Source organism: Lytechinus variegatus, chromosome 9, assembly GCF_018143015.1.
Source record: "Lytechinus variegatus isolate NC3 chromosome 9, Lvar_3.0, whole genome shotgun sequence".
Taxonomy (NCBI): domain Eukaryota; kingdom Metazoa; phylum Echinodermata; class Echinoidea; order Temnopleuroida; family Toxopneustidae; genus Lytechinus; species Lytechinus variegatus.
Window position 1 is genome coordinate 31,020,122 of NC_054748.1, and position 120,378 is coordinate 31,140,499.

General features: G+C 37.5%; 4 protein-coding genes and 1 long non-coding RNA gene across 6 annotated transcripts; 2 read left to right on the plus strand and 3 right to left on the minus strand.

The window, feature by feature from the left end:
• Window positions 1–993: 993 nt before the first annotated feature.
• Window positions 994–5,831, minus strand: LOC121421463. The gene is made up of 3 exons (XR_005970979.1): window positions 5,661–5,831; window positions 2,941–3,100; window positions 994–1,051 (listed from the first exon to the last, which is right to left on the minus strand). It is a non-coding gene; the product is annotated as an uncharacterized LOC121421463 (long non-coding RNA).
• Window positions 5,832–14,104: 8,273 nt separating this feature from the next.
• On the plus strand, window positions 14,105–46,645 carry LOC121421737 (myelin regulatory factor-like). Of its 2 annotated transcripts, XM_041616527.1 has the most exons (23): window positions 14,106–14,300; window positions 15,531–15,588; window positions 16,366–16,566; window positions 18,203–18,730; window positions 19,611–19,714; window positions 21,631–21,684; window positions 24,332–24,473; window positions 25,231–25,324; window positions 26,080–26,258; window positions 27,367–27,568; window positions 28,211–28,291; window positions 29,201–29,320; window positions 30,020–30,405; window positions 31,518–31,685; window positions 33,063–33,122; window positions 33,577–33,662; window positions 35,717–35,827; window positions 36,787–36,993; window positions 37,794–37,893; window positions 38,624–38,695; window positions 41,126–41,231; window positions 42,041–42,124; window positions 44,476–46,645. In XM_041616527.1, the coding sequence occupies exons 1-23, from the start codon at window positions 14,258–14,260 to the stop codon at window positions 44,575–44,577; spliced, it is 3,288 nt and encodes a 1,095-aa protein (XP_041472461.1). In that variant the 5' UTR covers window positions 14,106–14,257; the 3' UTR covers window positions 44,578–46,645. The 2 variants fall into 2 exon arrangements, with proteins under 2 accessions (XP_041472462.1, XP_041472461.1); XM_041616528.1 differs by lacking the exon at window positions 21,631–21,684 and having other exon boundaries at window positions 14,105–14,300.
• An 8,486-nt stretch (window positions 46,646–55,131) lies between these two features.
• LOC121421959 (glycerol-3-phosphate phosphatase-like) lies at window positions 55,132–60,528 on the minus strand. Its single transcript, XM_041616760.1, has 6 exons — window positions 60,337–60,528; window positions 59,624–59,764; window positions 59,038–59,100; window positions 58,199–58,349; window positions 57,585–57,684; window positions 55,132–55,636 (listed from the first exon to the last, which is right to left on the minus strand). Exons 1-6 carry the CDS (start codon window positions 60,526–60,528, stop codon window positions 55,414–55,416), a joined length of 870 nt encoding a protein of 289 aa, XP_041472694.1. The 3' UTR covers window positions 55,132–55,413.
• Window positions 60,529–66,824: 6,296 nt separating this feature from the next.
• LOC121422113 (uncharacterized protein KIAA0930 homolog) lies at window positions 66,825–84,207 on the plus strand. Its single transcript, XM_041616944.1, has 9 exons — window positions 66,825–67,032; window positions 72,115–72,263; window positions 73,607–73,714; window positions 75,738–75,914; window positions 77,873–78,013; window positions 78,637–78,846; window positions 81,371–81,515; window positions 82,919–83,065; window positions 83,705–84,207. Exons 1-9 carry the CDS (start codon window positions 66,915–66,917, stop codon window positions 83,740–83,742), a joined length of 1,233 nt encoding a protein of 410 aa, XP_041472878.1. The 5' UTR covers window positions 66,825–66,914; the 3' UTR covers window positions 83,743–84,207.
• An 11,666-nt stretch (window positions 84,208–95,873) lies between these two features.
• LOC121421960 lies at window positions 95,874–106,511 on the minus strand. Its single transcript, XM_041616761.1, has 10 exons — window positions 106,348–106,511; window positions 104,755–105,092; window positions 103,769–103,900; window positions 102,617–102,731; window positions 101,774–102,017; window positions 101,163–101,257; window positions 100,100–100,381; window positions 99,476–99,702; window positions 96,882–97,331; window positions 95,874–96,007 (listed from the first exon to the last, which is right to left on the minus strand). The coding sequence occupies exons 1-10, from the start codon at window positions 106,491–106,493 to the stop codon at window positions 95,874–95,876; spliced, it is 2,163 nt and encodes a 720-aa protein (XP_041472695.1). The 5' UTR covers window positions 106,494–106,511.
• Between the last annotated feature and the right edge of the window lie 13,867 nt (window positions 106,512–120,378).

Sequence of the window (120,378 nt, forward strand, 5' to 3'; positions counted from 1 at the left end):
GGGAAGGTGAAATAATCATGTTATGTATGCATGAGATGTCCCTTGCCCCACTTTCAATCATGCTTGTACATGAGAAACTGAAAAATCTCTCCATTTGGATGCCTGTCTGGCCTTGCATGAACAAATTCCATACTGTTCTGAGCAACAATAAAGGAAGAATGTTTTCATGACAGTATTGTCAAGTAGATACATTCCGTATGTAATCAAATTCTTTGTTTATTTCTAGAATTTGTAAATAAATTTGACTGTAAAGTGTAATACTTTGTTCTCCTTTCCCTTTGTTTCTTTTCTTCTTTCATAAAATTCAATTTGCAGGAACTGTTCTTTCTGTTCTTTTTTCCCCTTTGTACCTCTCTTCCGTGTATCATGTTACCCCCCCCCCCCCCCCCCTCCTCTTCCCCCATTGATTGGCATCCTCCTCTCTTTTTCTCTCCACCCTTTCCTTTATCTCTGTTCCCCCCCCCCCCTAGTTTGTGCAAACCCTTCGCTCGAGTAAGGGGTCTGAATTGCAGCCTACTCATGCCTCGTGTACTGAAGGCCTTCTCGCTCAGGATTCAAACAGCAAGTTTGGTATGTGCTAGTCTTTGCCAGGAGACACACTTGCTGATCAAAGTTTCAATCAGGGTCTGTGCCTGCAGACTAAAGTCCCTCCCCCTTGGATGCCAACTTCTTCTCTTCTCTCTCATTCTCACTATCTAACTTACCGACATCCTCCGCCTTCTCTTTCGTACAGCTCCCCTCTACACCTCCCTGGTAACATCTTGTAGTTGTTTCATTTCAGAAAACTTGTACACATCCAAAGAGTGTCTACCTACATGTACCACTTGGCTATTTACCAAATATTCATGTGGGAATCGGGGAAGGGGGGAGGGGTTCACAAGGGCAGATGTCCTGTTACTCTGTACAACACTCAAACACACACCCCCCCCCCAACACCCGCAGAGCACTGTACAATTTTCGTCACACAAGCTTCCGCACTTACCTTTGAATTTCGATCGGATGTTCGCAAGCTCTTTGTTAATCCTCTTGATTTCAGCTTCCTTGCTTTTACCTTTATAGAAAAGATGGGGGAAAAGGAAATATCGTTTACTACATGTACATGGATTCATTTTGTATCATTTTTATAAAAGTCAAGATATGCAATCAAATTAAAAGTTGATTTGGTGATACTACAACTCTTTATAATACATTGCAGTACATATCTTGCAGGCTCCTTTGTTATTTCAAGCTGTATGTTTCTTTTTATTTTGGGAAAAACTATAGATATTTCAATCCATTATAGTCTGAATTTTCCTTTAATTTTCTGATAAAAATTAACCAACTGTAATACATTAAAAGCAGCAACCATGGAATGTCTCAAAAGATCATAATTTTCGTTTTCCCTTTTTTCATACATTGTAATTTTCCCCCATTGAATCATGTATTCTAAGAATATGTCCATTTAAAGACAACTTTTGATTGTCTACCTTGGGTGATTACACAGAGGTTTGAATAGTGTTGAAATTAGATGGTAAGGTTTGCGTTAACTACCGACCATTTGAGCTCAAATCTTCACCCCTGACAAAGAGCAAAGCATATGTGCTCTAAACTTCAAGAATTCATTTACATGCCAGAACTAAGATCAGAAAGATATCGAACAGGCCTTTTCAGGGCCCCGTCTCACAAAGATTTAGAATTGATCCAATTAATCGTAACTCTATGGAAATACATCAGTGTCATAATTTTTTTCTACATGAAATTTGCAAAATGTCCTCTGTAACCAAAGGAGATCACTCCAAATTGTCAAGATTATGGATATACATTCATTTCTAGAATTTTGTTTAATAAACATGCATTTTATATGCTGACTTTGCTGGCTTTCCATAGTGCAAATGATTGGATCAATCGCAATTCTTTGTAAGACGGGCCCCGGGTTACAGTGATCCAATTAATCATAACTCTATGGAAATCCATCAGTGTAATAAATTTTTCCACAGCAAATTTGCAAAATGTAATTTGTAAACAAAAAAGCTCAGTGCACTTTTTAAAAGAAAACAATGCATGAATATACATGTACATCAAAGATAGAAAATATTGTGAACAAACATGCATAATACATGTTGACATTGCTGGCCGATTGATCGGATCAATCACAACTTTTTGTAAGACAGGGCCCACGACTAGCTTTAACACATATAGTGTTTATACCACAAACCTTACCATCCAAATCAAAAGCAGTGCTGAAAGTGCAGAACTCCCAATCTTCTTTTCATATCTGAATGAGTAGTTCAGTTCAAACCATAAATTTACCATTGCATTGGCTCTGACTTAGCAAAGCATTCTGGGAATAATTGCTTCATGCAATACTCCACCAGCAGACAAGCTCCAACAGTTAAAGGTTATTACAGTCTGCAAACCAGTCCGGGGGATATTTTTCACAACTTACTGCCTAAAGCTGCAACATTAAATAAGCTTTTAACATTGCAAAGAATGGGTATTTCCAGGTGGGTGTTTCATAAAGCTGTTCGTAAGATAAGAACGACTTTAAGAACGACTGGTGATCCTTTCTTTTGGTAAATGGTATACACCATAGGCGATGGTTTAGCGCATAAGAAAGGATCACCAGTCGTTCTTAAAGTCACTCTTAACTTACGAACAGCTTTATGAAACGGTCCCCAGGGATCCTCTTCTTTTTAATAGTTGTTTCAAGGGCTCTTGTGAGCCTTTTGGGGGATAAATCGCCCCCCAGCCCTCATGTATTTTTCCCCTGCTACGCACCATCAAGGGACAGAACTCCCCATCCCTACAAAATGCATCAGAAAACAACCAATAATCCAGCTTATTTCAAACAACTACATGTAGCGTCTTCATCAACCAACAAAGACGCAATAAAAAGTGTGCATCCTTGTTAATTTCCCAAAGGGACACTGGTAATTTAATACACGAAAGAAAGAAACTTACAATTCCTGATATCCGAGATGAAAACGGCAAGGCCGCGCATCCCCTCCCCTTTCACTGCAGGCATGGCTGTCTTCTAGACCCTTCTTTCTTTATGTTCAAATAGAAGTTGTTTTTAATACTTGGCCTTGATCAATGGATGCTTCTCTTCTGATGAACAACCCTACAAAGCAAGAAAAATGTGGACAGAATGGTAAGAGTTAGAGATGAATACCGGTTGGGTGTTTCATAAAGCTGTTCGTAAGATAAGAACGACTTTAAGAACGACTGGTGATCCTTTCTTTAGTTAAATGATATACGCCACATGCGATGCTTTAGCGCGTAAATAAGGATCACCAGTTGTTCTTAAAGTCGCTCTTAACTTACGAACAGCTTTATGAAACGGCCCCCAGTTGTGGTAACAATCTCAAAATGAGTTCAAACAGATTCTAATAAAATGACCACCCTAGTGTTTGTATGTAGACGTAAAATGTGTAATTGCTGAGAAATGATTAAAACAAGAACAGAATTACAATGTACATAATGTCAAATATTTTACAAAAAAACATCAATACACTGTCCCACATATGCCTTTTTGTGTTAGTGATCATCGGAATTATCGGTTTTCAGCTAATAGAAATTAAATGATTTCACAAAGATAAGTTTATTTCAATGTACCAGCACTAGATGTACGCAGCATTTAACTTTGAATATCAACCATCAGTGGTCAATCCATTTGATTTTGATTTTTTTTATTTTCTACTTTTTATGGCAGGGTTGCACCACAAATACCTTTATGAATGCTACATGTACAAACTGATCTGGGACTGAACTTTATTTTTGATCATCCAAAAGATGTACATGTACAGTAGGCAACCACTTCTCGAACCTTAACCCGTGTTTCAAATTCTTTGCTCCCAATTTTACTTTGATTACAAGTGCTTGTAAATGTACCATAACGCCAAGGAATCAGGAAAAATCCTTACAGGAATTTTGTTGAAAATAAATTCTGTGATCTCAATGCCCTTTCGTCCAGCATCTACTTTTTATGACTTCGTACAGTCTTGTAAAAGATGATAGATCAAGGTCAATACATGTATGCCCACAGCTAAAATTCCAAATATCACGATCGGGAACAGCTGTATTTCGGCTTTCATCCCGGCATCATTATTTGAATTCACAGTCAGATATCGCTTTGCTAGGATTCGCCATTATTGTGCTATTGACTGTAAAAATGGGTGAGCTGCGGCAGGCCGATCTAATTTAGGCTTACTTCAGTCCATCCATATAAAAATTACGGCAAAGCCGAGCATAGACCAAAAGCTTCGGTCTCTGTTTTGTTGGTTGTTCAGCTGAACTCCATTGGCTTCACTCACCAAATACAGAGACCGAAGTTCTAGCGCGATCTGTACAGGGGACTCAATGGCCATATGTTTATGTACTTAAGATCGGATAAAACGGGGAAGTGAATTTGCACGACAGCCGAGGTAAGTCACTGTTTTTGTTCCTTTCAACTTCATTTTTCTCTGTTTTTTGACAATTAATGCCAAGAGGGAATATAAATTTGCATTTTGGTCGCGTTAATTTTCAAAATTTTTATTCATTAAAGACAAAAATTGAAGAGCCCCGACGGGGGGATTTTGCATTGCAAGTCCCCTAATGGTGGCTGCACGATAGCGAGCCGTCTGTGTACGAGAAATTTTTTTTTAAAATGTTAAAAAACTCGAAACAGACGGCTGCCAGCCGAGCATTGCCAAGCAAAGCGATGTTTAAATAAATGACAATTCAAACGATGGTGTTGATATCGAAGTCAAAATACAGCCGTTCCTAATTGCTATTTTTATTATCGGAAAAGCGGTGGGCACATTTACCTTGAAATGTGATTGAGAGACTTGCAATAACATTTATGAACAATTGCTGGTGGGGATATTCTCTCCAAGTCGGCCGATGTAAAACTGCATTAGCACCATGCCATGTCATGGATTCATCTAGACTGGAATAACCGTAGTTTCTGGGGATTTATTTAACAATTTCTGACATTTTACTATAATCCCCATTCACCGATGGTAGTGTGTACATATAATCATGGTACTGGTACTAAATGCATAATTTCTGTTTTCACATTTTTTTTTAGTAAGTTATCGAGTCTTGAGACCCCAATCTACTCAAGTCCCGTGACTCTGACCTGGGCTATGGCTCGCTTCGCAAGCCTGAGCTCTCTGGGTATAACGTTTAACTAAGCCAAACAAAGATTGAGAATTGTCACTAAATAATGAATCATGACTGAATCTCAGATAAAATCAATAAAATTGATTGGCACTGGCACTGACTCGGTCTCAGCATGGTCTGAGGCTCAGTAACTGAGAAATAATGCCTGCTGGATAGTAATCTAGAATCAATCTATCTGTCTAAGCACATAAGTTTACTCTCCAAACGGCTTCAGTCACGCTACTCTCTCTCCCTCTCTGTAGTGCTCCGAAGCCTTGACCGGGCAGTGCAGTGGCGATGGCGGCGGACACTCGGCCCGGCCCCGCCAGGCCTGTGGCTGTGTGGCACTGACTCTGCGCTGCGACGAACAGAGAGAACGGCGCAACCCCTGTGCATGCATGCAGGTGTCATTCATTTCAATGAGATTTCGTACAGGTAACGTGTACGGAAGTCCGATACAGGGCTCAAATCTCTCGGTTTTTAAACTACTTCTAAAAAACACCATCGCTACAAAGCTCCGGAAAATGAATACTCACAATGTTAAGAATGCTACGATCACCGTGACCTCCAAATTAATCAATAGACAATGCTTTAATCCCGAACAATTCCAGGCTCATCAGGTACACAAATATCGCGAGATGGCCGCCATTACCCGAAGGGCGGAGCGAAGGATGACCTTATCCTATTTTGTTACACAGTGAATATTTCATGTATTCTTCTGCAACGTCGGGAGCAGCGAAACTATTAACCACTGCCGAAAATCGAGATTGTAGGCATTTTGTGTAAACCCTGTTGTCGAGAAAGATTTTTTTTTCAAAAAAGGGGGATTTTTTTAAAGCATAAGCAGGAGGGAGACAGAAACATTAACAGATAAAATCTCATCTGGATGTGAGTCAAAAATAAGTTAATTACATATTTCTCTGATTTTTTAAATATCCTTGACATGATTTTATCCCGTTTTTTTAAGCATTTCCAAATTCCAAAAACCCATGCAAAGACGGGGCACTTAATTGGGTTTTTTTAATGGCATAAAGTATTCCACTTGATTGCAAAAAAAGACAAAGCTGCTTACCGAGTTGAAGATTATTTCTAAGAAACGACTTATTTCGAAGCCGGAATAGCCTACGTACATTAAGCAGTTATGCAACCAAAGCCCTAGTGATATAGCACAGCTCTCAAATAGAGGGCAAATGGAGGGGTAAAGAAATATTAGGCAGGCTGGGGTGGACAAGACAATTTTTTCTGTACCCCGAAAGTGAGCACGAAGCACAAAGTGTAACTGCGTGCGTTGTTTTACATATCTCCCGAAATCATACTTAGGCGGACGGGGCCTGAGGGGCCCGCAACCCCCCCCCCCCCCCCCATCCCACACACACACACACACCTATTGGTGGAGCGCAAAAAAAAGGAAGAAAAAGAGGGAAAAGAAAAAGAAGGGGAAAAAAGGAAGAGGAAATATAAGAGGAGGAAGACGAGTGAAAAAAATAAGATGAGGGGAAGATTTGTAAAAATCGCTCGCGCTTCGCGCTCGCATTGCCTGTTAGGTGATTTACATATCTTGCTCAATATGGAACTTACATATCAAATTTTGAAGTCAATATGCAAAACATATTTCAGCTCGGAAATTGAACTTTCATTATTTTGTTTGATTTACAATTTTGTTTAAGTACTCTGTAAAAACATCAGTTTTATTTTCTGAATATTAACATTTTCTGCTCCCTGTGCGTGCTGTCGCAAAATTTGATTTGTCGGATAGGCCTACCTATCATGTTCGTGTATTCCATGAAGTTCTCAAAATATCCCTATTCTGGTCTGGTTCAGGTCTTATTTTCAAAAAGTATCAGCTAGCACTCCACGCTTACATTTTGATTGGTGAGTCATATCTCAATTTTTCTCAATATTAACATAAAAAAACTACTTAAAATCCCCATTTCATGACAGTTTATCAAACAATTGTTTAAAAACTATCATCTCACGCATCCTATTCGAGAGCTTGAAATGTCCAGTTTTTAGGCCTTGATATATTTCGCTCTCTATTTAGGCTAATGATATCAGATCTTATAATAATTAAATTGTCCTTTTTTTCAAAATAGAATATAAGTTTTATTTCCCGATTATAGAAAGAGGAATAGGAAGATAGTCATCATTTCAAATGATGATATTTTTTTAGAATGTCCCGGTCTTCTGTCAAAACTCGAAGTATTAGGCCTAATAATGAAAAATATCGGCTCTTTTTTTTTCTTTTTTTAAACAAGTTCACCAACCGCTCTTTATTAAGTGCGATCGATCCATATCCACTTCAAAACGTTCCTACAAAGTGCTTGAAATATAAAGAGAGCTTAAATTAATACTTTTCAGATCGGAATATTCAATAGTTTAAGCTCGCGCTTCGCGCTCGCTTTATTGATTTTCATGATTAAATAATGTATTTTTAGAATGCCCAAATTCTATACTCTGAAACCCTCTGCGCGCATGTTTATTGAGATACGCAGCTTGTTCACTAGTTAAATCATTATCCAGTTTCAGATCAGAATATCCAAAATTATTATTAATCTAGGAAGATCCCAAATTACTCATCCTTTTCATGATTTACAAAACATGAATAGAGTGTCCTGTTTTAGGTCTAAATGTCGATTTTCCGCTCGCACTTCGCGCTCGCATCAATTGCTAAGCTATATATCTAAAGTATTACCTATCCCATTCAATTTCCAATCTTTAGGTAGAAAGGTCAAAGCTGTCAGCCCGCGCTTCGTGCTCGAATTATTTGATTATGTAACGTCTTCATGGCTAAATGCAAGCAGTCCTTAACAGGTTCCTTTTCAAAAGTCGATCAGATCAACTGCTCGAGCTCGCATCTTGTTCAGGATCGCAAATATTACCCGGTCTATTTGAGGACAAAATGCATAAAATTTCCACCCAAAAAATAGCTCGCGCTTGCACTATTTGAATAAGGCTTAAATTATGTTGAAGCTAAGAAATGACTATTAGGACTAACCCTCCAAAGAAACAAACAAAAATCAACTTCGAGCGGCCGATAGGGGAAAATATGGCTGAAAATCCCCCCCCCCCTTATTGGCGAAGGCTGGATCCGCCCCTGCGAAATGAGTTTTTGATTACTTTTAAATGATTGGCGAGCTTGAGACCGAAGGAAAAACACGTTATCTTCAAATATTAGGGAAGGTTAAATTATCTTCTTCTTTTTTAAGTGAAGCAAAACAACACTTAAATTGATATTATTTTCTGTACCCCCTCATTCTGCACACTTAATAACTTCACATTAATCGTCAAAAAGACCCTTTATAAATCGCATACATTCGTAATTCAGAAGCTTCGTTATTCCGAAGGTTCGTTATTCCGAAGGTTCGTATTTCCAAAGGTTCGTAATTTCGAAGGTTCGTTAGTCCGAAATTGAAGTGAGGTTCGTAATTCCGATGGTTCGTTAATCCGAAAACGAAATGATTAACGAACCTTATTTTGTTTTCGGACTAACGAACCTTATTTCTTTTTTCGGATTAACGAACCTTCGGAACAACGAACCTTATTTTGTTTTCGGATTAATGAACCTTATTTCGTTTTCGGATTATCGAACCTTCGGAATAACGCTACAAATGTTAGGATTAACGAACCCTCTTACGTTTTCGGATTAACGAACATCGAGGTATAGGCAATTTACGTGTTTCGGAATTACGAACCTTCGGAATTACGAAGTGTAACCTTTCTAAATGGCCGACCTTATATACAATATAGACCTACCATGAAAAAAAATGTTAAACAAATAATACAAAAAAAATAACAACCTGGGGGGAGCTAAATGAAACAAATTAAAGAAAATGAAATCATTCAAATTTATTTATTTCACTTCCATCAAACAAAAACAAATTGTATACCATACATAAACATAAATATTTGTATCCGTTGCAAAACAAATAATAATGTGAACAAAAACACTTAGACAATTTGGGCAACACATTGTAGGTTTTAAATATGTATACTATTTATTTTTCAATAGAAATTAAGATGGAAATGGAGGGACCCACTAAAAAGCAATGCTTGTACAATGTGGGCCCCTCATAAAATAGATAACACAACAAAACACAAATAACAAAGTACAAATACAGATATATGCAATCAAATGAGGAAAAAAAATAGATGAGAGAGAAATAATACTCACAGAATATATACGAAGTTATAAAAAATTTGGGCAACACATTGTAGGCAATTTACGTGATTCGGAATTACGAACCTTCGGAAGTACGAAGTGTAATAGTTTGATATAGGACAAAACAACCCGTCCTAAAATATGTAACACAATATATATATATATATATATATATATTGTAAAGAAATGGATGAAGAGAACAATGGTAGGCGTAGCAAGGTTCCCCAGAGCTATCTACCCTTTGGAAAAATTGGTGATGCCGAAAAAATGTCTCTGCCGGGAATCGAACCCGGGTCCCCAGCTTTGAACGCCGGTGCCTTAACCACTAGACCACAGAGACGGTTAGTAGCTAGGGCGAGCCCGATCCGATTGACCGTCAGATAGACAGATTTTCGACACTATACCAATTATATATTCCTTTGTCGGGTGAAGGTGAGTTTTGAACAATGACAAACCGCCATGCCTCAGCTGGATCAAAGCTATTGCTTCGATACAGTACACATATGGGAGAAGAAATACAAATGTGTAAAGTTATACATGTACAACAGCTTTTGGCAACTCTTTTTTATTTAAATATTGTAAAGAAATGGATGAAGAGAACAATGGTAGGCGTAGCTTAAATCAAGGTTCCCCAGAGCTATCTACCCTTTGGAAAAATTGGTGATGCCGAAAAAATGTCTCTGCCGGGAATCGAACCCGGGCCCCCAGCTTTGAACGCCGGTGCCTTAACCACTAGACCACAGAGACGGTTAGTAGCTAGGGCGAGCCCGATCCGATTGACCGTCAGATAGACAGATTTTCGACACTATACCATTGTTCTCTTCATCCATTTCTTTACAATATTTGAATAAAAAGAGTTGCCAAAAGCTGTTGTACATGTATAACTTTACACACACACACACACACACACACACACACACACATATATATATATATATATTCATCTAAATTATACATTTGAAACATATGGATTATGGAATATTTGTGGCTGAAAATAACATGCTGGAAATGGAAAGGTCCACTGTGAAGCTGTGCTTGTAAATCGTGGACCCCTCAAAACAAATTATTCATTAATAAAGAGGGAAGAACAATCTAAAGAAATCCTTTACCCGGAAAATTATACATCATTGAACCGCAATATTTTGAGCGAATAAAAAAAATGATTTAATGACAGCTTTTGAGATAATGTTCAGAAAATTATATTTTGTTTTAACCTTTTCTTTTTCTTTAATCTTTTTTTTTATTGTTCGTGAAAAATTTGGACTCCAAGCCCCCAATCTGGTACGCCAGTGAAGTCAATGAAAGAAAATAAAGGTCAAGTTCAGTTTTATTTTCACTAAAAACATAGAATAATGATCAGATGCAGGGGCGGGTCCAGGATTTTCCAACAAAATTTGACAAGCAAAAAAAAAACAGTTTTTCAGGTAAAATTGAAGGTTATTTCGTCCGCGGATAATATGACAAGCAAAAAAGGGTCCAAAAATGGGGCACATTTGGGTAAAAACGGTTTATTTACATTACAAATTTTGATCATGGCTCTCAAAGGGGAGGGCATTGGTCGGCTGTGCCCCCCCCCCCCCCCCCCCCTCCCCTCTGGATCCGTCACTGATGGGATGAAACAAAAATACATGATATATGAAAAAAAATGGGATTTCTATAAAAATCAAATCTTGTGAGCCTTATAATGAAATTAAAGAAATGAAACGAAATCATTCAGATTCAGATTTATTTTATGACATGAAATTAAATGAGAAATAAAATAATCCCCCCCCCCCGTTTCTCTCTTGACTCCTTGATGCGAGGCAATCTCGGTTAGGAGGTTACCCGAGTACGCACAGCCTGATAACTCGTCAACTCACGGTCGTGTGTGTCATGTGACTTTTATTATGAGACAGCGTGAGATGATGAAGAAAAAGGGGGCGTAACTTCCCTGCGGTTTCAGAGGAAAATACCGAGCCGAAAAGGTCATAATGTTTGTTGTGGGGCAGTTCGTGAGTGAAAACAAAGGGTTCGATTTGATGAAAGATGAATGAATAATGATGATTTGATTAGTTATTTAATCAGATTACATAGACAAAGAACAAATAACAAAGAAATTGAATATTTTTTTTGTACGTAATGTGTATATTCATGCCCAGAAAACATACAGGTTTATTTCGTTTGTTTTTCGTTTTGGTTGGTGATGCTGTGTTTAAATCGTTTCCTGATCTATTCTTTAATTTCAGGCCTCGCTTTCATGAAAAGTAAATAAAGAGAGAGAATAAATTTTCATGAAACATGAATGAAATGGAATTAAATTTCAATGGAAGTTTCTTTGTCTTGCCTTTTTGTGCTCAAATAATTTGCATTTGAACCTTTTCTATAAACATGGAGAATGGATGATATTAAATGGTTATATGATAAATAATAATAATAATACACTGTATTTATATAGCGCTAAATACATGGTGTTTCTAAGCGCTGTACAAAACGATTAAGTAGCATAAATTAATATAAATTGAACATCAACAAACAAGAAAGGGAATGTACAGTATTATCATATTACTTTCCAAATTAGGTATAAAAAACAGCCTACTCAAGTTGGGAAATACAAAATAATGATAATAATAATAAAAAGCAATGACGTCTAATGAATTAAATAGCTGGAATACAATAAGTTAAACATAATGAATCATCAGAAATACAATGATATATAAATAATGTTCGAATAATAAAGCAGTACAATAGCTATACATAAATAAACAAGTAATAAAGGAATATTCGTTTGATATTGACAAAATTAAACTTAAAACTGAAGATTTCTTTTGCATTTTCTTTTCATATCATTAGATTTCAAAACATAAAAAATTGACAAAATCAATCCGAAGGGTATGTTTATGAAATATGTGAGTCATCAAATAGTAATTAATAGGGTAGGGAAAATTAACGAAATGTTTATTTAGGGTACTCTGAGATCATAGAGATATAGCTCCATGCTGAGATCGGAAAATTTTTACTCGTTAAGGGATAATTCCATTTGGAAAGTCAGTGTGTAAGGTTCAATTATTATTGATAGTGTAGCCTGTACCCCCCCCTTCCTCACTGTCCGTGATACGATGATTTTTTTTTCTTGATAATCTTGTCAATATAAAATAAAGCCAAATATACGTATGCATTTTTTTTATTGGAGGGGAGGGGGGTATATAGTCGATTGGTATTCCATCTCACAGTCACTATATATAATATTTAGCAAGCACGGATCTTTCATGGGGAGGGCGTGCATCCACATTTCTCCCAGGGACTATAGCTCCAAATACTAAAGATTATGATTCAGCTTTATGTTGCAAACAGCATTACGTTTATCGTATGGCCTTATATGCGCAAAGCGCGAGTTGATTTCCTTATTTATTTTATCAGCTGGTCCAATCGGATATTCTGCAATCATAATCAGTATATAAACAAATAATCTGAGCACGAATCGCGAGCTGAAAGATATTTGAAATACATACCAGGCCTACGAAAGTGAGATTAGGACTATTTTTTTTATTAGAATATCACAATTTCAGCTGGTGCTCTTTACTCGCATTATTGCGATTTTTATGTCAGAACTCAAAACATTCAGCTCGCGCTTCGCGCTCCAACATAATTTCAGAATTATCTTTAAGGAACCTGTTACAACTTTTGTAATCATGAACGGGATAGGTAGAGCGCGAAGCAAGAGCTGAAAGTTTTTGATACACTATACTGATCTGAAAATGACATTGCGAGTGCAGGAAAGGAGTGCAGAGCACAAGCAACTAAAAATTGTAATATTCTGAAGAGCATGTTTGGACTTGTGCAATTTAAAAATGTAGGCTTCTGATACGAGCAAGGAGTCCGAGCTAATTATCTACCTGAAAAAAGGGACATTTTATGGATTGTTAGATGGAATTAATGATCATGATTATACATATCTTAATCAACAAATAATGCGAGCTCGAAGCATGTATGGAAAGTTTTCAATTTGTTTGTAATTGGCCGTAAATGATATGATGCTAATTCTATGAACGTGAAGAGCTGGCTGATTTTTTTATTATTATTATTTACATTCGGACCTTCTTCTTCTTCCCCCTTTCTTGCAACTTCAGTAAAGGAGGGTGTGGGGGGAGGCATAGGCGGCGGAACCTTTTTTTTTTTTGGGGGGGGGGGGGCTTGTCAATTTTTTGGGTGTCCCCCCCTACAATTTTGGTTAATAACCCTTTTTTTACCTGTGTCCATCCCAAAATTTCAGGTGGACCCTCCCTAAAATTTTTGGGCTTTCACCGCCAATGGGGGGGGGGGTGCTCCTGCATGCCCCCTGGATCCACCTATGCAAAGAAAAAGCTTCGTATAATTCAAATGTTACAAAAATACGATTTTTTTATAAGGTATGAAAAAGTGTAAGTTACTTTAAGGAGGGCTCTTTACCAAGAGACAGTTTTTTTTTACCACACCAAAGTTTGAAACTCGTAGGATTTCTTTTTTAATTCCTGACAACCGTACTACCAGGAAAATCGTGCTATAAATAGATCAATATCTGTCAGAGACACCAGTTGGCGCTATCCCCAAGAAAATTCCTACAACTGATAATGACGTCATCGATCTGATCAACAGGTGTCTCATTTGCATAAATTAATTTCTCTGCTGTCCATCCAGAAACATTTTACTTAATAACATTTTTTGCGTCTAAAACAAATTTTACCATCTTTTAAAAGTAGATGATACAAGAGATTTTTCGGCTTCCTTAGAAGTTAAACAAATATTGGAATCGAACCAATCAATTATGCAAATGAGAAATATGGTAATTTTTCCGATCAGATGATATGAGAAAAGCAAGATGGTCGTCAATACAGTGAAGTTTCAGGTGCAATAAACTAAGCTTGTTATGGAAGACTTCGACATAAAACTGTGTTTTTCGATGACGTTTAGTATGACGGTAGTGAAATCGGATTTAAAGTAACTGAAGGAAGACCCTACATGGATGTTCTTGGAGAAAGTGAAGCGATTCAGCAAATTTTTAGTGAGTTTTTTAAGCGTTTCCGTGCCGTGCATTGGGGGTGTTTATGCGTGTGGCTGTGTGTACAATACAAAGTTACATGTATTGTTAGTGTTACGTTGGTTCAAATGCAAGTGACGTGAGACGAGTTGGCGGTCACCGACTGTGTGATATGTGTGCAGTGCAGTGTTACTGTTTTGATTGTATGAAGTGAGAATGGGACGATGAATAAAGGTTTAACTGAGATAGTGAGTCTGGAGGCATTTGTAGAGTTTAAGAAGATATTTTTCTGGGTGAAGTTTCTCCACATGACGCCTGTCAGTAGGGATTCCCAATTCACATGACAAAAATCACTTGTCTCAGTCATAGGGATATCATTTTTGAATTTTTATTTAAACATCTCCACATTGTGATATACTTACAATGACATGAAAGAGAAAACACATTAAAAGCAAACATACCAACTCCCAGTTCCAAAGGTTTCCAAAAAGTGAAGATTTTAAGTGTCCAACCTAATCCCAAAACAGGACCGCAAAATGGAAAAAATACCCGATTCAGCCCCCGTAACTTCCCCGATCATTTTTGTCACGAAATGTGATCGTTGAACCGCTTGTTTCGAACGACCTCTCGCAAATTAATATTCAATTTTAAATTCGCCGCGCTAGCCTGGCTCGTAGTCTGTGGTAGCTTGTGCACAAGGCGTTATTACGAAAAATGCATTCTAAAAAAGTAAGTCTCGCCATAAATACAAATTTACGATTTAAAATAAACGATGATTCGTATTTCGTACCTATAAACGATGATCACTAGACATATTCGACTTCTAGATCATGTTTTGGTGGAAGTTATTTCCATCTTTTCTTCTCCGTCAGAACTCCGAACGTAGCCACGGTCATGCCATGCCCAGCGGATTTAGATTAACTTTAATTTAATTATTAAATGTTTTCATGCTTGATGGATGGTGGGTCAAGGCCCTATGTATTTGATATATCTTTGGCATTCATGAATTGAAATTATAGATTTGAAATGCTATATTCTGGGGATTTTAGAGTACAGAATTAGGTGCAAGAGTCCTAAACTACATCCAGTTGAACATTATACCAGTTGAATGGATGAAAAGCCCAGTGGCAGACTATTTTTTTTTAGAATCTTCATGTGTTGCAAATATTGTCCTGTTTCCTTATTGCCCTTGTTATCACAAATATGTCTTATCTCTTACAATTCTATGTTTTCTCAATTCTTTTTGTGATGCAGATCAAGGAATTGATTTCGATCATCTTGAAAATCTACTAGCAGAACCAGATGCAAGCTTGTGAGTAAAGATCAGGGCCCTGTCTTACAAAGATTTATGATGTGATCCGATTAAATCTCAACTGTATGGAAATCCATCAATGTCATAATTTGTTTTTCTGCAGGAAATCTAGATCTACACAATATTCAAAGAGAACCTCACTGAGTTAAAAAAAAAATAATATACATCTATAAATACTCATATCTAGAAAATGTTTTGAACAAACATTTGCATTTTCAGATGTTGACGTTTGCTGGCTTTTCATATAGTTGTGGTTGATCGCATCAATTGCAACTCTTTGTAAGACCCAGGGCCATCTTCTAAAAACACACACTCACACACACATGCAAATAATACCACTCTCCTCCTTTTTGAAATACCACTACTTCTTAACAAAAAATAGATTTCATTTGAGCAAGATGATTTAAAATTAGTTTGGGTTCCTTTCCTTTTCAATTCAAAGTTTCTTACAGCAAATAAGAATGATAATAATAATAAGGGTATATTCACCCAGGGTAATTCAGTTATGAAAACCATTCTTCCAGCGGGGGCGAGCGGGCTCAGCTATTATTATTACCCCGTCCTTAGCTCGGCTACCTATAGGCGCTCAAGCATTCAAGGAATTTCTTCCTACAGGGTACCCATTCACCTTACCTGGGTTGAGTCGGGTGCAACACCATGTTCCAACGACGCTCCATTAGGGATCTTTACTTAACTATTCTAAATATTAATTCCCTGCCCAATACCCTCCTTTTTGATTGCTTTGGTGATAATTTAGCATCCATTTCTTGAAAACAGATTACTGTCGGATTTAAACAACGATGGGTCGCTCAAGGCCCCCTCCCTGGTTGGGGGAGGGGGCAGTAGCGTCGGTGGCCAGAAGGTGATCTTCAACAACAGATCGCAGCCGGAGCAGATAGGTGGCTTGATGAACTTTGACAATCTTGGATTTGCGGATGAGGAAAATATTCTCGGCTCTGGACTCTCTGTTCCCATCAGGTACACGTACTGTATAGCAATTACACCCTCAGAAAGTTGGTTAAGGGGGGGAGGCGGGTAGGCTATAGGCTACTTTATCATTGGAAAATAAACCATTCTTACATATTGACTTTCACAATGACCTCAGTCATGAAAGGTTGTTTGAGAAAGTAACAGGACAAGTAAACCATAGTGGTGAAAGTATCAAAGAAATTGGATAAGAAAGTTATAGCTGTAAATTGAGATCCCTAACGATATGTACAATAAATTTAAAATTGGCAACTGGTTAAGTAAATTATGACAAATAGTAGGGAACATTTTCCCCCATCTTAGGAAATGTACTTACATGTAATTATCAAGGATTTGTGGTTTTCTCCCAAGTACCCATTCCCCTGGGAGTAAGGGAGTTTAAGTTAAAAAAAATATTGCATGGGCAGCATATTGTTTTATAATGTCCTCATGGAAGAAAAGTATAATTTAAAGTATAATTTAAAAAAAAGGACATTTTAACCACTTTTATTGGAGTACATAGAAGAGTAGCCCTTGCCTTAACCCTATCTAGGCCGGGGGGGGGGCCTCGGAGGCCCCCCCCTCAACGAATCGCGCGATATTTTCGCCGTGCGAAATTTTTTGACCGCGCCGCTCGCTGACATTTTACTTTCAAGTCTTGCGCAACTTTTGAGACCAATTTTGCGTCACCCGGGTACGTGGTTCCGAAATTACGCAACATTATGTAAGTGCATGTCAGACCGGAAATTGCTCAAAAACGTGATTTCGTGTACAAAGTCAATGCAAATTGTGTTTTCAACCAAAATTCATAAATGAATGATTATTTTTAGTTTTTCTAGTCTAAATGTATTCATTTTATGCTTTTTATGATCAGAGAAGAGTCCCCAACAAATTTCATTGAAAAAACAGTGAAAAACAAAAGGTAAAAAAACAATGAAATACATAAGAAATAGCAAAAAACAATATAATACATAAGAAAATGATTTGATATCACAATTTTTTTCATGTACACTTGCTAAGGACACCACAAAGAGTTTCTATACCAAAAATTAGTACATTTAGAGCTTTATTTAGGGAGTTAGAGGGAAAAGTATGATTTCGCATACTAATTACGCATAAATTAGCATAATCACTTAATAGCGATTCGCATGAAATAAATTACTATACAATCTTGTAGATTATGCCCCAGGCAACCCGCGTGCCAATTTTCGGCGCGGTCGACGGCCGAGATCTTAGGGGGGGCCTGGGAGGCCCCCCCCCCCCCGGCCATAGGAACTCCCAAAATACCCCGGCCTAGATAGGGTTAAATCACCATGACATCACATATGTGGCTCCATTTGTATAGTGTTACCAATTTTTACAATGTTACAAAGATTAATAACTTTCTTATAAATGTTTGTCAGATATTGTTCAAATTTTCACCTATCTAGTGTTTGATCTTTTTGCCCGCTGGTGTACATGTTAGAACAATGATCTAAATCTCTTTTCATCTACAATGATTTTTTTTCTCATATTTACTAGGTCTTATTGCTGCTAATTCTATTCCATAATTTGACATGAGATCTTTAATATCAAATTGTTTTTCGAATGTCAAAGTTGGTGTTAGAAATTATCATTACCGTATATGTTTTTTTAATTTGTCATTTAGCCACCTGCCAGATTCGCCACCGGACTCCGGCTCAGAACCGTACTCGCCCCCTGACACTAAGCAAGACCCACACCTCGCCTACCAACTAGGCCTCAACCAGGGCGTGGCACATCAACCAACCAATCACAACTCAGTCTCAACAGAGCTCCCCCTGCCAAACAGAACCTTGCTCTCGGGCGGCGTCGGTCACCAGCGCCAGCACTCTCTACCGGTATCCATCCCCATGGTGACGAGCATCCACACCCCTGCTTCCCTATCCCAGCCCACTGTGGTGCCAGTTGCATCGGTACCGCAGAGCAACGTACCGGTACCACCAGTAGCAGTGGTGCAGCAGTCGGTGGCACCGTGCAACCTGACTCAGGTACCGAGCTCTGTTGGGATATCTTCGGTGTCGGCCAATGTGCCACCACAGACTGTACCCCAGCAGTTCATGAACTTTCTTGCAAACTCGAATGTTGCACCACCAACGAGTCTGTCCCAGGTTCCGATGACTGAGACCATCAATACTGCCCTCACAAGGAAAGAAAGGTACAACTTAATTTTGGGTCACCATCTCCTTCACATGTCCTTTTGTATGGGGGGGGCATGTTTTAATGGTGATTTCTTGAGAAAGAACAAATTTAACTTGAAATATCACAATTCATAAGAGCAAATGTCATCCGAACCAATCCAAAGGTTATTTGATATAGCGCCTTTTCCTTTCGGTTAGTGCTACCCACACACCTATACATGTTTTGGCCACATATACCCTTTTTAGACAGGCTAAAATTTCTTTAACCCCGTACTATTGGTGGGGCTAAATGGCAATTTAGCCCCACCTGTAGTACGGGGTTAAGCTTAGCCCACTTTCGTTTTACACAGCGTTTTTGCAAAGTGGGCTAACCCCACCTATAGTACGGGATTATTTGGCCCTGCAAAAAAGCAGGGTTATCCCACCAATTGCGGTGCTAAGAGCAATAGTACGGGGTTAAGATCGCATGTGTAAAACGAAAGTGGGCTAAGCTTAACCCCGTACTATAGGTGGGGCTAAATGGCAATTTGGCCCCACCTATAGTACGGGGTTAAGGAAATTGTAGCGTGTATAAAAAGTGTACGAGTGAAGCACTTGTACTACGAATGATCCACAAAAACCACTAGTCCGGGGTTAGCGAGTTTCGTGTGTAAAAAGCAAGCATTCCTTATCCGGGGTTAGCAATAACAATTTGGCATGTGTGAAAAGGAAAAAAAAATAGTACGGGGTTAAGGATAGTACGGGGTTAGCGATAGTCCGGGGTTAAGAAAATCCTGTGTAAAAAGGGCAGAAAACAATTACACACCTCAGAATGGTCAGCCTAGTCCATGCAGTCCACTGTCCTTTTTATCAGAATTTCGTGTTACCGTTTCTTATGTTTCCATCTTGCCATTGTAGTTTTATTGGACATGTGCCGAAGAAGAGGAAACATTCCCTGTCTCCCAACAACACCGTCAATCAAAACATGCTGAATAAACTTATGCAAGTCAAGCAGGAACCAGGTGAGTGTTTTATTTAAAGCATCTTCACCGACAAATGTGCTCCGAGCCAATCAGATGCAAGGATTTCAGTAGCTTATAACAGTAGTCTGTGAAATGTTTGATTATTAGTTTTAGGAAATGCTTCCCAGGTTAGAATGTAAGGTAAATTGCCACTTGGCCTTCGCCCATTCAGACTGCTTGTAGACCACATGCACTTAAACTAGGGGACCGTTTCATGAAGCTGTTCCTAAGTTAAGAGCAACTTTAAGAACGACTGGTGATCCTTTCTTACGTGATAAACCATCGACAATGGTGTATAGCATTTACCAAAAAGAAAGAATCACCAGTCGTTCTTTAAGTCGCTCTTAACTTCCGAACTGCTTTATGAAACACCCAACAGAATATATGAGCTTCAGGAGAAATAGGTCATTAACCAAAAAACCAAAATTAACCAAAACCCAAGAAGGGAAGCAATCTTATTGAATTTCCCCATTATCTTTCATATTGCATCTTGCTTCCTTCTGAGCATAATGTCATGGGAAAATATTCACACCAACTCTGTCAAGGTTACGAAATAATATGTACATGTAAAAAAAGGGGAAAATTTGTGTATAAAACAAATGGAGAGTTGTCCACAAAATCAACCATTTTGAGCCATGTTTGCCAATTCGAGGATCCCCATAGAAAGTACAACAAGACTATTCAAACATTCTTAACTCGCTTCTGTAACCGATTTATATGAAACAAGTTTCAGATTGCTCCTTTCATTTATCTTCCTGATAAGTTAGATTCTCACCTTGTATTTTGGTTTCCTTTAAAGCCAAGTGATCATAGATTACAATGTCTCAGAAAAACTCAGAATTTATATTTTGAATAAAAATTGGCGAAAAGGACAGTTCAAATAAGCCTGTTAATGGTTGTAAACTGCGCACGAGCAGAAAAAGGTCATTTGAGATAAACTATGAAGGTGGCTTTCAAATTTACTGACGTACATGTAGGCATGTGTGATTTGATGATTATTCATGTATTCCTTTCAAAATATTCATTTTATCACATCCAAGTTAAAGAGTAATGAATACAGCCTTCATAATCACTGGTATTTGACAGTAGCCTAAACAATAGTAAAATGTGCCAAAGGCAGACAAAACAGATTTCCAAACTTTATCCCCGATGTACTATTCTAGTCACCTGGTCTATACAATGCCTTTTGTTCTTAGAATTTGAATACTCTATACTGGTAAAGCTTACGCAACATCTACATTTGAAAATGATAGTGCTTATCCTAATGAAAAATCACAATGGTCATTAAAGAAAAGTTGATCATGAGCCAACCGTGAACTGGCTTATTAATGACCAATCAATATCCAAACTATTAGCAAAGTTTGATGCATTCACTTCATCAATCTATTGATTTTTCATGTTTTCATGATGCTAGAAGTTCATTTAATTTTTGCTCTTCTTTTAAATTGTCATTTGCCCTAACTAGATCAATTCTAACTTGTAGGCTTTTATACATGTATAATATACTGTTAGATATACCCTATGTATTCATACATTTATAAGCATGACTATTATTTTCATTTTATCTAACTTACGATTTGAAAACAAAAATAATGAATAGAAAATATTAAACATTTTAATAGATGGAACTTGTATCAAGGTAGTCATATTTTATCTTCACCTGAAGTTTATAAACAGTTATTGGTACAGTATTTATACACTTTTGATGAATACTAATTTGACTCTGTCTTACTGTATATAATGTTCAGGCTGAGGATAAGGTTTGATTACATTAAAACATTTCAGTTTACTAAAATGTTATGCTCTGTTCATCATTTCTCTCTCCAAGTTGGTATCATGGCATTTTTTTTGGAATAACCTATGATTTCTTTATGATTTAAACCCATGCATGCCCTTTTGATTTTGTTCTGTTTTAGTTGATGAAATATCATGCCCTCACACAATAGACGGTGACTACAATGTAAATTCAAGTGAGTTTGCTATTCATTCAATAGTTAATAATAATAATACTTGTATTTAAGAAACGCTATTCACGTTTGTACCATAGCGCTTTACAAAAATTTGCATCGAATATAATAATAATACAACATAATCATCAATTCATAAACCATACAAAACAAAAATAAATCATGCATTAAAGAAATATGACTTCAGGTGTTTCTTCAACGTAGGGGTATTGGCAATTTCACGAGTGCTTTTCGGTATGTTATTCCAAATATTGGGTGCTGCTATTCCAAAGCGTTTGCCGACGAGTGTGAAGAGGAATCTTGGTTTTAATAATTGGGTCTTGTCATCTGATGATCGGAGTGTGCGTCTGGGTGTGTAGACTGATAGATTGTTGTTGAAATAAGATGGAGTTTGATTGGTGAAAAATTTATGTACATATAGACAAAGTTTGAAATCAATTCTACGAGCAATAGGCAGCCAGTGTAATTGTCTTAAATAAGAAGAAGTTTGTGCTTGCCGTCCTAACTTAAAAATAAGTCTGGCTGCCTGATTTTGGACACCTTGTAGGCGCTTTACATCTTTGGCAGACAAGAGAGAAAACAGACCATTACAGTAATCGAGTCTGGAAATTATCAGAGCTTGAACAGCATGATGACATGTCTTCTGATTTATAAATCGTCTTATTCGCCACATGTTTCTTATATGATAATTGCATGTGTGTACTACATTGCCAACATGGTTGGTCAAAGAAAAGGATGAATCTAGAGTAGGCCCGTTTCGGGTACACGTGTACACGCACGGTCAAGTCAGTGCACGTGTACTAAATTCCATCACCGTGTACACGGTAGCATCTGCATAAAGCTTGCGTGGGACTGTAAATCTTTGAACAAGCTCACAGCCTCACATTAATTCTTAGTTCTAAGACACTGCACATGTTCTAATCACTAATATGTCAATATATTTCAATTATAACCTTCCAAAATCGCCGATTTAATCCACATTTATTCTGGAGACTCAAGTTTTTGTACCACACGAAATGAGTATGCTCCGGTCAGTGCAGGGCCCTAGTTAGCGCCGACGTTCGTTGGATGCGCATTTTGCATACTGTACCGTACATACATGTACAGATCGCTGCAGAATTGAGTGTAACTGAAGTTATCGATTGATTTTCATTATTTTATTGCCAATTTGAGGAGCGTGTGTTTGTAGGCTTGTAGCACATGTGTATGAGCGTATAACACCTAACGTATAACACCTAACAAAAAACACGCCGTGTACACGTGCATCAAAAATGGACTTTCAAACCGGGCCTAATCTAGAGTAACACCAAGATTGACTACACTACGTGACAATGGAATGACTTCATTACCTACTTTTAGAGTAAGATTAGTTGTGGATAATGGAGTATGTGTGAAGGCAATGAAATCGGACTTTTGGACATTGAGACGTAGAAAGTTGGCAGACATCCATGTTCTTATTTCATCAATACATGCAGCAATATTTGACAAGACGTTATTATAATCAACATTATCAAAATGAGTAAAGAGTTGGATATCATCAGCATATACAGTATAATGAAGTTAAAGGACAAGTCCGCCCAAACAAAATATTGATTTGAATAAATGGGATAGAATCCTCATATATCTTTTTTCTTACCTCATTAAGCAGTCCTCTTAATTCCATATCCTGTTCTCTGTATTTTGCTACTTCTTTTTTCTCTTTCCAATGCGCTTAGAAACTGTTGTATTAAGCGCTATATAAATGTTAATTATTATTATTTATTCATATACAGACACTCATTTTATTGGGTTCTGTACTAGTTCATTTTGAAATCGTTACCATGCACAACTGGCATTTACACTATCTTTAAAGGGATGCTCCTGGCTGAAAATATTTATAGCTACATGTATAAACAGAGAAAAATCTCAGAGTAAAATGCTGAAAATTTCATCAAAATTGGATAACAAATAACTTAAAAGTTATTAAATTTTTAAATTTGCATTATTCCAGTTGAACAGTTCTTGGTATGTCTTCATGAATATTCATTTAATAGGTGGGCTGACGATGGCACATCCCCACTTTCCTTTTTCTTATGTTACATGTATTACATGAAATCATTTTTTATAAATGTGTAAATGGTGTCTCTCCATTATTATGAAATAGTTTGCAGCAAGGTATGTAGCAAATGCAATTAATCAGTTGTCAATCCAATTGTTTTAGTTCTTGGTATAAAGCAAATTTTGAAAATAAAGCTAATTTATTGTCATAAAATACAAAAAGACAAGTGGAGATAGGGGATATGACATCATCAGCCCACCTAATGGATATTCATGAAGACATGCCTCGAACTGTTTCACCGAAATAATGCAAATCTTTGAAATTCAATAACTTCGTTATTTGTGACCCACTTTTGATCAAATATTCATCATTATGCTCTGTGAATTTTACCCTATTTATTGAGATATAAATATCTTCATCCCGGAGAATCCCTTTATAGCTTGATTATGTTAACCGATACAGTGACTTCTCATATAGAAAACAATTTTTACACCAAAACAATACCAATTAAAATGATCATCATTAACACAAAATAATTGTTTATGTCCTGAAAAAGTATCTTCTTGGATTCCATTTATCAATATTGTAATGTTTGACCTTTGACCTTCGCAGACATGGGTGGGGAATATGGAATGTATGACCAGCCAGCCGGTGATGGCTTGCCATACACAGACACTGTATACCAATGTTTGAAATGGCAGCCATACCAATCAAACAAATGGCACAAACTACTGGATGCCAGCGGACAGGAAATGTAAGTAATAGTTCCAGCAAAGTTGCATTTGCATTCTTATCTTTCTAATCTCAAAATGATTGTTATACACCCATTTGTTATGCTCAAGTTTGTACACAACTGGCAACCATTTCTAGTGGGAAATGAGTAAACAAAGATTTTACCTGTTTTAATGTAGCCTAGATAATGTAGGCGTAGGCTACAACTATTAGTATGATTGTCTTTTCTGCTACCCTAAACGGAAGCAGTGTGTCTGATATGGCGAGACTAAACATTGGCTGCAGTATAGCCACGGCTTACTCTTGTTTTGCTTTTTTAGTTGTCATTTTCCAGTGGCAGTTTTTTGCACAGAATTTTGCATGAATTCGTGGTTAATAGGAAGCAAGCAATAACTGAAACAAGAGGAGAGAATGTAGGTGGCGCCCATTGCCGTATGTTTGTTCGCCTCCGCCTAGAATTATCCAAATATCAAAGTTTGTTTCATATGCTTGTTCATAACAAGAATTGCATGTATATTCAGATTTCAACACAGGTACAATAGTGGGATTCGTAAACATTTAGAATCAGATTTGGCAGTTAAGAGCAGGTCACCAATTGTCTAAATTTTACAAACAGCATTATGAAACACTTTTTTGGTTTAAGAAAAGATAAAATATTGATTCATCTTCATGTAATGTGATGTATGAAAGTAGTAATGTTCATGTGACTGCCTTTATTGATAAGTAATGTGGGTCAGAGTTACTTTAGAGATGTTTTTATAATTTTCTTTGTTTTGCAGACCCATCATAAACTACAAAGTGGAGGCTGACAAAGGCTTTAATTTCTCAGTGTCCGACGATTCCTTTGTTTGTCAAAAGAAGAACCACTTCCAGGTAAGAAGGTCATATCTCATCCAATGCTGATTAATTTGTCAGTGTCGGTGCAAGAAGGGCTTTAGCAATGCCTTTTTAAGCTTTAGATTCGGTCGATCCCACAAAAGTTTATTTCAGTATTTCCAATTCATTGCTAGATTGTATGAATTTTTTTTTTTTATAATACAGCCTTTTCTAGGGTGCCCTCAAACTTTTTTTATTTTGAGATACGAGGTTTTATCAGCCAAGCCACTCTATGAAAAAATATATGTGTTCTGGATTAATTTTGCCATTTTGCATGAGGATTTCAGGATATAATCATGGTCAGCATCGTGATGTCCATCTCTTAATATATTAGATAAGTGCTAAAAGAGCATTCATTATCAGATTTAAAAAATCAATACAGAAATAGGGTGCTAGATAAAATTGAATTTTTGCAGAGAATGATGGTTTCTCAATTAGTTTTGCCATTTAACATGACGATTTGAGGATGTAATCTTTGCAGCCTCCAAATGTCAATCGCTAAATTTTCAAGATAAGAGCTGAAAGGGCGATTTTTAAATTAAAAAAAAAAAATCATTAGGAGGAGAGGGCACTAAATACCTTTTGAATAAAATTGAATTTTTGCAGGGAAATTATTTGAAAAAAGATTCTCTGCAAATTGGCGAGATGCCACGGAATGTTAGATGACACTTGAGTTTATTTCCATTTTGTTTTTACCCTTTACAGAAGATTTAGACCGACTTTAATTAATCGTTGTAATCTCTTCTTTTCAGGTAACTGCTCATCTCTGTGTTAACGGCATCCCCCAGATGGTTCAGACCGAGTCTGGTACCAAGACTATTGACAGTGTCTGCATTCACATCAATGGGATCAAGGTGGAAGCGATGAATTCTTACATCAGAGTTGAACAGAGCCAGGCAGATCGAAGCAAGAAACCGTTCGTACCTGCAAAGTAAGTGTGAACGCAGCCACCTTCCCTTTTCCCTCTCTGGGCAAGTTTTTTTTTTTTTCATTTTCTTACACAACCTATTGCAGTGAATAGGGATGCCCTCCTGTATTGAGCCTTACAAGAGCCAAATTGCCAGAGTAGGGACATTGATTTTCCGCGATCGCGGAAAACGGACGGAATTCACGGAATCGGCCTTTTGAAACGGAAAGTGGCTTTTCAAACGCCCTCTGCGTTCGCTCACAATATCATGATCACGGTGATTCAACAAATCCAAAATAGCGGATAGGCGGAAGTCGTCGACTGCTCAAAACGATGTCCGAAAAGTCCCCAAATCAGCAATAAAATCCCATTTAACCATAAATTGATGCTAATAACATGAAAGGTGAGGGTGTATTCATGTTGATCATGTTTCTCTAAATAGTTTGTGAGCTTGAATCTCTTTGATTAAAATGGATTTTAAAGCGATGTTAGAACATTGGTAGATGCAAATTTTGACCAGCGCTAGCATTTTGACATCGCTACTCATTGCGTATTGGTTTTCTATGTAAATGGAATTGTCACTTTTTCATGTACACAAAGTCTATGGGGAAACAGAATTTCCGTTTCAGACATGCTGAAACGTAATTTGAGATTTTCTGAAACGGAAAAGGCACTTTTTAGAAACAGAAAATCACTGTCCCTACCAGAGCCCCTTTTTTTTTTTTTGTCTGTGTATATCTTAATCTCTTTTAGCCTTTTGAAGATAATAACGGAAGAAGAAAAACCATAGTATTAGTAATACATTTGAATTTACTCCTCTGTGACAAAAGCACACATTCATTATTGGACTCTTTCCCAGCAGACATGTTAATGAAGCATAAGTAATGCGTGAAATCTGCTTAAACCATGATTGTTTCAGATCAATATATTCAAGATCATCTTTTGTGAATTTGGTCCTTTATTTCTTTCATTCATGGCATTTGATAAGCAATAGGAGATTGAAATTTTCATTTCATAATTGATATACCGGGAATGGTGACCCAGTGCTGGGAGACCATCTAATAAAACTGTAGTGGCTTCCCTGGGTGAACATGAGATAATATTCATGCACTTTCTTTCCTTTCTTCTCTAGACTTGAAATCCATCCAGAGAACGTTGTTAAGGTCACAATAGGTCGTCTCCACTTCAGCGAGACCACTTCGAATAACATGAGAAAGAAAGGCAAGCCCAATCCCGACCAGAGGTATTTCATGCTAGTAGTCTCGATCCAGGCTCACTGTGGACATGAGAAATATGTAGTGGCATCGCAGGTCTCCGAGAGGATCATTGTTAGGGTAAGTTGCTTGGATGTTTAAATCATGTATCCACAATTTTTTTTTACAAAAATGACTTTTCAATTTAATTCCTGAGACTAGCATTTATCTCGATGATGATGGTAAGATTTTTAGGGCTCTTTACATCTCTGTATGCCTCTTTTATTTCTTAATGTAGTTCATTTTGTTTAAGAATAATACTAAATCAAATCTACATGTATGAACAGGTTTTGTTGTCATGAGTTTCCTTTTTGTTCCATATTAAGGTTGCTTCGATGAGTAATTGAGTTTTTTCGCTTGCTAAGTGTTATGATTTGAGGTTCAAATATGCCTCTTGTACTTGGTAGGATGCATAAGTCTATGTAGTAAGCCAAGCTGTTGAGTTTGAAAACTCTTGTTGGAATGCTCCCCAGGGAGAGGAGAAAGTGCATACCTTATGTGCATTATGTGCAGGCAAGACAGGATTCTTTGACCTTGGTGATACATGTAATATATCTGTAAAGCACTTTGAGATGTTCCTATGTACTAATCACTATATAAAAGTGGAATATTATTATTATTAACCTGTTGGGTACTGATTTGTTTATGTCCTAAATCACTTTGTATAGGAATCACACCTCTCAGTAGGCAATGGGTTAATTGTTGTTTTTCTTTCCTTTCCAGGCCTCAAATCCAGGACAGTTTGAGAGCGACGTTGATGTTATCTGGCAAAAGGGATCGAACCAGGATACTATATTCCATTCTGTAAGTCAACAGTTCGTTTGAATATTTAATATCCAGGTGGGTGTTTCATAAAGCTGTTCGCAAAGTTACGAACAACTTTACGCATGGCTGGAACATGTTCTTAGGTCACAACTCAATTATATAGGGATATCACAGAGCGCAAGAAAGGATCACCAGTCGTTTGTAAAGTCATTCGTATCTTACGAACAGCTTTATGAAACACCCACCTGGGACACATAACAATGTGTTATGACAGGATAACAATTTTTTTAGAAAAAATGTAATAATATACATATAACACAAACAGGAACCAATGCCTGGGGATTACCTAAAAGAAATTATTTCTGTTTAAAGACTGCTCATTGGCTGTTAAACAAATTCAAGAAACAGATTGGGGAGCATGTACAGTGTTGTTTGAAAATTAGTGAAACCTAAATTGTTGAAGTTCTGCCATGTTTTAGATTTTTAATTGTGAAGTCAGGTGATTAAATATTGCATTCAATAGTTTGTTTCTCTGGGCTCACTGAACATTGTAGCGATTGTAGTGTTGTCGTCTACATTCAACACTCAGCATGAAGGAGTGCATGATGTTGCGGGCTTCACTGTTTGAGCACAACTGTGTAACACAAACAAGAGCAGAGGCGTGGAGAGTTCCTCAAAGAAATTATTATTTCTGATTCAAGACTCTCCTCATTGTCTGTTATACGAATTCAACAAACAAAATGAGCAGCATGTACATAACAGGAATGAAAAGATATAGAAGGAATATCGATAAGCGTGCCTCAGACATTTGCAAGGAGACCATTCATACCATGGAACATTATGATCGTACATCAATTATAACTTAACTTTCCATCAACTTTTTGAGGCATGACAAAAATAATTCAAGCATTTGTCACTGAAACTTTACCCACAATTCTAACTTTCCAGGGTAAAGTTGGAATAAACACGGAGAGACCCGACGAGGCGTTGGTCGTCCATGGCAACCTGAAGGTCACAGGTCACGTGATGCAGCCTTCCGATAAGAGAGCTAAAGAAGACTTCCAAGAGGTGAGAATATGAATTAATTAAACAGTGATAGTAAAAGTGGATCTTGGCCCTCGTTGCATAAAAGTTACTATTATGGTAACTTTGCCATCCAATGGTAACTACCATGGTAACGCTGATCAACAGCCAATCAAAATCTAGGATATCATGAAAGATACCATTGCATGGCAAAGTTACTATTTTTTTTCAAGGATCATCTTTATTCAAAACAAAACAAAGGTAAGTTACATACAATTAAAATAAGTCCAGGTTACTCTTTATTTAGGACGAAGTACAGGACTAATAAAAGATTTACAGATACACAATATATAACATGTCACAATCAAATTTACATCAAACGATTATACATTGGTGATTGGAGAAAAGAAAACTAAAGTAGATCAAGGACACACCATTACAACTGAAATGGAGAGAGCGTAGAGGGGTGATTGAAAAAAAAATGGCAAAGTTGGCGCAGTCGTAAGCCTCTTATAAGACAGGCCCCCGGTCAGTTTGCTGTGCATCGGGGAGCATTTCATCAACATTAGTTATCAGACAAGTTGATGAATCTGACAATATTTTCTTCATTTTGATTGGGTGAAAAGTGCTGGAGTCTGACTGTTACTATGGTAACTGCCATATAAAACATTCGACAAGTGCTTTTATTATAAACCGCTCTCCATGGAGCTTAGATTATCATTCTATTTGTTTTTTTTCTACCAGTTGGATCCTAGAGAACAGCTCCAGAACATCAACAAGATGCGTGTGATGCGCTACAAGTACATCCCCCAGTTCGCCGAGCAGGCTGGCCTACCCGAGTGCGACCAGGTGGAGACGGGGGTCATTGCTCAGGAGGTGATGGACATCCTTCCGGACGCTGTCAAGAAGACAGGGACAGTCAGCCTACCCAACGGGGCCAAGATCGAGCACTTCCTGGTGGTCAACAAGGATAGGATCTACATGGAGAACGTGGGAGCGGTCAAGGAGCTGGTCAGACTGACCGATAACCTGGAGACGAGGATTGATGAACTGGAGAAGATGAATCAGAAGCTGGCTAAGCTGAAGAGGGTGGATAGTCTGAAGTCGAACACCAGTGTGGGCACGCTGAGGTGAGGGAAAGAGACGGGAAGGGGCATGGGGGGGGGGTGGTAGTAGGGGGAAGAGAGGGGAAGGGAGGTGGTAGGGGGAGAGAGAGTGATGCTGGAAAAGCTGAAGAGGGTGGATAGTCTGAAGTCAAACACCAGTGTCGGCACGCTGAGGTGAGGGAAAGAGAGGGGTAGGGGGAGAGTGATGGGAAGGGGATGGTAAGGAAAGAGAGGGGGAGGGGGTAGGGGGAGAGAGAGTGAAGCTGGCAAAGCAGAAGAGGATGGATGGTCTGAAGTCGAACACCAGTGTGGGCACACTGAGGTGAGGGAAAGAGAGAAAAAGATGGAAAGGGGAAAGAGAGGGGTAGGGGGAGAGTGATGGGAAGGGGATGGTAAGGAAAGAGAGGGGGAGGGGGTAGGGGGAGAGAGAGCGATGCTGGAAAAGCTGAAGATGGTGGATAGTCTGAAGTCAAACACTAGTGTGGGCACACTGAGGTGAGGGAAAGAGAAAAAGATGGAAAAGGGGAGAGAGAGGGGTAGGGGAGAGTGAGGGGAAGGGGGGTGGTAGGGGGAAAGAGAGGGGGAGATCGAGCGATGCTGGAAAAGCTGAAGAGAGTGGATAGTCAGAAATCGAACACCAGTGTGGGTACGCTTAGGTGAGGGAAAGAGAGATACATAGGAGGTGTGTTAAAAAGAACAGTGAGAGAGGAGATTAGGAGGGCGTAGTGAGAAGAAGATCCCTTTACTTGTTCCATGTGCATCCCAAGACTGTTCCCTGATACACTATTGTTGTTGTTGTTGTTGCTCTTGTTGTTGTAACCATTGTTGTTATTGTTATTGCCAAAGGAAAGTTGACTAAAAGTGTTCTTTGCCATTGAACTGCCTGGGTTAGACAGAGGAGCAACATAAAACAAAAATAAAAGGTGACTGATCAGCTTTTCAAAAACAAAAGACAGAAAATAAAAAGGAAGAGGAGTTGATTGTGATGAAATAAGATTTAGAATGATAAGATAAATTAAGCTAGCAGAATTAAGATATATTCCTAATTATTTGTATGACAAGATCAGTCAATTGATAATCCATTACAGAATTAGCTCTCAATTTACTTCACTTACTGCATTCTTTTCCTATCGCAGCCGGGACGGCAGCAAGAAGTCGGCCGGGGGTAAGGACAAGTCCCGTCACAACCGGAATGGGAGCGTCAACAGTAAGAAGGGCAAAGGTCAATCTGACATCACTCCCTGTCTCTCTCCGCGTTCCATGCAGCTTCTCATAGTAGCCCTCATTCTTATCATGCTCTTCTGGTGAGTAGTCTATCGTGTGATAGGGCCTTATCATGGGATACAGGCCCTTTCATACTTCGTTAATGTTCGTGATTCACTGTATAAGAGATATCATAGTACACGGCGACTCACAACAATCATAATTACAATATTCAATTCTATGGGACCTCGTCTATAAAGAAATCAAAATTGAAATAAATACCTGGATAATGATAACGTCAATTTTTTCTTCTTGTATATCTCCATATTAGTTCCTTCTGTTTTTGTATTTCTTCCAATTCTTTGTAAACTAATACAAACGTGCACTAAGGCGCCCATGAACTTAAGTAAACAGCTCGTTTTTTATCTTAAGCTGTGTTTATCTTTTAGCTTAATTCAATATGCGATTGATTTTGACTGCGCTGCACTGGCACTCCTTTGAAAGAGCAATTTGATGTATTATGTCGAACTGTCTCAGTCCTGTTCAATGTTCACAAGACAAAAATACGCCAGCATTTTTTTTTAAAGGAAATATCTACGTCTAAAAGAATCCGCCACGTAAGAAGCACATGATCCTAACTCAATTTTCATTGTTAATATTTTTATTATGCATCGTTACTTCTCCCTTTTTTTCGTATGACGGTCCGCGGGTTTAAGAATGAACTCGGCCCGGCCCTCAACCCGCGATCTGGGGCATACCGGCAGGTTAACCCGTACCGCAACGGGAGCGGGTTACAACATTACTTACAGGCCCTTTCATACTTTGTCAATGTTTATGATTAACTGTTTAAAAGTTATGTAATGAATAGCATATTTTTTAGCATTAATGTTTGCCTAATATGACATGTATGGTGATTACAGAGCTGCCAAGTAGTACTGATTTTCCGTATTTAGTACTGAAAATAGAGAAGAATACTGATGGTTTCATGCAAAATACTGATTTCTAAAGTTTAAGTTTATGTGTTGTCCTCTGGTATTCCTGTGAAAATACTAATTTTCTCACCAAAATACTGATTTTCAGCCTAGAAAATACTGAAATGTTCTTGTTCAGGTTGGCAGCTCTGTGATTAGGGCCAAGGATTATTCGAGTGTTTTCTGAGCTACTTGGATGGATGATTTTCAAATTTAGAGTGGGCGGCATGGTCCAGAGGTTATGACTCTCGTCTTTCAATCCGAGGGACATGGGTCTGATTCCCAGCGATGGCATGTTTGCCTTCAGCAAGAAATTAACCCACATTGTGTTGCACTCAACCCTGGTGATGTGAATGGGTACCTGGTGCGAAATATAATTCCTCTAACACCACCACATCATTACCACTGCAACCAGGACCACTGTCACCGCCTTTATTCTATATTCATATACAAAAGATAAATTCAATGCGATCCTGATTCATCTCCTTTCAATTTTCTTGGTTTTAGTTTTGCTGCCATTGCCACTCTCTACATTCTGGAGACGAACGATGATGCAGTCAGCATGTTGTAAGTTATATTCTTGTAACCCTTTAAAGATGGGGAAAAAGCCCCCCCCCCTCCTCCCTCCTTTGATGTTTTCTGCCATAATTTTCATTTCATAATCATAAGTCATGTATATGAAATTGTACAATCTTATGAGACCAATTTTAAAGAAGAATTATGACCCGACTATTTGATAATTAAGCTATGGTGTTTTGCCATCGTATCCCACAATTTTAGTAGTATTTTGTTCATATATACTTTGTGATGTATTTCCTTTTCGATTGCTTTGATAGTTATACTTTAGTTTAATTTGAGATATGTTATTCAACAATTTATTTGTTCTGGTACTCTGTTCTTTATGACTCATTGACATCTATGTACTGAAGAACTGCTAGAAGGCTGAAGTGAGTTTACTGATTTGAAATCATGAATTATAATTCTGGCACCTTCTATTACATCAAACATTTTTTGTTACCAGATCTTCTGCTCCATCAATGACCAACATGACCACCCTAGGTCCCAAGACGTCCACATTCCGCACCACTACACCCCAGACACGGAAAGGTATGCGCAATTTCTTTTGTATAATGAGATCATGGAAGCGTTGTGGTGTAGCAGTGCTGACTCTCGCCCTGTAGTTAGAGGGTCGTGTGTTTGAATCCCACCATGGTGTAGCGTCCTTTGGCAAGGCATCAAATCTCAATCCAAAGTTTGCCACTCTCCACCCTGGTACTAAAAGGGTACTCACTAGGATGCAGTGGCCAATGCAATGTGCCTAGCTATTGAGTCCTGAAACTCTAGTTGGAATGCCCCCAGGGAGTAGAGAAAGTGCATACCAGGATCCGATGACTTGGGTAATAAGCGAATAGAAACATGAAATATTAAATATAAAATATTGTTATTGTATTCCGAAAGTAAAATGCGATTTGGGAAATGTTTCAAAAAGTTGTTTCAATGTGACAAAAAAAATGGGGCTCGTCTTACAAACTATGGAAAGCCAGCAAAGTCAACATAAAATGCATGTCTGTCAAATTTTTTTTTTAGATATGAATGTATATCTACATGTATAAATTCATCAATTTCCTGACAATTTGGTGTGTTCTTTGTTTACAAAGGACATTTTGCAAATTTCCTGTAGTAATTTTTTTTGGCACTGATGGATTTCCATAGTTACATTTGATTGTATCAATCGTAACTCTTTGTAAGACGGGGCCCAGGGGTTTGATTGAAGGATTGAATGGTTTATTTATTTCAAATATTCACTGAAAATAGCAGCCAAAGGTTTAATTACATTCAGTTTACAAAAGGTATATACAGACATATAAAAGATATACAACAACTTGGAATAAAATAGGCAAATATCAAAAAGAAATTATTCCACAAAATAATTATACATAAATATGAAAGTAATTGAAATACCCAGCATATGAGAAGGAAGCCTCAGAGGTAGAATGAAGTACATGTAGTGAGAACATGTTAGAACGCAAGACAAAATGAAATAATAGGAAGAGAGGGAGACAGGAACAAAGTTAAAGAGAGTGGGTATATAACAAAGATGGAAATAAAAATTATCAGAGAAATGGCACAGTAACACAGTTGCAGCTCAGTAAAAGGTACAGTCATGATCCAAAACTATGAAAATAAAGGATGAAAACAGAACTCGAAGTGAGGTAAATGTCGCTGTTAGAGCGCCACCAACGTCTTAGGGGCCCGTCTTACAAGGAGTCACGATTGATCCAATCACTCGTAAGATGTTGTTTGAAGGTTTGCATGGTGGCATGTACAATTGCTGATGTGGTTTACGGTACACCATGTGGAGTGTTATAGAAACAGTGGATAGAAGAAGAGAAGAAGTGGATAGGCGAGAAAGTGGAGATTTGAGAGTAGAGTATTCTTTCTTGAAAATAGTCCTGAAAAGGACTGTAAACCAGAAGGAACGTCGAGTCTCTCTACCACTCATCATCTCTACTCGCCGACTCAAGCCAGCATCTCCTCATCAGCTCTACTACTCAAGCTGTCCTCACTCAACATTCCTTCTGGTTTACAGTCCTTTTCAGGACTATTTTCAAGAAAGAATACTCTACTCTCAAATCTCCACTTTCTCGCCTATCCACTTCTTCTCTTCTTCTATCCACTGTTTCTATAACACTCCACATGGTGTACAGTAAACCACATCAGCAATCACTCGTGATTATGGAAATCCGTCGGTGTCATAATTTTTTCTGCAGGAAATTTACAAAATGTCCTTTGTAAAAAAAGTAGAACACACCAAATTGTCAAGAAATCAATGAATTTATGGATATACATTCATATCTAGATTTTTATTTTGAACAAACAATTTGCTGGCTTTCCATAGTTATGATTGAGCGGATCATTCATAACTCTTTGTAAGACGGGGACCCTGGTCTACGCCAGCTTTGTCAATCTCACCCCACTCTGTCTAATGTGTCTACTGTGTGATTGTATGCATATGTATTTTATGCATAATCTTTCCTCAATCAATACAAACAGACACTTTGGTGGTCATTATATTAGATTCTGTACAAAGTCATTTTGAGATCGCTACCAGAATTGGAATTTATCTCTAAATGTGGAGTATTTTTGTTTTTGTCTTTCAGAACCTACCCCAGTTCCAGTGTATTGCTGCATCGCTGTGACCGATATGACTTCCATTCTACCCCCTCTCATAGCGAATATAGCAGCTCTCAACTCAACGTTTCACCCGCAGGGTAAGTAGGGGTAACCCCCCCCCATTCTACCCCCTCTCATAGCTAGTATAATATAGCAGCTTTCAACTCAACGTTTCACCCACAGGGTAAGTAGGGGTAACCCCCCCCATTCTACCCCATCCTATCACTAATATAGCATCTCTCAACGTTTCACCCGCAGGGTAAGTAGGGTTGACCCCCCCCCATTCTAGCCCCTCTCATACCTAATATAGCAGCTCTCAACTCGACATTTCATCTGCATTCTACACCGTCTTATAGCTAACATAGCTCTGGAGAGCATTTCATTAAAGGATTTGTCGGATGTGTTGTCCGGCAAGTCAGGTTTTATCTGAGAGTTACCATAGTAATGGTGCATCTCAGCCAATCAACATTGAGGAAAGTTGTCAGATCTGACAACTTGTCAGATGACAAAAATTGATTAAACGCCCCAGGACTCAACATTTCAACTGCAGGGTAAGTTGGGTTGACCTCCTCTTTCTCTCTCTCTCTCTCCATTCTTCCCCCTTCAAATTGCTAACATGGCCGTTCTAAAATCAACATTTCACCCAAAGGGTAGGGATGTCTTTTGTGGCCACCATACTTGCCTTCCATAAGGAAGGAACATGTGTTATAGACGCTGTCAATGAAGGTCACCTGTCTACAGAGGCTTTTCTTTTTCTGTTTCCCTGTTTGGTGGCCTCAATTGACTGGTTTGACTATATGAAGCTGGAGCTAACACTTTGTCCAAACGAGTGGATGTTTAAAAAAGATGTTTGTAAGTTATGAGCGACTTATATGAATGACTGTTGACCTTTTCTTGTGCTATGATATACATGTATCCCTATGTAGCTGACTCGGCAGTGGAGGTCATGTTCCAGTTTTGCGGTAAGTCGTGTGTAACCTTACAAACAGCTTTATGAAACACCCACTGCAACACATCCAATAACGTACCCCTTCCCTTCTTATCATCCCACCTGTAGCTTCGCCCATCCTACCCCCTCAGGGTGTACCCCTCAGCACCACCACCACCGTCCCGCCTGGGACCAACAGAGAACCGGCACCCCCTGCGGTGGACGTACCAGACACCATGCCTCAGAACGGAAGCTCCGGGGGGATAGGCTCCGTCAACATGCAGAGTAGGAAGAAAAGGTCGACGTTACGTCGGAAGAAGAGGATGACTAGCATGGGTAAGGATAAGAACCGGTGGCGGATCTAGCCAGGTTGAACACAATACCACTTTAGCGGCCATATTATTTTTGCACCATAGTCGGCCTCTTAAAGCTATTGGCCCGTATTCTGAAGTCAGGTTTAACTTAGACCATGGTCTAACTCTGTGCTAAAATTATGGGAAGCCATAAGTGTCAAAATTTTTATTAAGTTGTATGTTTCTTATGTTAACTGTGCTCTTTCCTGATTCATCGATGGTGAAGACAATCATCTATTTATACTTCCTACACAATTATGAATGATTTGAGAGCCAAATGAGCTGAAGTATGATATCTCTACTGTTAGTGATTATGTAACAATTGGCTGTCCATACTTTAACCACAACTTTAAACCTGAGTTTAAGTTAAACCCGGCTTCAGAATACGGGCCATTGTGTCTAATCCGGCTAGAACCACACCTGATAGAAATACTACTATGTCCAAGCAATTATTTTGAGTAAATTTGTTCAGTTATTGTCATTTAGAGAATGCCAGTGATTGTTATCAGCCAGAGCCAACTTGTTACAGGGAGTGGATGTATTTTTACCTCCGCCTACTTAGATGATTGCCGGAGGCATGACGTTTCTTGGTGTCTGTCTCATTTTCAATTTTTTTTGCTTTTATTTAAAACAAAAAGGGAAAAATAGTGTTATTTCCAGTCAATACTGACAGGAAACGTGTACGTCCCATGTATATTATTGTATGTTATCAGTAGGGTGAACCCCCTGTAGATTTTTTCCCATTTTAGTGTTTATATTGTTAGTTTTCCGATTGTCTTTCAGGAGTTGAGGTGAATTTCATCCAAGTTGACAGAGAAAAGACAATCTGCCCAGAACACTGTACGTCAGAGACAAACTGTGGAGAAAGCTGCATTTCTACTGCGTAAGTGTTTATAATGATGACGATGAGAATATTGATGATGGTGGGTATGGTGATGGTGGGTATGATGATGATGGTATGAAGAAGATGACGATGATGATGGTGATGATGGTGGTGATGATGATGGTGATGGTGATGATGACGGCGATGACGGTGATGATGATGTTGATGATGACGATGATGATGGTGATGATGGTGGTGGTTGTGATGATGGTGGTGGTGATGATGATGGTGGTGATGATGATGGTGATGGTGATGACTATGGTGATGATGATGATGATGATAATATTGACTACATTGATGATGGTTGATGGTGGTGGAGCTGGTAGTGGTGGTGGTGGTAATGAGCGTTTATTGTCAATGATAATCTGCCTAGAAGTTACAATAAGGGAAAATGGCATGAGGAAGAACACAAGAACAATGGGTTAATTTACCTTGCCAAAGTCAGTTCTCTCTGAGGTCGAACAGATTTATCTGGTCCCAAGAATTTCAACTTAGACAGTCACATCTGCTTATCTTCGTGATTAACATCTAGTCTTTCCCATTATTACATTGTTAGGTTTGATTCCTGCTGGCTCTAAGGATTTTTCTGATTTTCAGATCGAATATGCAATCTTATTTACTTTGTGCAATTAAAAAATTTTACAGACTATCAAACTTCCCCAACAAGCCTATGATATTTCATTGTTAGATGCGTTTATCAATGTTTCCATTCACTTGTATTTCTCTTTAGAGATGGGAACTTCACCTATGAAATAGCTGTACCAGCCCATTTGCCAGTAAGGTTCCTGGAGCTGTATTTGAAGTGAGTACAGAATCTTAATTCCTGCATTTCAATCCTTGTGCACCCTCTTGTGACGTCATGGCTGTGCGATAATTCCGAGATATTGGATTTGATTGATTCGATTTATTGCTGATAAAAGGCCTCTCAGCTACTTATCTTGTTCACAAAGGCCCGTAAAATGAAGTCGGGTTTAACTTATACTCAGGTTTAAATTTGTGGTTTAAGTATGGATAGCCAATTGTTACATAAATCACTAACAGAGATATCATACTTCAGCTTATTTGGCTCTCAAATCATTAATAATTGTCTAGGAAGTATAAATAGATGATTGTCTTCACCATCGATGAATCAGGAAAGAGCACAGTAAACATAAGAAACATACAACTTACTAACAATGTTGATACTTTTGGCTTCCCATACTTAAACCACGACTTTAAACCTGAGCTTAAGTTAAAGCCGACTTCAGAATATGGGCCTCTGTCTTTAGAAGGGCGGTTGAGGTCGCTGGTCAGAGGGGAAGGGGGTGACTGAAGAAGACATGGAAGAAGCAAGTGATGGAGGAGAGTAGGAGGGTTGGGTTGAGGGAGGAGGATGGTCAGAGGGGAAGGGGGTGACTGAAGAAGACATGGAAGAAGCAAGTGATGGAGGAGAGTAGGAGGGTTGGGTTGGAGGAGGAGGATGGTCAGAGGGGAAGGGGGTGACTGAAGAAGACATGGAAGAAGCAAGTGATGGAGGAGAGTAGGAGGGTTGGGTTGAAGGAGGAGGATGGTCAAAGGGGAAGGGGGTGACTGAAGAAGACATGGAAGAAGCAAGTGGTGGAGGAGAGTAGGAGGGTTGGTTTGAAGGAGGATGGTCAAAGGGGTAGGGGGTGACTGAAGAAGACATGGAAGAAGCATATGATGGAGGGGTGTAGGAGGGTTGGGTTGAGGGAGGATGATGGCTAGAGGGGTAGGGGGTGACTGAAGAAGACATGGAAGAAGCAAGTGATGAAGAAGAGTAGGAGGGTTGGGTTGAGGATTGTCAAGGGGGAAGGGGATGACTGAAGAAGACATGGAAGAAGCAAGTGGTGGAGGAGAGTAGGAGGATTGGGTTGAAGGAGGATGGTCAGAGGGGAAGGGGGTGACTGAAGAAGACATGGAAGAAGCATATGATGGAGGGGTGTAGGAGGGTTGGGTTGAGGGAGGATGATGGCTAGAGGGGTAGGGGGTGACTGAAGAAGACATGGAAGAAGCAAGTGATGAAGAAGAGTAGGAGGGTTGGGTTGAGGATTGTCAAGGGGGAAGGGGATGACTGAAGAAGACATGGAAGAAGCAAGTGATGGAGGAGAGTAGGAGGGTTGGGTTGAAGGAGCAGGATGGTCACAGGGGAAGGGGGTGACTGAAGAAGACATGGAAGAAGCAAGTGATGAAGAAGAGTAGGAGGGTTGGGTTGAGGATTGTCAAGGGGGAAGGGGATGACTGAAGAAGACATGGAAGAAGTAAGTGGTGGAGGAGAGTAGGAGGGTTGGGTTGAGGGAGGAGGATGGTCAAAGGGGAAGGGGGTGACCGAAGAAGACATGGAAGAAGCAAGTGATGGAGGAGAGTAGGAGGGTTGGGTTGAGGGAGGAGGATGGTCAAAGGGGAAGGGGGTGACTGAAGAAGACATGGAAGAAGCAAGTGATGGAGGAGAGTAGGAGGGTTGGGTTGAAGGAGGAGGATGGTTAGAGGGGAAGGGGGTGACTAAAGAAGACATGGAAGAAGCAAGTGATGGAGGAGAGTAGGAGGGTTGGGTTGAGGGAGGAGGATGGTCAAAGGGGAAGGGGGTGACTGAAGAAGACATGGAAGAAGCAAGTGATGGAGGAGAGTAGGAGGGTTGGGTTGAGGGAGGAGGATGGTCAAAGGGGAAGGGGGTGACTGAAGAAGACATGGAAGAAGCAAGTGATGGAGGAGAGTAGGAGGGTTGGGTTGAAGGAGGAAGATGGTCAGAGGGGAAGGGGGTGACTAAAGAAGACATGGAAGAAGCAAGTGATGGAGGAGAGTAGGAGGGTTGGGTTGAGGGAGGAGGATGGTCAGAGGGGAAGGGGGTGACTGAAGAAGACATGGAAGAAGCAAGTGGTGGAGGAGAGTAGGAGGGTTGGGTTGAAGGAGGATGGTCAGAGGGGAAGGGGGTGACTGAAGAAGACATGGAAGAAGCAAGTGATGGAGGAGAGTAGGAGGGTTGGGTTGAAGGAGGAGGATGGTCAAAGGGGAAGGGGGTGACAAAAGAAGACAAAGAAGAAGCAAGTGATGGAGGGGTGTAGGAGGGTTGGGTTGAAGGAGGATGCATTGAATAGGGTTAAATTGAGAGAGGGTGCGAGGGTCATCTCTGCGAGTGTGAGGTGAATCTGGCCACCCCCCTAGTCTGGGACTTAACCGGATTGGAACCTGGATGATTGACTGACTAACATCTTACTTGGATTGTTTTTATTCCTAGTACAAGTGAAGAATCTGTGATGGTCCTCTGCTCCTGGACCGGTTCTTCTCTCTGCTCAGAGCCGATTGAATCTTTGGAAACTTCACAGCCATTCAAACACACAATGGTAAGTGTGTATCCATCTATATAGCATATTTGAGTATTTGATTATCATCTGCTGTAGTACAGTAGTAAATGGCATCTATGGAAAGCTGCCAGTGTCATTTTTGTGATTAAATTAATCATTCAAGTATAACGAAATTAATGTTATGTATGAAAATCCAGAACTATCACAATTCTATTGGAGTGCCAGCACTGTCATCATTTTTTGTGAATGAATCAAATAAATATTTACGGATAGCCAGTAATGCATGATATTTTGTGATTGAATCAAATCTATTTTATGTTTAAAATGTTGGCATTGTCACCAGTTGTGAATGATTCAAATTAATATTTATGGAAAGCAAGTAATGTCATAAATACTTTGGCTATTTAATCAAATTATTGAAACAAACAAGGAAACCACCATTGTCACAAATCTTATCAATCTGCTATAGATGTACGTGTACAGTGAAAGCGCCGTGGTCAAGCGGTTCTGACTTTCACCCTGTAATTAAAGGGTCGTGTGTTCGAATCCCACCATGGCCTCGCGTCCTTTGGCAAGGCGTCAATCCACACTATACCCCTCTCACCCAGGTGCTAATTGGGAACCGGTAGGAAACAACCGTCATTGTGGTTGGTTTAGCAAGTTTTCACCTAACAGGCTGTTTGATATGCTACAAGTCCAGTGACCGGGTAATAATAATTGTGAAGCACTTTGAGCAGTCGTAGATTGATAAAGCGCTATATAAATGCCAATTATTATTATTTCATGTATGGAGAGCCAGCAATGTCAATTTTTCGTGACTTTCTCATGATGTTTGTTTATATTTTCAGGGTTTTGCTCACATGTGGCAGCTACCCGTTGGTGCCTATCAGAACAGTGCCTATGTGTTTAGGATCATGCCTGCTACAGATCAGGTTAGTATCATATTTAGTTATTTTATTTATTCGGCACTTCAGAATACAATATCAGTATTACTACATAAAATTATGGAGAATATCATAAATGCAATATTTGGTATAGGTCCTCCCAGTGCATCATGGAGCATTGTGGCCCAATGGATAAGTCTCCGGACTTTGAAACGGAGGGTTGTGGGTTCAAATCCCAGCCGTGGCGTAATTTCTTTCAGCAAGTAATTCATCCACATTGTGCTGCACTCAACCCAGGCGAGGTGAATGGGTACCTGGCAGGAATTTATTCCTTGATATGCGTGTGCGCTGTAATCTCAGTAGTTACGGCTGCCAAGCTACAGCTGGGGTAATAATATCCAAGTCCTTTGGAAGCGCATAGAGACATTATTCATAATGTGATATGCGCTGTACAAGAATTGTTTATATTATTATTATCAGATAGCAGCCAAGAAAGAGGAGAGCAAGCGTTATCACTTTTACCTGTGGTTCCACTCCCCAACCAACCAATGTACTGGGAACACTGGTAAAGATAGAGCACGAAGACACCTTAAATGACAATAATAAATAGGGAAAAAAAATGATGAAAATAAATGCAAAAACAAATCTGATGAATTTTCGAAGGAGATAGATTCTCAAGATAGAGAATCATAAATTAGAAAATAAAAAGCACAAATTAGAAAATCAATCTTATATTGTGAAAATGTGCGAGGAAATGATATATTGAACTTACATAAGCAGTGATTTGAGAATTGGATGAAAATAGTCAAATTGGAAAATGAGTTGGATTATTGTTAGATTGAATATGATTTCTCTAAATGGAAGATTTCATAATGGGCAATTCCATAATATTTGTACTTCCGGCCCCATGTATCCATGTACATGTATGTGAGACCTTCATGAAATTTTCTGTCTCTGATTTCTTGTTCTTTTGACAATCTGTAATGCTCTCAAATGATCAGGACTTGGTCAGTTTATGAAGTGAAGGAAAAAATGGGGGTTGGATGTACAAAAAGGTTGATTATTTTACAGAATTGCCCATATATACATGTAACCTACCATCCCCAAACCAACAATAAGTCCAAAATGATTTTTTTTAGTTTTCATTGAGCTTGAATAAGCACATCCTAGTCTTTAAAAAATGATTTATAACTTGTGAAAATTGGTCAACAATAGCCATCACATTTTACTTGTTTAAATGTAGAATGAATTCAGTAAGAGAGGTGAAGAATAAGGAGAAAAAAAGTGTTTTATTTTTAAGGTTCGCTCAAGAATGAGCTGTGCACACTGCCAAAAATCTCAGCAATACTTCCATGAGGTCTAGAAAATCATGGTGTTAAATAAACCCTTATAATGTAATTATTTCAAATATGTAGGTGTGAAGAAGTACCGTTACAGATAAACTCATTTCCTCATCAGACACCCAATCAAAATGAATTTTCATTTAAAGTTGCAAAATTTATCCAGTAAAACACAATTCAATTTCATTTCCTCGACATCATAATTGCATTAGGGCACACACATTCATATAATCTAGTAATGAATTGTATTATATTTAGATGTATGAAGGAGGATTTACTGGTTTATTTTCATTTGGTCCAATGCTAATTCGTACACTCACCACTACGTCTAATAATCAGTTTGGTCTAATTAGACTAAATGTAAATTAGTGTAAATTTGGAAAATGAATTGAAATAACAAATGTGAGACCAACTGGTTATGAGAGGAAATGGTAATAGACGAACTGGTGATTAGACAAAGTGATGTTTGGACCAAATGGTTATTGAAAAAAAAATGGTTGTCAGACATGTTGATGGATGAAATGGCATTAGACTAAATGAAGGTAGACCATGTGGTGTGTGGTTTACCAATCCTAAAGATAGGCTTGTATTATTCTTTTATTCTGCAAATTTCAAATTGGACTAATTAGACTAAGTGTAAATTGGGCAAAATGAATGAAAATACAACAAATATTAGACCAAGTGGTTATGAGACGAAATGGTCATAGACGAACTGGTGATTACACAAAGTGATGCTTGGACCAAATGGTTATTGAAACAAGTGGTTGTTTGACGAAATACGGAATAATATATGTCCGTTGGACGGAATGGCATGAAGGTAGACCATGTGATGAATGGACGAGTTGGCAATTTACCGATTCACCAAACATAAAGATGGGCTTGAATTCTTTTATTCTGCAAACACATCCATATAAACTAGTAATGAATTTCATTATATTTAGATGTATGAGGGGGATTTACCGAAGCTAAAGACATTTTTAAAATTAAAATAGAAAAATTATTCTGCAAATTTCAGGCCCTATTTATAACTTATTTATCGTTACCCATGAATCATTGCAGGATCACAACACAGTATGCAGACTGGAGAATGAATACGTTGGAGATGATTACCTTGAATACCGGTTCCATTTCACACGGGATCTGTCCCTGTGCCCTTCGTAGATCGGCTCGACAACATCAGCTTCAATTAACCCTTTGGGCGATTCCATGCTAGAAAAATCAGCCATTTTCACAACATTTTTCAACCTGCTGTCCGAACGAATGAAGAACTTCAATTTGCTTTGTGGTAATGTCAAAGTACTACTGGGTAGACATGCAAAAAACTGACAACCAACAAAAATATGTTGTCCATAGGTGAATTAGAGCTTAAAATGTTGCATGTCGTACGGGACATTTCTGCTTCCTGTACGACACACAACATTTTCACCTATAATTTTCCCATAATCATTTTCTTGTGTTTGATATTAGTTTTTCACATGACTACCCACAATAGCTTTATCATTGACAAAAAAGAATTTTATTGCCCAGGCATCCGGCTAGGAAACTAGAAATTGTCAAAATGTCCCGTACGACATGTATGGAATCGCCCATTTGCTTGTGAAATTTGTAAAATGGAATGTCACATTATTGATAGTTTAAAGCAATATAGGCATCAGCGTTCATGGGGCAGGGATGCCTCATGAGACTTAAGTCGGCATCAGAGTTCTCTTCATATTTTTGGCCGTGGGAAAATGTCTTTTCATGGACAAAAGGTGTAATTTGTAATGATTTGCAGATTATTTTTCTTCAAATTATCAAGCCTAAGTGGTATCCCTAATGGGGAATGGATTATTTGCTGACCCCTTATTTTGTGATAATAACTGGAAGTACCTGTATTATAGATTTCTGAGGGGGGAGAGCAAACTTGATATACCGGTGAGAAGTCCTTTGGCTAAGCTCGGCTTGGCCTCTGGCAAACGTCAAGTTCGAGTTGTGAGATAATGAGTGTTTTTATCATAAGGCAATTTCCAGTGACATAACAATATATATATAGGCTAAGCTCGGCTTGGCCTCTGGCAAACATCAAGTTAGAATTGTGTGATAATGAGTGTTTTATATCATAATGCAATTTCCAGTGATATTGCAATATATATAGGCTAAGCTCGGCTTGGCCTCTGGCAATCGTCAAGTTAGAATTGTGAGATAATGAGTGTTTAGTATCATAAGGCAATTTCCAGTGACATTACATATTACAGGGGACTGTTTCATATAGCTGTTCATAAGTTAAGAGCAACTTATAACAACGACTGGTAATCCTTTATTGTGGTAAATGATATTCACCATTAAAAGTTCATTTGGTGATTATTTAGTACATAAGAAAGGTTCACCAGTCGCTCTTAAAGATGCTCGTAACTTGCAAACAGCTTTATGAAACACCCACCAAACAGTGCATAAGTTAATGTAATAGCCACTTAGAGAATGAATGGTAATCCTTATGGTAAATGGTATATTCATTGGCGATGATTTAGCTCGTAAGAAAGGATCACCAGTCGTTCTCAAAGTCGCTCGTAACTTACGAACAGCTTTATGAAACACTCATCCGGTTATAAATGTCTATCACACTCGTACGTGATTGCTATCTTAATGGTTTCACATTCCCCGTACAAACTGATGTACATGCTAAATAAACACCTCGTGACCTTTGCCCCTGGACCAGTCTTATTTCAAGTTTGGTGCTGCTCTGCCGGTGTAAAAGTTGGCCCAACACCAACACTAAAAGGTTAACACTGAACTTGAAATCACCCTGTGGCTACGATCAAAGCGTGTCTTTGGTGAAAAAGCTTGATGGTTCTGCTCCCCAAGAGCTTGCAAATATATGATTCTGGTTTCACTAATTGCAATCCTCTCCTCGCACCCCACCCTTCCCCACTAGCCCCCCCCCCCCCCCCCTCAAGGCAAGCGACCTACAGAGGGATGGTCAGTCTGCCTCTGAAGAATTTTCATACAAACATTAATGGAAGAATTTATTTTTACACAAAACAGGTCAATAAGCAAATTGATGATATTTTTCATTTATGATGAAATTCTGATCGCCTATGTAAATATGTATATATATATTATGCATACCATATTCAAATACTTGGTGAATATTTTTAGACACAATTTTTAGAACTCTCAATGCAGTACTTATGTATTTGATTCTTCAAGATTTTATTATAGAATAAATAATTTCACAAATATGTATTTTTATGAAAAAAAAGAAAGCTATATCTCTTTTTGGTTTTTGTGGTCAATGACAATCTTGAATTAGTTTGGGATGATTATAGGTCCAGATTGATAGGATAATACACATATGTATTTGAAAACAAATGAACACTCTTTGATTTGGTAGAGAAAATTATTTCACCGTTTTGTCATCATGCACAATACCATAATCAGCATATTGTCAGATTTTGCTATCCTAAATAGTTACCTCATATATACATACATAGTCCGGGTGAAATTAAATGCATGTACAGGGATAACTCTTTTGAAAGATACAAGACGAGAATACCAGAATTACTTTGTCTTTATACTGTTATGTAGAAGTGCCTGGAGTATCTATCCCTTACATTTGAGGCAGCAATGCATGAAGTTAGGAGTAAATTCCTCGATTTTTCTTATCCATAATTTCTTTTAGTATGGTAGACTCTCCTAATGTATCAGGGAGGTCATTCCACAGGAGGATTACTTAAATATTGCATATCATGACTCAAAACAATTCCAGTGTTTATAACAGTACTAATGTTTTTGGCATGTCAAGTACTTAATTGTGTTTTGTACTACCGGGGCCCGTTGCAGAAAGAGTTGCGTTTAAACGCAAGCCAAAAAATTAATCGCAAGTCCAAAATGCGCGCTGTTGATTGGTTGAAAATCAAGTTGCGCCTAAATTTGTAGAGTTGCGATTGATTGCAACTCTTTCTGCAACGGGCACCGGGTCCTATCTTACAAAGAGTTGCCATCAATGTTGTAATTTTTCCTACAGGAAATTTGCACAAATTCTTTGTAAACAACGAGGAAACACACTAAATTGTCAAGAGAATGATGAATGTGCATCATATCTAGAAAACATTTTTAACAAACATGCATTTTAGATGTTGGTGTTGCTGGCTTTCCTTAGTTTTGGTTGATTGGATCAATCGCAACTCTTGTGAGAAGAAGAAGCCCTGGTTTCACTAAACATAGCGGAATGTGGAAATCATCCAATATGCCAGGACATGAAAATCATCTTTTCCAAGACAAGAAGAGAGCTTTTCTGAAGATTATGTGGAGCTTGAGAAATTAAACACATTCCACTTCAAATAAATGTCTTTCAATTCATACAAATTATGAATTTTCTTAATTAAAAGTCTGTGGCCGATTCTGTCAGTTCGTGAAATTTCGGAGTTTTATGAGAATTAAATTACATTTCGATCCTGTGTGTTCTCAATATTTTCAGTCAAATGAACAAGAAAAAAGGGAAAAGAAAATCTTGTTAATCCAGAAGAAATTTGTCACTTTCATATTTCTAAAATTGGAAGTGAAATTTAGGTACGGCAACAAAGAAGATTTTTTGACGCTCAAATTGCAAATTGTGTGTACTTAATAGAATGTGTGATTTTTATACTGTTTTTAATGATTACACGGATGAATATTTTATCATAAATTTTGATGTATATATTGAATATTTTGCTACACCTTTATATACACTCATTATAGCCGCAGGAGTGAATAGTTTGTACCGGTTACCACATGTGCATTTAGTTTCATGCTATATCCATTATTTTTATGAGAGGAAGTGATATATTTTGTGGATGTATATTGTACTTGTAAGTTTGGATATATTTCATTGACTCTATGAAAATTGAGATATATTCTACTATTTCCAAGCATCTTTTCACTTGTATGACCATGATTAGCGAAACTGAAATTTGGACACGGCAACAAGATAATACTTGAAGAATAATAAATCATACAAATGAAATAAAATATTGTGAATAAAACAAATAATGCACAGCTTTACATTTGTGATGTTAGTGGCATTACAGCTAAGTCTTATGCTTGCACAAGCTAATGCAAAAGTACTTGTATGACCATGATTAGCGAAACTGAAGTTTGGACACAGCAACAAGATAATACTTGAAGATACAAATGAAATAAAATAAAAAACAAATAATGCACAGCTTTACATTTGTGATGTTAGTGACATTACAGCTAAATCTTATACTTGTTGCAAGTGCATTGTCACAATAAAAACCATTGTAAAAAATGCCACTCACACATACATTTTGAAAATTATGGTCATCAAAGACACTTTACAGTACCATGTATAATCTATCCCAAAACTTCATAACTCATCTAGTTTTGGAGGATGATTATGTTCAAGACAAGAGATTCAGTCACATTTTGAAATTGAAAAACAAAATGTCACTTTTTTAAATTTCTTGCAAAGCAACACAAATTTGAATGAATCACAATATTTTGTATGTAGTCCGATTTCATTTCACATGTTAATCACATTTCTATGTATGTACTATCCTCACTCTTCATATATGTAAATAAGAAAAATAGATAAAGTGATTTTTTTTTCTATATTGATGAAATCGTGAATTATATTCGAAATTCTCTGGTAGAAATATCTTAAAGACTGTGAAATTGAAACAAAATCAGTACTGAGTAATCATGTGGATGAAAAAAGATTGATTAGTTGACAAATAATTTAGAAATTGTAAAGCGAAAAGCGGAGGCTTGTGGATGTAGTGTTTCTTCTTAGGGGTATTCCAGACTGGAAGATTGTATGATTTAATAGAGTAAAATTAGATAAACAAAACACGTAAGTTCATTAAAAAATGGATGGAAAAACAAAGTTATGACATTTTTTAATCATGAAAGCATGCATTTAATGTTTTCACAAGATATTGCTAAATTTGATAATTGAATCTGTTATTTTCAATCAGACTATGGCAAACTTTTAGCTTTATAAATGCCTATTCAATTTTACTATTTTTTATCAAGACATTATAGTTTTTAGACTGGAATACCTCTACCTACATGTATAAGATACTCAATGCGATATTCTGAAGTTAATAGTGTAAATGATATGATAAATTGAGCTAGTTGTGATTATGTTGTCTATGTACTGCTGATAAAAGGAGATTTGTTAGAAGTATTCAAACTGAGCAGAAATTAATTTGCAATTTAATTGCAAGACTTTCAATTGGTCCTAAAATTTACTTGCAAGTGATTGCAAGCCTCTTGCTTAATCAATTCTACTACCACCATAGAATAAAATTATTTTGCCTTAGTGTTTGCAGAGTATTGGATTTGCACACTTGTACGAGAGGCAAATTCAGATTTTACTCAATTTGAATACAAGAAAATTAACTTGATGCGAGTTTTGCCTTAAATCTGGAATGAAGTCCAAATCAATTGTAAATTTGAGACACAGAAAGTGTTGTCAATATTAGAAGTAAGATCCACCTGCCTTCATTAAAAGATTCTTTTTGATGTGATAGCTGAATATTTGTCATTCTATGTGATTTTATTTAGTTGTTCTAGTTTGTGGGAGAAAAAAAAATTGAATTGCTATTTCAGAGAATGAATTTGGAACTATATGGGTGTATTCTTTTTTACTAAGCATGTCAATGTACATGATGGTGGTGATGGTTATGATTATGGTGGTGGTGCTTATGGTGATGATGGTGGTTATGGTGATGATGGTGATGATGGTTATGATGGTGGTGGTGGTTATGGTGATGATGGTGGTGATGGTTATGATGGTGGTGGTTATGGTGATGATAGTGGTGGTGGTGCTTATGGTGATGATGGTTATGGTGATGATGGTGGTTATGGTGATGATGGTGGTTATGGTGATGATGGTGGTGGTTATGATTATGGTGGTGGTGGTGGTTATGATGGTGGTGGCTATGGTGATGATGGTGGTTATGGTGGTGGTAATGGTGGTGATGGTTATGATGGTGGTGGTTATGGTGATGATGGTGGTGGTTATAGTGATGGTGGTGGTGATGGTTATGATGGTGGTGGTTATTGTGATGATAGTGGTGGTTATGGTGATGATGGTGGTGGTTATGGTGATGATGGTGGTGGTTATGGTGATAGTTATGATGAAGATGGTGGTTATGGTAATTGGTGGTTGTGGTGATGATGGTGGTGATTATGATGGTGATGATGATGGTGGTTATGGTGATGATGGTGGTGGTAATGGTGATGATGATGGTGGTGGTGATGATGATGGTGGTGGTGATGATGATGGTGGTGATGGTTATGGTGGTTATGGTGATGATGATGGTGGTGGTGCTTATGGTGACGATGGTGGTGGTTATGGTGGTGATGGTTATGATTATGGTGGTGGTTATGATGGTGGTGGTTATGGTGATGGTGGTGGTTATGATGATGGTGGTGATGGTTATGGTGATGGTGGTTATAGTGATGATGATGGTGGTGGTTCTGGTGATGATGGTGGCGGTGGTGGTTATGATGATGGTGGTTATGGTGATGATGGTTATGGTTATGATGATGTTGGTGGTTTTGATGATGATGGTGGTCAAGATGATGATGATGGTGTGATTGGTGTTTAAAATTATGAATTATAATTTTGCATTATGAATAATAAAAAAATGAAACAAATAGAACACAAGACCAGCCAATATCAGAACATTATCAAAAAATATATTTGATACTGAAAAGCTGCTTTACTTATCAGTACTTCATATCTTCATGCAGGTGCACTGTTATACAAACGTTCTGCTCTTCTATTACAAATATTTCACTAGTAAACAAATATGTTCAAATTACAAGACAACCATCTTACGAGCATATTCATGATCATTTGTTTTGTGATATCAATATTAATATTATCGACCACCAAAATCCTGAAATGTTACATTCATAAAATGAAAATAATTCACATGAATTTTTAGGGTATACAGTACAGTGGTGCTAAAAATTAGTGAACCCCAGCAAAAAAGCATTCCTTCATGCCGAGTGTTGAATGTAGACAACAACAATACAATGTTCAGCGAGCCCAGAGAAACATGGTGAGTGGAGCATTGTGGCCCAGTGGATTAGTCTTCGGACTTTGAAACAGAGGGTCGTGGGTTCGAATCCCAGCCACGGCGTAATTTCCTTCAGCAAGAAATTTATCCACACTGTGCTGCACTCAACCCAGGTGAGATGAATGGGTACCCGGTAGGAAGAAATTCCTTGAATGCTTGAGTGCCTAGGCAGCCCAGCTAAAGCCGGGGTAATAATAATAGCAGGGCCCGCTGGGAGAACAGTTTTCGAAACTGAAGCGGCTTCCCTGGGTGAATATACCTACATTATTATTATTATAAACAAACTATGAAATGTAATATTTTATCACCTTACTTCACAATTAAATATCTAAAAGATAGATGTTCATGGGTTCACTAACTTTTTAGCACAACTGTATATTAGTGTATTACAATATCATACACAGAAAATAATTTATTTTACATTGATAAAATCTTGTGCTACAATCCGAAAAGCATGCATGATACATCTTGGAAGCCACATTGAATTGGACACATCTTCCCCCTTTTCCTCTCCCCAAACTCCAGTTTGAAAGCAAAACCCTTGTTCACTGAAAATGTTATAATTTTTGTCTTCAGTAATTTGGAAAATCCATACCTGCAGTCCATGTACACAAATCTTCCCTCAAGACTGTACACATTATAATGAATTACAAATGATAATAATCCGTTTTTATGTAGCGAGTAATACATCGGAACGACGTGTCTAAGCGCTTTACAGATATATTTTTACCCCGGTCATCGGATTCAATCAGTCATTCCCGCACACAATGTATGCACATCCTCCACTCCCTGGGGAGTATTTCAGTCAGTCACCGGTGAGGAGCACACAGTACTGGACACGCTACAATGACTTTCACATCCTACCGGGTACCCATTTAGCACCTGGGTTGAGAGTGGCAAAGTGTGGATTAACGCCTTGCCAAAGGACGCAAGACCGCGGTGGGATTCGAACAAACGACCCTCTGTTCACAAAGCGAGAGTCAGAACCACTACACCAAGGCTCCTCCACAAACAAGAGTCAGTTCCTACAAACTACCCCCCTCCCCCCATTTTAATACTTGATTACCTTTCTCTTACACAAAACCATGCATACCGTAATCATTTATGGCAGTGCTGAGCATTTTACTCAAATAACACACATTTTTATTTATTTATTCATTTTATTCTTTTTTTTTTGGGGGGGGGGGTGCTCAAATCATATTTCGATACAGATAGGGGGTGGGGGGTTGCCTCATAAATCCACGAGATGGGGGTCTATAACGGATGTTGCTTTGGGGTCTTGGGAACTATGACCTATTGTTTTTTTTTTTTCAATTGGTCTAATTACCAACTTGTCTATCATTAGTTAGTCCACTATACACAGGGTCTAATTGCCATTTCATCTAATAACCAGTTGGGTATAGCCATTTAGTCCATATACCATTTGGTCTAAGTGGTAATTCGGTGAAATAAATGAAAATTAAATAGATATCACCGGTAGACTAGCTGATTATGAGACGAAATGGTCATGGACAAACTGGCGATTAGACAAAGTGACAATTGGACCAAATGGTTATTGGACCAAATGGTTGAGAGATAAAATGTTGATGAATGGAATATACTATAACTATGGAACTATGGTTGACTGCCATTTTCACACCATTTCTATATTACCATTGCACAAGAGAAATTATGGACGGAACAGTATAAACATCATATGAATAAAAAAAGATAGCTTTCAACTTAGGTATTGATATACCGTAGTCGGAATCTGAAAGGAATACTCCCCAGGGAGTGTGTAATGTACATGCATGCATTACCCATGGGCAAGAATGATTAAAACCAATGATGATTTATGAAATGCTTAGATGAATGGGCTAATAAAACCTTGTATAAAAAAAATATAGGAAGAGCTAAAGATAGATTATTATTTTAGAATTATGACATACATGTAAGTAGTCGCCTTCTTTTTCTTATAAAGAATTCTGTACAGGAAGAGGGAGACTGTTTTCAGAAATATGATGTAGCCACAATTGCTATAATTCTAAAATACAGCCATTTCTCAGCTGACCTCAAAATTCTTGAATTCTTAGATACAAGGGCCTGTATTCTGAACTCGGGTTTGAAATCAATCTCTGGGAGCTGTCTTACAAAGAGTTGCAATTGATTTGATCAATCGCAACCATGGACAGCCAGCAATACCAACATATGAAATACATGTTTGCTCAAAATATTTTTTGGATATGATGTATATTCCTACATTCGTCATTTTCTTTAAAATTCAGTGTGCTATAACTCTTTGTATTTAAATGAGACTTCAGAATACTGGCCTATGTTTTACAACCCAAAGACAATATCAAATAAGAAATTATTGTCATCCTTCTGGTGGGTGTTTCATAAAGCTGTTCATAAGTATAGCGACTTTAAGAACGACTGGTGATCCTTTCTTGTGGTAAATGGTATTTTCATTGGCGATGGTTTAGAGCATAAAAAAAGGATCACCGGTCGTTCTTAAAGGTGCTCTTAACTTACGAACAGCTTTATGAAACTGACCACTGGTCTGATTTATTGACTTTGAACCTCAATGTCCAGGGTTCCAATGAAATCCCATTGTAGCTCTCGCCTCATTTTGCAAGGCATTTATTTACATTTGTCACTCTCCACCCTCCACAAGGAAGGCATTCACTGAATACTCAAGTGCCTTATCAGGGAAGCCGTGCTAAAGCCAGAGAAATAGTATGTGTAGCCCTTAGAAACATTGTATTAAGTGCTTCATTTTTATTATCATTATTAGTATTATTATTAATAAAACATCTAGTAACATCCTCTCTCCTCTTTCATATTGATCACCAGTTACATAAATTTATAACATATATATATATATATATAATATATACCTCAAACAACCTGACCATATATCTGGTATCAATTTTCCCACCTTTTTTTCTCTTCAACCAATCCTTACCCTTTCAAGGTCACTACAGATAGATTTTACTGTATCGAAGTCTATACCCTGATCAAGAGTTTGCACGAGTTGCCAATAGATGCGGTGTAAAAATCTAAGCATTTCATCAAATGGCTTGTCACATGCTTTTATCCAACCTTTAATGTCTGTTTAATCAGACAAAATCTGTTTGATCATCGAAAAAAAAAATATGTTACCTCGGTATCAGTCAGACAGCTGTGCTACTCAGCCAATCAAAATCAAGGAGAGTTGTCGGATTTGATGACCTATCAGACAATTAGTATTGATGTACCACTCTCCTGGTACCAATTCACTTTTGCCTTTCATCAAAAGTCTATATAGATCACACTTTCTCACATAACTGTACTACAAGATGTCAACAAGACTAATAGATCTAGTCCAAATGCTTGCCAAACTTTCCTATGGACTCAACATAAAAATCTATTACAAATTTGATTCCACCTACTGTCTGTGATGACATATTTTACCTCTTTAAGAGGTCTTCATAAATTGCAATTACTGTACTTCAAAAAGCTTACCAAGGCAACGGACGAGCAACATAGTCCAAAAGCTTGCATGAATTGTGTATGAACTCATCCAAAAATCAAGTCTACTATAAAAGATCCAAACACCTAGTCCAAAATCTTGCCTAAACTGACAAAGGACTTGATATAAATATGTGACCAAAGACCATCTTTCGCCATTTGTCTTTTTTGATATATTTCTCACCTTTTAAAGGTCTTCATAAACAGCTCTTACTCTACTACAAAATATCTAGTTAAACCCAAATACCTAGTCCAGAAACTTGCCTAAATGCCGACTCGATATACAGAGTAAATACCTGGTACCAATTCGATCTCCCATCTTTCACTGATCTCCTCTCTTTCAACAACTGTCTATATAGATCAATTTTCTCACCTCTTGGAGGTCTTCATAAATAGCTTTTACTCTACTACAAAATGTCTACTTAAACACAAACACCTAGTCCAAAAGCTTGCCTAAATGCCCTATTGACTCGATATAAAGGTCTGGAACCAGTTCTCTTTCCTCTTCCTTTTCGCTACCTTGGAAGGCCAGGATCTCTTCTTCACTCGTGATTCCAGTCAAGACGGCCAAGGTTTTCAATCCACAGTTCTTACCTAAGAGGATGTCTGTGTTCAGACGATCACCGATCATCACCGTCCGGTCAGGGTTCACGTCAAATCTGAAGAAAGGATATAGGATGGGATGTTAGAAATAATTAAATCTCTTTAAATAACAAGTGGAATGCCTCTGGCCGTCTCACCTGCATCACGCGGTTCAATATAGCATCAGTGCTGACTTTGAAACTACTCTAACTCGCGCAAGATGTTCAGTGATACATGGTTACTTTTATGTCCACTTTTTATGAACTAGACCAATAAACTTACAGAGATACGATGGTTATTCAACAAAAAAACCCAACATGGCCAAAGTTCATTGACCTTACATGACCTTTGACCTTGATCATGTGACTTGAAACTCGCACAGGATGTTCAGTGATACTTGATTACTCTTATGTCCAAGATTCATGAATCAGATCTATAAACTTTCAAAGTTATGATGGTAATTCAACAGATACACCCAATTCGGCCAAAGTTCATTAACCTTTGACCTTGGTCATGTGACCTGAAATGCGCACAGGATGTTCAGTGATACTTGATTACTCTAATGTCCAAGTTTAACGAACTAGACCAATAAACTTTCAAAGTTATGATGGTAATTCAACAGATACCCCCAATTCGGCCAAAGTTCATTGACCCTAAATGACCTTTGACCTTAATCATGAGAGCTGAAACTTGCACAAAATGTTCAGTGATGCTTGATCACTATTATGTCCATGTTTCATGAATCAGATCCATAAACTGTCAAAGTTATGATGGGAATTCAACAGATACCCCCAATTCGGCCAAAGTTCATTGACCCTAAATGACCTTTGACCTTGGTCATGTGACATAAAACTCACGCAGGATGTTCAGTGATAATTGATTAACCTTATGTCCAAGTTTCATGAACTAGGTCCATATATTTTCTAAGTTATGATGACATTTCAAAAACTTAACCTCAGGTTAAGATTTCGATGCTGATTCCTCCAACATGGTCTAAGTTCATTGACCCTAAATGACCTTTGACCTTGGTCATGTGACATGAAACTCTAATAGGATGTTCAGTAATACTTGATTAACCTTATGGCCAAGTTTCATGAACTAGGTCCATATACTTTCTAAGTTATGATGTCATTTCAAAAACTTAACCTCGGGTAAAGATTTGATGTTGACACCGCCGTCGAAGCCGCCGTCGGAAAAGCGGCGCCTATAGTCTCACTCTACTATGCAGGTGAGACAAAAACCATAACCATGGCTTTCAGTGAAATTGACTTATTAAATACCCTCCAAGCTACAAAGTACAACAATGGAAGTTTTATGAGTATTCAGTGCTTGCTTAGGTGAACGTACAGGAAATTTGCTTGAGAAAATTTTTAGGGGTTTATATTTAGAATTTACAGTGTCCCTCATTGGCCTGATTTGATAATATTGTGTCAGGAGGCTTGTCCTTACAATTGGCTTTGTAGCTTATAAGCTTTCCATTGGTATATTACTTGTCAATTTCACATTTCGCTTCAGATGTGTCTTTAACCCATAGAGGTATTATCCCTTTTGCGAGACATTTTTGGCCATACCCATAGATCCAGAAAGCAGGAATTCACATGTTACCAGATATTAAAATAGAAAGAAAAAAAAACATGCACCTTTTCTAGCATGGTATGATTTTCTTTATCAACCATCTTATTAAAGTTATATCTATTGAAACTTCGCCGAAAGTATGCATGAAATCGTTCAATTCTTATTTAGAAAATGCAAAATTGCCCCAATGACAAGCTTGGTTGCTTTGCTCCTTCGCTTTCGAGTTCCTTCAAAAACTTTTATGCATCCTCCCCCCGGAACACATTTGTGCATACAGCCATGTAAATACTTATAAATACTTATTCAAATCTAGGGGAATATCACACCTTAATCCAAAACACAAGGATAAAAAAAAATCAAAGTACTACACTTGATCTTGGCACATACTGTTACAGAACTAAAGAAAAGAACAAAGAAAAGAAAATACTCTTAGGCCTGGTATAAACTTACTTTTCTTGGATACAATCGAACATAAATTTGCTAGGTTTGCCAAGAACAGTTGCTGTCCTGTTTGCAGCAACTTCTACAGGTCGCACGAGGGAGCCTGTGCCTGGGTTTTGAAAAGGCATAGAGGGAGAAAAACACAGTTAAAATCCACTAGTCACTGTACGAAAAAGCAAAATAATTCTTTTAGGCCTGAGAGTGATATGACACAGATATCCAGTCCTGCCAACCTGAACAAGAACATTTCAGTATTTTCAAGGCTGAAAATAAGTATTTTGGTGAGGAAATTAGTATTTTTACAGGAATACCATAGGACAACACATAAACTGAAACTTTGGAAATCAGTATTTTGCATGAAACCATCAGTATCCTCTATTTTCAGTATTAAATACAGAAAATCAGTACTACTTGGCAGCTCTGGATCTCACTTTCATAATCTTCCATCTTCGTTTTTTTTTTCCATTTTCTCCCCCCATCAATTTTTATTTTTCAATACAATCACCCACTTCCATTTTCCCCCTTATTCTTTTTTTTTAAAGCAATCACCCTGCCCCTGTAGTGCCATCCAAGGGTGTACAGGGGGATATGACGAAGAAATGAATGAAATCAAGAGCAGTTACCAGGCATGACGATATCCGAGTTCCTGAGCGGGAATTGTTGATCCACGTTGGTACCGATGAACACCGAGTTAGGTCTGCTCAGGTAGGAAGCAGCCTTTAGGAGCTTCATAAAACTGAAGTACTGATCGAACCCTACTACAACACCACTGACCTGAAAAATACAAGGACCACCAGAGGGAGTGTTTCACAAAGAGTTAGATCAGGGGAGCGCTTCATCAATACTTGCATCGGACAAGTTGTCAGATCTGACATCTTTCCATGATTTTGATTGGCTGAGAGGCACTGTTCCAATGGTAATTGTCAGATAAAATGGGACTTGTCGGATAAAACGTCCGACAAGTCCTTTCATGAAACGCCCCCCCCCCCCGACTACACCTCATGCCAGGGGTGGACATGCAAAAAAAAAGGGGGGGTGCCCAAAAAATGGAAGGGCCCAGTTTATAAGCAGTTTTGCTTTTTTGGTGTCCTGGCCATTTTTGAATTATGATTTTGTTTGTTAATGGATGATTTGTATGATACTTATTTTATGATGTTCATGTACTATGTTGATTTTAAATGGTCAAATAAATGAAATAGAAGGTCATTTTGTCCATGAAAAGTTTGAGAAGCAAACTCCCCCCCCCCCCTCCAAAACAAAAGATTATCAATAGTGTCTGAACAACATATTGCCTTTAAAAATACATGTAGTAACCTTCAAAAGAGAGGGCTCACTTGAGTAAGAACGGCATATTCACATTAAAAATATTGACTATGGCCCTCAAGGGGGGGGGGGGATGGGCTGGATGTGCCCCCCCCCTGGACACATCAAATCATCACATATGAAACAAACTTTTACTTACATCTGGGTCAAGAACTACGCTGTCAGCTCGATGTTCTAGAATTTGACCTTCCACATCATCTGGCTATTGGAGAAACATTGAAAGTAGAAATGTTAAACATGGTTGAATGAGGGAGAAAGATGAGAAATTGAATTCAATACCACTTCCGATGACATTTAAGAGTCTTTGATTCATTGAAAATTATTTTATTCCAGTATAGTACACATTTCCCATAGACTGAGTTATCACATGACTGGATTGGTTTTGCAAATACATATTTTAGTTGACTTCAATATGTTCAACACAACAGGGTAACATCTTGCTTTTTATTTATTGTTTGTGGTGTTCCTCAGGATTCTGTGATAGGACCTACATTGTTTTTTTTATATACACATATATCAATAATGATAATACGCAACATTCATATCGCGCTTTACATTGTTTCTAAACACTGCATACTACATTATAACCCCAGCTTTAGCCCAACAACTCTGACTGCTTGCTCGTGCATTCAAGGAATTTCTTCCTAATGGGTACACATTTACTATACCTGGGTGGTATAGAGTGGTAAATGTAGTTAAACGGTGCCTAAAACAGAATTACTCACCCCTGTTCCGATGTACTCAATACCATGTTCCTTCATCTCCTCTTCCAATCCTGTCATCCCCATCAGATAAACCTTGCCGCTGAAATGGAGTTTGTACTTCAGATAGAGAGCTGCACAGTACGCCGTACCGAAGATCTCATCCTAAGAATATCAACATCAAATGTATGTCACACACAATAACTAAATAAAATTGGATAATAGATTTTATAATGCGATAACTTTTTTTATTATAAATCCCATTATAATGTTATTTTACTTGTTTGATTTTGGTCTATTAATTAAAATATGTTTTCTAGAGGTGAACTTGAATCTTAACTTTTATGAAACATTTTTGAAAAAAAAAAAATTCTTGTAATATTTCTCCCCTCATCTAATACATCTTGAATAGTTGTTTTGGTTGTTACAAGAAAAACATATTGCAGCAATGATGCTTCTAAAAGGGTTAAAACAATCATGAAAATAAGAATTCCACAGAAGAAAATCTAAATGAGAAATGCTCAGAGCAATGTCAAAAGAGACTTGCACCTTCAACACTCTTTTTTGTGTAGTTTCATAATACAACTTTTCTGTGTTTTTTACTGACAAACTTGCTCTGGAGCAATCAGATACAAGGATTTTGGTAGCTTAAAAAAGTCAGTAAAAAAAATCTGACTATTCTTTTCATGAATTGCTTCCAGACCAGAATATAACCAGCGCCACATATTCAAACTTACCTTAGATACCACAAATCCCATTTTTGTGAATTTCTCCTGGTACTGAACCCTTGATTTCGTGCTGTTGTTTGTAACGAAAATCGGTTGCTTGCCCTGAAGGAAAGAAGAGTTACACACTTTGATTTGAATGGAAAATATATCTTTGCCCACTGAACATGTAACACCTTGTTGGTGTTTCAGAAAGCTGTTCATAAGTTAAGAGCGACTATAAGAGCCACATGAAGACCGACACCACCAGGTACTAGGTTGGAAGACAGACATTTTTCCTCATTTGTAATTTACCCTTTCTTGTACTTCTCTCAACTTTTTTGTTTTGCTCTCTTCTAAGCACCTTGAGCATTTAATCAAAATGGAATAAATGCTATATAAATCATATGTATTATTATTATTATAAGAATGACTGGTGATCCTTTCTTGTGGTAAATGGTTTATACATTGGCAGTGGCCCGAGGCAACCAAAAATGAGAGTCGGGCCACCAAAATTCTGTAAGCCCACACTTGGTGGCCCAGTCGGGCTACCAAAGTTTTGATGAATTGTAATGTTTCTATTGTTTAAGGGCCACCCAGAATAGGAAATTGATGATTTGGTGACTCTGTCGGGCCACCAAGAAAAAAAGGTTAGTGTGTAGCCTTGACATTGGCAATGGTTTAGTGCGACCAGTCATTCTTAAAGTCCCTCTTAAGAACAGCTTTATAAAAAGGCACCCAATAAACTTTGAACAGAAACGTAATATCATCATCATGGCCATCATCACCATATTCCTCATTTTCATCATCATCATCATCAGTTCCATTAAACAAAGTTTCACCAGTCATTCTTAAAGTCGCTTAGTGAAATGTCCCCCAGTAAGCTTTGAACAGACACAATCCAGTTCCATTAGACAATGGGTCAACCTGGGGCCTGTTGCATAAAACTTTTTTACCTGAAAAAACTCTGGTAAAAACCGAAAACTACTCTAGGTTAATCAGATTTCTGCCATTGACTTTAACACAGGGAAAAAATTCTGGTAAAAAGAACCTGAGTTTTCTCAGGAAAAGTTTTATGCAACGGTCCCTGGTCTCTTCTTCACTCTGTGACTCCTACAGAGTTTCTACAGTGATTACCTGGCTCCTGTAGGCAATGGCTCATATTCTGAAGTCAGGTTTGACTTAGACCATGGTTTAAGCCTGTGCTTTATGGGGAGCCAACAATTCTATCATTCTGTTTATATTGCATATTTCTTATAAACACTTTTTTGTTTCCTTTTGTGTTCATAATGATGAAATATACTTCAAAATACTTCATTTATCAATCCCAGACAAATTGGGTGTAATATGAGTTAATACATTCCATGTGAATGTTAGGGATTTGTGCCCCAATTACAACAATAATAATAATAATAACCAAGATCTCTCCTCGCCTTCGGATGAACGACATTCAGAAGGCAGCTATCTTGGGTACAACCAGATTGATAAGACTCTCAGACATTAGTAGTGTAAAGTTCCTAGTTGCACTTGAAACTACTTTGTGCTTTTTGCTAGAGCAAAGTTATTCGAGAAAAAATACGGACTTGATCCTGTTTAGAGGAATAATAATGATAAATTAATATCTCTTTGTTTACCCAGTGTAGCTGTAGCCACTTCAGCTGTAAGATTTTCTTCTGGCAGGCCATACATAGCATGAAATGTTATTATTACCCTTCTCCATTCTCATATGTCAAGCACCTGACAAGAAATCAGAAGCTTCTATTTCAAAGTTAAAGGACAAGTCCACCCGAACAAAAAGTCGATTAAAATAAAATAAAAATCCAACAAGCAGAACAATGAAAATTTCATCAAAATTGGATGTAAAATAGGAAAGTTATGACATTTTAAAGTTTTGCCTAATTTCACAAAACAGTTATAGGCACATGCTGGCTGGTATGCAAATGAGGAGCCTATGACATCATCCACTCACTATTTCTTTTGTATTTCAATATATGAAATTTTCTAATTTTCTCCCCATTGTCAAGTGATTCAACGATTAATTCCTCACTGAATGTGTGGAATTAGCATTGTTTAATACTATATGGTTCAGTCAAGTTGGTCTTTATTGTCAAATCTATAAAATATGAAATATTGTATGATTCAAACAATAAAAAACAAAAGAAATAGTGAGTGGACATCATCGACTGACTCTCCTAGATGTGCATATCGCTGTTTTGGAAAAATAAGCGAAACTTATTTCACAAACTTATGTCACAACTTTCTTATTTTACATCCTATTTTGATGAAATTTTCAGCACTATGCTAGTTTGATTTTTCTCTATTTATTTTAAGAAGTCAGCATTTTCCTTGGGTGGACTTGACCTTTAAGGACTGGCCAAGGATTGAAACCATGACCTCTACACTCACCATTGCTCTGAGTTTATTAATCGTTTCCACAGCACCAGGGACAGGAGTTGTAGAATGCCAAAGAACTCCTGAAAATACAAAAGTCAGGGCTAAAATTAATTGAAGCCCATTGAAGGCCAGGGAAGCGGTTGGTCTGGACCCCACTTTTCTGGACCCTTGCTCTTCCCCAAATCTTTCTCATGGTATAAAAAGACTAAAATGTTTTATTAAGGATGTTCTTTTTGCCCCGTCAACTCTATGTGTTGAGTCCAATTTGTGTGAGGTGTGGGAGGTTGGGCCATATACCCCATGATGTAATAAAGGTAAAACCGACGGCCAAGTACGTCTGCGGCATAACTAAAATATTGCTGTACTTGTTTAAGGGATCAATTCAGGGAATACTCACCAAGGGTATCGTTTTGTTTCTAATACTTGTTAAGGGTAGGTTTTCACATGCCAATACTTGTTCAGGGGTGCATTTTCAGAATATGGAAATTACGTGTTTAGGGTGCTTTTCGTGACCCCATGGTCGCGCATGGTATCCACACGTCAATGGAAGTAGCCCCCCCCCCCAGCATTATACATAAAATCTGGTGATCTCATGCCAAGTCAAGGTTCCTTGCTGGTCTTTTAACTTTACTTCTCTTTTGATTGGTCTCTATGCCCCTCCCCTCCCATTAATGGATCTTGGAGATTTATAATTGTCCTTACAACATACAAATGTGATGTTATGTAGAAACTTGTAGTATATAAAAAATTGGTCTTGCCCTAAAGATATAAGAATTTAACTTTAAGCTAAAGGCTGGCAAATAATTAAAATAATCACACATGCTCCAATGTCTGAGCTCTTAATATAAATGATAATTGTCATTTAAATACTAAGATTAAGGTGACCCTTTCCTTCCTAGTCCTACTCCTAAGGTTACTCTTCCTTCATCTTTAGATCAACATGATCAATCCTCCTACTCAAATCTACTCCTCCTCTTCTGTTCTTCAAGCTTCACTGACTGCCTCCTTCAATCTTGAAGGAATTGTAAAATACTTGCATTAGCCAATAAATATTTATTGGCTAATGCAAGTATTTTACAATTTCACGATATTCATCAGCCGATTGAAGTTTTTTTTTAAATTGGCACTGCTCATACGCGTCTTGTAACTAGGCTATGAACAAAGACAGAAATATGGCGACAAGATCATCGGTGAGTATCTGCTCATCTTCTTACATGATTTTTCTTAATATTTGTATTATTTTTCGTGTAAAAATAATTTTATAAATGCCTTATGGGGGAAATGAACTTTATTCCATTTAAGAAATTGTGTGATAAGTAAGTTAAACAAATCAAGTATTTTGGAGCAACATTGTTGTCTCCAAATACTCGTCTGCGGGTGTGCTAATGCTTTACCATCCCAGGCTTCATGGGGAGTAAGCCTACGTATAGTTAGTAGATGACTTTTACTCCACAGAATCCCCCACTCCAGGCTAGTGTACCGGCAGTGAAGTGGAGTGAAGTGGAGCCTGCATGAACTTTGCCCGAGGTAACTCTGAGCTATGGCATGCTGCCTCCCCTCATTTCCTCTTCCTTCTTCCAGCTTCTTATTCTCTCTTCACCCTCTTCCTCTTATCCTCCCCCTTCACCTTCTTTCAATGCACATATAAGCTTCTAAAATCAGAGCAGTGTCCATTAACACATGCACAAAAACGCAAAAAAAATTACCCAGCGCGAAACTGAATGGGTGGGGCTGCTACATGATAAATGATTCAGATTTCGTGCGGAATTCAACGTTTTTGCCTTCCTTAACCTTAATGTTATTTATGTATACCTCACCATCACAATCTAGAAGAATTGTATCGACAGAATCCAGTAATTCCTTCATTAACTGTTTCGTTAATTTTCGGCAGGTGGCCATCATTCTCAAATATTTCGCATCACATCAGCTGGGGCCAGGCTGGGTACAAATTGCGTAATCAGCTCGATCGCGCGGCGCGGCGGCGAAGCGAAGGGGCGGAGCCGGAGGGGGGGTTCTACTAGGAGCGGTCGCAGCTGATTCGCACTCAGTGAAAGTTACAAGAAAAGTAATAGCCCGGAGGGGCCACTTACATTGACGAGTGGATACCATGCGCGACCAAAAAAACACGTAAAAAGGATGTCTTTTTCACGATAGGGCACGTTACGTACGTAACGTGATAAGGGTGCCAAAAACACAAAAATAATGAAAAAAGGGTATCTATTTCGCTAGGAAAATTACTTGTTTAGGGTCTAATTTGCGGGGATGATAAAACAAAATTAAAATGTTTTATAAAGGATGTCATTTTTGCCCCAACACTTCGTGTTTAGAGTCCGATTTGCGCGAGGTGTAGAAGTGGGGTCGTAACCAAATAAGGTAAAGCCGACGACCGAAGGAACCGTAACAATAAAACATTCCTGTACTTGTTTAGGGGTCCATTTCAGGGAATATTTGCCAAGAGTATCGTTTTGTTTCCAATACTTGTTAAGGGTAGGGTTTCACACGCCAATACTTGTTAAGGGGTTCATTTTCAGAATATGGAAATTACGTGTTTAGGGTGCTTTTCGAGACCCCTTGGTCGCGCATGGTATCCACTCGTGAATGGAAGTGGCCCCCCCGGGAGTAATAGATAAAAGAACTTTCAGTATATGGATTTGAATTTTAATTCTGAAGATAGAAAGAAATTAGTAGGCCTATAGGCCTCCCGTATACCTGGGTCTGGTACCGGGGGGGGGGGGAGCATGACACTGAAAAGACCTCAACTTAGAAGAGAAAGAAAAAAAAAAGAAAAAGGGCGGGTCCCCGGCGGGTCCGCGCGGGGGGATCGAGAAAGAAACAAAGGAAAAAGAATACAGGAGGAACTGCGAATTAATGAATCCCCGTTGCCTACCCCCACCCCAGACCATCTGGTAACTGCCTGAGAAGTAGGCCTATAGGCCTACAAATAATAAATTTCACCCATATATTTTCTACTTTAAAATGTGGGTAAAAATCGAGTTATGATTTTAAATCATTAATCAACCATGCACCCGGGCTCCCGGTTAACTGGCCTAATTTATGTAGATCTAGGTCGAGGCGTATACAACTACAATCAATCAATCAATCAATCAAACAATCAATCAATCAATCAATCCATCCATCCATCCATCCATCCATCCATACATCCATCCATACATCCATCCATCCATCCATCCATCCATCTATCTATCTAGTAAGAGTAAATGATGAATTACTGCAAGTATATTAGTATACAGGCTTTTAATAACCATAATTTTATCTTTCGGAACTTTTAAAACGAGTTGAATTACATGCATGCATGTTGGATGGAGGGTGGTGGGCGGATATCAAAGTGCCTTTTCACGTATGAAACTTTTTCCGTAAATTGTTATGATTTAGTAGTAAATTTAATCTATAAAACGTGATGGGACAAAATCGGCTCAGAAAAAATCATGATCGGAATAAGACTCATAACCTATCTTTGGTATTGATCGATGCCACAAAATGATGTATTATCCCTGTTATATGGGACTATGAGGAGACTTATAACGTCATCCACTCACTATTTCATTTGTATTTTATTATATGAAATATGAAATAGGGGGGCCCATTCTAATTTTCTCCTCATTGTCAACTTTCTTCCCTGTAGCTAGCATTGTTTAATATTACTTTATGGTTCATTCAAGTTGGTCCTTATTGTCAAATCTGTGAAAAATGAAATATTGTATAATTCAAACACTAAAAAACAAGAGAAATAGTGAGTGATGAACATCATCGACTGAGTCATTTGCATGTCACTGAGTTGTGCATATCACGGTTTTGTGAAAAATAAGCGAAACTTTAAAATGTCATAACTTTCTTATTTTACATCCGACTTTGATGAAATTTTCAGCAATATGCTAGTTTGCTTTTTCTCTATTCATTCAAATCAACATTTTCCTGGGGTGGACTTGACCTTTAAGGGGATTTAGGCCCAATAAAACCCCAAAACATCGATTGTTGTTTAATTTGGAGTTATGCTTTTGTAGACACCGTACGAATAAATGCACATTTTCAGTCGAGTCTGCTAGTTTCAATTTTGTGATGAATGAATGGATGCCGCATCAGCGCAGTGCTAGTCATCAGTGATCGTAGTCACAGGAAGACGTGTTGAAGGGGCGTTAAAGTGTGAAAAGTATACTCAATCAACTATGAATTGACGGTATATTTTGGTCTACAATATAATGGCGAGTGAGCATGCCGGAAGGCCACGAGTTAGGCAGAGTTCTTTCCGTAAGATGATCAATGAAATCTTGGATGAGAGAGGCCGTGACAAGCTGTGCCGATCGCTCCCGAGTCAAGGTAAACAACAGGCGAAATGTCACGGGGTCTGGTCGGGTTGTCAAACGACAGACGGGGGCGGGGCTGCCGGCTGTCAAATCGCGGCCGCAAAAACATATTAAAAAGATTTTACGATATACTGAGAATTGAGATATTGGAAGTTAAAACAGCCTTATCCTGAAAGTCGCCTCTCTTCTCGTGTGTGTCAGTGTGTGTTCTAACCTGGCCTAGACAGCTGGCAGCCGTCTGTTTCGAGGAGTTTTTTAACATTTTTTTTTATTTCTCCTCGTACAAAGACGGCTCGCTATCGTGCAGCCACCATTATTAGGGGACTTGCAATGCAAAATCCCCTGTTGGGGCTCTTCAATTTTTGTATTTAATGAATAAAAATTTTGACAGATAACGCGAACAAAATGCAAATTAATATTCCCTCTTGGCATTAATTTAAAAAAAACTGAGAAAAATCAAGTTGAAAGGAACAAAAACAGTGACTTACCTCGGCTGTCGTGCAAATTCACTTCCCCGTTTTATCCGATCTTAAGTACATAAACATATGGCCATTGAGTCCCCTGTACAGATCGCGCTAAAACTTCGGTCTCTGTTTTTAGTGAGTGAAGCCAACGGAGTTCAGCTGAACAACCAACATAACTATTAACAGAGACCGAAGCTTTTGGTCTAGTGCTAACCCAGCCCAGGAGCTTACGTGTATTTACCCATACTCACATCACAGGACAAGGGTAGATTATGGTCAAAATATCTAGCAAGATAAATTTTGAAAACAGAAATGATTCACAACAAAATCGGCCGATCGAGACTGGGGAGAAGGAGAGAACTTTTCATTTTTTTTGGAGGTTTTCAGTCTGTGCCTCGACGTCAGGATTCTACCACTCGTTAGACCTTCATCCATATAATCATTGTAAGTGCATAATTTCTGTTTTCACAATTCATCTTCTTAGATATTTTGACCATAATCTACCCTTGTCCCGTGAGTATGGGTAAATACACGGTGAGCTCCCTGGGTTATGTATGTGTGCGCTCGTTGTTTACAAAGACAATCGAGTCAATGCAATGGAAGATTGAAACTGAAAGAAGTCACCGCCGCTGACGAACCGCAGTGAATGGAGTGCTGACTTAATCCAGGATAATGCCGTAAAACTTAACATTGCAATCGACGTGATCAAGGAAAGGCTAATAAATATATTTTCGGCACTGATGCAGTTTTGCACAGACCGACTTCAAGCAAATTTCCCACAAATTGTTCGCAAATGTTAAGTCTCACACATGTTGAAAAATTGAGGTCAATAGAGTAGACTCCGACTAACTAAGCCCACCGCTTTCTCAAATACAATACGGCTGTATTTTGGCTCCAATCTTGACATCGTTCAAAGTCTCATTCAGACATATTGTAGGACTGTTATTTTGACATTTTTTTTCCCTTAGTAGTTTAGTTATTTACAGTTCAAGCTTTGGTATTTAGTTCAGCTTTGTTTACATTCCTGATGCTTCTGTTGTCATCCATTTACATTTGACTTTCAACCTACTTCTCCTTTCATTCCTTTCCTATTCAGATGTGTTCATTCATTACATTCCCACATCTGATTTGTTCAACATTCTTATTATGTAATCATCCCAACATCTTATTCATCTCCATCCTCTATCTCTTATTGGTTATTTTTATGAATTAGACTTTTCCACTTTCAGTTGGCTCCTCCATTCTCTAATTTTCATTGGTTGAATTTGTGTAATTTAAATGTATACTAATTTTGTATTGCCATTATGAGTTTAGCTGAGGCAAATTAGCCCAGCAAATAAACAGTGCACTACCAGACTTTATGGAGTTAAGTTCTATTTTATTCCTGTGTCTTTAGAGTTAAGTTCCCTCTTCTCCTCTCCATTTGCTTCTGTTTGATGTGTGATTGAGCTTATGTTATTCCCATCTTCAGTTGAACATTTTATTTCCCCATAAACTGTATCATTTTTCAACCCCACAATATCTTCGCTTGATATAAAAATTATGGCAAAGCCAAGGCAGCGAAGCACGATGTAAGACTGAAATTGAAGCTGAAAGACAGCTGTTCTGATAATTGGAAGAGCATTGGGCATGTTGACCTCGAAATGTGACTGTGAGACTTGCCATGACATTTGCGAACAATTTATGGTGGGGAATTCGCTTGAATAGAAGTCGGCCAGTGGGAAACTGCATTAGCATCATACATATATTAAACAAACATTGATGAAAATGTGAAAAGAAAATTTAGAACAAAAAAATTTTCAGAAAAGTGTTTTTGGTCAACATGCTCTCATTTCTTTATTACTGTAGGCTGTCAGTTGTGTTGAGTACAAATGAGGCTTGGCTAATATCTTCATAAGGATGATAAGGTCAAATATCATATTGCATATTTTATTGCCTGCGAAATTAGGCGATACTTATTTGCGATACCACCTTGTTATTAATAGATCAGTGAGCAAATATTTGCTGATGGGTCATTCCATCTGGATTCACCCAGTGGTTGCACCCGACCGTCTCAGAATTCGTTGTAATTTGGTATACATAAAATTCACCATGGCCCAAGCACAAAACAAAAAAAATTAGTCCAATCGGTCCGTCGGTTCTCGCGCTACGGCCCGCCCTTTTCTCCTTGTTTTGACAAAAATGGGCGTGACCTTCAACTTTCAATGGCCACTGCGTCGTTACGTGTTGACCAATTTTCATGAAACTGGTACCATTTGATAGGAAATTCAGAGAGGAATCCAAAACATGCATCGAATAATGTATTGGAGCAATTTATAAGGTCATGACCTTTGACCTTAACTTTGACCTTGAGTTTGACCCCCGGACAAATAATTTTTTAACTTGATTATCGTGTATGTTAATTATTGGTTAGACAGGAATAACCGTCGTTTCTGGGGATTTATTCAACAATTTCTGACATTTTACTACAATCCCCATTTACCGACGGCAATGTGTCAGTACGAGCCTTCATGTGTAATCTGGTCCGACAATTCGGCGGACGGGTTTTGTCCAGATTTGTTACTTCTTTTAGATTCTAAATGACATATTATCTTGGACGAAGGTCCACTATTTTCGTTAGACTCTAATCTTTCTATTGATATCATATACATTTTATAATATTTTGAAAATATACGTTACCGATGAGTTATTCCCCGGGTTATTCCTTATTTTTTGACTTTCTGCCGGAGAGGAAAATATGGCAGCCGTCAACGAGTTGTGCTTTTATCAAGGCTTTCCGATTAAATTTTCGATATCTTGGCCAATCAATGCGAGCGACAAGTTCCGAACGCACGCACATCAATATGTCCAAGCGCAGCGCAAAGCAGCGGCACAAATCGCGATAGGTAGCGACTGGTAAATACGTCTGTAATGATGATGACGTCATCCAAGATGGCAACTTACCTTGACCAACGAAAGGATCGAAGATGACGATGTTTCGATCATCATTTCAAAAGAATTAGCGGTAACTGAGGTCTAAGGTACGATATTTCTGAATTTTAAACATTTTTTCGTAAATATGGATGTGATTTCTTTTTCATAATGACATTTTATGTACAAAAAAACGATCGGAAAATCGGGTTCCCGCTGTTCGATCTAACGTTACTGCCAAAATACGTTGTCTGTACGTACGGGCCTCCAAGCTTTTCAGTCTATGTATTGGTGAGTGAGCCAACGCAGTTCAGCGGAACAACCAAAATACAGAGACTGAAGCTTTTGGTCTAATTATTGGTATGATATTGACAAAATATGTTAAAATCAATGATGATATTTTATTTCTTCACCTTTAAAAACTCTTCCAAAGATACCATGAAATTTCACTCTAGTCCCACACACTGATATTCATGTTAGTAAAGTGTTTACCAGTTACATGATTTCTTCCAATCTTAAGTTACAGTATGCAAGCACATGAAAAGAAATTAAGCTTAATCAGTTCACAAATAAAAGATTAAACCTTTATGCTCATGAATAGGTATCTGTTTAGGCATTTTGATGTTCATCAATATATATTCATTTTGATGTTTGGCAATATATATCATATATATTCATGGTAGTAAAGTCTTCACTTTTATCATCAAAATATATACATGTATATATATGTATATGATATATATTGCTGAATCATAAAATGCCTAAACAGATACCTATTCATGAGCATAAAGTTTTAATCTTTTGTTTGTAAACTGATTAAGCTTAATTTCTTTTCATGTGTTTGCATGCTGTAACTTAAGATTGGAAGAAATCATGTAACTGGTGAACACTTTACTAACATGAATATCAGTGTGTGGGACTAGAGTGAAATTTCATGGTATCTTTGGAAGAGTTTTTAAAGGTGAAGAAATAAAATATCATCATTGATTTTAATATATTTTGTCAATATCATACCAATAATTAACATACACGAAAATCAAGTAAAAAAATTATTTGTCCGGGGTCAAAATCAAGGTCAAAGTTAAGGTCAAAGGTCATGACCTTATAAATTGCTCCAATACATTATTCGATGCATGTTTTGGATTCCTCTCTGAATTTCCTATCAAATGGTACCAGTTTCATGAAAATTGGTCAACACGTAACGACGCAGTGGCCATTGAAAGTTGAAGGTCACGCCCATTTTTGTCAAAACAAGGAGAAAAGGACGGGCCGTAGCACGAGAACCGACGGACCGATTGGACTAATTTTTTTTGTTTTGTGCTTGGGCCATGGTGAATTTTATGTATACCAAATTACAACGAATTCCGAGATGGTCAGGTGCAAAATTGCACATTCATTGGGTGAATTGGCATGGAATGACCCTGATGGAAAATGTATGGAATATGTCTCACTGAATAATTAGCCCATCGATTGCACAAAATTTTACTTTCCGTGACAAAAGCCAGAATGGTGGCATAACCATGTTCACTTGAGCCTGAGGCTGAAATAAGCATACACATATATAATGAATGTCAAGGACAAAGTGGCCAAAATTACCAAGGTGTTTAAATTACTTTTTTGGTTAAATTATTGTTTGGATGTTCTTTGGCTATGCAAAGTATCAATATTTAACACCCTTTGCCCATTTATCATCTTTTATTGTTATTGTTTGTTTGACCCAGATGGTTTTGGTCGGATTCCAATGGAGGTGAACTGTTTCTGGGCGAGGCTCTTCTCTCAGCATTTCGTGGCAGAGGTTCCAGAAGAATTAAGAGATGACTTGCTTTTCTTTATCCATCGGAAACAACCCACTTCAAGGCAAGACAGACAGGTTAGTTGTGACTTTGTGCCTGTAGATGCAAAAGCCCTCAGTAAAATTGGAGTCAACAATGCCCATAGTTTTAACCGAAAAAAAAAGCATTCCATTTCAAACCAGAAATTAGTAAAATGCACGATAAATGATAACATTAAAAAAATAAAGGCATATCGGATAAGAAAAAAAAAGCAAATGTAATAATTGCATCCTACAATCATACATTGATAGATTTAAATGAAATTATTTTTTTTTACAGTCAATTTTAAAGGTAAATGCCAGTTTTGGTAACGATATCAAAATGAGTTCATACAGAATCCAATGAAATGACCACCAAAGTGTTTGTATAAATAAAGAATATGTGCCAAAGGATTCTGGAAGAAATTGTGTAATTGCTGAGAAATAAGGGAATAAGCACAGGATTCGGGTCAAGCTTCAGGCACGACATTCAATGCAATAATAATACACTGTCCCACGTGCGCTTATCTGTGTTGGTGATCTTCAGTGTGAATATTTTTCAGCGTAGATTTCAAGATTTCACAAAGTTCAGTTTATGTGACTGTACCAGATCTAGATCCTTGATGATATACTGACAATTAAGCCTGGTTTTACAGACTTTCTCATGAAATCAGTGTTTACTGCAACTACTGGCATTTCTCTTTAATGGAGGATTGATTTTATTTTGAGGTTTTCACTGTCCTTTGAAGAAAATCAAATGAAATTATTTTTTTACAGTCAATTTTAATGGAGGATTGATTTTATTTTGGGGTTTTCACTGTCCTTTGAAGAAAGTCAAATAGTCAATTATGGAAGTTGCTCTCTTTTTTACTTAGCAGCCAGTTGAATGATTACTTTTAGAAACTTTCTCACCCTCTCTTGAGTCTCTTTACGGTGCTTGGTCATTTAATTTCCTAGCCAGGCAAACACTTAACTCTTTTTTCCAAATAGTTTTGTTTCATTCCAGGTTGGTTTTTAATAAAGCTGTTTGTCATGTACTGATGACCACTTCTTGTGCAAAGTGATTTATCTCTATATAGCTAATTAAGCACATAAGAACATAATGTATATTCAAGTTATTCTTCGTAAAGTCGTGTATAACTCTTTGAATGTTAGCTTAATGAAACACAACCCTGATCAGTCAGTATTAAGAAATTGGAAAATAATCCCTTTCATTTTATTTTCCCAATTCATATCCAAAATGCTTCCTCCGTAGAAATTTTCAAATCTTCACTTAAAGCTCACCCTTTCTCATAATTTTTTTTTTTTACCGATTGACTCTATATTGTTATAATCTGCCAACCTGTGCGCTTTGAAACACTAGTATAAAGCGCCCTACAAATGTTATTATTATTATTTTCCAGCAAGCTAGATTGGAGGTGTTCCGTCAGGATTCTAAGAACCTTCCCAGTTTAGGAGAACCAAACATTGACTGGGAGGAGACTGTTTATCTTAATCTTATTCTTCAACAGGTAGGTTTATGTTTAGTCTTTCAAATATATATATATATATATATATATATATATATATATATATATATATATATATATATATATAAAATATGCTGAAGATAATGCTTTCATTGCCAATATAGTTTTTATTATTTACTCGAATTTTTGACGGTCCTCCGTCTTCTTCAGGAGTATATACAATGTTTGGTATCGATCAGAGAGCGCATCCTCAGATGTTGTTATGATGACTGGCTGAGGATGCGCACCCTTCACAGAAACAAACATATTAACGCTTGTTTGTAATTATCTAATTGTGCACAATAACATTTCTTGTTACGTAACAAGAAGAAATTTAAGAGATGAGATGATCGAATGAAGATCAAATTTGTTAGGAGAAAATGGTTCTCCCGAAAAGTATTAAGTACGAATAGGTATTATTGGGCAATAAGAGAAATTCCTATACGATACCAAACATCGTGGCGCTTGTCAAAGTATTTTTTTCAGAACTAACGAAACTAACAAAAGAATGAATATCCGCTTAGGAATCCCAGATCTCGGTACCACACATTGTATATACTCCTGAAGAAGACGGAGGACCGTCGAAAATTCGAGTAAAGAATAAAAACTTTATTGGCAATGAAAGCATTATATTCAGCATATTTTGTTACCTTACAGAAGCCAATGGGATTCCAACGTGAAACTTTAAGATTTATATATATGAGCAATTCCACAGGTTGGTCCAAATCATGTAACGTGAGTAACCGACACATTCCAAAGATTTGCCAGGTGCATAATAGAATTCCCAAGTTTTGTTTTTATACAAAGGATAGTCAGACTGTGTACTTTGTTGTGATAAGGAGATGTTTAGTTCCTATCAATAATAATGGAGTTACAGCTCCAAGTATGAGTCAAGGTGTCTCCAAATGTAACGTGAGTAACCGTGGAATAGCCCATATATATATTAGTTTGATTTGATTGATTTGATTTGTTTTCTTCTGCATTCATAGCATTCATATATAATACATTTTTCATTACTTAACAATCAAAATATATATTGGTTATTACTTTTTGGTATGAATTATAAAGAGAAAAAATGTACTACATAAAAAATCATTCTAAACTAATATGATCTACTACCAACAAAGAAAATTTAACATCTACAGTTTGCAGGAGAATGATTGTCATTATAAGCAGGTTGCTTGAAAAAATGGCAACCCCGCAATACAGCTCATTAAATTAATCTATATACATTTATTAAGCAGGGTGGTAATGTTCATAATTTTAATGATGAAGATGGTAAGAATGAGGATGATGGTGATAACAGTGAAAATGAAGGCCATGATGGAGATGATGATGGTCATGGGAGAGTATTGGTGATTAAATCGAAGTAAGAGTGATTTAATGATTAAATGAAATACTGACACAGAAAACTTACTTTCAAATATTCTGATGATAATATGGATTTAATGTTTGCCTCAAACGAGTAAAGAGATGAGCATCTTTTTATAGACTCCGGTAGAGAGTTCCGTAAATCGGGACCATGGTGTCTAATGGATCTCTGTGCAATTTTGGGTTGATTAAATAAAAATTTGAAGGTTTAGTTGTAGGGTATAAATGAATAGATGTGTTCATCATATAAAAAATTGTTGAATGAAGGTGGAAGCATGATAGTACAAGGATTCCTTTGAAGATGTTTTTTTCCTATCTTAAAAGAATATACCACTTTTTGTATGCTTCTGCCTGCAACGATAATCACACATATTTTATTAATAGTACTTACTAGGCCTGAGTCGTTACATTTATTTTGGAGAAATTTCAACTGCTGTTGTGAATGGTCGATTTGGTTAACCAGGAGGAGAAAAAAAAGAATATTCACATTCCACACCTTTACATCAGTGATATACTCATTTACTGTCCATTTCTTTGAAGGAATTTTGATTGAGTTGGAAAGTAACAAGAAAATGATAAGTATTCCCTTCGTTTTTGTCTCTGAACCATACTTCTTTCAAATAAACACAATATTATTTTGTCTTGTTATGAGCAGTACAATTACATCTTGACGTGTGCGGTATGCATCAAGTCAGAAGGAACCTTGACGATACTAAGGAAGCATACAGAGCAGGTCTTTGCCAGCCCCTCTAGGAGGCGAATGGACAGCAAGGGAGAAGAATCAGAAGTCTCCTATCCTAATATATTCTTCATCATCGATAACTTTGATGAGGTATGTACATACACCCTGGTATAACCTAGGCTGTAGCTTTTATCTTTGCCCGAGTTTGATGCCGTTTTGCGAAACATCAGCAAGACGTATGATGCGGAGGACTATTCACTGGGGCTGCTAATCAGCCACCGCCTATACTGGAGTGTATATAGGCAGTGGCTGCCAAGACCAGTCACTGTGTATGGTTTGTGCATGAGATGCACTTGTGGATCCAGGGGGGGGGGGCACAGCTTGCCCGTGCCCCCTTTTGAGAGGCACAATCAAAATTTGTAATGTAAAAATGCCGTTAAAACAGAAGTGTCCCCTCTTTTTAAGTGAAGACCTTTTAATTTTCATTTATTTTTTTTTTATTATTATTTTTGGGTTATTTATTTTTTTTTTTTGCTTGTCAATTTTTTTGTGTGGACGAAGTACCCCTGTTTGATGCATTGTTAATGTTTCACATAACAGCATCAGACTGGTAAAGGCATAAGCTGCAGGCACGGCCTAGAAAATAGGCTAACCATAGAATAATGTAGTAAGAATAAATTATTTGGCAGCATTTAGATTAAGACACCATCAAGATTGAACGTTAGAAGTTCAATATTTGATCTTAACCATCTCATGACCACTTTCTAACTAGTGTGAATGACGGCAAACTTGCGGCAATCAACCATGTCGCTTTATCGAGTTAAATGAAATGATCAGTGTCCACCGGGCTTGTAGTTTATTAGTCAGGAGCATGCATGTACTGGACTTGTAGACTAAATTGTCCCATGCATCTATAAGTTGTACGCCCGAGGGGGCCACTTCCATTCACGAGTGGATACCATGCGCGACCATGGGGTCTCGAAAAGCACCCTAAACACGTAATTTCCATATTCTGAAAATGCACCCCTTAACAAGTATTGGCGTGTGAAACCCTACCCTTAACAAGTATAGGAAACAAATCGATACTCTTGGCAAATATTCCTGAAATGAACCCCTAAACAAGTACAGGAATGTTTTATTGTTACGGGTCCTTCGGTCGTCGGCTTTACCTTATTTGGTTTAGTACGACCCCACCTTCTACACCTCGCGCAAATCGGACTCTAAACACGAAGTGTTGGGGCAAAAAGGACATCCTTTATAAAACATTTTAATTTTGTTTAATCATCCCCGCAAATTCGACCCTAAACACGTAATTTTCCTAGCGAAATAGATACCCTTTTTTCATAATTTTCGTGTTTTTGACACCCTTATCACGTTACGTACGTAACGTGCCCAATCGTGAAAAAGACATCCTTTTTACGTGTTTTTTTGGTTGCGCATGGTATCCACTCGTCAATGTAAGTGGCCCCCCCTGGGTTGTACGTCCTTGAGCAGTTTCAGGTAAAAATTAGTGACCTCATTCAATGGGTATGCAATCGTGTTTAGTCTCGTTGTGGTCTAGTGGTTATGACTCTTGTTCGATCTGAGGGACGTGGGTTCGATCCCCAGCCATGGCATGTTTTCCTTCAGCAAGAAATTTACCCAAATTATGCTGCACTCGACCCTAGTGAGGTGGATGGGCTCTCGGTAGGAAGAAATTCCTTGAATGCTTCAGTGCCTATATGGCAGCACAGCTAAAGCCAGGATAATAATAGCAGTGCTTTGTATCATCAGCAAAAAGCACTTTTTAAATCCAGCTATTATTATTATATCTCTGCTATGTACTCCTAATTAATCTACAGTAATCTACAGTAATTAGTAATTAAGGCACATACACATAAATAAGCACACGTCTGATACTCTTGGTATATGATTCCAAAGCAAGTTTATTCCGCATTGCGCCTCTGCAGCTACAATTGTGAGTCATGGTATGACATCATGTATGACATCATTATCAATATATAACAATCTCTTTACAAGATAATTTATTCAGGAATATGGGGGATTCTTTCCCAACTTGATTGATGTAAAATATGAATTATTATTCCATCTTTTCTGTCTCCTGCAAGATCTTTGGTGATTTCACCGTCCAAGAAGGCCAGATGTTCTGCGTGGAGCTGGTAGCGAGCGAGAAACAAGGTCCGTTCCGTAGCGTAGTCTTCCTTGGATCAGTACGTCATGAAGCTTTAAAGAAAGTCTATGATAATAGAGTAAGTATCAGGTGATCAGTGTGCATGTATCAGGTGACCAAAATTATGTATCACATGATCAGACTGTCTTCCTGTGATGAGGGCATCATGAAGCTCTTGGCTCCAGGTGATCAGGTGATCATTATCTGTGTATCAGGTGACTAAAGATCTTGTATTGACACATATGTTATGAAGCTCTTGATAACATCTCATAATACCCTAGTGTCTAAAGTATTAGTGTACATAGATATGAAGAACTACTGTAGGTTCCAAACAGCACTGCATATGGTTTACCTGATAATGAAAATTTGAAGTATATTCCATTTACCACTTATCCACAGATGCATGTGGAAATACAAGGTTTGAAAATATTTTGATTTTATATTTCTTCATGCTTTGTATAATACAATTTTGATACTGTTATGTTTTATATTGTTTTATGTTATCTTATATTAAGAGCTCTGTACAATTCAGCTCTTGCTGCGAACAGCAAAATAAAGACCATTATTATTATTATTATTGTAAATAAAATGTTTTCTTTTTAATATGTTTGAAAGATGAATGTTGAATATTTGAAACCAGACTCTTTATATTTGTCTTGTGTTTGTTTACATTGTTTTTCCATTCATCTCTTTTCTTCTTAGGCTAGTGTATCTTCAAAGGTTGCGAGCAAAGTGTCGCTTGGGTTTTTCCAAGGAGGTCGAGGGCGAGTTGAGTTCATACGGATGAGAGGTCCTGAGGGGAAGGGGTTTGCGGAAGTTGCCGTCAGTCGGGCTAGCTGGTCTTCATCGGTGGAAAGTAGCACAGAAGACGTGCATTCGGCGTCCGAGAGTTTTGATTCGACAAATGATGGGGTAGGCAGATTTATGACCTTCAAGTTTCATTTTCTGGGAAAGTGTTTCATGAACAGCTTTGTTACAGATTTTCACCGATTAAAGATAAATTCCAGTTGTGGTAGCGATTTCAAAATGAGTTCGTACAGAATCCAATGAAATGACCACCAAAGTGTCTGTTTGTATAAATAAAAAATATGTGCCAAAGGATTCTGGAAGAAATTGTGTAATTGCTGAGAAATTAGCAAATAAGCACAGGATTCGGGTCAAGCGTCGGGCCGACATTCAAAGCAATAATAATACACTGTCCCACGTGCGCTTATCTGTGTTGGGTATCTTCAATGTGAACATTTTTTAGCGTAGATTTCAAGATTTCACAAAGTTCAGTTTATGTATCTGAACCAGATGTAGATTGTCGATTACATAGTGACAATTAAGCTTGGTTTCACACACTTTCTCGTGTTATCAGTATTTACTGCAACTACTTTTATTCATCTTTGATATACTCTCAGCCAGTCAACTGTATCGATTTGCAGCACCTTGTAACTTCTTTCGGTGTAAATCACTGACAATTGTGTTTGTGAAATGCTCCCTGGTCCGTGTGGTCATTTTCTTGGCCTTGTAACACAGAGATTAATGATCGATGGCAGGTGGGTGTTTCACAAAGCTGTTTGTAAAGTTACACACAACTTTACACACGACTGGAACATGATCTTACATCTAGGTGTTAAGTGAGCTACATAGGGATAGTGTGGCACAAGAAAGGTCAACAGTCGTGCGTAAAGTCTTGCGTAACTTTACAAACAGCTTTATGAAACACCCACCTGGGGACCGTTTCATAAAGCGGTTCGTAAGTTAAGAGCAACTTTAAGAATGACTGGTGATCCTTTCTTACATGCTTATCCAAATTGCCAATGAATATACCATTTACCACAAGAAAGGATCACCAGTTGTTCATAAAGTCGCTCTTAACTTACGAACAGCTTTATGAAACACCCACCAGCATTGATTGATTGCACTATGTAATCATAAAAATCAACCGCAAAGCTCATTTTGACAGACTCAGGCTCATTTTACACTTAATGTATTTGCTGTTGCTATTAATCATAACCCCTTTTGCAAATCCTTATCACTGTCAATAGCAGATTTACGATTTTATAACGGGGGGGGGGGTATTGTATTAGTATTTTTTTTTTACAGAGGATAGGGTTTCCTTTTCAAGAAATTTACTCAAATTTGGTGGCCCCAAGAATGAGAAAAAAAACTTCAATAAGATGAATATCATTAAAATACAGCGAGTCATTTGCTTCTCTTCTTTGCATATCACACTAGGAAATCATCCATGAGATCCGTACGGGTCATAGGAATGAATGTGGATATAGGATAATGGTTCATAAGAAAGGAAGTGCACTGCACCCGGTTGAAGTAATGGATACCCGGTAGGAAGGAATTCCTTGAATGTTCGAGCATCTGATCAGGATAACCATGTTAAAGCCGGGGTAATAATAATATTAGGCATTTATATAGCGCCATCTATCTAGAAATATTCTATTCCGAGGCACATTATTATTACCCCGGCTGTAGCTCGAGCTGCCTTTCAGCGCTCGTGCATTCAAGGAATTAATCCGTCCGGTTACCCATTCACCTCACCTGGGTCGAGTGCAGCACAATGTGGGTAACTTACTTGCCGAAGATACCTAGTGGGAGTTTTATAAAGCTGTTCGTAAGATAAGAGCAACTTTAAGAACGACTGGTGATCCTTTCTTTTGGTAAATGGTGTACACCATTGGCGATGGTTTAGCGCGTAAGAAAGGTTCACCAGTCGTTCTTAAAGTCACTCTTAACTTACGAACAGCTTTATGAAACGGCCCCCCGGTCTATTGCCTTTCAGCACTCGTGCATTCAAGGAATTAATCCTGCCAGGTACCCATTCACCTCACCTGGGTCGAGTACAGCACAATGTGGATAACTTACTTGCTGAAGGAAATTACGCCATGGCTGGGATTTGAACCCATGACCCTCTGTTTCAAAGTCAGAAGACTTATCCACTGGGCCACAACGCTCCACTGTATGGAGTAACTGTATGAAACATTTGTATTGAGCACGATATAAATGTTGCACATTATTATTATTAGATGTTACAGTACTGGTTTTATAGAGTACTAGCAGGATTAGTCAGTTCTAAAACAGGCCCAAAATGAAAAAAAAGGGTATATGTGGAGCGTTGTGGCCCAGTGGATTAGTCTCCGGACTCTAAAACAGAGGGTCGTGGGTTCGAATCCCAACCATGGTGTAATTTCCTTCAGCAAGAAATTGATCCTCAATGTGCCGCACTCAACCCTGGTGAGGTAAATGGGTACCTGGCAGGAATTTATTCCTTGAAACGCAGCGCGCGTAACAGCTGCACTGCTAAAGCCAGGGTAATTATGCTGCATATATTGTAGAGCGCTTAGAGATTTCTGACAAAGTAAGTATTAAGCGCTATATAAGCAAGTATAATTATTATTATAACTCGCAATTATTTATGGTACGTATGTGTATACAGCCCTCTACTTCATCATCAAGCCTACCTCGGGATGTTATAATAGGTTCACCGATCCATAAAGGTTTACGCAAATCGCAGTCGGACAGCGAGACCTTGTCAACGTTGACCAACGGGAAGGATGAGGAAGCAGCCTGCCAATCAGAAGGTACATTACCTTGTTCCGTAATGCTCATCTCAGGTCACATGTTATGATGATAGTGGTTGTTTTTTGTTCCACGACATTTGCTCCAGTGACAATCGCTCCGCTCTAAATTCCAAATGACCAACTTCAACCCGGGTTTAACACTACACCCTACCCTAAACTTAACATATGACCCTATTGTAACCCTCACCCTACATCTTAGATGAAATTAAGCCTGGCGCAATTGTGGCAGGAGTAAATGGCCTGTTGCATAAAACTTTTTTACCAAACTAAGGTTAGTCTGATTTCTGCCTTTGACTTTAACACAGGGCAAAAACTCGGGTAAAATATACCTGAGTTTTCTCAGGTAAAATTTTTTATGCAACGGGCCTAACCTAATCGCTATTAAAGAAAGCAGGAATGATTGTAAGCAAGAATCCAGAGGACAGAAGGATTACGGTCCTTTCCGAAGGACCGGGGTCCCGTAACACAAAGGTTAGCGATTGACCGCATGCTTGATTTTCATTTTGATTGTATATTGTAGTCAATGGAATCAATGATAGACAATGTTCTACGATCATTGCTAACCTTTGTGTTACGGGCCTCTGGAAGTTGTTATAAGACTCTGGGATACTGTTGTTTGGTTGGCTGAGTTGAAATCTCCCATAGTTCAAGAAGTTTATATCCGCTTGGGCTACAAGTAGTTGAGTCTTCTTCTCAGTCTAATTCCAAATAGGGTAAACCCATTTGGACTACTATCGATTTGGTCTATTTTTTGTTTGATCTACACTTAACTCGGTCTGATACCGACAAGGTCTTATTCTCATCGCCCCCATATTCTGATGTCAGGTTTAACTTAAACTCAGGTTTAAAGTTGTGGTTTAAGTATGGATAGCCAATTGTTACATAAATTACCAACAGTAGAGATACCATATATCAGCTCATTTGGCTCTCAAATCATTTAAAATTGCTCTAGGAAGTACAAATAGATGATCATCTTCACCATCAATGAATCAGGAAAGAGCACAGTAAATATAAGAAACATACAACTTAATAAAAATTTTGACACTTTTGGCTTCCCATAGTTTTAGCACAGAGTTTGACCATGGTCTATGTTAAACCTGACTTCAGAATACGGGCCATTAAGTCTTAATATCCAGGGTGCCATAAGAACTTGGTCTGAAACACAACTATAATAAGTTACTAAAATTCTGACTACATGTATGTACTTTGACATATTGATTTGCACCCCTGACCTTGTGGTTGAAAGTCCTGTGACTTATCCTCTGAGCCACAACACTTCTGCTATGAGTACAAGGTCATTTAAAGAGTACTTCTTTGTATTAGACTATTTTACCACGGTTTTCTTGCTAATAGCATGAACACAAAGCGCACAATTGTAGTCTATTCCAAATTTTCTAATTAAGATGAGGGACCACCAAGCAGTTGGAGTAGACGTTGGATGAGACGGACGTCGGATGCTCTGTTACGACTTACCATGCGGAGCACTCAGGTACCCGCCCTCAACGTCCATCTAACGTACGTTACTCTACCATGGCATAGGATAATAGCAGGTAAGTCCAAGTGATGTCCACCTAACGTATCTTAATCTTCCATGGCATACATGTAGGATAATAGCTGGTAAGTCCAATTAATGATAGATAGGAAAAAAAATATACCATATACCAAAAAATCAATACCATTCCAAGTGGAGAAAATATATGTGATGCCATTCCTGAATAATGTTCAGTCATTTAGCTTTTAACTAATAATCATTTCACACTCTAATTTAAGAATGCAGTGAAAATTACAAAATCACTGTTTTAATAGGCAAATAGCATTTTGGGGGGTAAGTTAATAATCCTTTTTCATTTATTTTGACTAATGTTATATCATTTTGCATTTTTCAAAATACGAAGTGAATACAAAAATTGGTCAATTTTCTGCATAAGCTGGTTTTTACATTTGAATGCCTAACCCTTCTTGTCCTCAATGTGTAAATGATCATCTTATATTTGGTATCAAAATATAGATGATCAATTGAGCCGTATGATGAGGTAAATGAAATATCTTGATTCATTTGCCTATGTAGAAAAAAAAATGGGAATCCAGGTTTCCTTTGTTTTCTTTACAGAATAAAAAATATTTTTATTAAAAAATGCTTTCTGAATATCCATAAAAATTACAATTCTGCTCTGCTTTATCTTACACAGATGTTCTGGAAGTAAAGAAGAAGCCAGTCCTAAGCTAGCACATGGTTGCCATGGAAACCCGCCGCCGTCGTCATCCGATCCAACTCAGGTTTTTAGATAGTGTAGGGAACCCCTGTACGAACAAGTCAGTAGCTAAGAAAATCATTTGAATATTTAGTACTTTACAGAAACGACAATAACTTTTGTAGCGCAATATCAATTCTTAATTTTCATTCAGTATAAGTAAAGGAAAATTTGTGCTGCATGTTTTATTCACACAAAAAATGTCAAAAAAGCTCAAAATATTGCTGTGGTGGGGAGAATAAGTGCTGAATAGGCTATGGCGTTATAGGTGAAGTCTACCCACAACAAATAGTTGATTTAAAAAAAAGTGAAAAATCCAAACAAGTATAGTGCTGAAAATTTGGTCAAAAATGGATCTAAGATTAGAAATTATTATGATTTTTTCTAGTTTCACACAATTTCACAAACAGTTATATGCACATCCTGGTCTGTATGCAAATGAGGAAGCGGAAGATGTCACCCACTCACTATTTATTTTACTATATTGAAACATGGAATATTTTCATTTCTTCGTTATAATGTGAAACAAAATTGGATTTATCCCTAAACATGTTAAAGTGCCAATGTTGTAATCTATTATGATTTAAATGAAGACGTTTATTATTATCGAATCTGAAAAAATGGAAATATTCTGCAATTCCTTTGATGAAATACAAAATGAAGTTTTCATGGGGAGTGTATGACATCCGACTCTCTCATTTACAGTATGTACCATCCATGTTGTAATTACAAATGTTTTGTGTAAACATAGCTGGATAATAACCAACCAATTTATGTGCATGGATTTAAATGGCATACAATGACATAATATCCAGAACGGTCATCTAAGTGGTGAATGTGGACAGGGGAGACGTCAAAATTGTTAAAAAATTGGCCCGACCAGCTGGAAAGCATACCCAATGGCCCGAATTCACAAAGGTGGTTTTGAAAACCCACGGTTGAATCCATGGTTTATGTAGATTTCCTGTATAAATTACGCTTGATTTAGCGCGTATCGGGCGCGTGTATAAAAAATGTCCAATGCTGATGCTCGCTTTTGTCATAGTGCGCCAAATATACGCCTGTTGCCGTGGTTATCTACGCTATTTTATTCATGAGTCCACTGTTTTTATTCATGAGTCCACTCTTCAAACAGTGGACTCATGAATGAAGTAGCGTATCTAACCACGGTAACGGGCGTCAATTTGGCGCACTGTGACAAAAGCGCGCATCAGCATTGGACATTTTTTACACACGCGCCTGCTACGTGCCAAATTAAGCGTAATTTATACAGGAAATCTGCATAAACCATGGATTCAACCATGGGTTTTCTTCGGAATGAAATTGTATTCGATATTTAATCACGTTTTCAAAGGCATAGAAGACCAGTAAGGTACATGAGTGGGCAATGCCAGATGTTTTTATGTGGTGGAAAGTGTCTACGAGATGCCCCAAAGTTTGGATCAGTGCCATTTTCAGTTGCATCCAGTGCATGCATTCATGTGTAGCTGGGAATGCAGAATTTCCGTGAGTGCTAAAATATAATAAATGTGCATAAGGAGTCAGCGCTGGTTTGACAAAAGCAAGGGACTTCAGTCCCCCATCTTTTTCACTATAAGTCTTCAACTTGTAAAAATCACCATATAATTGTGATTTTTTGCATGCTTCTCCCCATGTTCATAACTGGCAGCAGTTTCATAAAGCTGTTCGTAAGTTAAGAGTGACTTTTAGAACTGCTGCTGATCCTTTCTTGTGGTAAATGATATGTTCATTGGTGACTACTTACCGTGTGAGAAATGTTCACCAGTCATTCTTAAAGTCGCTCTTAACTTACGAACAGCTTTATGAAACACCCAACTGTTCTGTGGACCATGAAAGACCCAAATTAAAATTGCTTGTGTCTTGCCACTGGTTGTTAATATTCGTAAACTGCTTGACAGCAAGGCCGTAATCAGGGGCAGCAAAATTTATCGTTATCTAATGTTAAAATAAATTTTAACTGAAATATGCACAATCCATATCACTCACATGTATTAAATTACAATTTAGAAGTAAAGTTTTTTTTAAAGAAAATCAAAACAAAGCCATGTGCTTTGTTTTCCAGCTTGGATATGTTTTTTAACATTCCATTTGTTCTTTATACATGTACATCTGTTTGAAGGCATTCTGGTGTAGACTGTCTTTTTCAGGCATGTCACAGAGCTGAGGAGAAGGGGGTACTCGAATTATGAAATGATACATGTACCCATGTTATACCTGTGATCAAGCAACCAGGGCGACCAACGGCTTAAGGTCCTCTCTGAGGGACCTGGTAATGAGGATAAATGCCTTACCAAAGGGCACTAGCGCACCACTTGGGAATGGAACCCGGGTCATCGGAATCTGAAACCCCCGCTCTACCGACTGAGCTATCGCGCCTCTGTCTCACCGAAAACCAAAATCAGGAACTCTGGAACTAAACTTTGGTCTTAAAATGGCGGTCTCTGGAACTGCTCTTGCATCAATGATTGCTATATGCAATACTCTGGAACGGCATATATTCTATGTTTCGGTGTGTTACATGAATGTGAGTGAAATTGGTCATGACGTTTCTGCACAATGAACCAATCAGCGGCCTCCGAATCGCTCTGCAGAGCTTTCACTGTCATCGCGAACGCAGTCGATGGCTTTTTGCCACTGCTGCGCCGAGTACGAGCGGGCACTGTCCCTAGAAAGCACAAATTTAAGGGTCTCCGGAATGGGGATAAAATAGGAATTTCTGTGGCTTTTTAAATTGGTGATGCTCTATCTGGAACAGAAATTTAGGCTGAAAATGGGGGTCTTGACCTTGGCACATACATATTGAACATCTATACTAAGTGACCTCCAGGGGTCACAGTTGGTTGGCTTTAATAACAAAGTTGTAGGCTAGTATTGAAGAATAGGCTACTTTGATCATGTAATGATTATTTGTTTTGGGTTGTTGCAAGGAAACAACTTTGATCGATTGCAAATTTCAGATGCAGATTTACAAGTGATGGATCAATTGAAACAAAAGAAAATCAATTTATACTTGTACTTGTTGATACAGGAAGCAGCCCATCATATCAATTGTAAATTTGCCATGAAATGCATGACTTTCAATTGATTTTGGGACCTGAAATTGACTTGCGATCAATTGCATGTTTCTTGCAACATCCCTTAAGTCTATTAAAGCAGAAATATCTTTGTATTTCACCCGGTCACACTGAACAAGTTTTTTTTCCGTAGATTTTGTAGATCCGTGTAAGGTATGTCTGCACTCTCGTAATGTTGCCAATTTGACGATGCTGCTGCTGATCAATTGAACTGCCAAGCATAAAACAGCATCAAATTTTAGTTCAAGTGAATGTGTGTGGATGTGCAAAATTGTGGCCAATAATGTGCTAATAGGTTGTAAATGTATCTTGTAAAGTTTATTGTCGGATGTAATGATTGTAAAAGAAAAATCCTGTTTGCTTTTATATGACAAAGTGCGTGAAAAATTCTGATAACAGTACTTATTTATTCATGACAAATAACTGTACTAAAGCATTACGGAGGTCTTGAATTAATGATCACAAACAAAACCTGAAAAATAGAAAGAATTCACAGAATTTATGGAAGGGGGGGGGGGGCAAAATAGAATTTACATCTGTTTCCAAAACATACAAAGATCATTAAGAAACAGATGAATGTTATAAAAACAAATTTCATCAACGGAAGATTTAGATGAATCCTATTCAAACTGGCAGTGTCTGATGTATTTTTATCAAAGGACATCTGCATCTACATGTGAACTACAGTGAAAATATCATCAGGTAGTTATTTTAAGTAGTGCATACCTAAAGTTTTTTTAAATTTTGTTTGTCATTAGTTTCACCGAAGAAAATGTTTTTTGAATTTTATAAGACCATGTAGCACATTATTTTCTCTTTTTTTTAAGAAAAGAGAATGCTAGGAATTCAACCAAAGGAAACATTTATGTTTAATGTTTATTTTCTTTTGTTATCATTTATATGTTTTAGTAATAAATCAGTGTACTTCATACAGTTATTTTGTTGAGATTTGTGCAATACACAGTGTATCATGAAAGCAGATTATATTTGTAAAGACGTTCATTTTTAGTTTTTATTTTTTAAAGAATTATTTACATGCATGAGGAAATATATTATTTTGTAATCAGTTTCCCATTTGTATGTACATGTATAACCAGATAAAAAAAACCCAGATATAAATATATATATATATATATATATATATATAGATTCATGGTATATTATATCTATACTTTATGTTGCATACAGTAATAACGCATATTTCTGAGAATGAAACAAAAATATATGTACGAAGTATAAAATACAAATATATTTTATATAGTTCTAAAGTTGACCTTTTTGTCAATATTGGTCCCTTTTAATACTGAAAATGATTAATGGTTTTGAATACTACTAGTAATTTAAAGAGTACCAGTAATTTGACTTCTAGAAAGGGATGATTATGAAGATTTTACATGGACTTAAAATTTTGAATTTTAATTCTACTTGTTAATATAAAGTTTGAATCATGAGATATTATGTAACAAGAAAATTTAACCAGGCAATGGTAAAAACTGTAACTGTTTGCAATCTAGAAATTATGTGATAAAGATAATTGTACTAAAAATGTTATATCCAAGACATTCCTTTTCTTAATGAAAAGCTGTTCCAGAATTATTATTTCAAGACAATGGTATGTCCTCCATCTTGAATAAACTGTGAATTTTATCATATTGACTGGGCTTGAGGGATATATCAGATTTATTACCAGGGGTTCCGGATCAGGTCAATATCATTACTACACATTCTAGGGCACAAGAAGAAAAGATCAAATATGAAAATATTATTGCCCTTTAATTAAGTTCAGCTTATAACTTTATAAGGAAGTTTGGAAACCTCATAGGCATTATACATAATGTAGATGCTTATTATCCAGATGCAATTCTCAAAACTAACTTTGCTTTTCTAATTGAAATCTTGCCAAATATTGTTTCTAGTTAGTTTTCTTTTTCTATGGTGAATATCCAGTTCACATTGCAGTCTAAGAATATCTATTTTTTCTTTGTGGTATATTATGGGTGAAGGTTTCACTCAGTAATTTCTTATGCATTTTTAGTAAAGGTCTACCAAATATAATTTTTTTTCAGTCAAAATCTACTGTTTGCAACTTTAAAATAATTGTTATTCAAATGTGTCATTTTATGAAATTATGTGATCAACTTGCACATGAAATATAAAATCCTAAATCTAACCACTTTAACCAAACAGAGCGACATTTCACCTACGATCTTGGCAGAAGCTGCGGCTATATGTTTGTTTTGACGCCGAACATCAGCAATGTGTCTGATACAGCTGAGAGTAAGACTAGTCTATTGATATGAAGCAGCCACTGCCTATATCTTTGTCGTTTTGGCCACCGTTTTCATTCTATTGGCTTTGATTTGGTGCAGAATTATTGGTACACACCAGGGGACTGTTTCATAAAGCTGTTCTTAAGTTAAGCATGATTTTAAGAGTAACTGGTGATCATTTCTTGTAGAAGCAAGATACTCAGCATTGAATGTTCATAGGTGATGATTTAGCATTTAAGAAATGATCACCAGTCGTTCTTAAAGTCGCTCTTAACTTACAAACAGCTTTATGAAAACCCCACCTGTGCCTCATCGTACAAAGACTTACGATTAATCCGATCAACCACAACTATGGAAAGACATCAACGTCAACATCTACAAAGCATGTTAGTTTCAAAGGTTGTCAAGTTATAGTGTACATGTATATTCAAACATTCACAGTTTTTTGTTGTTGAAAATTCAGTGTGATCCACTTTATTTACACAGGACATTGTGCATATTTTCTGTGAGAAAAATTATGAGTGATTGATCTCAATAGAGCCGAGGTTGATCGGATCAACATAACTCTCTGTAAGACGGGGCCCGGACGTAGTGCTTATAAATGTTAAGCATTATAAAGACAGCCTCTTCCTTGATTATAGGCTATATATGCAATCTACAATGAGATAATTTTTTTGTTGTTAAGAATGTGAACATCCTGTTAAAAAGTAACCATGATATTTAATCCCGTTTAGAGTCTGAGCAGAGAAATATTACCGGTATTCCAAGCTGTGTTGAATGTGACACTGCCAATCACAAGTATTGGACAAAATAGTATTGACGTCTATTCTATTTTTTTTTTGTATTATAGAGTATATTTTTTAATAATCCACTTTTCGTTATGTATTTACTTTTTGTTTGTAACTATGTCAAGAAAGGCTTGTCAAGGAAGATGAGATGATTTTTTTTCTTTCTTTTCAAATCAAACTTTTATTCCTTAAACTACTACATACCATCATATACTTTCATAAGTATGTAAAATTTTATTTCATTTTTTGTTATTCATTTGCACATACTGTACATGCAAGTGATATACACACAGAGTAAAGGAGAGCAACTAAGTTGCAATACATGGGGCTAATTGTGAATACAAATTTTGAATGAAGTATATTATGTACATGTGTCATTAATATCTTTAAAATGCTGTTTGAAATAGAATAAAAGTTGCCAATTTGTCGATCACTGTGAGCTAACATTTCTGATCAAATATTCTTAAACAATTTCATGAATCGCTATTTCTGTCGCTATGAAAAATAGCTGCAACTGTTTGCATAGTTATGTATGCTGTCTTTGTAAATAGTAAACAAATAAAAAATGCTGGCAATTGAAAATGCTTTCACAATGTTTGGGGTTTTTCCCCCCAGAAAATGATTGCTAGAATTATTCTGGTTTGTATTTATTACAAATAGAAATTACAATATTTTATGTACATGTGGTAGAATCCCACTTTGTTAGTGAAATATGTAAATATTGTTTTATGTTGTCATCTCTTGACATTGACATAAAATTGTAGTAAAACCTGATGAAATGTGTTCATGTTATAAAATTTGTCTCTTTAAAGGTCAAGTCCACCTCAGAAAAATGTTGATTTGAATCAATAGAGAAAAATCAGACAAGCACAATGCTGAAAATTTCATCAAAAATCGGATGTTAAATAAGAAAGTTATGACATTTCAAAGTTTTGCTTATTTTTAACAAAAAAGTTATATGAACGAGCGAGTTACATCCAAATGAGAGAGTGGATGATGTCACTCACTATTTCTTTTGTTTTTTGTTTGAATTATACAATATTTCAATTTTTACGAATTTTATTATTAGGACTTCCTTGCCTGAAGCACAAAATGTTAAAATAATGGAATTCCGTCTGTTCAGGGAGGAATGAAACTTCATTTCACATGACAATGACGAGAAAATCAAAATATTTCATATAATAAAATACAAAGGAAATAGTGAGTTAGTGATGACATCAGTTCCTCATTTGCATACCGACCGAGATGTGCATATAACTGTTTTGTGAATGAAGCGAAACTTTAAAATGTCATAACTTACTTATTTTTCATCCGATTTTGATGAAATTTTCAGTGTTATGCTTGTTGAATTTTTCTTTTTTTATTCAGATCAAGTTTTTGTTGGGGTGGACTAATCCTTTAAAGCCTGGCTCTCACTGTGCGATTCATTGCGATCTGATTTTCAAATAAATCACATTTGACATGAACATTCAAACCAATAAAATCTTAGCGATCCGAGGTCAGAATAGTTGTAGGACCACTGAAATTAAAATTCAATGAAGTTCGAGCCTCAGTGTAGGAATAAAAGCGAATTAAATTCCAAATCGTAATGGCATCATGATCGGCTGCGACTTGAAGCAGATTTGGTCTTTACTCCGACCGCAAGGGCTTGCCCCGATGCAAAATTACGATTTCATTGTTCCCAACCTTATGCAGAACTTCAAATAAAGTAAATTTTCTTTTCGGAACGTTCGTATTTAATTCAAAATGTGATTTGATAAAAAATAAGGTCGTATCGGAGCGCACAGTGTGAGACGGGCTTAAGGGAGAGAGAAGGGGAAAGAGGAGAGAGGGAGAAGATAGGAAAAGGTGGGGAGGGAGAATAGGAGAAATGAAGAGGGAAAGAGAAGAGTTCGCTTTAGAAGGGGAGTTAAAGAATAGGGGGAGTGTAGAAAGGGGAGAAGAGGAGAAATAGGACGGGGTGGGGGTGCACTGAACTACTGCGATATTATGTTCGTATAAGCTAGGCCAAGGCTGCAGTTATTGCATTTGCCACATCAGACGTATCGCTTGGGTTCAGCATAACAGCAAAGACGATAACTGCAGCCTCTGCCTGGATTATAGGCTAATTTCAAATATGAACAAGCATTTTTGTAATTGGTTATGGGCCTACATATAGTGAAGATTTCCAAGTATGGTAACTTTAACATCGTGACGATTGCATGTACCAAGGTATCGGAGCTCAGCAGCCGATCACAAGGTTGCCATGGTAGTTTCCATATTGGGAACTCTTTATGCAATGAGCCCTGGAGCCAATTAAAGAACGCTTTTAATTTGTCTTTGAAATAGACTGGTCCATTAGGGCCTACATGGAAGTCTTGAGATGTGACACAACAATTGCTCCGAGCTTGATTTTGTCTGAGATTTAGGGTTAGGGTCGCAATAGGGTTTCATGTTACGTTTACGGTAGGGTATAGTGTCATGTTAAACAGAGGGTTGAGGTTGATCATTCGATTAGTGTGTGGAATTTATAGCTGAGCAATTGTTGCCGGAGCAGATCCCATGGAGCCCTTTATGAAACCTTAGCCTTGAGTTTAGAGCTGTATTTGTGATATTCAATATCATTCGACAAACATTTTTTTAAAGAGTGAATTTACTACAAGAAATCGTTTTAAATTGAACTTGTTGGAAAATTATTAATTTATTAAGACTTTCAACGTGGCTAAGTCACATGAAAACAATTTTCAAAACACTATTAAAAGAAACACAGAGAATGAAAGCGGTAAACAAGTGGAATGCCTCTGGCCGTCTCACCTGCATCACGCGGTTCAATATAGCAGCAGTGCTGACTTTGAATACTACTCTAACTTGCACAAGATGTTCAGTGATACATGGTTACTCTTATGTCCACTTTTTATGAACCAGACCAATAAACTTACAGAGATATGATGGTTATTCAACAAAAAACCCCAACATGGCCAAAGTTCATTGACCTTACATGACCTTTGACCTTGATCATGTGACCTGAAACTTGCACAGGATGTTCAGTGATACTTGATTACTCTTATGTACAAGTTTCATGAATCAGATCCATAAACTTTCAAAGTTTTGATGGTAATTCAACAGATACACCCAATTCGGCCAAAGTTCATTGACCTTTGACCTTGGTCATGTGACCTGAAATGCGCACAGGATGTTCAGTGATATTTGATTACTCATATGTCCAAGTTTAATGAACTAGACTAATAAACTTTCAAAGTTATGATGGTAATTCAACAGATACCCCCGATTCAGCCAAAGTTCATTGACCCTAAATGACCTTTGACCTTAATCATGAGACCTGAAACTTGCACAAAATATTCAGTGATGCTTGATTACTATTATGTCCAAGTTTCATGAATCAGATCCATAAACTTTCAAAGTTATGATTGGAATTCAACAGATATCCCCAATTCGGCCAAAGTTCATTGACCCTAAATGACCTTTGACCTTGGTCATGTGACGTGAAACTCATGCAGGATGTTCAGTGATACTTGATTAACCTTATGTCCAAGTTTCATGAACTAGGTCCATATACTTTCTAAGTTATGATGTCATTTCAAAAACTTAACCTCAGGTTAAGATTTGATGTTGACGCAGCCGTCGGAAAAGCGGCGCCTATAGTCTCACTCTGCTTCGCAGGTGAGACAAAAATTGAATAACGCCATGACATGTTTGTCATCAATTGGTAATATCACATTAACGACAAGGGTCGCGTGGTCTAGTTGTCAGAGCTCTGATTGAAAGGTTTTGAGTTCAAATCCCTGCTCTGCCATTATCTCCACTTAAGAATGAAAGGCCCAAGAGTAATTTCTGTTGTCTATTAAGTCAGCCACTGTAACCGATTACCTTAGACATAAAATGTTTCCAATGTAGTTGATTAGTGGTGTTGATGCGGTAGAAAGCTGCTTTGTTGATGTCCCAATGGAGTTTCTTCAACAGAAACATAAAAAAGAATCCACTGGAATTATATGAAGTCAGCAGTAGCGAAGCAAGTAGTCCAACTGGTATTGAAATTACCACCCAGGCCCATCTTACAAAGAGTCGCGATTGATCCAATCAACCACAACTATGGACGCCCAGCAACGTCAACATCTAAATTGCTTGTTCAAAATATTTTTCTAATTATGATGTGTCTTCATACATTCATTCTTTTCTCGAAGATTCAGTGTGATTCTCTTTGTTTACTAAGGAGATTTCGCTAATTTCCTGTAGAAATTTTATGGTATGGATAAATCGCCATACAGTTGAGATCAGTGAGCCGGAGGAGACAATGATTGGAGGGGCACTGTATTGTTTGTGAACAAAGCTGCGCCCCTCCAATGCTTTGTTTCCTCCGGCTCATGGTCCGCCAATGGTTGAGATTGATTACATCAACCGTAATTCTTTGTACAACAGGGCCCTGAAGAGCGTTTCATGAAAGGACTTGTCAACTTGACAACTCCCATTTTATCCGACAGTTACCATAGGAACAGTGCCTCTCAGCCAATCAAATTCATGGAAAGATGTCAGATCTGACAACTTGTCGGATGAAAATATTGATGAAATGCTCCCCTGGTCTACATCCGCTTTATATATTTCCTGTACTGTTTCATCCCACATGGTATACTCCTACTTTGTCTTCCAGCTATTTTCAATTAATTGTCATTTACCCCATTTACTACTTTTTCCAATTTCCAGTAACACCCATTAGCATCATTTAGAGCACCGTCTTACAAATAGTTACGATTGATCAAATCAATCATAACTCTATGGAAATCCATCAGTACCATAATTTTTTCTACAGGAAATTTGCAAAACGTCCTTTGTAAACAAAGGAGAACACACCAAACTGTCAAGAAATCAATGAATTCGTGGATATACATTCATATCTAGAAAATATTTTTAACAAACATGACCTCTTCGTACTTACTTTGCTGGCTTTCCATAGTTAAGATTGATTGGATCAATCGTAACTCTTTGTAAAATCGGGCCCTGATATTCACATGGTTTGAATCATTCCTTACAAGAGTTGAATCGCAGGAAAACGTAAAAGCAACATTCATGTATATAAATGTATGTACATAACGAACAAACACCTTATAAATAGTACAAAAGCGTGCATAAAATATGCTTAGCATGACAGCTGTATAGTACAATAATATACATGTTTTTTCAAGGTAAGAATGAAAACTTTTATATATACATACATACATGTACATACAATCATCAAGAATGAATGTGAATGAGTTTTCTTGGTCTCCAACCAACAGATTATCTCAGCTCAAAAACCTGCATTGAAAAGTCTCATGCCCATCATATTAGCAATATTCTTCCCTGAAAATCATTAATATGAAAGATAATCATTTCAAGCCTGGTACAACTACAAGACCTGACTACGACACAATTTTTCAACACATCACATTTTGTCTTCAATATGGAAGTTCCAAGCAGGAAAATTGTTTTACCTGAAGTCAACATAAGACTTAGTACAAAGACATCTGGGTGATGTTTCACAAAGATTTAAGTATGACTTAAGTCACACTTAAATGCAGAGGCACACATGATATGCAACGCGCAATCTTATTGATAGATACGCAGTAGTGGGCGTCCTCATGACACGATCTGACCTATGCGGTCAAACAAGCCTTTCTATCGTACGCAACTTTTTAAGTGCGACTCTAAGTCATACTTAAATCTTTGTGAGACATCCCCCAGTGCTGTTTTATCAGAGTAAAATCCAAATCGGCTACAAGTTGCAGCCCATGATGACGTCATTAAAATTTGGAATTGAATTTGCTTTTTTACCCTCCAGTTCTTATACAACTTTTTAGATCTTTGTTACGATTTGGAAAAGCTATCATGTGCTATTACAATATCCTTTGAAATCAGATTGTAAATATAGTAATGGACTCTTCAAGGACCATTTCCAAACAAATCATATCGACCAGCATTTCTAGTAGTTGTTTGTAATAAACGCATAAGAGGTGTCAGTAGGAAGAAATCCCAAGACGTCTTTCTCATTCAGTGCGGCCTGCGTGAACTTCCAAATGTTAAGGTCATCCTCATCTTCACCAGAATTCCTTGGAGCTGAAAGAATGAAAGTTTTATGATTATATGGAAGCTTGAATGTTGAATCAAGACCACCACCAGGTGGGTGTTTCATGAAGCTGTTCGTAAGTTAAGAGCGACTTTAAGAACGACTGGTGATCCTTTCTTGTGGTAAATGGTATATTCATTGGCGATGGTTTAGCGCGTAAGAAAGGTTCACCAGTCATTCTTACTTAAGTCGCTCTTTTCTTACGAACAGCTTTATGAAACGGCCACCAGGGATGTAGTCAAGGCAGATACTTTGAGCCAGGAGGCTGCTTGAAAGAAACCTTCTCGCATAGACTTTGTACACACGTCTCCCGCCAAGAACAAGTACAAGGCCAGCCTCAAAGTTCCTTTCCATCAAGCAAATTCTTGGCACTCAGGACCAACTGGTTATTAGATGGAATGGCAATAGACTAAATGAAAATAGACCATGTGGTGAGTGGACGAACTGATGGTAGACGAGTTGGCAATTGGACGAATTGGCATTAGACAAATTAGAAATAAACCCATGTAGATACATATTTTAATCTTAGAGCCCTGAATATTGCCTTTTTTTCTCCCCCCCCCCAAAAAAAAAATTCTCATAGAAAGGACTTGTATACTAAAATTGCAACAACTAAAACCTAGTAAGACAACCCTGATAGAGTTTAATGCTAACTGCAATTCAAATGACCAGGGAGATATTTCATGCAGCAAATTCTAGATGGTGATTTTCATTGACTGATTGTTCTGAGCTAACCAGATACAAGGATTTGCAGTAGCTTATAACATCTGTTAGTGAAATTCACATACAATTTAAAAAATGAAATGCACTGAAAGACGAAAATTAACACCTGTACAGAAGAAATTGACTTAGTTTTGAAATTACCTTTTGGCAGATTGAGTCGTATGTTTTTCCTCCTCTTCCTCTGCGGCCTCAGGTTCGTAGGCCTTGTGTGTTTCATGCTGAGTGCCGAGGTCGCAAAAGATGCCAAAGCTGGAGTGATCAACCCGTCGGCCGCTACCTCTGCAGGTTTCACAGACTTCTTCTTGAAGCGAGGACTAGCCCGGTTGTCCTCGGTGTCACTGACCACACTGATACTGTCCAGTTCGTCAATCTCATCCCTGCGAAGGAGGACGATGTAGTCTTGGCTGTCAAGGGACGATGACGGGAGCTGGAGAGCGGGGTCCAGGTGCCGCATGTCACCCAGGTCAGCTTCAAAGAGATCTTCCTCTTGCTCCATCAGTTCGGTATTTTCCAGGTCACGTCTCATCTGGCGAGTGTAGCCTGAGAAACTATCCTCATTGGGTTGGTATGTCTCGATATCAGGTCCAGGGTCTGAAATAAAGGAATGAATTAAATTGTTACAGGTAAGATCATATTTGTTGCACAAAATGACAGGAATACCATATTTTGTCATAGTGTATAATAATACAATGATACAAAAGTGAGTTTATATTGAACAGTTACTATCTACTCAAGATGTGAACTCAATAGGAATTAAAGGAATGAGTCAAATTGTTACAGGTAAGATATTTGTTGCGTAAAAGGACAGGAATACCATGTCTTGTCATAGTGTATAATAATACAATGATACAAAAAGTGAGTTTATATTGAACAGTTACTATCTACTCAAGATGTGAACTCAATAGTAAGTTTCCATTGAACAACACTATCTACTTGAGATGTGAACTCAGTAGTGAGTTTCCATTGAACATCACTATCTACTTAAGATATGAACTCAGTAGTAGGTTTCCATTGAACAAAACTATTTACTTGAGATGTGAACTCAATATTGAGTTTTGACTCAGCAGCACTATTTACTTAAGATGTGAACTCAGTAGTAGGTTTCCATTGAACAAAACTATCTACTTGAGATGTGAACTCAATATTGAGTTTTGACTCAGCAGAACTATCTACTTAAGATGTTAACTCAGTAGTGAGTTTTCATTGAACAAAACTATCTACTTAAAGGCTACCTCACACCTTACTACCCGACTGGCTTGTGACTGAGTGAGGGGAGATGTGACATCACAGCTCTTGTCAGCTTGAGCGTCGTAGACCGGTCAGAGACAAGTCGCAAGGAAAATCAGGATTTGACATGTCAAATCCTTATGACTGGACCGCAAGCTCAGTCCAACTTCCAGCCAATCAGACAGTAGAGTTGCACGACGCGTATTATGATAAACAACGCGCATACGCAGTAGTAAGCGCAATTTCTCAGATGCTATGCCAAAAAGCAAAAAGCGCATGCGTGAGTCGCAGATCGGATCGCAAGGTGTGCGGTGTCGAGGCTTATGACTGCCTTGCGATTCATCTCCCCTCACTCAGTCGCAAGCCAGTCGGCGACTGGTCGGGTCGTAAGGTGTGCAGTGGCCTTAAGATGTGAACTCAATAGTAAGTTTCCATTGAACAGCACTAACTACTCAAGATGTGAATTCAATAGAAAATTTCCATTCAACAGCACCTACTTAAGATGTGAACTCAATAAGTTTGCATCAAAAAACTCAATCTACTCAAGATATGAATTGAAGTTCCCATTGAAAAACACTACTCAAGATGTAAAGTAAATAGTAAGTTTTCATTGAGCACTATTTACTCAAGATGTGAACTCAATAGTAAGTTTCCATTGAACAGCAAATCTATTCTAGTCAAGATGTTAACTCAATGGTAAGTTTCCACTGAAAAGCACTATCTACTTAAGATGTAAACTAAATAGTGAGTTTCCATTGAGCACTCTTTACTCAAGATGTGAACTCAATAGTAAGTTTCCATTGAACAACACTATCTACTCAAGATGTGAACTCAATAGTAAGTTTCCATTGAACAACACTATCTACTCAAGATGTGAACTCAGTAGTAAGTTTCCATTGAACAACACTATCTACTCAAGATGTGAACTCAATAGTAAGTTTCCATTGAACAACACTATCTACTCAAGATGTGAACTTAATAGTAAGTTTCCATTGAACAGAGCTATCTATAATATTTAGGAGGTTTCCAATTAACATGAGTATCTACTCAAGATGTGAGCTTAATAGGAATTTTCTATTGAACAGAGCTATCTACTCAAGATGTGAACTCAACAGTAATTATCCTTTGAACAGCATTATCTACTTAAGGTGTGAACTCAATATCACGTTTTAACTGAGCAGCGCTGTATACTCAAGTTTCAAGATGTGAACTCTATAGTAAGTTCCCAACGAACAGTACTATGTACCCAAGATGTGTACTCAATAGTAAGTTTCCAGTGAACAGCACCCTCTGTTTAAGATGATCATTGAACAGCACTATCTACTCAAGATGTGAACTCATTTTGAAGTAAAATGTGTTATTAAATGAATTTGCAATCTAAGGAGGCAAACTGCCACTTGAACTTATCTTATTTTGTCTTACAAAAATAGGATACATAAGATTCCATAGTAATCATTTGCTCAAGATGCTTCAGAGCAAATAAATTAGATAACAGGTATGCCACTCACCCACAACAATGCAGCTCTCTGTCTTTGTATCTTTCAGCCAGAGCGATCTGAATCCCTTGAAGAGTTCAGGTGATTCATCGTATCCCATGCTGCTATGTCGGGCAAGGGACGGGGGTGAGATGGTGCCTGTAGGGGGTGGGATGCTCACATCTCGGAGGCAGGTTGGACTGGAGTCTTCCAACGGGTTGCGATCTAGGCTTGGTGTTGGTACCACACTGTCTGATTGGCTGTATATCAAAACAATTAATCCAGGGGGGAAATTATATGGGGCTCTTGCCGATTTCACCCCCCCCCCATCAATGGTTTAATTTTTATCTGCTTGTGAAAAACATAAATCCATGGGCGACCTTTGACCTCATTTTCTTTTTCTTGTAAGAAAATTGTGTGCTCCTTGCTAAGGGCCTCTTAATTTAAGTAAGTGAATTTAGTCTTTGGCTGAGGCATATGATGCATACTGTAATAGGAACTGGACTGTGCAGAAAAACATCAAGAATTTATCCATTATATCAAAAGGAAATGAGCAAGAGAATTATCCAAACATTGCCAAACATATTTCATCAGTGCCTGGTACTTGGGGAGAACAAGGTTAGATTACAACCCTAGATATTAGACGAGTGTTCTTACCGTGCATCATGATCTGTACTGTCCAGCCCCAACAGATCAATGACCTCTTCGTCCGATTCTTGGGTGAAGTCAGTGACATAGACGATATCGGAATTCAGTCGTTCCACCAGCTGATACCTGAGGGATGAACTCATGAAACATTCTGGTGTGTCAAACCCTGAGCCAGGCTGCTGAGGGTGTCCATGGTATTCACTGGGGCTTATGGCAACAACGTCAGGGGACTTGGACACGCTAGCGAGCTCAGCCTTCCGTTGCTGAAGAGCCTTGAAGACTCCGCTGTACCTGAGGCAACAATATCATATGAGATAAATGTTACAACCGTGTACATGTACTATCCATTTTGTCTCATCCAAAATTGTAGCATGGTCTAATCCTAGATCTTTCACTACAAATTCTGGTGCAAATGCCATTTGGACGATTTCAAATCATCAGTCAGGCTAAAACCATTTTTATCTACTTTTCATTTGGTTTCGTGCCACAGAGTCTAATCCTAAATTGCCTATTACCAGTTTGTCCATTAACCATTTTGTACCACACTAGTACTCTATACAAACAGTGTCTCAGGGTGCTTTACAGACCTTTTTCAGATATATTTTTATCTCGGTCACAGGATTCCAGCTTAAAATTTAACCGCTCACAAAGTGGCACTTTTTTCCAAGTAAGGTGCTTTCTGCGCAATGCAGCCTCCTGTTGGGTCTCTTATGCTGCAAACCAAGAAGCAGTTTTTACTTGCATGGTGCACATTCACTTTTAATGTATATAAGTGAAATTTCAAATTACTTCACCATGGCACCTCGCATTGATACACAGAATTTTTTCATCACGGGATAGCTTTGAAGCTGCTGAAAAGGATTACTCTTCAAGGTTCAAGAAACAGATGTAATTTTTCACTGGCAACTGTTATTTGCTACTGAAATCCTTGCATCTGATTGGATCAGACCACATACGTCAGTTAAATTCAATATTTGCTTCATGAAATGCTTTCCCAGGCTGTGCAATATACATGTAAGTTATTGGACCAGACAACAAAGTTTGTTTGCTTTGTCCAGAACTATATACTCACGGCTGGACTGGACTGAGTACACGCCCAGAAGAAGCATCCCATGCACGTACTCTGGCTGCCGTGGCTCTCTTTTGGTACTTCTTACGAGGTGTTGTCTAACAAAGATATATTATTAAAAAATTATCAAATTACCATAATCTTTCATATATTTTCAAGGAATTACAAAGTTATGTTCCTTTGAAATAATACTTGAATTTCAATAATTTTAGTAAATGAAGAGGTTTTTAAAGGCTAACTGTCAGACTTACCCAACACTCCATTAGTCTTTTGTTAACGATGAGATAGCTTCTGTTGGCAAACCGTGAATATCCATTTGAGATATCATATTAAAGATGAGATATTAAACTTTTCAGGCATTTTCAGTGCCTTTTTGTATTCTTTCATCTAAATGTTTTGTTTTTTTCACTCATGCATGGATTGATAAATCATAAAATGTTTATCACATGAAAGATTGGATTCTAAGCTTTGAAATGATAGGTCATTTGTCTTTTGTATTTATGATTAGGTTATTATAAATAAATCACCAATTCTTGGTTTCACTTTTACTTGGACGCACTTTAACATTATACATTATTGAAATGAATTGAACTGATATTGGAATGCTTTCCTACTTTGACAGATGCTCCATGTCCACTTTCCTTGAGGATGTTTTCTCTGGAGGGTTCCTTCCTGCCCATGGCTTTGGTCTGATCCCACATAGGCTCGAGGACAGGAGGACCCGATGGTAGATACTGCTTGTGCTTGGCCGAGAGGTCAAGAGGAAGGTTGCATTTGGGGAGAATAGGAGGGTGGACTGGGGTGGAGAACCAGGGCTGGCTAATGTGCAACTCTGGAATGGATCCACTGGAGCTAGAGCTGGTAATCAAATACAGTCAAACCTGTCTGTAAAGCCAACTCAAAGGGCATGGAAAAAGTAGTCACTAACGACAGGTGAACTTTTTAGGCAAGTTCAATTTTGGTGGCCATTAAAGACAAGTTTGACTTTGTGATTAAGTAGTGATTATCATCATCATCATCATCAACATCACCACCAAGTGTATAACTATAAAGGATTATTATCTATTTTGTTATTAATACATTCAAACTTGTCCGTACAGGCCACTCAAGGGAAACAGAAAAAGTGCTCACTGGAGACAAATGGCTTTTAGAGACAGCTTATTGCACATGCTTTCAAATGGGAGAGAAAATCAGGGTTTTACAATAGATAGGTAACTGCCGGACATATTTGACTGTACGAAAACTTGAACATTCATATTATTTTATCTGTGACCATAGACACCAATACCCTAAAAACTCATCAAATCATTGTTGCTAGTTCTTATTATGGATTGGAACATCTATTAAAGACGACACCATCAATAATACAAATTTAATTGATTCTTCTTTTACAATTAGAATGTTATGCATAAGTGCAAGCATAGACTGAAAACAAAAAATAAGACTTATTTGCTAACCTATCATCTTCAGGCCAAGAGGTTGGTTCCTCATCACAAACTAGGTCTAGACTAGCTGCTCGGTCTTCAGGTCCAGGAATCTCTTCCCTATCACCTTGGGAGTCTACATTGTAAGCTAATTAAGATATGAGAAGCAAATAATCAGGATCAGCAAACTGTATTGTATGTGACAACTCATTTTAAAAGGTTGGCTCCTCATCCAAGACTAAGCCTGGACTAGTGGTGACTCCCTATTGGGAGCACATTTCAATCAATTTGATTCACCTGACTTTGGTATGCAAATAATGAATGTTTATGAGTGCAATGGACAGAATATTTCATGAGGTGAAAGATGAAATGATCCATTCAACGAGGCGTAGCGGAGTTGAATGGATCATTATTTTATCTTTCACCGAATCAATTATTATTTCCACTGCACGAATGAAAAAGCATTCATTATTTGGTTTATATGACACCTAAAATGTTATTTTTTTTCATATGAAATTCATGAATTTCAGTGCAAAACATGCTCATGCAGTGCATGTTCGGTCTGTTGACTGTTATGTCATTGAAACATGCGCACTGCTGGTGCATGAGTTGTGCAAAGTGCAAGTGCAAAGTGCAAAGGACAAAATCATATGGATCCAAAATTGCACAATGAATGGATCCAAAATTTCATGGTTGATGACATCATTGCAAAATGGGCTGAAAGAACGATATCAAACAACCAATCAAATCACAAGGATCTACCTAGGTGTCATATAATATCTGCTACTTAATTGTTGATTAAATCTCTAAATTACATTAAGGATTGACATGAAAAGTTGATTGGTAAAAGTTGATTAGGGATATAGTGAGCGGAATTCCAAGAGCAGTTTAATTCTGTCATCTAAAGACTTGGTCAGCAGTCATAGGAATGTCAGATGTACGCTATTTCTGAACAACTTTGCGAAATGGCCCTCGGGTATCTGGTTACTTGACATTCGCTCTGGCGACAATTGCTCCACTACAAATGGATTGACCAACTTCAATCCTGGATTTAACACTAGATTCTATCTTAAATGATCTAATATAAAAACCCTGTTGCAACCCTGACCCTATATCTTAGATGAAATAAAGCCTGGAGCAATTGTCGCCGGAGCAAATGTCGTGTCACCGTATTTATCAACGTACCAATCTTGACGGGTGTGATGGAAGTACCGATGATCTGGTATGTTTTCATTGGTGTTGATATGACTGATGATCCCTTCAAGGATCTAGCTTTGCAGGGTGTCTTACAGACATCAATCACTGGACTGGCTGGAGCTAGGAAGAACAAAATGTAAGGCAAGTTATATTTTGTATTGTAAACATTATATGTACATATAAGAATGTACTTTTTGTATACTTTAGTCAAAGAGATTTTGAGGTTTTTTTTATTGTTAGCTACAATATTTATGTATTTAAGGGAACTTAAATTGCCCATTTTCATGTCACTTTGTTGTTTTGTAATTTGGCTTACTTTGCAATTTCATTTGTTACAGGAAAGATGATTATTTGAAGGTCAAGTCTACCCCAGAAATTTTTTTAATTTAATCAATAGAGAATAATCAAACAAGAGTAACGTTGAAAATTTCATCAAAATTGGACTTGACTTTAGAAAGTTACATGACATTTTTAAGTTTCGCTTATTTTTGACAAAATAGTTAGATGCACAACTCAATGACATGTAAATGAGAGAGTCCAATTGATGATGTCCCTCACTATTTCTTTTATATTTTATTGTTTTAACTATACATTTCAATTTTTGCAGATTTAACAATAAAGACCAACGTGACTGAACCAAATAAGGGTAATTCCACATATTCCAGCAGGAAGAGAACATTGTTCACAGGATAAAATTAGAATATTTCATATTTCATATATTACAATACAAACGAAATAGTGAGTGGATATTGTCATCAGTCCCCTAATGTGCATACTGACCAGAATGTTCATATAACTATTTTTGTGAATTTAAGCAAAATTTAATAATGTCATACATTTCTTATTTTACATCAGATTTTAATCAAGTTTTCAGTGTTATGCTTGTTGGAATTTCATTTTTTTTTCAATTAAAATCAGCTTGTTGGAATGGGCCTTTCCTTTATTTAACGACTATCGTTTGCAATGGATCTTACCGTCATTCTCATCAGTATACATATTCTCCTGTTGAATATCCTCCTGTTGGCCACGGGGACTATCAGGAACCATCTGTGTCCCCACCCTGCTGCGCCCCGATCCTGCCCCCCTGCTTGATGGGTAGGGAATCGTTAAGTTGGGGTGCAGGATAGACGACAGGGGCACGACTTGGTCCTGGTGGGGCTCGGTAGAGGCAAGCTTGATGCGCTTCTGGGGTCGGGAAGGGGTGTGGAGGGCTGGAGGCAGGTGGATGATTGGCGAACGTTTCTTGAGACTGTTGAGGATTGGAGGGGACTTCTTCAAGGGCTTGTGCTTTGGACGTCTTCTCTTTGTCATCCTATGTACAATAATCACATATCAAAAGGATGAATTTTCATGATGAAGAATAAAATAAAATGAGAGGTATCGCAACTGAGGATGGAAACACAAGGCAATTTCAGCCGAGTTTACAATTCGGCAGTGACTTTCATATAAGATGGCTTTTATAAAGTGAGGCATGTATACAAAGTGCCTACAGAGGGAGACATAATACCAATAACAATATATTGTATATCTTCCCAGTAGAATCAACAATACCTTCATTTTTAAAAAAGAAATGGTAAACAAATATTGTTTATGAAGATCAGAGTATGAAGTTAGCTAAATAATAATTAGACGAAAATAGCAAAACAGGCAATGAGACCAAATAGTAACTAGATGAATTGCATGTAGGTCAAGTTACAAGTGACTTTGATATAAACCTGCCTCCTAATTCCACTTTGCAAATTTTTTAGACCATCATTTTTTAGACATTCAAATGTCTTAATGATCAAGCTCCAACATACCTGTCAAACCTCCCAACAGTTCGCCAATCAATGTACAACACTCGGACATCATCACATATCCCTCTTCACATCCCCCGGACATTCAAATTAGTAGGTGATAGGTCATTTGCTGTGTTTGCCCCAAACATTGGAATAGATTGCCCCATAAACTTAGACAATGTTCTTCTACTGATGTGTTTAAGAAGATGCTTAAATCTCATTTGTTCTAACATGTTTAATACATTGCAATAGTGTTTCATTTTGTATGGTTTTGTTTTAAGTTTTTAACCGATTGTATTTGTTTTGTCATTTGTACAGCGCTTTGTAACTTTTCAAAAAGCGCTTAATAAGAAGGATTTATTATTACCGGTATTAGTATGTTCTTGGCCCATCCTTAGCTACATTATCTTTGACGATGTCAATCCTCTACCCTGTTTCCTTTGTTGGGAGACAATAAACATAACATACAGGACATACAGAGATGCCAAGTTCACAGACCAGCTATGCGTGAGATTTTCTGTGAATCTGAGTGAGATCACAGACATTGTGTACAATGTATATGGGGATAGGATGTGATAGTTGCGTGAGACAGAGATTTGAGGGGATGAACAAGAGACCAAAATGCTTGAGTCTCACACATAATGCGTGAGACTTGGTAGCTCTGGACATATACACCAAGTCATGGAGACCAAGTGGATATTAGACTAAATGGGTATAGCCTTACTGGCAATTAGACCAAGTGGTCAATAGACGAAGTGGGTGAAGACAAAATGACAAAATTAGACCTACCTCCTAATTCCACCTTGTGTGTCTTTAGGTGTTCTGGGTGCATCCTTCGCTATCTTTGACATTGTCGCTCCTCGACCCCATTTCCTTTGTTGGGATGCTATAAACTGCTGATGAATGCCCTCTAAATGCTCCTGAGGTGACAGCATTCTCAACTTATCTGACTCCTCATTTGAAATTTCTGTAATGGCAAAACTATTACAATTACTCTATAATGCAGTTGGTTAGACTAAGACCTACCTAATCTAAAAAAAACCTTACACTTTGAAATAGTTGCCAAATAGAAAAGATATAAATTTTTCCTGTTTGCTGAGCGACTTTTGTAATTTATTTGATTAACAGTTCACGAATGAGTGAATATAAACTGTATAATTGTGTCATTGTAATCTTCCCCAGTAGACTTCAGGGGAGCATTTCATGAACATTTTTGTCTGACAACTTGTCAGATCTGACATCTTTCCTTGCTTCTGATTGGCTGAGAGGCACTGTTACTATAGTATCCAAGGGCGCCGGAAGCGGGGGGCAGGGGGGCACTTGCCCCCCCAAAGAAAATTTTGGGGGGGCAAAACGAGATTTTGCCCCCCCAAATGTGCCCCCCTAAAAGTAGAAAAATTATATTATTTAAGGACAAAAGTAAACGATGAAGGCACTTTTCTGCCTAAGAATTGTCATTTATTTTGTCAAAAATGAAAAAATTTCGCCCCTGACGGGGCAATTAAACATCTTAGTAAGCCTTGCGTCTTTTGACGAACATGTCCCTCTGTGAAACATACCTTTGATAAGCCCTTTTTTCATCTTATTACAGTGTGATAACGTTTAACCTTTTAAGCCCCCCATTCCACAGAGAACAAGACCGCTGGAAGACCTTTGAAAGACCATGAATTTTGGTTGATCTTTCAGAGGTCTCTCAATGAACCTACAATGGTCTTTGAGGTCTTACACCAGTCCTGACCAATCTTTCATTGGTCTTCTTGGTCTTCATGGGCTCCAAAACTTTTTGAAACGGTTGAAAACAGTCTTACAACGGTCTTACAGGAATATTGTCTTTCAGTGGTCTTTCAGCAGTCTTTCAGCGGTCTTTCGATGAACTTTTAAAGGTCTTCATAGTCTTTCATTGATCTTTCGGCAGTCTCTCAAGATTTTTGCGGAGATCACTGTAAGGCTCATGAGAGATTATTGAAAGATCATTGAAAGACCATTGAAAGTCCATGGAAAGAATTAAGAAAGATCACTTATTGCATAAAATATCTCTGAAAGACCATTGAAAGATCTCGAGAGGACTAGTCTAAGTACGACAAGAAATATCCATCAGTCTTTCAGAGTTCTTTGAGGGGTCTTTCTGAGCCATTCCACAGAGATGACAAATTTCATTGATCTTGAAAACCGCTGTAAGACCTCACCAATTTTAAGTCTTTCAGTGGTTTTTCAATGGTCTCCGTTCTGTGGAATGGGGGCCTATTAATGAATACATTTCAGAGACCAATTTGCATGCTGGCTGTGTCGGCTAACAAACGCGCGGTCGCCCAGAAACGCTCAGACCGGGGGACCGTTTCATCAACATTTTTGTCTGACAAGTTGTCAGATCTGACATCTTTTCGTGATTCTGATTGGCTGAGAGGCACTGTTACTATAGTAACTGTCGGATAAAATGGGACTTGTCAGATAAAACGTCCGACAAGTCCTTTCATGAAACGCTCCCCAGACCCGATATCACCAACGCGCGTGAACGCTAGTTACTCGAGCAACATATATGGAATCTGGAAATAGCTGTAAAACCGAAAAGTTTAAAGAGTTATAGAGGATTGAGTAGTTACTTATTGGATAAATGAGAAGATGCTAGCTTGAGTCGGCGAATGGATTGCAGAGCAGGAGTACTCATCTATCAACTAATCAAGCCTCTTCTTCAACCTTTTCTGGTTTACTGTCTTTATCAGGACTACGCTCGTTTGAACAAAAATTACTCGACTATCAACAGTCTACTTCCTCCTATCAATTTCACTTCTTCCTTTATCCACTTTTTTCGAAAACTCCACATGGTGTACCGTCAACCACATCCGCTGTTGGAATGTAATTGTTTTCTTCTAAATAATGTTACATAATGTACATTATGAACTGCCGTAGTTTGTTAGTTCATGATTATTTACATATGAATATTTCCTGGAATTTGATATTCATCATTTCCTAGTTATGGTCACATTTCCCCCAGAAAATATGTAAAGAAAAAAGAAGATTTTGAAGGGGTCATCCAAAAGTGCTTCCCAGCCATACAAAACATGCCAAAGGAAACACATAAATCGAGTAATGTTTTAAATTTTCAGAAAAGTTTTAAATTGTTAGACAATAATTAAGCAGGTCATATTTCTTTTTCCTCCAGTTACAAAATATGAAACGTTAATTTGCCTATGCATAGATAATCAGGGACTCTCTCCAATGCTGAGGTCAGAAATGATTTAAATAGAATGGGGATTTAAGCGCTTATCGACGTCTGCCACGTCAAAACAGTATGACATTTTGAATTTAAAAAGACATTCATTAGAATGTATTTTGTTTCTGTTGTTACGCTTCTTCTGCTTAATACACTCCTTGAAACTTATGATAATGGTGCTCTCTCGTGTCGTCCGTGTATGTAAATGTACATAAATAAATATTTATGAAAGGATATTGCATGAAAAATGTAATTTCTGGTATTTTGAGTCAATATAAGCGTATTACGTAATTTAATTGATCAGACACGAAAACCACATTCCGAATTAAGCGATCGTTTTGCGCGTAGATTTCATAGGTTCTCATAAACTCTGAGTATAGTCTTTCGTAGTGAATTCTATGTTTAATTCTCAAGAAATTTATTTTTGAATTCTCTTAGAAACGTAACTTTTAAACTCCATTTTTACACAAAAAATCCTTATGGGGAGGGGGTCCCACGCCCTCTCCCCCTCGATCGCTTCGGTATCTCACACTGTCAAAAATATTGTGCCCCCTTCGGGATTTTGCCCCCCCAAAACTGAAAGTGGGACTTGTCAGATAAAACGTCCGACAAGTCCTTTCATGAAACACTCCCCAGGGGTGTGTTAATAAGATGAGGTACTGGTCCAAAGGACTCATCTCTAATAAAGTGGAAGAATAACTCTTGTGCAATCTAATTTTCATATCCTTAACAAAAGTGAGCATGACTAACTCAGCACTAGTAACTTTCTGACTTTTCTGTGTCATATATGTGAAGCGCTGTGGCCCAGTGGATTAGTCTTCTGACTTTGAAACAGAGGGTTCAAATCCCGGCCATGGTGTAATTTCCTTCAGCAAGAAATTTATCCACACTGTGCTGCACTCAACCCAGGTGAGGTGAATGGGTAACCGGTAGGAAGAAATTCCTTGAAAAATGCTTGAGTGCCTAGGCAGCCCAGCTAAAGCCGGGGTAATAATAATAGCAGGGCCCGCTGGGAGAAAAGCTTTCAGAAGTGAAGTGGCTTCCCTGGGTTAATATACTTATATTATTATTATTATTTTATATAGCTCCATGACCTATCCACACATATAAACCTTAAATTCCGGATCATGTATTTTATTATCTACTACTACTGCTATTAATTCAAGGGGATTGATTGGCTTTAGCGTATGCCATCTAGGGTTCCATGATCATAGAAATGCCTCCAGACTCCAGCGAATCCAGGATTTTTACTAAGGAAGGGGGGGGGCACATTTTCCCCCGAGGAATAATTTGACAAGCCCCCCCCCCAAAAAAGGTCTTTACTTTCAAAGGGGGGGGGGCACACTCATATTCTAACTACATTTTTGCATTGAAAATTTTAATTGTGCCACCCCCCTGGATCCGCCATTGCATCCAGGTAACTCTATCCAGCCTGGATGTCCTCAGTTTCCCTATTAATGCTATCGAGGCCTCAGTCTTTCTTTAGAACAAAGAGGCCCGACTTCTCCCTCTTTTTGCTGGCCTCTTTAGGCTCCCAGAGAATAATGGGAATTGCTATTATTTTTTACTGAGAATAATCATACTTGCCTTTTGTTTGCTGTAGTGCTACTAGAATACCCTCCAAGTATTTAATCCTCATATAAGACTCCTGCAAGATGGACTCCTACAAAAAAGACGGATGTACATTATTAAGAAAGTTATTACATTTTGAAGTTTTGCTTATTTTCACAAAACAGTTATATGCACAACTTATTAATATGCAAATAAGAGAGTCATTGATTTCCCTCACTCCTCACTCACTATTTCTTTTTTTTAATTCATATAACATTTCAATTTTTACACATTTGACAATAAGGACCAACTTTACTTAACCATAAACTGTTGACAAATGGTAATTCCACATGTTCAGGGAGGAATAAAATTTTGTTTACATGACAAACAGGAGAAAAATATAATTTTTCATATTTCATGTAATAAAATACAAAAGGAACAGTGAGTGACGTTATCAGTCTGCTCATTTGCACACCGATCAGGATGTGCATATAACTGTTTTGTGAAATGAAGATCAATTTGAATTGCCATAACTTTCTTGTTTTACATCCAATTTTGATGAAATTTCCAGTGATATGTTTGTTGGATTTTCTTCTTTATTCAAATCAACCTTTTCTTTTGGGTGGACTCCTCCTTTGATGAAAGAGGTACAATAAATGTAACTTTACTATTATGGTAACTACCATGGTAACAGGGCTAAGCAACCAATCAAAATCAAGGTTGCATGGTGGTAGCCATAGAGACAGAGTTATAATACATGTAGATCTCTTTATGAAATAGGTCCATGGTCTCTTGTAGCTCTTGGGCATCACACCTCTGAATGTCAATTAATGAAACCACTTCAATATTAGTGGCATAATGAGCCAAATATTTTTTGCACAAGGGCAAAATTTTATAGCAAAGTACAAAAAATATCTTTTTTTCAAAAGAAAACCTTATTTTGTGATAGATTTTGCAATTATATCGAAAATGTAATGCAAGACTTGCTGGGAGAACAGTTTTTAGAACTGAACTGGCTACCCTTGGTAAATATACTGTAATTATTATTATTATCATTACCTATTTGTTTCCATTCCTTTATTCTTCTTCATCCATTGTCTTTGAGGTCAAAATTTTTTTTCCCATGCCCCCTTCCCTCCTACATCTGTACACCAATGTTTTCTTACCTTCGAAACCTTTTCCTGACTTCCTGATGCATAAACTTGCTCTTTGAGTAGATCAAATCCAGCACTGATGTTGGCCCGACATTTGGCATCAGACTCTCTTCGTTTCATCTTCTTATTTTCATCAGTCTCCAGACTATCACATTGGCTACTCTGTGAGAAAGAAATCAGAGGGGTAATAATAATAATGCAGTTATAGTGCATTTCAGACCTGAAAGGGCTCTCAATGCACTTTACAGAAATAAAATTATACAACATAAGGAATTACTTAGAATAACACTTAAACGACATCAACATTAATCAGTTACAAATGGCATATAAAGCATTGGGAAAGGTCTATTTGGAATGCTCAATAAAGAAAAATGTTTTAAGTTGGGATTTGAAAAGTTCATGATTATTTTGTGATCGGAGAGTACTGGGGGAGGAAATTCCAAAAGGGTTGGGGCAGTGTAGAAGGACCTTTCACCATGTATCTTATACCCTTTTCATAAACCTATCCTCCAATTAGCCGCCTAAGAGTAATGCGGATAATTCAATAAAAATTGCGTTCATAAACTCCGAAAATAAGCCGCATTATTTTTACGAGCGCCCGTCCTGAAAAAGGGGGATAATCGCCATGACAACTGGACACGCCCCCTCCGATGCGGTTGTGTTGGAAAAGGGTGACCTTGTGACCGCACCATGGCAATTATCCGCATAATTTGGAAATGCGTTCATAAACTCAAAATCTTGTCCCGATGCTGCTATTATGCGGATAATAGCAGCATCAGAGTAATGCGGATAACTCTTGTCCTCCTCCAATTTTACGACCAAATTATGCTGCTATTAGCCGCCTAATTCATTTTAATGGGGTTTATGAAAGGGGTATTAGTTCTTAGTCTGGATACTTGAAGGAGTTGTTGAGTTGATGATCTAAATGTCCTTGAGGGGATGCATGGATTAACAAGTTCAGAAATATATTGAGGGGCAAGACCACTGACAGCATTAGATGTTATAAGAAGGATTTTGAAGCGAGTTCATGATTTGATGGGTAGCCAGTGAAGTTCTTTGAGGATTGGTGTGATGTGGTTGTGTTTCTTGGATCTGGAGACAAGTCTTGCAGCTGAATTTTGGATTCTTTGGAGCTTTGCTATATCTTTGTCCGGGTTCCGTACAAGAGACTGTTACAGTTATCAAGAAGGGAAGACACAAAAGCATGAATGAGGATCTCAGTCACATTCTTACTGAGGTATGACCGAATCATTCCAATACGTCACAGAGCAAACAAGGCATTGCGTCAAACCATGTTTACGTGTTGGCATATGTTGACATTCTTATCTTAGGGTTGTGGTTCATCAATCTCAAAGTCATTCGTAAAACAAAATTCAGTTCATAAAAAACAGACTGGAATATTGAAAATTAATCATTATTTCAAATTCAGTCAGTTTTTTTTTCAATTTGGCCATTTGTTTTTCCAATAATCTTTGTTGTAAATCATGCCTCTTTCATCGAGACCAATTTTAAGCTTGATTCTAGATAGTTTTAAACACCCAGCTCCTAGAAGTATTGATAACAGCACCTAATTTTACAAAGAGCTATTACTCATCAGGGGCCCGTTTCATAAAGAGTTGAAACTGTGGTAACTTTGCCATTATAATGGCAACTACCATGGTAACCTTGATTTCGATTGGCTGTTGTGCCCTGTTGCCATGGTAGTTGCCATAATGGTAAAATTCCAACTCTTCATGAAATGGGCCCCTGAACAATCTCAACTATTTTTGTGAAGCTGTCTAAAAATAAACTTTTTAAGAATGAATCATATAATACTTCCTATCGTAAAATAACCGATGATAACATTTCTCATTTAATTAATGATTTAGACAATACAGACTGGTCGACCATTTTTGACTCCACAGAGGTTGATGTAGCTTACGACATTTTTATTACCAAATTAACCTCTTGTCTAGACACCAATGTCCCTCTTATCACCCACCGAAAGTCAAATTATAAAAAAATCCCAATACATCCGTGGATCACTAAATCTATTTTACGATCTATTAATCGTAAAAATAATCTTTATTATAAATATATTTCTAAACCTAACGAAAACTCTCGTTCTAAGTACACTTGTTATAAAAACACCCTTACCACATTATTACGTATTGCCAAAAGGGAATACTACACTTCCCAATTGAACATTTACAAAAATGATATGAAAAATACTTGGAAGATTATTAATAATGTACTGAACAAAAAGAAAAAAAGCTCTACAATCACAAAAATAAAGTCAAATAATACTATTACAGACGACGCTAATAAAATCACAGGAGAGTTTAATTCATATTTTTCAAATGTTGGCAACAACTTGGCTAAAAATATACCTCGAACTAACAAATCCTTTTCTGATTTCCTTGACGACCCTAACCCCAATTCTATGTTTTTCAGCCCTACTAATTCTATGGAAATCATAAACATTGTTAGCAATCTACAGAATAAGAAAAGCCCGGGGTATGACGGTATACCAAACTTTCTTCTAAAAAAAATCATTGCAGCCATCGTTGATCCATTGGTACATATTTTTAATATCTCTCTTACCACTGGACGGGTCCCCAATAAAATGAAAATCTCCAAAGTCATCCCACTGTTCAAAAAAGGTGATAGCCAACTCGTTTCTAACTATCGTCCAATATCCTTACTAACTTCACTATCTAAAATTCTAGAAAAACTGGTCCATACCAGAACTAGTGATTTCTTCAAATTACATAACATTTTTTCAAACTTCCAATTTGGATTTCGTAAAAATCACAGTACTTCCCATGCAATTTTGTCATTTATAAATAAAGTCACCACTTCCATCGATAATAGTTGTCATACTGTCGGTATCTTCCTGGACTTCTCCAAGGCCTTCGACACTATAAATCATGAAATTCTCCTTCATAAACTATGTCATTATGGAGTTAGAGGGAAGGCCTTGGAGTGGTTCAGGAGTTACCTCACTGATAGGACCCAATTTGTATCAGTAAATAATTGCAATTCGACTACTCTTCCAATTACTTGCGGTGTCCCCCAGGGTAGCCTACTAGGCCCACTTCTTTTTATTACTTACATCAATGATATTAAAAATACATCAAATTTACTTTCATTTATACTTTTTGCTGACGATTCCAATATTTTCTTTTCCCATGATGATATTAACCAACTCGTTAGAACCTTAAACTTTGAACTAACAAATGTTACAGATTGGATCAAGGCCAACAAACTTTCACTTAATCACCAGAAGACAAACTACATGCTTTTCAGTAATAAAGTCAATACTCTAACTGACAGGATTTTCTTTGATAATTTTGTTCTTAATAATGTTTCCACTACTAGATTCTTGGGTGTCCTTATTGACGACAAATTATCCTGGAAGCCTCATATCGATAGTATATGTAAAACAATTTCAAGAAACATTGGAATTATTAATAAACTTAAACATTTTCTCCCTTCCCGCACTTTGTTAACATTATATTACACACTTATTCTACCATATATTAATTATGGAATTATTGCGTGGGGATGTGCAATACAAACACAAATAAATAGAATATTACTTCTCCAGAAAAAAGCTCTAAGAATAATTTTTCAAACACACTTTAGATCACATACTGATATCTTATTTTTTGAAAATAACATTCTTAAAGTAAATGACATATATCTTTTCGAACTTAGTCAATTTATGTTTAAATTAAGCAGGGACGATCTCCCCGCCATTTTCTTTAATATGTTCCGTAAAAATGCTTCCGTACACAGCTACCCAACAAGGCAACGTCTATGTTATCATCTTCCTTTAACAAGAACTTTATTTGCAAAAAACTCGTTTGTCTTCTCCGGGCCTGCCTATTGGAACTCTCTGCCTCAAGATTTCAAAGAATCCCCTAATGTAAATATTTTTAAACGCAAACTGAAAAAAATGTTAATTCTGAAATATTCGTCGCAAACAGGTCAAGCTGAATAACTAAAATAACTGATTTAATTATGCTCAACTTTTATGTATATGAGTTTATATTATATACATATAGTCATGTATATTATTTGTTTTACATTATTTTTTCTTCTTAAAACTGCAATTAGCCAAGTACCTGCTCCTGCTGCCTGCCATATTTCTTTTCTACTTAGTGTATTGCACTGCTCTGTCCCTTCTGCCCCCCTCACCTCCCCCTCTCTTAAAATATTGTATAACGTAAATATTTCTTTACATGACCCATCAGTTACGTTTTTTCAAGTGCACAAAAATTGTATTTATTTTTAAACAAATTTATTATTACAAACCAATATTTATTTGTTGTAGTTTTATATTGAAACTAAGTTAGGGGCTTGCCGCCTGTACAAGCTTTGCTTTTTTCGGCAAGTCCCTCCGTTTTACTTTCAAATACAAATGTAATTTCAGACAAATTTATTTACTCAATTGTGTTCTTTAAATTTATGATTATTTATGTATACATATTATATTTCGTAGTATTTTCGACCTTGTTTTGTTATGTTTATTATATTATTGCTATGTTCATTATACTATTGTGAAACGGAAATAAATAAATCAAAAATCAAATCAACTATGTCAACTAGGCAACTGACATTTGTTATCTACAGTAGATATTAAGTATAGAGTGCCAAAGTGATGACATCACAATTTTTGTTTTTTGCATTTCAGCATTTTTTATACCATATCCTGGTAGAGCATGATGAAATACCTCACTTCCAAAATTTGGTGAAAATCGGTCCATGGGGGCCTGAAATATGACCTCATTGGCCTGTTTCCTAACTTTTAGAACCAGGCCAATATATACATGGGCCCATATTCTGAAGTCAGGTTTAACTTAAACTCAAGTCTAAAGTTGTGGTTTAAGTATGGATAGCCAATTGTTACAGAAATCACTAATAATCAATATACCATATTTCAGATCATTTGGCTCTCAAATCATTCATAATTGTCTAGGAAGTATAAAAAGATGATTTTCTTTGCCATTGATGAATCAGGAAAGAGCTCAGGAAAGAGCACAGCAAACATAAGGAACAGACAATTGAATAAAATTTTTTGACACTTTTGGCTTCCCATAACTTTAGCACAGAGTTAGACCATGGTCTAAGTTAAACCTGACTTCAGAATACGGGCCATTGACTTCAATGGGGCTAATTATGTATTCATGAGGTCATACATGTATCTTGGGACCCCATGGACCAATTCGGACCAAATTTGGGTCGTGGGGGTGGGGTTCATCATGCTCTACCAAAATATTGTATAAAAAGCACTAAAATGCAAAAAGTGAACATTGATGACGTCACATTTCGGTACCAGTACTCTAATTGGAAGATGTTTACATGTACAAACTAAAGTGTTGATCATGAATAATTGGCTCTTAACCAACAGATTCTTTGATTTTCTCTATCTTTATAACACCGGCTTCTTTCCTTGTTAGTGCATCATGGCCTGAGAAACGATTTATCTTTAGTAGATATTAAGGTAATATGGAGGTCTTCAAAAAGTCAGTGATTTTCATTAACTCTTGGCAAATCAGACTCATAGATTTTTGCTATCTTCTAGTATTTATCTTTGTACCTGAATGTTAGTGCATCATTACTCAGATCATCATTGACAATTTTTCATCTTAATAAAGTATTTGTGAGATCTTCACACAGTCGATGTGTGAAATGTTCACTAATAAAAGTTAGCTCTTAATCGTATTCATGAATTTTCACTACTAATCTTGTCACATAACATAAGGTTCAGTCCTATATGCAGGATTTTCTGTTCCTCTATGTCCAGCTCCTGGTGATATACAGTGACGTTTGAAGAATTGGCGCGGTCCTGGAGAGGAACCTTATAATGCTTTATAGATCTATCTACATTCCTAGTAATAGTGAAGTTATTTATTTAATGGAGTGGAGTACAGTGCCACTAGTAGGCCTATATGTTTGGACAAGGCTGCTTTTTGTCAGAGAGCATATTTTAATATTACAGTAAAAATTGGGAAAGTAAAATAGGGCACAAAATATGTTAAGGGGCAGGACAAATTAGAGCAGCATCAAGTTCAATCAACATGGTACCCGAGGCCATGGACTTTCTAAGCCTTGATGACCTTGGAAAATTTTCAGCTTTAGCCTAGCCTTTGGTTTTATGACTTACCAATTCTGCTATTTGAAGCTGAGGCTCATCACTTGATGTGTCCATTTCTTCATGCTGGTCCCTAGTATTAAATACAATGCACAGGGAAATATAGTGATTAATTTATTATATTTCTTTATAACAATCAGTGGTCTAGGCTTAGATCTAAAATCAGATGTCTGTTAAGTTGGATCTAGGCTACTGAGCAGATCTCGATTCTAGATCTAGGTTTAGTTAGCAATTCAATTCATAGACAGGAATAGCCATCGTTTCTGGGGAATTATTCAACAATTTGACGTTTTATTGTCATCCCCATGTACTGGTGAGCGGAGCAAACGTAGTTCAGTGGAAAAAACAATATGTACTAGGCCTAGATCTAATCGAGACTGAAGCTTTTGGTCTTATCAAGTCATTGATATCGTGCAGCAAATATTTTTAATTTGCAATTTTCATAGCCTAGCCCTAGGTCAAAACGTTAATACTAACCTAGGCCTAGATCTATACCTTGGCTTTCATTATGACATTAAACTTAATTAGACCATAACTAGATCCAAGCAAGGTTCTCAACATAAGATTTAGACTATTTAACTTATGGGTGTCTGGAGAAAAAAAATATTTTTCTTATTTCAAGAAAATATTCCATTTTCTTTGCAAATTTGAAGAGAAATTACCTTCAGACTGACAAAAATGTAACATTTTTGAAAAAATTCCAATTATTGGCTGCAAAAAAGAAGAATGAAATTAGGTCAATTTTCAGCATTTCTCTGCCATAGACTGTGTAGTTAAGAAATGGGACACACACAAATCCAAATTTTCAGCTTCCGAGAGCTGTTATAAATTTATTATTAATGCCAAAAACTTGTCCATAAAGTGTCCAATAGGATTTTTTATGCTCTTTCTGATGGTATGATTTTTATAAAGATTTGGAAACCAGATCACAATGAAAAATTGCGACAAAGTGAAAAAAATTGTGCAAAACAGAAATTTCATTTTCCCATAGAAAACGCATGGGGAAATAACAATCTCAAAACACACACAAATAAGGGTTTGCAATTTATCTCTAAATCCTTATTTCAAATAATCCTATAAACTTGTCCTTACTGTCAAAAGAAGCCCCTGAATTTTCTCTTTCCATACATGCCAAACACAAGTTAATAATCAATTCAGATCACATTTTTCTAGCAGCCTGAACTTCCCGAAAAAAATGTGCCATATTTCCCCCTAAATCAGCCTGTTTTATGCTGACACTTTTCAGTGTGGCTTCAGACAGTACTAGCCTAGATCTAGTCTAAATTAACAATTTGGATGATTAGTCAGCTGCAATTTGTCTGTTAATTAGTGTTAAGACTAAGGCCAGGGGAGTTTTAAATCTTTTTTAAAGTTTTGTTTTTCCTATTGCCCCCCCCCCCCCCGGCCTAACAGTAACATTAGATCTAGATCCAGGTACATGTAAGTTAGACTATGGCTATGCTAACGTAGGGGCCTACCCAGTACCGGAATTATAATAGGCCTAGGCCTACAGCTATTTTATCGGGGGAAAAAAGCCGTTTAACATTAGCCTAGGCGTAGGTCTAACATAGGATTAGGAACCTGGCTGACGCTGTGTGGTTCATGATGCCTTTTTTATTTTATCCTTAGGCCTAGGCCTATCTTAGGAACCTAGCCCTAGCCTACATTAGATCTAGGCCTAGGAGGTATTCTAAAATCCTGGCCTAACGTTAGGCCTAACTTTAGTTAGGCCTAGACCTAACGTTAGGCTCCTAGTAGGCCTAGACACGTAGGCCTAACTTTGTTAGATCTAGCAATGTCTACAGTATGGTACCGTATAAGGCCTAGGTGTGTCCGGACAGGTTGTGTGTCCGGACGATCAAGTTTAGAAAGTCATTTGGAAAAATTTTAGTTAGGCTCCCCCGGGGACCTCGCCCCCGCCCGGCTCGAGTCGAGCAACAAACATAGATTAGGGCCTAGTTGTTAGGCCTTAACTTGATTTATTTGTTATTTCATTTTCACTTACCGTAGCAGTTTCGTTGTCTTTAATTTCTTGTCCTGAGCTGATTCCTGGCCCGTTTTTTAGCTAGCGAGATATTTCCGTGGCTGGCTAGATCGCGCAGTTAAAATTACAATTTGCGAAGTGCCATATCATGCGCCATCGCCACAATTACAAAAAGCATACCGGTACGTTATAGCGCATGCGCAGTATACCTTTGACTAATTGAATGAACAAAATTAAAAGTAAACGTATAATTTTTGGTCAGTATAGGTTTGCGCAAGTAAGGCGCTATGGCCCTAGGCTATGGGCCTGTAAGCATTTCATCATCAACATTTCTGTATGACTGATCGAGGCACTGTTACTATATGGTATTTGTCAGATAGCTGTCCGAAAAGCCCTTTCGTATAAAGGAAACTTTTGCAGCTACCGTTAATTATGCTATGCACCATGATGGGCGTACCGAAAAACATTGTTAGTATTACTTAATCTATTTATTTATTTACTTATGTATTCATTTTGATTATTTATTTGTTTAATTATTTATTCATTTATCTATTTTTTGATATTTATTATTACTTTTTTTGGAGGGGGAGGGGTCAAAGCGACAAAGCGGTTGGCCGTCTTTGCTGAATTAATGAAAGGGGGGAGCAAGAACAATTTTTTAAAATCGACATTTCCCCAGATCGGCCGCTAACAGTTTATTTTGTATTTTTAATTTTCTGTTGTTGTTTTTAGGCTTTGAGGAGACAGTCCTATAGATTCTAGACTGAACTGAAGATTTAGC

What these genes read in the sequence shown, in the direction of transcription:
- LOC121422113 (XM_041616944.1), top strand. Translation starts at nt 66,915, where the DNA reads ATGGCGAGTGAGCATGCCGGAAGGCCACGAGTTAGGCAGAGTTCTTTC. An exon ending in TTGATTCGACAAATGATGGG is followed by an intron (nt 78,847 to 81,370) that starts GTAGGCAGATTT and finishes ATGTGTATACAG; the next exon opens with CCCTCTACTTCATCATCAAG. An exon ending in ATGGCATAGGATAATAGCAG is followed by an intron (nt 83,066 to 83,704) that starts GTAAGTCCAAGT and finishes TATCTTACACAG; the next exon opens with ATGTTCTGGAAGTAAAGAAG.
- LOC121421960 (XM_041616761.1), bottom strand. Translation starts at nt 106,493, where the DNA reads ATGCTGTCACCTCAGGAGCATTTAGAGGGCATTCATCAGCAGTTTATA. An exon ending in ACACAAGGTGGAATTAGGAG is followed by an intron (nt 105,093 to 106,347) that starts GTAGGTCTAATT and finishes TATTGTACATAG; the next exon opens with GATGACAAAGAGAAGACGTC. An exon ending in GACATGGAGCATCTGTCAAA is followed by an intron (nt 101,258 to 101,773) that starts GTAGGAAAGCAT and finishes TATCTTTGTTAG; the next exon opens with ACAACACCTCGTAAGAAGTA.
- LOC121421737 (XM_041616527.1), top strand. Translation starts at nt 14,258, where the DNA reads ATGGATGTTCTTGGAGAAAGTGAAGCGATTCAGCAAATTTTTA. An exon ending in ACCAGTGTGGGCACGCTGAG is followed by an intron (nt 30,406 to 31,517) that starts GTGAGGGAAAGA and finishes TTCCTATCGCAG; the next exon opens with CCGGGACGGCAGCAAGAAGT. An exon ending in TACACCCCAGACACGGAAAG is followed by an intron (nt 33,663 to 35,716) that starts GTATGCGCAATT and finishes TTTGTCTTTCAG; the next exon opens with AACCTACCCCAGTTCCAGTG.
- LOC121421959 (XM_041616760.1), bottom strand. Translation starts at nt 60,528, where the DNA reads ATGAACAGCTTTCTGAAACACCAACAAGGTGTTACATGTTCAGTGGGC. An exon ending in TGGGATTTGTGGTATCTAAG is followed by an intron (nt 59,765 to 60,336) that starts GTAAGTTTGAAT and finishes TGATATTCTTAG; the next exon opens with GATGAGATCTTCGGTACGGC. An exon ending in TTGAGTACATCGGAACAGGG is followed by an intron (nt 59,101 to 59,623) that starts GTGAGTAATTCT and finishes TTTCTCCAATAG; the next exon opens with CCAGATGATGTGGAAGGTCA.